Source organism: Papaver somniferum, chromosome 7 (assembly GCF_003573695.1).
Source record: "Papaver somniferum cultivar HN1 chromosome 7, ASM357369v1, whole genome shotgun sequence".
Classification (NCBI taxonomy): Eukaryota; Viridiplantae; Streptophyta; class Magnoliopsida; order Ranunculales; family Papaveraceae; genus Papaver; species Papaver somniferum.
In genome coordinates, this window is record NC_039364.1 from 60,274,860 (window position 1) to 60,419,038 (window position 144,179).

The 144,179-nt window shown below is 36.4% G+C and overlaps 5 protein-coding genes and 1 long non-coding RNA gene across 19 annotated transcripts; 5 read left to right on the forward strand and 1 right to left on the reverse strand.

Moving 5' to 3' along the window:
• The first annotated feature begins 22,118 nt into the window (after nt 1-22,118).
• On the forward strand, nt 22,119-28,494 carry LOC113297433. Of its 2 annotated transcripts, none has more exons than XM_026545899.1 (6): nt 22,119-22,352; nt 23,466-23,557; nt 23,708-25,950; nt 26,040-26,354; nt 27,406-27,499; nt 27,594-28,494. In XM_026545899.1, exons 3-6 carry the CDS (start codon nt 25,868-25,870, stop codon nt 27,849-27,851), a joined length of 750 nt encoding a protein of 249 aa, XP_026401684.1. In that variant the 5' UTR covers nt 22,119-22,352; nt 23,466-23,557; nt 23,708-25,867; the 3' UTR covers nt 27,852-28,494. The 2 variants fall into 2 exon arrangements, with proteins under 2 accessions (XP_026401684.1, XP_026401685.1); XM_026545900.1 differs by having other exon boundaries at nt 22,121-22,352; nt 27,614-27,813.
• A 24,182-nt stretch (nt 28,495-52,676) lies between these two features.
• LOC113297434 (putative cyclic nucleotide-gated ion channel 7) lies at nt 52,677-58,004 on the forward strand. 2 transcript variants are annotated; one of them, XM_026545902.1, is made up of 9 exons: nt 52,677-53,106; nt 53,412-53,554; nt 53,635-53,817; nt 54,057-54,627; nt 55,235-55,447; nt 55,951-56,252; nt 56,359-56,470; nt 56,636-56,872; nt 57,015-58,004. In XM_026545902.1, exons 3-9 carry the CDS (start codon nt 53,750-53,752, stop codon nt 57,744-57,746), a joined length of 2,235 nt encoding a protein of 744 aa, XP_026401687.1. In that variant the 5' UTR covers nt 52,677-53,106; nt 53,412-53,554; nt 53,635-53,749; the 3' UTR covers nt 57,747-58,004. The 2 variants fall into 2 exon arrangements, with proteins under 2 accessions (XP_026401687.1, XP_026401688.1); XM_026545903.1 differs by having other exon boundaries at nt 52,679-53,106; nt 53,635-53,808.
• A 207-nt stretch (nt 58,005-58,211) lies between these two features.
• Nucleotides 58,212-60,227, forward strand: LOC113297435 (sm-like protein LSM8). 3 transcript variants are annotated; one of them, XM_026545906.1, is made up of 6 exons: nt 58,212-58,359; nt 58,662-58,712; nt 58,846-58,886; nt 58,970-59,044; nt 59,764-59,816; nt 59,908-60,227. In XM_026545906.1, the coding sequence occupies exons 2-6, from the start codon at nt 58,706-58,708 to the stop codon at nt 59,996-59,998; spliced, it is 267 nt and encodes an 88-aa protein (XP_026401691.1). In that variant the 5' UTR covers nt 58,212-58,359; nt 58,662-58,705; the 3' UTR covers nt 59,999-60,227. The 3 variants fall into 3 exon arrangements, with proteins under 3 accessions (XP_026401691.1, XP_026401689.1, XP_026401690.1); XM_026545904.1 differs by having other exon boundaries at nt 58,215-58,359; nt 58,662-58,742; XM_026545905.1 differs by lacking the exon at nt 58,212-58,359 and adding an exon at nt 58,409-58,558 and having other exon boundaries at nt 58,662-58,742.
• Nucleotides 60,228-61,814: 1,587 nt separating this feature from the next.
• LOC113298818 lies at nt 61,815-62,997 on the forward strand. The gene is made up of 2 exons (XM_026547660.1): nt 61,815-62,063; nt 62,573-62,997. The coding sequence occupies exon 2, from the start codon at nt 62,575-62,577 to the stop codon at nt 62,926-62,928; it is 354 nt and encodes a 117-aa protein (XP_026403445.1). The 5' UTR covers nt 61,815-62,063; nt 62,573-62,574; the 3' UTR covers nt 62,929-62,997.
• Nucleotides 62,998-73,144: 10,147 nt separating this feature from the next.
• Nucleotides 73,145-76,492, reverse strand: LOC113297436. Of its 2 annotated transcripts, none has more exons than XM_026545908.1 (9): nt 76,285-76,492; nt 75,998-76,167; nt 75,829-75,911; nt 75,658-75,702; nt 75,039-75,106; nt 74,451-74,590; nt 74,054-74,142; nt 73,741-73,865; nt 73,145-73,624 (listed from the first exon to the last, which is right to left on the reverse strand). In XM_026545908.1, the coding sequence occupies exons 1-9, from the start codon at nt 76,358-76,360 to the stop codon at nt 73,584-73,586; spliced, it is 837 nt and encodes a 278-aa protein (XP_026401693.1). In that variant the 5' UTR covers nt 76,361-76,492; the 3' UTR covers nt 73,145-73,583. The 2 variants fall into 2 exon arrangements, with proteins under 2 accessions (XP_026401693.1, XP_026401692.1); XM_026545907.1 differs by having other exon boundaries at nt 74,451-74,593.
• A 925-nt stretch (nt 76,493-77,417) lies between these two features.
• Nucleotides 77,418-80,743, forward strand: LOC113297437. Of its 9 annotated transcripts, none has more exons than XR_003333484.1 (4): nt 77,422-77,645; nt 77,812-78,554; nt 79,659-79,772; nt 80,060-80,742. It is a non-coding gene; the product is annotated as an uncharacterized LOC113297437 (long non-coding RNA). The 9 variants fall into 9 exon arrangements; XR_003333485.1 differs by having other exon boundaries at nt 80,098-80,742; XR_003333483.1 differs by having other exon boundaries at nt 77,812-78,549.
• The last annotated feature ends 63,436 nt before the right edge of the window (nt 80,744-144,179 follow it).

Consider the following 144,179-nt stretch of genomic DNA (forward strand, 5'->3'; position numbering starts at 1 on the left):
TAATTAGTGTTTTATTTTTTTCGAAGATGAAGCATGCCCCGTTCATTAACATTCATAATACCATAATTTTAATTTAGGAACGTAATAAAACATATCATAGAGTGCTCAACTGACTCAAAGTAATCAAACAAACAACATAAATTACAAGACAATTAACATCGTAGTAACGTAACAAATTATGAAGATTAAATATAACCATTCCACATCGATTTCTTGGTAATAGGACATGATTAAATGGTGTTGTTTAAACTAATAGTAACACATCCAAACCGGTTAACAAGTCTACTAACAATATAGATGTTAGGATCCAAAGATCCAACCATTCTTCAAAGGTTTTTTCCATAATCATAATAACACGTGCGACTAAGGTAAAAAGGAATTCGTAGATCCAACTATTTATCACGTTTTTTTTCCAAAAATAAAGTAACACATGTGACAAATATAATCATAATCAGTTAATCTTTCGGGGGAATCGATCGAAGGCGGTCTGAGTTTCTTCTGAATTGGACTGTTGTTTTTATATTCTGCTGGTGTCTTTGGTGTCGCTGCTGGAGTCTTTGGTGATGTTATTGATGGAGTATCTGATGTCTTTGAAGAAGTTATTGTTGTTGTGATTCTTGTTCCCTTGCAGAGAACTTGACTATTTGTATGTAAAAACTTCATCAAAAGAGATATCAGAACCGTATGAAATACCTTAACAAGGGCTCCTAAATTGGAAACCCTAAGAAAATAAGACATGGAAACAAAGTAGTTTTAACCAGAGATCACAACTATTTTGATTTGAACCCAAAAACAAAGTTGAAATAAAACCGACCAGCAGCTTTAATTTGTATCCAAAAACAAAGAGCAGGAACCCAATACCCAAATTAAAGCCAGACTATACTGCAAACTTCAAAATTTTGAAGAAAATCAGTAATAACCCTAACCAAAAGAACCCAAATCCAAAGCGAGATTAATAACCAAAGAAATGTTGAACACCAAATTGAAATAAAAATATATCAGGATACCGAACTCTAAAACAAGATCCACGCTAAATTTTTTTGAAGATAAGTCAACAAATAAAGTAAAATTTAAAAATAAAATTTAAAACAAAAAAACCAGTAAAAGAGAGAAAGGCAAGGAAGGCGAGATCAGATTAAAAGTTTTTTCCTCTGATCTGCCCCCATGAGAGCAGATCGAAGCAGGCGACGTGTTAGGGTTGAGAGTTTTCTATCACACACAGAGATTGGAAAATATCCCCCCTTGGTCAGAATTCAGAGTCAGACATATGAAAATGAAATGAATTATTTCCAAAATCCTCTTACAGTATAAACAAATTTAATAAGAACATTTTCTAATTCATTCTCCCTCTTCTCTCTTCCCGGAGAAAATCCCCTTGGTCAGAGTTTAGAGTCAGACATATGAAAATGGAATGAACTATCCAAAATTCTCTTACATTATAAACAAATTTAGTAAGAATATTTTTGCTCACCCTTTTCTCTTCCTCCTTCTCAAAAAATTCTAGCAGCTATTGTATTTTTGTTGCTCATATCCGATACAACAAAATCAGATTTGAGCAAGGATTTTTCTTCTTCTTAAGTTTTAGTTGATAATCAATCGAATAAGACGTTTTACTTTTACTTATAGTGTCTTTCGACGTATTTCTTCGCCGTTTTTAGACGATTTTTCTTCACCGCTTTGGGGCGATCTCTTCAAATTTGAATGGTTCATTCGTGGCTTGCTATTCTTGATTCAAGAACATCGAAAATTCAACATATTGTCGCCTTGAATATATACTCAAAGGATTTAGGGCATCCGAGTTCGATGGATTTACAATATTTTGGGCAAAAAAACTCCCATCTTTTAGGAGCATCTCTAATCAAAGAAGAAGAAAATCAGATTAAACGGTCGTAGTTGATTCCAGAGTTCATGTATCCCTTCTACAATTATAAAAATTGGATATTTCTGCGATTTATGGTTCATTCTCTTCGCAACTTACTTGCATTTTATATATTTATTTCTATTAGGCTTTAAATTATCCTGTGTCGTGATGTTTTTGTTATTCTTGTAACCGATTATGTAATCACTATTTTAATTTGAATAAATTAAAATATGTCGATGGACCAATTTAAGAAATTTAAAAAATATAAGGCTAGGTTTTGTCCAAATATAAAGGTCAAGGTTGTCAGAGGTTGTAAGCATTGATTATATTAGAGATCATTGGGACACTACATTAATAGGGTTAGGTATTCTTTACTATACCAAGAACACTATAGTGATAATTATTGTGATCATCATGACCTTGAAACCTAATTATATTAATGTTGGTGGAGATATATTAACAAAATTACATGCTCGCGTGTCCTTGGGGAAAACATTACCACTTATGTTTCAAGTTCTCTAATTAAGTAGTAGTGCATCAGAGCCAATCTCATTTCAAATCTCAGCTGCCAACAACATATATTAGATATCTTTAACTTGATAATCGTTGGATTCATCATGGTGGTAATGATCTTTTAAATTCAACATGTCAAACCATGTTTGTATAGCTTTCATTACTATCTAGTGTTCAACTTTCAAAAATAAAAAGAAAGTTTAATTTTGTTCAGGATCGATAAAATTTATTTAATCATTAACCAAATTTAGTATAAGTATTGTTACGTTTTCCACAATTTTAGAAAATCGTAAAAAAGAAAAGAAAAAAAAATTGCCGCCAAAAATAAAAATAATGCTTAGGTGTTTCCTATGAAATATGACTGAATATTTTTGATTGCTAAAAAATTGGTAGGTTATAACTGGGGTTAAACAGTAGATTAGGCGACATCACAAAATGCCACATGCTTGGCGATGACACTGATCTATCATATATTATCTAGCAGTGTTAGAACAAAAACAAAATCAACATTTATTAGCATATAAATCTTATGTCGCGAAATATGTGTTTTGGTTTCTCGAAAATCATAATTACGCGAGAAACGAAAAATATTAACAATCAGAGAGTTAGAAAACTTGTAGAATTGGTTGATCAAGGTGAGGCACTCTTCTTCTCTTAAGAAAATTCATCATGGTGCTTACAATTTGTGGACGTCGTCTTCCAAGATACAACGATTACGTATTGTAGAAAGTAGCACTGTAACTATACTCAGTCGACAAACTTGACAATTATTTCTCCCTTAAGCCGAACTTGGATTCTAGACATAAATATTTGTATTCAGTTTTGTCAAAATACTACTTAAAACATAATCAAGAGATAGGGTTTATATAGAATCAACAGGGACTTTGTATGCAAGGTGTCTTCTCACCTATAGGTGGCTCACCATGTCAAATAGTGATTTTCCAAACATTTTTTCACTAAGTGCCTTATAGATGAAAAGGCATGACCAAAACACTTCTCTTGGATTTTAAAATCTGAAACCAACTTTCATTTACACAATAATATTTTCTATCAAAATTTTAACAATCCTCCACGTGAATGAAAGATACAAACTCGAAAAAAACTTGCAACTTTTAAGAGCACAAGAAAATATAATGCGTGGTTTTGAACCAAACTTAGTGATAATTTTGCCGGATTTGCTAGCTAATCGATCGATGAACGCGATGTTTTAAGCAGTTCAATCATTAATGTACATCAGTACAATAAATCTCATACATTATATCTTCTTGTATTCGTCAAATTCTCGGTTGTGTTCATTTAGGCCTTGAACATTCTTGGAATTTTACAAGTACTCTAGAGTAACATAGCCTTATAGTTATCATAGAAGCGACCATACTTCTCACTCACATAGGTGATCTTCTATTTGAAAGTATACTACCATACTTTTCTTAGTTAGATTAAGCTATAAAAGAACCATTAAGAGAAATTCTCAAACTCATACTTGACAGAAGATATTGTTTCATCATAGAAATGGTAAAGAGAGAAAATTCCCTCTCAGGGTTTTCGTGAGTACAAAATTTAAAACATTCTTGTCCCTTTTGAACCTAGATAACTATGAGATCTCCAATCGCTAGGTTGGGTTTCCGCTGTAAATACTACTATATATGTGTGCCATAATCTCATTTATCTTGACCATGCAATTATAAGCTCTCTATTTCCAGCTTGATATAATTCACATACTTATATGCCCATATTTGAGAGCAATTTCTTCATGATTTTACTTTGACCTTGTATTAGAGGAACGTATCATAATACCTTTTATTTTAGCACCACCACATTTTGATGAATCTGTCGCGACCTTGTTATATGACAACCAACCCCGTAATATGGGGGTGCATTGGTTTTATAAACACATTAATGATATATTTGTCCTCAGTAATACTACTTTGCTTTTTTTCTGAAATAGCAAACTAAGTGCGAAGATAAAATTTCAATTATCATAGTACAATATCTTATGAGAAATATTGATATCAATTATTCCAAACAATTTATTTGGTCAACTGATCAAGATATCTTGCATATGTAACCCTAGCCTCCAAAGGCGTAGGGTATTTAACTCGTATCTTATGAGAAATATTGATTTTCAATTATTCCAAACAATTTTTTGGTGAATTGATCAAGATATCTTATATATGGAACCCTAGCCTCCAAAGTCAGAGGTTATTTAACTCGTACTATTTGAATAGTTGAATAATTTATATGAAAATCCACCAAGGGAACTACTTGTCATTATTGCTCAAAACTTCAAATTATTTAACCCGAGTGATACAAATACGACCAGTAAGAATAAGAGGAGGAAAAAAAATAAGAAAAAGAATAGCAAACTTGTTGAATACTTGAAAGTTAAATCTTCTTCTTTCTATTAAAACTCTAGACTTTCGTAATTACATTAGATTTCTTCCATTGTCCTCATTCTCTTCTACTTTTGTCGCACCTTATATGGCTACACCTTCCTAAACTAGGAATCTAAGACTTAGAAACCCATCTAACTAAGAAAACTAATTGAACTAGGAAACCCTTCTTAGAGTAATAAACTCTCCTAAAATGGAAAACTTCTAAAGTTAGAAACCCTTTCAAACTAGTATCTCTTAAGGTGATACTCACTTTTCTAAACTAAGTCACGAGTAAAGTCCGATAATTGATACTCATGTATCACTGAGCATCTAGTACATTTGGGAGATTGCTTGGGATATATGTGCTACAAATGATAAGTTGGAGAGAAAGAAGTTTGAGTCAGCTTCCAGATGCGTTATTTACAAAGAAGCTGAGTAATCTTCAGATCACATTTTATGGTCTTGTAGCTTTAGTGATATGATATGGAGATGGGATGGAAGATATGCTCAAGTTTATAAATCATTATTAGGTTTATGAGATTTTAAACTTATCAAATAGTAAGAGTAGTGATGTGAAGGATGTGTATAACACTGCTTCTTTTGTCACGATGCAAAAGCTTTAAGGAATATGTTGGTTTTTAATAATGAGGTTATTAGCTATAACGAATTAAAAATAGGGATAATGCAATTAACTGAAGATTGTTTTTATGTAAGAATGAAAGTAATTATGTGGAATACTTCCTATGACTTGTAGGTTTTTAAAAAATTTGGGTTAACATGTAAGAAGGTTCATTTTGTGAGAATTGTTGAATGTTTCTTCTGACTTTCATGTCAGAATCAACTTTTGATATGTTGTGAAGTGATTATACTAGTTGTTTCTGGAGGTTGAGGAGTGCACACCAATTACTATGAGATATTATGGCTATCCTTTCTGCTGGTGAATAGGCTTTGAAGAGAAATTTAGTCATGCCTGTTTTAGGACTACTTCCGAAATTATTTCTGTTTTTTGTTCTAGTAAGGTGCCTTGGTTAACAATAACCAGGTGGAACATAAATTTTAGTTTGTTAACTAAGTGGTATTTTGTTCATAGTTTTAGAGAGGTAATTTTTTTCAGCTGATAGATTAGATAAGCAGTTGTTAGTTTGGTCAGAAGAGAGAGATTCTAATTTTATATTCATGCCTACATTTTTGGTAAACCTTGAGTCCTCCTATTAGTCGTATTTCATAGTTTTTTAGTATGGTCTTTTTGTGTTTGTTCCATTTATTGAGATGCATTTTTATAATACTCTTTGTTGCCTTTTGGGATGACGAACAAAATTATGATCAAGCAATTTTATTTTTGAAGCGTGAACAATCAATTAATGCATGCATGAAAATTTGAAAGTAGAAAGTCATTGGTTTATGATATACTAGAAAGATCAATAAGCGGAGATACATATACCAATGTTGTTTCATATGTAGTGAATTATTCCGTTGACATTATTAAGACATGCTTAACTAATGTAAATACATCGACAAATAAGTTCTTTAGAAATGAACATATGAAGAAGTGAATTGTCTTAAGATTGTTTGAAAATATGTGTTTCGGTTGCTCGAAAAACTTAAGGATGCAACAAAAATAAAAAATTTAACAAAATAGAGCGTTAAAACTTATTGAATTGGTCGATGAGGCGAGGTTTTTTTCTTAAGAGAATGCATGCCCACATATCATGCTTGGATGGCGTCGCCCAAGATACAATGATCACACATTATAGAAATTAACACTATAATCCTACAAGGACGATGAATGTTGACAATTATTTCGTTCTTAAATATGACTCGGATTTTAGACACAAAAATTTGTATCCTTTTCTACAAAGGAATATTTAAAACCAAAGTAAAAGATTTTATAAAATCAACGAGGACTCTATCTATTAAGTGTTTTTAAACCCATAAATGAGTCACTACATCAAATGGTGACTCTCCAAACACTCGTGTACTAAGTGTATTATTGGTGAGATAGCATGACCCGAATACATCTCTTGGAGTTTAAAATATGAAATAATTTTCACCACACGATAATATTTTGTATCAAAATTCCTAACATCTTTCTGTTTATGCAAAAGAACAACTTCATTTTAGCGGGAATTACATAACTTTTGATTAACAATCCAATCATCCCTAATGAGTATATCATAGTCCTCTGGGATGTTACACCAAAAATCAAAAGAGGATTTGTTAGCTATAACTTCGTTAGATACGACATGTGCTACATTATTAGTTGTTCTTTTAACATGAATCATACCAGAATTCGAGAAAGTAGCAACAAGATGCCTTATTAACCACATTCTGACTGTCTGCTTCAAAGATTAAGTTATCAATTTCAAGATCCTTGGCCCATAGTATAATTTCTTTCATGGCCAAGCATTTTTTCCTCTCGGCATATAGTCCTCCATAGAAGTGTTTTCCTCTGATGCCCCAGCCTGCACCTGTAGAGTCTCGAATAATTAGGCCGATACCAATATTTTTTATAAAATGATCATAAATCAATGTTGATTTTTAATTGAATATGTTTTGGAGGAGACCAATTTCAGTGTTATCTGTTGTGCTCTCAGTAATCTGATGTTGAGAATCTGAGGAACATTAAATCACTAAGCTCTGAATATTTTTAATAGTATACCACTTATTCATATTATTATTTTGAAAAACTTTCATGCATCTGTTTTTCCGAAGGTGCCATGCAGTATACTTTAGGGGTAAGAATCTATATGCTTCTAGTTTATGTATCTATACTCTGCATATTGATGAACCAACTGATAATCCATGAAGCAACATCTGTCTATTGAGACTGAATATTGGAGACATTAACATTCGTAACCAACCATATAGATCTAGAGTAATCACAGTCAATTATGAGATGTTGTAAGGTTTCATCATCTATGTGACAGTGATGACATATTTTTTTATCTATGTCTATCTTATAATGGCTTAGCTTCTCTCTAGTGGGAACAATCTGTTTGCAGCATATAGTTTGGCATATAGGCCCCAAGTGCCCCAACCCAATAATTTTACCCAGTATTGGGCCATTGGGTAAAAAATGGAGAAGGATGATCATAGCACAATGAGCAATTATCCTTCTACAAGAGAAAAACATGGACATATTCAAACCTGGAGGTTAGAGATCCCTAAAAAGAGGAGGAATCAGTTACTAGTAAGACCAGGTACACATTCAAACCTGAAAGTTGCAGATCCTTAGGAAAAGGAGGAATCAGTTACCGAGAAGACCAGGTATAACTTGGAAGTTACAAATCCCTAAAAAATGGGGGAGTCAAAGAAGACCAGGTATAACATGGAAGTTAAAGATCCTAAAAAAGGTAAATTGGTTTAAACCAGGATGAACCTGAAAAACATTTGATCCAGAACCTATAAATAAAGGTAGAATTTCAACTGTAAAGGTACATACTTCTAATCCTCCTCTCTCCATAAAAAAAACTGCTTAGAGCTCTTACTCATTGAAGCATCGGAGTTTCTTTGCAGGTAACCCCCCACTTTCATCTACCAACAATTATCAAAGAAAAAAAGTTATTAAGAAGTCGATTCATCAAGCAGCTGGAAAACTCTCATCCATCATGAACGCGTCACAAGAAATACTGCTGAATCGTCCAATGATTCATATTTCATCATCGGAAATCATAACATCTATCAAGAATGCATCTCGAGGAAATTGTATCATCCAACGGCTGAAATATCATCTTCATATACAAATCTCGAGGATTGTTGTAGAAACATTTTTGCTACAACATAATCTTTTTCAAGCTGTTTGGTGAGATCCACTTTATACTTCAGAATCATATAGTTCCAAGTCTATAAAACCATCAAATCTCTATCTAAATTAAAAGCCAAGTCTAAACTTGAGTGCAAGATCATACTCCTCTTGCGTATAAAAATTTATCATGAAACACTCATTCTCTTCTTTTTTGATAACTATATCCTTGCTTTTGAGCCAGAGTTTTTTCAATTCCTTATCAAGCTCTCAAACAATAATTTTTTTTTATTTGCATATATCTTACTTAAGAAACATAATTTCCATTGAGAAACCCCTTGTATTAACGCTTCTGAAGAAAACTATGGTTGTTTAGAGCCTTAAGTCCAGCTGATATGGATGTAGTTTCCATTTTTTTCATGAACCTCTTTGATGTTAGGGTCCATCATAGAGAGAAAACAACTAGATAAAATTAAGATTGGATATCTGGTGAAAATAACAAGGATTATAACAAAGATATGGGAGGTTTTGCTTCTCTTCTGCTTAGTGAATGTGCAACACTAGTAAGCTAACTCGTAATACCTTTGTTGTGTAGGTTTAGGTTTATGATTAAAACGATTGTTTTGTCAGCTGTCTGCCATAGCGGCGTGAGAGGTAAAAAATAATATGAGGGACAATATCTTTAGAATCCCGAAAAGTAGATTTCGATTCAAAGGTAAATTTTGGATCTTCTCGTTCTCAGCAATTATCAAAGGTTGGGCCACTTAATCATATAGAAAGAGATCAGAGATGAATGAGAGGACAATCAGACTCCAACGTCCTAGACAACCATCCAAGTGCAGCAACCAGTACCTAGAACTTAAAGTAAGAGAAAGACATTATATAATAGAAAAATAGTATCATATGATGAAGAAAGGTAAGATTATTGCATGCAAAAAGACTGTTATAGGTAAAATTCCTAACATCTTACGCCATCCATTTTATGATGGCCTTGTGCCTTCTATAGACTACCAGACACAAAAACGTAATTGCGAGGTATCTTTGTTGAGAAGATGTAGAAAAACTTGGGATGAAATCTTTGATGGAAATTGTACACACCCAGGTTTCAGGATTATTCGAGGAGTGATCTTTTCTCCCACTGATGGCTCATTAACGATTCGAACACTCATGTACCAAGTGGCTTATGAGTGAAATACTATGCGTCTACAATGTGGTTGGGCTACATACTCGAAGTATGTGGGCCATCTTTATATGATGACACGTCTTATAAAGTAGATTATTTTTTTATAAACAGATTTATCACCTAATTGTTTATATTTATTTTTATTTTATTTTTTTTAAAGACAAAGTTTAATTTTCTAAGTATTAATATGAAAAAATAAATTACAACTCAGAAGGACTATCTTCCGGTAGGAAATTAGTCAGAATCCTAACACCGAGCTGAGCTCCAACCCCTTTTTGAATGACTACACCTAACCTGTGGAAAAGAAATTCTCCAAATCGAACATTAGCATCGTGACAACATTATAATTGCGTAAGCGCTTCAAAAAAATCTGTGTTCTCATCCCATAGCTCTCCCAAAGTGGTGAAAGCAAGTGTTCCAAAACCATAACCTTGCGCCGAACACTTCTCTAAATATTTAACATTATTTAGCATTTTTAATTTCCTACCTTTTCTCAGAAAAATAAAGCATTTAACAAAATTTGAAGAGAGCAAGTTTCTAAATTAAATACGTGTCGAAAATAAAGATAGGCCACATAAAAAATTATATAGCCCGACCACATCTTATATGTAAGTTGGTGAAATAGCATTGACCCGGATACATCTCTTGGAGTTTGAAATAGCATGACCCAAATATATCTCTTGGAGTATAAAATATGTGAGATGTTGCAGTAAATCGTGGAGAAGAAGATAAAGAGGCAGAGAAGGAGAAGGAGAAGGATTTCTTATTGATTATCGTCACAGTAGTACATAGTATCCTTTATATAGTAGGAAAAGGGAAAACCAAAATACTTCCGTTATGGGCCGCACAACTGTGGGTCGTAGGCCCTACAACACCCCCCCTTGTGCGGTCCAATGAAACTTCATACAATGCTTCATGTATAGTGCTTCGAATGTAGTTCTTCAAGTGTCGTCCTCTTCTTGATGACTTGTGCCGAAATCAATTTCCTCATAATTCTGACAAGGAAAAACCCAGTGGGACAAAACCTTGGTGCAACTCTTCATATGTAGTACTTCACATGTTGTCTCGTAATTTACATGTAGTTCATCACATGCAATACGATCTTCAAAGACCGACGAGTCTAAGTTAATTTCCTTGCTAAAACTTCGTCAGGAAAACCCAGTGAGACAAAACCTGAACTAAAGAAAAAGAGTACAATATTAAGTAAACTTAGAACATAGTTGGACTCGAATACGTTTCCTCATTGAAGCTTTGACAAGGAAAAACCCAGTGGATTAAAACCTTGACGAAGGGAAAACAGTACAATGTGACAGATGCAAGTAAAGGTGATATGTTGCAGATGATCACTTTGCTCTGTTGAAGTTGACTAGTTGCTTTACAACTCTTAAGGCAGAAAATCCTCGTGGGAAAGACAATAGCCTTAGCTGGGATAATTTCATTCCCGATGTTTGTTGTTGTCTCATTAAAAACATTGTTGAGTAACAAAACCCCGTGGGAAAAATCAACCTCGGTGAAGGAAAATAGTTCAACACACCATTAGATGTTCCCCCCTGATGTCAGACAATTTTCACTAGTCTAATGCAATCAAAAGAAGTTAATTACACTTTACTTTGATGACTTGAATATTTATAAGACCATGTTGTTGATTCTGGAAGTTACGTTTCTTAACATACTATCACGTTTCATTTATTTGATTCAGATATTTTCAGTAATATCAACGCGGTCTTTATGTCTTCAACGTTCAACATATTGATTTTTTTAGTGTTGGCTCGCTAAAAACCTTGTCGAGTAACAAAACCCAGACAGTTCCTTTAGTCATGTACTTTTCGAAACTGAATATCGGTAATGACTTAGAAAACAGTCTACCATATCTCCCCCTGATTACTTTCGTTGGATAAGAGATTATTGTTCCTTCATAATCAACAACTTTTGGATTGCATTTTTATTAGCATTCCTTTTTATGTCTTTGCAGGGATAAACAAATTTATGTCAATGGTTACTTTTACGTACATGATTACATTCACTATACCATTCCAATGACGCTGCGTTGGCGTTGAGCTATATCTAGCTAACAAGTTCCATGAGGATGCAAAATTTGATCGAGTACATTATTATACTAAGTACCGCAATGCGTCTATTGTGCTTACATATGGGAATTTCATCTCCCAACACATTTTCGTCATCTTCCTTTAGATAAAATGGTCACTTACTTACATTTGAACCTCGACTAATCATGGGAGTGCTATCAGGATGCATGTCTTTCTTAAATTTTCTGACAACTTTAGACATATGCAAACTGGTGGAATAATATACCACAAGCTCAGTATTAGGTTGAGCTTTCCTTAGATTTTTCCATCTCAAATTCGGATTTCAAACAGCTTTTAAGGTCTCTTATTACATCCAGAGTACCCATTATGTCTGTACCATCGACATAGATAACTACAATTCCAAATCAGGAACTTTCTTGTGATACGCAAGGAAAAATAACTTACTTGTCTGTATCCTCCAAATCAAATAGCCACTTAGACGGGTATACCACATCCGCTTGATTGCTTCAATATATAAGTGAGCGTTCTATCTAACTATAAACACACTATGTGGTTTAGAGTCACTTGATTTGGGATATAAAAGGCTATCAAGTACTTTTGTAAATATCTGCTATCTCTTGATTCTTTCAGAGATACGTAACAACCACATACATATGCTGCATTTCAAGTCCTTTTAAAATTACCAAGCTAACTAAGTAGCGAACGCTATAACATTCATTACAAGAGAACAATTCCAGGGCTTTGTGAGAAACCTCGCGCCACAAGGCGGGTCTTTGTACTTTAAGAATGCTTTCTTCTCATTATGCTTTGTGACAAATTAATTATGTATGTCCAATAGGATTTACACTTGGTTGGTTAGCACTACCACACCAAATACCTGTATATTTGTCAAAGAACCAAGTTCTACATGGATTGTATAGGCCTAATATGCTCTTCGTTGACATTAAGCAACAAGGAGCTTGGTTCGATCTCATCTTGCTTTATTTCCGTAAGCAAGTGTATACGAAATTAATCATCAATATGCTCGCATGATCTTTTCATTGACTCGTGTGCATTCTCATAATCCACTTGGGATGTCATTGTTTTCTGGAATCATTAAACTTCCGAGCGTCCTCCAGTTTGATTCATGGACATAATCAGAGACAATATAATGAGATGATTTAATTAATGATATATTAGGTTGTGCCTTGTTCACCTATTAGTTTTATGTGTAAGCATTGATCGAACCTGGTGGTCTCTCCATCTTCCTTTATGGAGCCACAACCTCAACTACACTTCTACCAAGTGTAGCTGCAACACCTTAGTCTATGGTGTACCCCATACTGAGGATTTCTAACCTTGCAGGCACATTTGCAGCTGGTATGTATGATTGTAGTGATTGTTACTACAATGGATATACAAGAATCACTCTAAGAACATGAAGGGGACGACATGAGTAGAAGAGGAAGGATAAGAAGAGAAGTTAGGGTTTGATAGGGGGAAGAAGAGGAGAGGAGAGCAGACGAATTGGATAAGGAAGATAATACACTAACAAACAAAATCATGCCTACCATTCTCAGCCACATAAGACTATATGGATGGTATGCAATTATCCAGTGTGTGAAGCACACGACTCAAACAACTAACGGTAATTAAAAATAATTACTGACCAATCATATAATTACTTATAAATGCACCCAACTAACTGGCTATCCCTAAATAGGACATGACAAATACCCTCTACTCCACAAGATCCTTGTCCTCAAGGATCAGCTTTGGAAAATTGGTCTTCATCAGCAGTTTATGTTCCCAGGTGGCCTCTGATGCAGTACTACAAGAAAAGTCACTTTCAGTGGTAAAATATTGTGTCACGAAAATCAATTTCTTCGTTGCAAAAAGAATTTAGCGGCGCAAAAAGTTTCATCACCTATAGCGAGTCGTTGAAAGTGTTATGTGACGTCCTTAAGAAATCGTCACCGAATTTTTTAGTTAGCGACATAAGTCTTTTTGCCACCAAAACTCTCCTTTTGTGAGCAAATAAAATTGACACAGTTCACTAATTTTGTGATGAAGAATTTTGTCACTCTAGGAATTATTGGTGAGGAAAATATTTTATCACTTAAAATAGCTTTAGCCGTGAAATTTGTTCGTCTCGAAATATACTTATCGTGAAGAAACAAATTTGTCACATAAAATAATTTTAGCCGCGAAATTTGTTCATCTCAAAATATACTTATTGTGAAGAAACACATTCTTCACAAAAAATAGTTTTAGCCGTGAAATTTGTTCGTCTCAAAATATACTTATAGTGAAGAAACAAAATCATCACATAAATAATGTTAGCAGCGAAATTTGTTCGCCACAAAATACAGTTATAGTGAAGCAACAAATACTTCACCTAAATAATTTTAGCCGCAAAATATTTTTATCTCTGAAGAATTAATGATTTAGCAGCAGGATAAATTTAATCATCTCTAAAAAATAAAAAATCAATAGCAAAATTCAGTCGTCTCTGAAAACTAGTAGAGTGATCAATTAGGATTGTTTCTGTATGGTCATTTCAATAGCGAATCTCATCGTCTCCAAAACAATTTTACCTGCAAATATAGTAGTCTCCAAAAAAAGTTCACTGCCTCACCATAACTATTTTCTCATCGAACCAAACTTATCACCATTTTTTTTTGGTGACTAGCCTAGATTTAATATTAAAAAAAATTTAATATAAATAAATAATATAAATTATAAATGGAATAAAAAATAATTGTCCATTAAAATAAATTGTTTAGACAAAATCCAAACTAGAAAAATCCTGATAATTAAACTCTACCAATAAATAAACATCATTACTAGAAAAGAGAAAAAAAATACTAAGACTAAAACATTAATGTTGTTCAGTTCCATTAGCGGTAATATTGTTCAACCCGAGAGAACGTATCATCATATCTTGCATGTTTCTTATGACCTTTTCGCTGTCTTCCTTCATCTTTTTGAAGGCCTCATTCTGGGAGCGTATTTGCTCTTCCTGAGCTTGAATTCTATCAGCCTGCGCTTGCAGCATTTCATGAATTCCTTCATTGTTAGAAACAGTGGTCGCAGAACGACATCGTCTTTGCTTTTTCTTTAAAACCTGAGCACATACTTCTGCCTCTGTGGGTGGTGTAGCTCCCGCTTCGCTGCCTTGCTGCATTATCTCATTCATCGTCTCCTATATAGAGATGCATGATAGAGAGAATAATTAGCAACTACACCATAATGTCAAACCAGTAGGTTAATTCTAGTGATATAAAATTGTATAAGTAAGAAATTACAAAAACTTATTGGGTGTGGTGTGTTTCTGAATCCTATTGGTTTAGACATATACAACACAAACTGTAACACTAATATTGTTTATACTCACCCATTTGATGCGAGCTTCATCAGAGATCCAAAGAACTTCGCATGTTTCTTTATTGGTAGATGTATGGGTGTCATAGAATGTTTGAATGTCACCTTCCTCGAAACCAGCTTTCCGTTTCTGTTTTACACAGGAAATAAAAAAAAGTGAGTTGATGTTGCAACAGAAAAAAAGTAAACACTATACAATCACATTCCATATTCCATCCTAAGCTTCTAAAGGACTTAAAAAATTATACATCTGCACAAACATCACTGTAAGAGAAAATCATATTCTTATTCATAAAGGAACACACCTCCGCCCTATGGACCACATGTGATTTAGAACCTCCACAATGGTTGAACGTAACAACTTCTTTAGCTTTTTCACTTGCTGCAGAGCGCTTCTGCAAATTTTAAATAAAGCAAAAGCAAATTAACAACTTACATAAAGACAATTAAAAACATGTTCCAAAAGAAGAAGATGATAAAGACAATACCAAAGAAGAAGATGATAAAGACAATACCTTGAAACTTTCACTGGAAAACAATGGTGGCACAACTAGTCCCAATCTTCCAGCGACACGGTCTTATACGGATTTTTCTTGGCCTCTTCATAAGTTCCAGCTTCTAAGGACAAATTAAAATGGATTGACATTTTATTCCTACGATTTGAGTACTTTGCGCCCATAGATTTCATTAAGAATTCCTTCACCAACGACAAAGAAGTGTCCAAGATGAATTTATTCTGCAAAAAAACTTTATTAGTATTCACCTATTAATTCTAACTGAAGTATTCTTAACAGAAATGCATTACCTTGAGTCTTTCAATCAACGCATATCTCTCGCGCAGAGGTATTTTGGTCCATGACTTATATTGTAACGGGGCAAGCGAGCGAACAATCACCCCACACTCGCTTGCGAGTGGATTGGCGTTTTCACAATCCGTCTTTCCTTCTAATTCGGAGAAGTTTACAAAAAGCTTCCCTTTGTTAGCTGCAATCAATGCATCCAGCTTCAGCCCTCGTGTCGGGCCCCTCACGTTCCTTGATGTTGTTGTTGTGCCTACAAATGTGAAAAAGATCAATTTTTTGGGAAGGTAATAAAGATAATGTGAATACTACAAAAGTGGTACCCTACATATATTTTATAACAAGGCATATTATGCAAAAGTGAGACCAGTAAACACTAAAGTGATTAACAAGATGAAAATCAATTTGTTGTTCAACTTAGTTTTCAGACTCCAAGTAACAAAAAGAACTTTCAAACACTACTACTATCAGTTAGAGAAGGAAGGGGCCAAGTAAGCTACCAAATCGACCTACCAACACATATACAAGGTGATCTGAATTATTGAAAAACGAGAAAACCTTAAATACTCATATTTTGTGAGTGTTGCATTAACCTAGCTAAAAAAGGTTATAAATTGCAGACCTAAATTATGTTCTGGGTGATTGTTGCTGACTTAAAAGTGCTTAATGCTAATTTTAACTGTTTAAGTTACCAACTCAATTAAATAACGCTAACAAAGTCTCAGCTGGCACACAGAATTGTGAAGTCAATCAAGTTCCATACATAAGTATAAAAAGGATCAAAAACTACCCATCTAATTGTGGAGATTAATGAAGTAAAAGTCCAAAAAGAAGAGAAAGAGGAGAAGTAATAGGTACCCTCAGAAGATGATGTTGTTGAAGCTAGTTGTTCATTATTGTTCACCATTTTTAACCTGGGCAATGAAACAACACCATGATTAAAAGAACAGACAAGAAACCCAACTACAGAATCAGGAATTCATGTTTGGGTGGGCTAAAAAAAACAATGGAAAAATAACAGCACCAACTGAACATATTCAAACAACCTACTTATGGAGGAAAAAAATACAAATTACGAGGTCCTGAGCTATATGAAGCGGTGACATTTGGTTGCATTACGGTACTCAATTATCGAGCAAAAATAGATAAATTACGGTACTCAACTACTGACTACCAAACTACACGAGAAATAGAAGAGGGATACTTTTAGGTCAATTTACATTAACAAAAAGAGAGATAAGCACAATGGATATTACGATTATTTGCTTATTCGTTGAGAAAATTGATCAAACAATTAACTTACAGACTACTAAATAAAACACGTACAAAAATACAGCTTGTTCAGAGATACAAATTGATGAAACACTTTAAAATAATTTGAGAAAAACATCTTTAGTTTCAATAAAACAATAGATCAAACAATTAACCTACTGAAATTACTGAAAGTTGATTGAAACAACTTTTGGTTCCATAGCACAAATAATCAAACATTAAATCTACATAAATGCATAAAATAGAGTATACTTATAGGGATTGAGCACTGCAGTGATTACTTGAGCTTTTAAATTGGGTAAAGGAATACAATTAAACAACATAATACAAAGGGAACTCAAAGTCGCAGAACAAACCTTAAGCTAGAGTTCTGAAAATCCTTGAAGTTGGGATAACCAAGGGATAGAATCAGCCTGGAGAACAAAGAACTACAAAATTAGGGCTTTACATATACGATTTAACATATAAAATTGAAAATTGATGTGAGATCTAGAAAAAAATTACCTTCAATTGGTATCTTGTGAGCAAAACTTGATAACTTTGGGATTGTATTTATAGGAGAGAAAATGGAAGATCAAGCGGAAAAAAAACCCGCCTAGCATTTTTTTCCTTTTGATTTACATGGCGCCAAAAAGAATTGAAGATTACCCAAAATCGAAATGGTTTCTTAGCTAGTTTTTCTCTGAAAATTAGGGTTTTTCTGTTTATCCATATCCTCTTTCCAAATAAGTGAATAATCTTCTCCTCATAAATCGAAAACTCACATGCAAGATAATTGTTAAGAAAGGAAAATTTTCACCATTTGATCTGCTCCTCCACCCACGAATCAACCGTTCATCCCTCGAAAAAATATACTGCAAATCTTTGAAAAAAATTCAGCTCAATCAAATCCTGATTAGTCAAATCCCTTCTACAATTTTCTCTATATTTTAGGTAATCCATAACCAGAAAAAGGAAGTTTTCTGTTTAGAGAATCTGAGGGAAGAAAGAACGGAGAAAGAGATTTCGATGGAAAAAAGGAGATCTCTCCAGCATATATTAGAGAATGATACACGGTGTAGCGAAGTATAATGTAACAACATAACTCTTTAGTTATGAGCCGTTCAATCGTACTAGTAAACCTTTGCTATCGTTGACCAAACTGGGCATATCGAAAATCTAGTATAGCGAAATTATATCCTGGTAATAGAAATATGTATGCATCACGTTGTACCAAATTAAGATACATCACTATCCTAGATTCAGTAGCAACTTGCCAAGTGTTATAAAGAAAAAAAATCAAAGGTTGATGTTTGTCTTTTTTAGCAAATTGTTTTGATTTTATTTATATGTCTATTGTGTAGTAGCAAAACCTTGTGTTATATTTTTTTTTTTTGGTATACAAAACCTTGTGCTATAAATATTCAAAATATGAGTAGATTGGCACTAAAATATGGGTCGTGGAGCATTTTCAGTAGGGAACCAATCTACCAATTTTGGAAAAATTCTTCTTGACCCCACCCGGCGTTGCACCCGGGACCCGCCAGCGTGCCAAAGGCGCACCTCGTCAGAGATATATCGAATAACATCAAGTATATCTAAGACAATGCACACTTTTAATATCGAGCAAATGAAATTTGCAAGGGTTTTAATGTTACTGAGTAAATTTTAGGACATGTTGGACTTATAAACTTCGAGTTGGGGTGTATATTTCTTTACACTTGTGGTTGGAATTTATTTTAAGTGGCCACTTTCAGGATAGGAGGCAGATGAAATACTCAACTTCTCAATCAAACGAAATTTGGACAAATTAGAGTGAAGTCTGAGGAAGTTTTATGCATATGTAATCTTTTTGTTTTATTTGTATATTATACGACCACATTTATGGTTGGAAACCGATAAATAACCCAACCTCTCGATGAGAAGAAATTTGGGTATACCAGAGGGAGCTCGAAAAAAAATTATAGTGAGATTGTAGAACCGTAAGAAATAAAAAAATAACGAGGATATATATTTCAAACCGAGTTAACAACTTTTTGTCACACCGGAAAAATTGGAGTTGGGATGTATGTTCTTGGGTCAAAAGACAATTTTTTGGCACAGTACTATATTTATTCTTGTATTTAATTTTGAGTTTGGTGTAAATTTCGAGTCACTAAGGAAATTTTAATTATAGATAATAGTGTTTTGGGTACATGTACAAAATATTTTTGAATTGAGACCACATAAATATATGTTTTAATATGTTCTTGCATATATGTTGAATTAAAAGCGGGATCACTTTTTTCAGTGATTTGAATTTGGCGACTGCTAGCCATAGATTAGGGATGTTTTAACCATATCAGGCGCCAATGTCGTAACGGCCTCAAAAATACAAGAACTATACAATTAATGCGTTAATAATACTGACTTACAACAACCGAAAGTGATATAATATATAAACAAACTTACCATATTTGTGCAATCAAGATTTGTCGTCCTTTAGCAAATTGAAATTTGTGTATATTAAATGGTAGTTTTAGTTGTGCGAGGCCGGTGGGAACACAATTTCTCGATCAGAGGAAACTGAAAAAACTAAAGTGAAATTGGAAAAATTATAACAAAATTGTAGGATTGCTAGTGTAATCCAATTTTTATTGTGGACAATATAAAATTCAATCAAATAGTTTGTTTTAATTGAGATATTTTATTGCTTTTAACGGTAGTACCGGATATTGTCTTAGAGAATTGGTTGGTCTCTCCCCTTTCTCTCTCTCATAACCGTTTTTTCATCCTGATTTGCAAACTTCCTGATTTCTTTGGATTGTGTTCCAAATCTATCGGAATTGATCTGATATTTTCATATCTTTCTGATTGATTTGGTTACAATCATTAGTTACTAGTATTATTAAATAAATCATCGTTTCTATAAAACGATTTTAGGGTGTATATATGATTGTAGTATTTGTATTTTGTTATCAATTGATTTCGTATCTAATGGCTCATGTATGCCAATAAGAAGTTTATATCAGCCGTAATGGCATTTTCATTGGATGCTTTCATCACAAATATATCATCGAGATCGATTTTTTGGAAGTGGTCATGATTCTACAATCTTTTGAAGATAAGTGGCTACAAGAAGTAATCGTGATAACGATGAATTGGGCATATTATTCCCTTTTGGGAAAATTTACTCTTAAAAGAAAAGAAAAATTAAATTGGGCAGATTACTCCTTTCTAGGACATTTTACTCTTAATTTAGAAGACAAATTCAAATGGCAAGAATTTATTTTACATGCCATGTTTCAAATATCAGTTTCATCTATGAAACAAGATATATGTTATCCTTTATTGTTCTCATCTTTGATGTATTTGGAATTGATGTATCCAATTTTACAATATTAATGAAATCCAGATGTTTCCTTCAAAAAAAATTGAGATATTTTATTTTTTAGTATGGTCTATTTTAAATTGCCTATTATACAATACCTGAAAGTTGCCTACTATATGACAAAAGAACAAAGCTGGCCAAAGGTTGAATTTGAAACCAACTCGGAAAATTTTCTTTGATTCCTGACCTCAGATGTCGATCCTCCTTGGTACATCTCAGGAATGATCTCTGAAACCAATCAAGAACCCAACTTCTCAATAGGAACATATTTGGATAAATCCGAGAGAGTTTGAAAAAAGATCGATTACAGTGAGATTGTAGAATTATTGAAACACATGAGAAGATAGCAAGAATATTTCCAACCTAGTTACCAAGTGTTTTTCACATTGGAAAAATTGGAGTTGGGATGTATATTGTTGGGTTACAAGATAAATTTTTGGCACAACACTACATTTATTCTTGTATTTAATTCAAAATTTTATGTAATTTTCGAGTTACAATTTTTTTTTATTATTGGTAATAGTGTTTTTCTACATGTGCAAGGTATTTTTGGAGTTGAGGCCATTTCATCACATAGTAAATATATATCTTTATATATTCTTTCATAAATGTTGAATTAAAGTGGGTTCGCTTCTGTCAGTGATTTGATTTCAGCGATTGCCGACCATTTTTCTTTGAAAAGGGTGTTCTAATAAAAGAAAACCAAAATTAGCGATTGCTAAACATGGTCACGTACCATATCAAGTATCAATATCACAGTGGCCTCAAAAATACTAAAAGGATACAATGCATCGATGATACTGACTTATATCAACTTGTATATATTAAATAATCACGTTCGCGGTGGGAGGTCAACGAAAACACAACTTCTCAACCAGAATAAAATGGAAAAATTAGAGTGAGATTGTAGAAAACTATAACGAAACTGTAAGATTATAAATGTAATCATGTTTTTTTATTGATAGAGTTTGTTTTAGTCTTGATATTTTATATTTTAATATGGTCTATATTAAAATAAAATTGCTAAAAATAAAAATAGAAAAACAAAAGGTGTAGGTGATTTTTTTTTGATTTGCTATTCAAAAAGGTGTTGGTGCTCGACTTCTTACTAGGCTTCCAACCAACGCTTTGTATGACTCCTAATTTATTATTTTCAATGTTCATATTTATTTATTTTTATTATTATTATTTTGTTTAATAAATTATTAATATCTATTCATTAAAAGACAAAAGATTACAAGAAAATAGTTGGTAGCCGAGCACCAAGTTGTGATCCAACCCTTTTTTAGATAACCAAACCTAATCTAATGAAAAAAAAAACATGAATTTTACTACTAGCATCAAATCTAGCTATGTAATTTTTCAATAGTAACAAAATTTGTATGATTTCAATACCGAGCTCACCATTAGCTTTACATGTACATCCTACAACTAATTATATTAAAAAAAATCCTAAAAAGAAGATATTTTGCCTCGGTAAGAATTTACTACAATCAGATTTCGATGCGTCCAAGCTAGTTCTGGCATGCCAAGTCTCCATGTGGGTCTCTTGGATAACTGAACGGTTTAATAAGTAAAGAGAAACTTATCATGTTACATTTTGCTACACCAGTCCATAACCCGACGGAGTCTCCCATATGCTTAGATTCTAGGGCTTTCGAAAGAAAAAAGAAAAAATTGGGAAATCTTTTTTTTTTTTTCCTGTTATTCACAAACTCGGTTCTTCCCTGAAATAAAGAATCCGAAACCGAAATTTATGATGAATGGTGGAGATTAATTAAGTAATTAAGAGTTTGAATGGGTTAGAAACTGGGTTCTGACTTTCGATTTCTAAAGCAAGTTTATTCCGGTATGATGTTTCTAGTTTCTTGATCACTTTTCTTGTACTTTGGACTAAACAATTGCTTTGCGAATTATGTACGACTGATTGATGCATGTAGGGACAACTTTATTGTGTACTTGATGGCTACCAATTTTATTTGATCGCCATTCTTCAACTGTACTTGATGGCTGTCCGTGGATCTTTTATTAGCTCTGAGTCTTTATCAAATTTAAATCATTTAAATCATTCTTAACGTTGTATTGATGTGCTGTTTAGTTTTTGCATTTTGGTGATTGTTGGAATTCTGGAAATATACTGAACTAATGCTTGAATTTTAGGGAAGTCAGATAGGATAAGACTCTTGATTACTTTGGCCATAATTTGTTAGTTAGAATTTTGTGGATTTAAATGTATCGTAGACCAATCTAACTATACTGGCTTCCTTGAATAATGATTTGGAACATAACGAAAAGCTGTACTTTGAAGAATCCTAGTAGCTCTTCGATGCAACTCTAGGTTTTGCCTTATCTGTATCATCTCTATTTCCGTTATTTTGAATTAGGTAGTTTGGACTTGACCTGTAGATAAACTTGAACTTGAAGATATTAAATTTTGTATTTCCTAGCTAGATCAAACGAATAAGATGCTTTAAGTTTCCAGTCAAATATAAATGAAAGAGGAAGAGTAGCTGTTAGTTAGGATCGATTCTTTAAGTATACCAAGTGGATCATAAATCATAAGGTTTGCATAGCGGAATTAAGGTAATAATACTGCAGCAGGAATTGAAAAGAACGAAGATGAATATTACATGTGGGTGGAGTGAAGTATTTTAGTATCTTGCAACTTTCTTTTGGAAGTTGTTTTTCGTGTTTGTCTATATCTTTTGAGGTGATGTTTTCTCGGCTGTTTTGTAAATAGGAGCTACTCTAAAACTATATGAATATTTAATAGACGCACTCCTATATCTGTATAATATGGTTCCTAACTCCTAAGGTTCTTTTGGTTTCCCAAGCCTTCAGTTTGGTGTTGATAGAATACAGAAACAGTGACAAGTTTTCTGAGTTTGGTTCTAACAGATTAAATAGGTGTATGGACTATTATTTATTACTCGTGTGTCTAAGCAGTTGTCTCTTGATGCAGGGTATTGTAGAATCACTATTCTGGCTCTAAGGGCTTGATGTAAGTTCGCTGGTCAGGATCTTTCACTGGTATAATAAAGCAAAGAAACCATGGTAAGTACTTGTTTTACTACCTCTCTTTTACCTCTCTGTGTTGGTCTTATTTCCAACACCATATCTGCACATGCATACATACATGTTCTTTCTGCCCACGTATGCTAGTATGTGTTTGTAATACCTTTTTTTTTCCTTTCTGAATTAAAGATAGATAAAAGTTGGACAGAGGTACTCAACAAATTGAGTGAAGAGTTTCGGTCAGGTGTTGATTCTTTTATTGAGATGACCAAAAATCATCTCATAAGAATCAAGAAAGACAAGTGCTTGTAAACAATGCTTGAATGGAAAAGACCCGGTTTCGTTAGATTTGGTCAAGAATCATTTGCTTAAGTATGGCATGGCAGCTAGTTATACTATATGGTCTGATCATGGAGAAGAAGACAACCCTGCACAAGATCAGTCAGCGTCAAGTTCTGTCAATTTCCATAACGATGAAACAACTTTTATAGGGAATGAACATGAGGCTGTACTTGAGATGTTACGTGAAAATGTTGAATCTTTCACTTCTGATGGAAAGGATGGAGGGGAGGAAACTAGTGAAGCTGATTCTGCCATATTTTCCGCGTTATTAGATGAAGCTAAGCAAGAGCTATATCCTGGTTGTAAGGACTTTACATCGTTAACATTCTTGGTAAAGTTAATGCATATCAAAGTTCTTAACCGCCTGAGTAATAAAAGTTTCGAGATGCATCTGGAGTTACTTAAAAAAGCTTTTCCAAAGAACAACAACATTCCCAGTTCATATTATGAAGCTAAAAGAATGTTGAAGGGTTTAGGATTGGGTTATGAGTCAATTCATGCTTGTAAAATGACTGTGCTTTATTCTGGAAGGAGTATGAGAAGGAAGACAAATGTCCGGTATGCAGTGAATCTAGATACAAGTTTAACGACGGCAAAGGTCAGAAGATCCCACACAAGGTGTTGCGTTATTTTCCTTTAAAACCAAGACTGCAGAGACTGTTTTCGTCAAAACACACAGCTCGTGACATGAGATGGCATAAGGGAAGACATGTCGAAGATGGTGTTCTAAGGCATCCAGCTGATGCTGAAGCTTGGAAGGATTTTGATGCACGGTATCCAGAGTTTGCAGCAGAACCTCGTAATGTGAGGTTGGGTCTTGCTACTGATGGGTTTAATCCCTATGGAAATATGAGCAATGCGTATAGCTTGTGGCCAGTGGTACTGATGCCCTACAACCTCCCTCCTTTTAAGTGTATGAAGCAACCTTTTTTCATGATGTCGTTACTTATTCCTGGACCGCAAGCACCTGGCAATGACATTGATGTGTATTTGCGCCCTTTAATCGATGAGTTAAAAGAGTTGTGGGAAGTCGGTGCGGAAACTCGTGATGTCTCGACAGGAAAAGTTTTATGTATGCGTACAGCTTGTTATGGACCATAAATGACTTCCCGGCATACGCTAATTTATCTGGTTGGAGTACAAAAGGGTATCTCGCCTGTCCAGTGTGTAATAATGATCCGCCTTCACGAAAACTGAGAAGCAAGATAGGTTATTTGTGTCATCGACGGTTCTTGAATCCTGGTCATGCCTAGCGAGATAGCAGACTTTATAATGGACATAAAGAAAATCGGAATCCACCGGAAGAGAAAACAGGGGAGCAACTGTTGCAGCAAATGCAGAATCTTGGGATGAATCGTTTTGGAAAACATCCGAGTTACTCAACCAAGAAAAGAAAGCGTTCCAAGGAAGAACTGAGCTGGACGAAGAAGAGTATCTTCTACAAGCTTCCATATTGGAAACATCTCAAAATCAGACATAAGATCGATGTTATGCATGTGGAGAAGAATATATGTGATAACATTGTCGGAACATTGTTAGGTATTGATGGGAAAAACAAGGATACAGAGAAAGCTCGGTTAGATTTGGAAGATATGAACATTAGGAAAGAATTTGCATCTAAGGCGTAAGGGAGATAAATTTGAAAAGCCCCCAGCATGTTATACATTAAAACCAGAACAAAGAAGAGATTTTTGTAAGTTTTTGAAGTCGGTGAAGTTCCCAGATGATTATGCGGCTAACATATCGAGGTGTGCTAACATTGCTGATGGAAAGATACATGGTCTGAAAAGCCATGACTGCCACATCTTATTACAAAGACTTCTTCCTGTTGGAATTCGTGCTTATCTTCACAAAGATGTGTGTACTGCCATAATTGAATTGTGCAATTTCTTTCATGATTTATGTGCTAAGACTTTGACTGTGAGTCACCTGGATAAATTAGAAAAGGATATTGTATTGATCATTTGTAAGTTGGAGCGAATATTCCCACAGGCATTTTTTGATGTGATGGTTCATTTGGCTGTTCACTTGCCACGGGAAGCGAAACTTGTTGGATCAGTTGGATATAGCTGTATTTATCCAATCGAAAGGTATGTTTTACTTGTTTTTAATGCTTTTTCTATAAGTTTGTTCAATAATTATATGTCTGATGTTTACCTTCTTGTATATATATATAAAGGTACCTAGGAACACTTAAACGCTATGTTGGAAATAAAGCGCGCCCAGAAGGTTCAATTGCAGAGGCTTACATCATTAATGAATGTTTGACATTCATCTCGATGTACTTCACTGAAACTGAAACCAAATTTAATCGGAAAGAACGAAATGATGATGAATTAGATGGCAGTCTGCGACGCCAAGGAGCAATATCTGTTTTCGCTCAAAAAGTACGCCCAACTGGTGCTGTAGATATAAAGTCATTGTCACCAGAAGAACGAGATCAGATACATTGGTACATCCTTAACAATTGCGAAGAGGTGCAGCCTTACATGAAGTAAGTAAAACTGTCAACCAATTGCTTCAAAGATTATTTTCAGTGGTTATTATGTTTACACATTAGTTCCAAACTTAGGAGCATGGATTAGGACCTAATGAAGTGGATCTTTATTCGATGTTGTTCGTAAACATGTACACTCTTTAGGTTGTAACCTCGCTTTATGAAACGGTTTCAAGGAGAAAAAAATTCATAATCTAAGTTTCAGTTTCATGGCTGATTGTCTCCATCTGTTCTTCTCCTCAGCCTAATGTTGGAGGCGTTTCTGTGATGAGTTCCATTTGTACCCAAAAATATTAGGTGTCCCTTAGAACCATTAAATTATGACTGTAGATGGTTTGCATCACCAAGTCTGTTGATTGCAAGAATACATAATGGTATTATTTTGTAAATTGAGTTGGGGTTCAGAATTGTCGCACCTGCCTTAATATCTATCTCACGTTGTAAACATTGAATATGCTGGCATGTATTCATTGACTCTCTGACACTGCGTTTGAATTTCAGTTCCTCAACCATCATAACTTAAGACTTTAACAATGATTATAAACATACCTTGTGCTGAAATAGAATCAACTTCGGCATTAACATACTCTGCAGATCATATGATTAGCATCAGTTGCAGCCCAAACACCATGTTCTACAGCTTTGATTAAACCAGTATCATCATATCATAAAAAAGATTACTACCTTAGAGATAGAATTTACGAGAGATACCTATTCTCACCACTACTACTATAGTACTACTAGACTTGTACTTCCTTTTACTTCCTCTTGCTTAATTGATAGAATTAAGTCAGAATTTCTTTTTATGCTACCCCATGTTGGATTTGGTTGCTTTTAAGAGTGGAAGAATGTACTGTCATAGTGCAGCAATCATATCTCCTTAAGCAAAATGAATGGTTTTAAATATCTCTACAACTGTCGCAGGAGCTGATAAGCTTGGTCTAGGCTGTCCTTCCTTTAGAAGGCTAGATTGAAACCATATCTAGAATGAATGGACACTCTTTTTGTTTACACTCTATGCGAATAACTTTTCTGTTTTAAAATATAGGGAACACTTGGAGAAGTTAAAAAAGGAGACAAATAATGATAACTTGCTGTCACAACGGCAACAAAAAGAATTTCCTGGCTGGTTTAAGAATCGGGTATGTGGAAAATTTCATTGTCTCAAGTTTTAATACATTGTGATCATTTGTTGTATATTTATTTGTTCAGTAGTGTTTTTCAAACAATTTGTAGATGTTTGATTTGCGTTCTAGAAATTCACCAGAAGCTACCGATGAATTGTATTCATTGGCTTTGGGGTTTGAGTTACGAGCAAACTCATGTTCAGCTTGCAACCTGAATGGAGTGCGGTTTCATACGAAACAACGTGAAGCTCGCCGAACAACCCAAAATAGTGGATTGGTAGTTGATGCAGAATTTCAAGGTAAGGAAATTGAGTTTTATGGTAGATTATGTGATGTTTATAGAGGTAGAATACCTGGACAATTATAGAGGTAGAATACCTGGACAATTATAGAGGTAGAATACCTGGACAAGTGTGATTGGTTCGATATGAATCCACGGAAGAAAAATATTAAAACGGATAATGATTTGACATGTTTAAATGTGAGTACTACGTGGTATGAGAATGAACCATATGTTATTGCATCGGACGCACGACAAGTGTTCTACCTGGATGATCATAAATTTGTAGCAGATTGGAAAGTGGTTCAAAAAATGCATCACAGACATATATGGGATGTTCCTGAAATGGATGATGAAGAAGAAGAAGACGAAGAAAGTGTTTATCAACAAACTGGGGAAGTAACAGTATCATCAGTCATACAAGAAGATAATGTTGGAATAGGTGAACTCTACAGAGATGATATGGAGGCGGAGTTGGTAGATGCAGATATTGTACTTGTCGCACTTGCAAATGATGATGATGATGTTGATGTCGAGGAAGAAGATGAAACATTGGTTGATTATAATGACTCAGAGGTGGACGAGGAAGACATCGTGCCTGTTGGCGATGATTCAGATTTAGAATATTAGTTATTTGCATTTTATCTTTCAAGGATTAGAGCAATAGCTTTTTATCTTTCAAGGATTTCACAATGGTTCATATATATATTATTGTTGTTGGATTTTAACATTCTTCTTTGGTCGAAGTTCAGTTTCTGGTTGGGCTTTTCTTTACTATTTTTCTTCTTCTTGTTTCATCTTATTTTTCTGCGGTCTGGGGATTTGTTGAGTAGTGTTAAATGTGATGATAATTCAATTAACTAAATTTACCTAACTAAAGTTCGCAAACTTCTCTTGCTTTTCTTTGATGCAAGTGCCAATTCCAAATAACATTTTGTCCCTGGTGTTGGCGCTTTAAGCCTGAAGAGAAAAGGAAAATATTGGGATAGAGGGCCCAGCATGTTAGCCTTGCGTTTTTAGGGGCCACTCAAAAGGATTTAGGGGCCATCAATTTATACCCATCCAAAGACTCTAGTGAAGGGGTACCCTATATGATATTGAAGTTACATAAATGCCCTTCTGGTAAAACCGTATAAAAACCAAATCAAAAAAAATTCTACTCATTTCAACTCTTCTTCTTCCAGTTTCATATCTTCCGATTGTGGAAGAAAAAAAACTTTCCTCGTTCAACCGAAACATCGCCGCGAATCGTAAAATCAAAACATCGTCGATTCGTTTATAAAACAATGGATAAGGGAAATGAAACCCACAGACCTAGAACCAAAAATGTTGCTCGGGGTATCGATCCAAAGATTGGGATTTTAGCAAGAAATAAAGAAATTCTTGCTGCAAATGAAGAAGAACGCGAAGAACGCGAAGAACAAGTACCCGACAATGTAGTCGGTGGTGGCGATTCCGATAGTCAAACACTTCGTCAACTTCAAATGGCCCCAATTAGGTAAGAATCTATCATTTTTGGTGTTTATTTCGCTTTAATTCGACGAATCGAGAAAAAAAAATTCCAGGGTTTTCGATTTTTTATCCAGATTCGGGCGATATTCATGCTTATTTACTTCCGAATGTAGTCGTGTTCTTCGTTTCTCAAGAACATCGACAGTATTCGGGAGATATATTTGTTGGTTATCTGCCGAATATTGTTGGGCATATCTTCCTGGATACAAACTGGTAATAATCGGTAGTTGGATGAATTTTTTGGCTTCCGAATATATTTAAGTAGACACACAGTATTCGGAAGTACACTCACTACCGAATATATATATTGAAAAAATCTCAAAATTTCTGATATAGGAAAAATCCCATTTTGGGGCCAGTATTTATTCGGAAGACAATATAATGTTTTATACCTCCGATTGTGTAGGATAAAATTTTAGAGTTTCTGAACTCCAGTTGATGAATATTCGGTTGTAAACATGTTTAGTTATATTCCGATTGTTTTTCATTCGGGAAAAATATGTGTCTTCTTACCTCCGAATTTGTTTATTCGGGTTATAGTTTTGTACTTTTTCTTCCGATTGTGTAGGATGAAAAATTTAGAGCTTCTGAACTCCAATTGATGCATATTCGGTTGTAAATATGTTTAGTTAGCTTTCAATTGTTTTGTATTCGGGAACAATATGTGTCTTTTTACGTCCGAATGTGTACATTCGGGTTATATTTCCATACTTTGTCTTCCGATTGTATAGTTTGTAAATATTTTTCCTTTCTTTGTTGTTTAGACAAAGTCGAGAAAGGAGGAAGAAAGTGACAGCTAGTGCTAGGAGGGAAAGGAGCGCCAAAGATAATTCAAGTGCTCAACAAAGCTTACAAGAACAAAGCAGTCATCAAGGAGTGCAACCAAGTGCTGAACAAAGTGTAGAACAACAAGGCAGTGAACAAGGGGTGCAACCAAGTGTTGAACAAGCCGCTCAACAAAGTGCAGAACCAACTGCTCCACAAGTTACACCCCACCATGAAATTGAACCAATTGATCCAGTGCCAAGAGTAGAAGAAGAAGGACAACCAAGTGGTACCCAAAAAGCCAAAAAAGGAAAAGATGGTGTAAAGAAGGATATTGCTAAGAAAGCATCACATATTGTCCCTCAACACTTGAAGAACAAGGGTATTCTAGCAGGCACAATCCTTGGGCTACCGGCGGATGGAGGAAAATTGCTATTTGGATACAAAGACTCATGGCCCAGAGAAATATACGAAACCGAGGTAATAAAATTACTATTTTTTATTAATGTATTGTCTATGTGTTATATCATAATATTTGTATTAAGGATTTTTTTATGTACTTTAATAGGATCATCAAGATGCGGTCCGTCTACTCAAACCTACCGCCGCACCAACAAAAATGCTTGCGTGGCCTTTAGCCGGTGAATGTTAAAGGTTCAAGTCAATTGTTGCCAACTCGGGGTTAGCTAATGCCGCCGAGAATTCATTGTTGGAACATGATCGTGTGGCCATATCGGCGTTCGTGGAGAGAATGTATCCTGAGACCGATACTTTCCATATGCCGTTTGGGGAGATGACGATTACTCCGGATGATGTTGTGCAGATTCTTAACCTTCCCGACCAAGGCACAGCTGTGAAGTGTAACTACACAAAGCAGTTAAGTTGGGCACAACTTTATGCTCTAACTAAAAAGTGCTTAGGTTGGGATGAAGAGACAACAACAGCAGAGTTTAGGAGGCATGCAAGTTACAGAACAAGACAAATCAACATTACAGCTTTGATGAATATGTTCCGAGGCACCTTGGAGAAGGAAAAGAATGGAACGTTAACTGATGAGCAAGTGAACCACGCTGCCACCGCATATCTCCTTTGTGTATTGGGATGTGTCATATTCCCCAATACTTCTGGCAACCGGATCGACGCCAACCTTATACAACTTTTGGATCCTCTCCATGAAGTCGGTGACTATTCTTGGGGCACGGCATGCCTAGCATTCTTGATGGAAGAGTTGAGAAAGGCTTCGAGGCTAGGAACCTGCCAAGTTGCCGGGAACGTGGCTCTATTGCAGGTTTTTTCTTTAACTCTATAACTCACTCTATAGTTATTCGGTAGACAATACATATGATGCATATCCATAACTCCAAATGACGCATATTCGGTAGGAAATGATCCATCTCTTTTTCCGAATGTTGGTTATTCGGTGGTTAGGTACTTATTTTGTTTTCCGATTATATACAATCGGAAATATTCTTTTGATATTAGAACCGAATATACAGGCCAGAAAAGCTATAGGTTACTGAACTCCAAATGACGCATATTCGGTAGGACATTATCCATCTCTTTTCCCGAATGTTGGTTATTCGGTGGTTAGGTACTTACTTTGTTTTCCGATTATATACAATCGGAAATATTCTTTTGATATTAGAACCGAATATACAGGCCAAAAAAGCTATAGGTTACTGAACACTCCAAATGATGCATATTCGGTAGGACATTATCCATCTTTTTTCCCGAATGTTGGTTATTCGGTGGTTAGGTACTTACTTTGTTTTCCGATTATATACAATCGGAAATATTCTTTTGATATTAGAACCGAATATACATGCCAGAAAAACTATAGGTTACTGAACTCCAAATGACGCATATTCGGTAGGAAATGATCCATCTTTATTTCCGAATGTTTGGTATTCGGTGGATAGGTACTCAGTTGTATTTCCGATTATATATAATCGGAAATAATGTTTGGAAATTACTACCGAATATACACAATCTATTTACTAAAACTTGGTTTCTTATGTATATAGGCATGGATCTATGACCAATTCCCTATCCTGAAGTTGGCCGGAGAGAACCCGGGGTGGTGCAAAGGTACTCCTAGAGGAACAAAGTATATATTTGAAGACAACCGTTCTAGGACAAAAGAGCAGCAGTTGATTCGCATGAGGGAGATTTTGGACCTATTTTGGACCATTGTGGCACCCCACAGGATATGTGATGTATAACCCCTCTAGGGTGATGCGACAACACGGGTATATACAAAAGCAACCTGTGGAGAAAATGGGGGATTACTACAAATTGGAGTTGGAGTTGTGCTCTTCTAGTGGTGATAATCTCACGATTGTTCACACAGGTCCACCTACTGTTCTTGATAACTGGGATAAGAGGAATGACTTCATTATCGACACTGGTAGACGAACCACCCGAGGTGATGAAAATTCTCCATACTATATGAGTTGGTATAACAAGGTATCACATCCTTTGGTTATCCGTGAAATCAAATCCAACACTACTGCAGCGGGTTCAAGTTATAATTGTATCATCAAAGACAAACCAGCTGGTTATGATAAACTGGTGCGTGTTCTTATATTTTTGTTCATTTTGTATTATTCCTATAAATCTTAGGTAATTACCGTTTGATGTTATGTCATTACGTATAAAAAACAGGTGAATAGGTTCAAGCGTGTTTCCAAAATGTTAACTGCATGCCTGAAGAGCGGAGATCCCATGCCAGCTGAGAAGATCAAAGAGGCTAGAGATCTAGTTGATAATATGGATAACGAAGATTATGCTGCCCAGTTTGGGGAGAAAGTCACGAAGAGGCATCAGCCCAAGGTGGCAGTATCAAAGACGGGTAAAAGAACTCGAGCTTCATCGAGCGCTGAAGCTGCTCCAACTGAAGCTGCTCAAACCCGTGGTCGTGCAGGACTGGGAGGTAGTCACGGTCGTAAAGTAAAGAAGAGCAGATAAATAACAATGATTTGTGTTGTACATTCAGAAGTTTGGGTAACTAAGTTAGACAAGTTCAAATGACAATGATTTGTGCGGTACATTCGAAAATTTTGGTAACTAAGTTAACTTCCGATTATTTGAAGTTCAAAATTTGAAAACTATCAGTTTTTCCCAAATTCTGATTTTTGGGCCATCGTACATTCGGAACTTTACAAAAAAATTTATCTTCCGAATATTACAAGTTCAAAACAAACCATGCCATGGCTCTAGGTGGTTCCAAGGGCCAATATAGAAGGTTAGACACCCCATATTCAGAAGTTTTGGTAACTGAGTTAACTTCCGATTATTTCAAGTTCAAAATTTGAAAACTGTCAGTTTTTCCCAAATTCTGATTTTTGGGCCATCGTACATTCGGAACTTTACAAAAAAAATTATCCTCCGAATATTACAAGTTCAAAACAAACCATGCCATGGCTCTAGGTGGTTCCAAGGGCCAATATAGAAGGTTAGACACCCCATATTCGGAAGTTTTGGTAACTGAGTTAACTTCCGCTTATTTCAAGTTCAAAATTTGAAAACTATCAGTTTTTCCCAAATTCTGATTTTTGGGCCATCGTTCATTCGGAACTTTACAAAAAAATTTATCCTCCGAATATTACAAGTTCAAAACAAACCATGCCATGGCTCTAGGTGGTTCCAAGGGCCAATATAGAAGGTTAGACACTCCATATTCGGAAGTTTTGGTAACTGAATTAACTTCCGATTATTTCAAGTTCAAAATTTGAAAACTATCAGTTTTTCCCAAATTCTGATTTTTGGGCCATCGTACATTCGGAACTTTACAAAAAAAATTATCCTCCGAATATTACAAGTTCAAAACAAACCATGCCATGGCTCTAGGTGGTTCCAAGGGCCAATATAGAAGGTTAGACACCCCATATTCGGAAGTTTTGGTAACTGAGTTAACTTCCGATTATTTCAAGTTCAAAATTTTAAAACTATCAGTTTTTCCCAAATTCTAATTTTTGGGCCATCGTACATTCAGAACTTTACAAAAAAAATTATCCTCCGAATATTACAAGTTCAAAACAAACCATGCCATGGCTCTAGGTGGTTCCAAGGGCCAATATAGAAGGTTAGACACCCCATATTCGGAAGTTTTGGTAACTGAGTTAACTTCCGATTATTTCAAGTTCAAAATTTGAAAACTATCAGTTTTTCCCAAATTCTGATTTTTGGGCCATCGTACATTCGGAACTTTACAAAAAAATTTATCCTCCAAATATTACAAGTTCAAAACAAACCATGCCATGGCTCTAGGTGGTTCCAAGGGCCAATATAGAAGGTTAGACACCCCATATTCGGAAGTTTTGGTAACTAAGTTAACTTCCGATTATTTGAAGTTCAAAATTTGAAAACTATCAGTTTTTCCCAAATTCTGATTTTTGGGCCATCGTACATTCAGAACTTTACAAAAAAATTTATCCTCCGAATATTACAAGTTCAAAACAAACCATGTCATGGCTCTAGGTGGTTCCAAGGGCCAATATAGAAGGTTAGACACCCCATATTCAGAAGTTTTGGTAACTGAGTTAACTTCCGATTATTTCAAGTTCAAAATTTGAAAACTATCAATTTTTCCCAAATTCTGATTTTTGGGCCATCATACATTCGGAACTTTACAAAAAAAATTATCCTCCGAATATTACAAGTTCAAAACAAACCATGCCATGGCTCTAGGTGGTTCCAAGGGCCAATATAGAAGGTTAGACACCCCATATTCGGAAGTTTTGGTAACTGAGTTAACTTCCGCTTATTTCAAGTTCAAAATTTGAAAACTATCAGTTTTTCCCAAATTCTGATTTTTGGGCCATCGTTCATTCGGAACTTTACAAAAAAATTTATCCTCCGAATATTACAAGTTCAAAACAAACCATGCCATGGCTCTAGGTGGTTCCAAGGGCCAATATAGAAGGTTAGACACCCCATATTCGGAAGTTTTGGTAACTGAGTTAACTTCCGATTATTTCAAGTTCAAAATTTGAAAACTATCAGTTTTTCCCAAATTCTGATTTTTGGGCCATCGTACATTCGGAACTTTACAAAAAAAATTATCCTCTGAATATTACAAGTTCAAAACAAACCATGCCATGGCTCTAGGTGGTTCCAAGGGCCAATATAGAAGGTTAGACACCCCATATTCGGAAGTTTTGGTAACTGAGTTAACTTCTGATTATTACAAGTTCAAAATTTGAAAACTATCAGTTTTTCCCAAATTCTGATTTTTGGGCCATCGTACATTCGGACTTTACAAAAAATTTTATCCTCCGAATGTTTTATTCGGAGGGAATACGTGTATCGTTAGCAACCGATCGTAGTGCATCATTGGTACGAAACCTCAACGGACATATTTTCAGAAACCTCAACGGCCATATTTTCAAAAATTAGAGCCGTTGGAACTCTAATCTATATAAGGAGGGTAACCCCTTGTTGTAATATTAAGATTGCGGTAAATACGGATTCGATGCTCGGACTTGAATAGATTTAAAAACAAAAATATATACAAAATTGTCACAGGATCAAGAGATACTGGGACTCAGGATTTCACCAATTCTTATACTCATGCGATTCAATTATTAATTCTAGACAATTAAAGCTTATATTTATAACAAATACCGACTCTTACTTTGCCAAAAATAGATTTTGTAAGTATTATATGTAAATCATAAGCATGATGCATCAAGAATCTCATGGATTAAGAATACATCATCAGAAAAAATCACAAATAATCAATAAAAATCATAATTCCATTCATAATAGTGCAAATAGTCATAAAAGAATTAAATAAAATTACTCATGCATAAAAAATGGTTTCCTCCATCATCCCAGTATTGGGGTTTAGCTATTCATATCAATCACACACTCAAAATATTAATTCAAAGCTCAAAGTGTGATTAAAAGAGTCAAAAGTTATAAAATAGTAGTTCTGAGACTCACAAAACACGTCCAGAAAGGAACGACAACAGAAAACTGCAGTGAACTGCGACACCTCTCTTCTGATGTTGAGCTGCTGAAAATAAGACTGTTCTGAAGCTGCTGAAAATAAGACTGTCCTGGGGAGTCTGTTCTTCGTGTTCTTTAAGCTTTTTAATGGCAGCAGCAGCAGCAGGTGAACATTGCTGCTACTCCTTCTTCTTCGCTCCTCCTGGCTCTGTCTCGACCCCAAACTCTTGATCCCTTTTCTTTGACCTATCCCGAGTCTATTTATATGTAACCTCACGGTTAAATCTCAAGGAAATATCTCTTTCTTTCTCTGCAGGTCACGGTCTTTATCTGGTATTTCTTTTCCTGTCAAACTCTCTTCTACGCGGCTGTTGGTTGTAAAACTCCCTAAGATAGAGCAGCAATCCAATACAAGATATTCTGGCCACGTAACTTCTATAACTAAAATCAAACAGAACCCGTAATGACTCACGGCTCTGTTTTGCTCCACACGATCAATTCTGGTCCTTCAAATCACCCCTGTTAGCTTCCTATAAGTCCATAGAATAAGCCCAAACATTTCCAGCCCTTTAATCTCCTTAAAACTACCCAAACAATTATATCGAAAATCTTCCAGGCGTGAGAACTAGTTTCCCGCCAAATTTTACGTTTCAAATGTTGAAGATGGGTTACCCCCTAACCAGTCCTGGTGTCCCTTTAGCAGCTGCCTGGAAATGGGTCACCCCTTAGTAATTAGGTTACCCCTTATCCAAAATCAAGGGTCCGTATAGCAAGTGTCCCCTGGGGCATTTTCCGCACTTTTTTCGGGGTTCCTCCGGGGTATTTCTGGGGTACTTCCGGTACACTTCTGTGGCGCTTCCGGCACTCTATCAACGGAGGTCCAAACGCCGCATTTTCAGCCAATTTCGCCGCAAATCCTTATTCTTCTAAAAACACCTACAAATAAATAAAATAACAAAATAAGTATAAAATCGAGCACTAACACTATATACAATTGAGATATATTAGACACATAAATGCGTCTATCAAATACCCCCAAACTTATTATTTGCTAGTCCTCGAGCAAATCAAAAGTAGAAAATAAAATCCTAACTCACTGTCGCAGGCATCGTCGATTGCATTTAGCGTATGCAATAATCCTTTAAACCCCTAGGTGGCCGAGTAATAGTCTCGGGAGGGCTTACAAGAGATATACCCACAAAACCTGTACTCCAGACCTTAGCTATCTACGCAGAACCTTGGAAGGCACTAAAGAATCTCCTTGGTTGGCATACTTATTGACTACAGGAAGAAGTACCCTGATGCGAAATTCCAATTGCTGTACACGAGTTTGCACTCAAGCATACTAAAATTCATATAAAGTGACAGAGCTCTACTCAGATAGTTGCACTATGGACATCATATTCGGAGTCAAAACTAATCACATGGATAGATCAAGAAGATGGATATAGAAAACATAGATGGTTTTGATGTTTACTAAGTGAACGGCGTTTCCCATATCTATCTGAAGGCCTCCGCCAAAATGAACCTATCCTAATGGATTGGGATATTAGTCTGACTAATATCAACACACTGGCATATACAAGGGAACCAGTGGTCGATAACCTAACTCTAGGTCAACACAACTGGCATATACAAGGGTACCAGTGGTCGACTTTATTGAATTTATTCCTTTTGGTCAAATGGTCTGGTCTCAATATTTTCTCACTTTTTTTTTTTTTCAACTTTTTGGTAACTACCATTTTTTTCTCTTTTTTTTTTTTTTTTTTTTATCTCAATCACTCTAATTCACCCTAGCATTGGTAACAACTTGAATCGTGAGCCCCACCTAATCACTTAGAGAAACATAATTTAAAAACAAAATAAAATAAAAATAGAAGTGAAAAGGACTCAACGAGATATGGTGAAACTATCATGTTATTTCTAACACCTGAGCTCTGTGCTTTTATGAATAGACTCTTCTAGATGTTTCCATCTAATCAGATTGGTTCCTCAACTCCTACGATCAAAATGCTTCCATCCACTTAGATTGTTTAGTGCCATCCTAAATAAGCATAAATTTCTAGGCTCTGGAGTTTATTTATTCATACTGCAACTAAAAAGTTTCTCCCATACCCCCAAACTTAAACCTAACATTGTCCTCAATGTTCTAAAGATGAAATTAAAAGCATGAACAAGGAGAAACTGTTACCATTTGAAGTGAAAGAGTTACGGAAGGATATTACCTGGTTGCATGAGATTGGGTTACCTCCCAAGAAGTGCTAAGTTTAAAGTCTTCAGCCAGACTAAGAAAAGTATTAGTCAACTCGAACCGTATAACACTAGCCGGAATAACTGTGGGTATTTAACACCAAAAAGAGCTGACAAAAGGAAACTGCAGTGAACCAAGAACATGTACAAGACTAGCATGCCCTTACCTAGTTTCCTGATTAAGATATCTATATCTAATTGTGGTTCAGGTTCAGGTTCTATAAAAGGGTCTAAATATATTTCTTTAGGCTGCAACTCCTCAAAATTGAGATCCGAATTATTAGGTCCTAGAGTCTGTAAATACTTAAATAAGAACTTAGAAGCACAAAATAATAACCTAAATAATTGAGGATCCTCTAAGTCAATCAGGTTTGACTTACATAATTGACCACAGTGAGAGTAGTGGTCATTCTTAAGAAAATGTGTCGATTCTAATATCCTAAAGTAATTAGGTTTAGTCTCAGAACTTAATAATTGACACATTTGAAATTTATACGTTCCCACAATTGTTTGAAAAATATTTGGTGGGAAAACAAAGTCGATCTTAGTGTCATAGCCTGGTCTAACCTCATCAACCAGAGGATGGGTTTGTAACAACTGAACTTCCTTAGTAATTAGGTTACCCCTTATCCAAAATCAAGGGTCCGTATAACAAGTGTCCCCTGGGGCATTTTCCGCACTTTTTTCGGGGTTCCTCCGGGGTATTTTTGGGGTACTTCCGGTACACTTCTGTGCCGCTTCCGGCACTCTATCAACGGAGGTCCAAACGCCGCATTTTCAGCCAATTTCGCCGCAAATCCTTATTCTTCTAAAAACACCTACAAATAAATAAAATAACCAAATAAGTATAGAATCGAGCACTAACACTATATACAATTGAGATATATTAGACACATAAATGCGTCTATCACCCCTCTCAGTTATTATTGAGTAAAAAATCTGAATGAAAAACCTTTTCAATGGCAAGTCCATCATCAATTGACAACATACTTCGAAGATGCAAGCGAACAACTACATCAATTGCAGCAATGGTTTTGGGTAGTCCGTGCCGTATTCATCCTCAAATTTCTTCAAGTTACATTCGTAAATTTCATCGGTCATCGACCAAACGATTTTGTCCCATGCTTTCATGAACATTTTCCAAATAATTCCATCCTCCTTCCACTTTTCTTCAAATAGCCTATCCTCTTCCTTACGTTCTTCCACGGTTAATTTACTAATGCGCTCATCCTCTTCCTTTGACCTCTTGGTACCCTTCCTTGGTCTTTTAGCTTGGAAATGATGATGGCAATTGGTTTTGAGATTGCATTGAATGTGCCACGTACATTGCAAGTTTTGGGCTTCCGGAAACACTACCGCTATTGCATGCATTAAGGCTTGATCGTTATCCGTTACAATAACCCTTGGAAAATTATCACCGTTATAAATGGACCTCAACGTCTCCAACATCCAAATGAAACTCACATTGTTCTCATGATCCATTAAACCCCATGCAATCGTAAACGTGTTGTTGTCCGAAGTATGGCAAGCAATGTTCAACAACGGCATGTTATACTTGTTTGTCTTATAAGTAGCATCTATCAATAAAATTTGATGAAAGCATTGAGCCAATTGGATCATTTCGGGATGTGCCAAGAAAATACGAAACAATATACCATCCTTTTCTTCCCTTCTCAAGGTGTAGCCGTGTAACTCCGCTAACCACTCCGATTGTTGCATGACCGTTCTACCATCCCATTCAGTCCTTTTGATCGTAGCTAGGGCCGACTTAATTGTAGACAAAGAAGACAAGTTGTCGGGGTCGTCCGCCTTTATTTTACTTAAGATCGCACTCGCTTTTTGGATCCGCATAGACCTCACCGTCTGCATTTGATGTGGTTTTAACTTGGCAACCATTACATGTCCAATTAAATCCAACGGATCATCATGGTTGTGACAACCGTTATCAACTTTATACATTTTATACTCTTTACCTTTAATACCATCGGGCTTATAGAAGACAATCTTAAATGGGCATCCTATCTTCTTGGTATTGCTTCGGTATTTCCTATTCGTCTTCCGTACGTACTTACTATTCTTTCCCTCGTGACTCTTTCGCGTCCCACCTCGCTCGCAAATCATTTCAAATCGAGTGTCACTAACATGATTATTTTGAACTACCAAGCACATGTTGTCTTTTGCCTTGTTCATAAGCCATTCCTTTGCCTCCTTCTTACTTCCAAATGTCTAAACGTGCATAAAACAAAACAAATAAGCATAACCATTTAACATATAAATTTTGAAGAAAAAAAAGTAGTAATGAGTATACCAAATCGTTTGCATAGCATAGGGAAGTGTCGGGCCTCAAATAGAAATCATCAACAAACTCTTCAATGGCCTGTATACGAAAGCAACAAATTATTATACAATAATCGGAGGTTATTAAATAAGTCAAACTGCCGAATATACTATATTCGGAATCCTATCGGTTACCCAAAACACCCGATTTATGCAAATGAATGTACACAGTTTACTGAGTGTAAAAAATGATATAATCGGAAGCTAAAATATATAGTAAAACAGCCGAATATAAATAACCGGGAGATAACTTTAATCGATAAACATCCGATTTTCAAGTTTTCGGAAATTTTATTTTGAGGCCACTGTTATATTCGGCAGTCAAATAAGAATACTGAGTTTTGAAATTTTTTGGGGAATTCATTTTTGGGGCAATTCGGGGGTAAATAACTCTACATAACTACCGAATGAAGATTTTTTGGAAAACTAGTTTGGGGTTTTTTCTCATATTCGGCAGTAAACTACTATCTTGGAACTACCGAATATACATATTTGGTACTCAGTGTGTTATATTCGTAAGTTTATTCGAGAAATTATCTACCGAATCTGGATAGTTCATGGCATTCAATGCATGCAATAATCGATTTTTCTTGTTTACAAAAGCACACAAACGCATGCAAATCGAGTATTTGAGTTTCTTAACACAATACATGTGTTTTACATGCATCGTTAGCTTCAATATCAGGCGATTCTCCATTTTCTTCCATGAAAGGGTCGTCTAGGTTTTCCTCTCCACAAAAGTTTGGATCATTCAACATATACCCCAAATCGTCTTCTCTAAACGGTCGTGAACCCTCAACATTTTGTTCTTCGCCATGATTCTCACCTTCTTCTTCATATCCATCCATTTTTGTAGTGATAAAATGGGTTTTCCCTTTTTTCCTTCACATTCTTCTCTATAACTCTAACAACTCAAAAATGAAAAGGAAATGAAAAAAATGAAACAGAAATCATTCTAATACTGCACCGACTATAATCGGAAGTCTGGGTAATATTTTGGCTTCCGATTACAATCGGAGGATAACAATGTTATCATATCCTCCGAATATATAAGGGTAATTTCGCCATTACGAATTACGCGAGATAAGGGCTGGCTACATTTTCCCTTTGGGTGACCTTTTTTGTTTTATTGTTGGCCCCTAAATCCTTTTGAGTGGCCCCTAAAAACGCGAGGCGTGTTAGGCCTGGAAGCATAGAAATAAAAGAGAAATAAAAAATTGGGGCGAGAGAGGCTCGAACTCTCGACCTAACGATAAGGATCACTCGTATAGATGTGAGACCTACAACACTAGCCAACTGCGCCGCCGTCTGAGCGTGTTACTTGTAAATACTAACCAAATTTGATAGGGGGAAATTGTCGTCTGCTAGGCTGGGCTCAATAGTCAACTAGGTGTTAAAAGATGGTTGTATTCTGGCACAAATTCTATAGAGCATTCTTTTTTCCGAGCATTTTTTTCAATCTTTTCTCCTTAAATGACGTAAACAAAAAATGATTTGTGTATTTAGCCTTATGAAAAATTATTTTGACAAATAAATTAATTTTCTCCAATTAATAAGTTATTATTAAATATTATGTTTTACATGGTAAATTATATTCTTATGATACTTTAATAAGTTATTACCAAAAAACCAATTATTTAGTAACTATGTATACTTTTATCACCACAAAGAATTTTTTGTGACAACATTTTAGTAATCACTGAATCACGAACTGCGGTGAAGTTATAGTGTCACTGAAAATGATTAAAGCGACAAAATATAGTTCGTTTCAAATGTTTTTACCCGTGACGATTAAAAGTTGTTACTATATAAATATTTTCAACCAAACAAGTTGATGGTCATTAAAAATAAATATAGTGACAAACATATAGTTTCGTCACCATAAAATTAGTTTAATTTGGTTAGTATAAAATTTTCTTATGTAACAAAATTTATAGATTATCACCAAAAAGATTTCATGTTAATTTTTTAGCATCATCACAATAGATTTAAATGGCGACAAATACATAAGACTCACAAAAAACATGTTAGTGACAAGACATTATTTCGTCTCTAACTGAAGTCACTAAAAACTTTTTAATGACTAGACTTTATTTCTTCTCTAACTGAAGTCACTAAAATAAATATAGTGGAAAACATATATTTTCGTCACCATAAAATTAGTTTGTGACGAATTAATTTGGACAGTATAAAATTTTCTTTTGTAACAAAATTTATAGATTATCACCAAAAAGATTTCATGTTAATTTTTTAGCATCATCACAATAGATTTAAATGGTGACAAACACATATAATCACAAAAAATTTATTAGTGAGTAGACTTTATTTCGTCTCTGACTGAAATCACTAAAAGTTTATGAGTGACGAAATCCGAGTCTCGTCGCGGAAAACCTAACAACGGTGACAACAATTGTTTTGGTCACCATAACTAAGATTTAGCAATGAAATATTCTTCTCCGCAAAAACTATCGTCACCAAAGCCATGTTTTCTTGTAGTGAGTGAGACCTTGCCATTTCACCAGTACCTGAGCTATGACTTGTTGATTCTTCACAACACTTCTAGTATCTAAAATTTCTTACGGAATCATTTGCATTTGCCCATTATTGTCAGTAGTAGGCAATTGAGTCTGAGCTACCACCCCACTTCCTAGTTTGGGCTTAGGTTGAGAAACATGGAAGGTAGAATGTATTCTTGACCCAAATGGTAGCTTCAACTGGTATGCCACAACACCCACCTTGGTAGTCACTTGATAAGGGACAAAATAATTTGCAGCTTACTTCAAATTTCTCCTCAGCTGTACAGAGGACTGTCTATAGGGTTGTAACCTCAAATAGACCCAGTCTCCAACCTTGAATGATCTCTCAGTCGTTTTTTTGTCTGCCTGTTGTTTGACCCTGTGTTGAGCAGCTTCTAAGGCTTCCTTGAGTACTTGTCCCATCTCTTGTCTCTGCTTCAAACAATCTTCTACTTCAGCATGAATTCCTTCCTGGGAAGAGATAATCCCAAACTGAGGTGGTGCATAACCATACAAGGCTCCAAATGGAGTGAGCTTTAAGCTGGTGTGATAAGTAGTATCAAACCACCATTCATCTAATGATAACCATGAAACCCACTTTGAAGGTCTTGAGCTAGTCATGCATCTTAAATATGTTTCAAGACAAGCATTCACCCTCTCTGTTTGCCCATCTGTTTGAGGGTGATAAGATGTGCTTAGGTGAAATGAAGTACCAACTTTAGTAAACAATACCTGCCAAAAGTTGCTGATGAAAATGCTATCTCTGTCAGACACAATTGACTTAGACAGGCCATGCAACTTAAGTATTGTGTCTATGAACCTCTTATCTACTGAGGCTGCTGTGTAAGGATGACTAAGAGCAATGAAATGGCTGTACTTGGTAAGTCTGTCCACCACCACAAGAATCACTTCCCTTCCCTCGGATTTTGGTAGCCCTGTGATAAAATCCATACAAATGTGCTCCCAGGCTTGATTTGGAATTGGTAAGGGTTGTAGCAGTCCAGCTGGTGATGTATTGAATTCTTTGTGTTGTTGGCATACATACAACTCCTTGACATAGTCCAGAATGTGCTTCTTCATGCCCTTCCCATGGAAGTACAACTTGGCCTTTTGATAAGTTGCTTGTCCACCTGAGTTCCCTCCAATTGGAGATGAATGAATGACATTTATGATGGTTCTCCTAATGTCTCCATGTTGACCAACATACAATCTCTGTTTGTACCTTAAGACTCATTGTTGGTAAGTGAATTCACCAACTCCCTTTTTTGATGCTACCAATTCAGGAATCACACCTTGAGCTGTAGGGTCATTAATATAACTATCCTGAATTTCTTGAAGCCATGACGGAATCACTTGAAAGATAGCTTGACAGGAACCTTCATCCCATTTTACTCTGGATAGAGCATATGCTACCAAGTTGTCTGCACCTTTTCTATATTTGATCTCATAAGTGTAATCTAGTAATTTAGTAAGCCATTTTGTTGTAGCATGGAATGAATTATTTGATCAATAAAATGCTTAATACTCTGGTGGTCAGTGTATATAGTGAACTTGTTACCCAATAAGTAGGTTCTCCATTTTGGCACAACAAGTACAACAACCATCATTTCTTTGTCATAAGTAGATAAGGCCAAGAATCTGGTACCCATACCTTTGCTGAAGAAGGCTATTTGCCTTCTCTCTTGCATCAATGCAGCTCCAACACCAACATCACAAGCATCCGTGGCTATTCAAAAGGTTTAGTGAAATCTGGAAGGGATACGACAGGAGTGGTAGTAACAGCTCCCTTCAATAGTTGAAATGTTGTTTGAGCTGCCTCACTCCATTGGAACTTGTTCTTCTTAAGAATCTCAATAAGTGGTTTGCATATCAAGCCATACCCCTTCACAAACTTCCTGTAATATCCAGTGAGCCCTAGAAAACCTCTTAAATCCCTTAATATAGTTGTAACTGGCCACTTCACCATACAAGCAATCTTCTCAGGGTTAGCAGAAACACCATCTCCAGTTATAATGTGCCCTAAGTAATCAATCTGTGATTTCCCAAAGGAGTACTTGCTAAGCTTAGCAAAGAGGGAATGCTCCTTCAACAACTCTAAGGTGATTTTCAAGTGTTCCAAATGAGATTTCATATCTGGAATGTATATGAGGATATCATCAAAAAATACTAATATGAAATTCCTCAAATAAGGATGTAAAATGTCATTCATTAGTGTTTGGAAACTTGTTGGAGCATTTGTGAGCCCAAAGGGCATTACCAAGAACTCATAATGCCCTCGATGTGTCTTGAAGTTTGTCTTGTGGATGTTAGCTGGGAAGACCCTTATTTGATGATAACCAGCTCTTAAGTCTATTTTAGAGAATACTCTAGCTCCCTTAAGCTCATCCAAAAGTTCATCAATGACAGGAATTCGATATTTATTCTTAATTGTAATTTCATTCAGTCTTCTATAATCTACACAAAACCTCCAACTTTCATCCTTCTTCTTGACAAGCAGTATTGGAGATGAGAATGGATTGTGGCTTGGTCTTATCACTCCAGAATTCAACATTTCTTCCACCAACTTTTCCACTACATCTGTTTGAATGTAAGGAATTCTATAGGGTCTTTGATTTGGGGGGAGTGATTGTGGTTGCAAGGGAATGTGATGATCATGGCTTCTAGTAGGAGGAAGGTTGGTAGGTTCTTTGAATATGGACTGAAGAATTCAAAAGTGGTTGAAGGTCAGGAGGGGTTATGGTTGCTTTGTCTTCACCAGTAATGGAGAACAGATTCCCTACAAGCCCATGCTTATGTTTCTTCATGTACTTGTCACACTCTTTTCCTATCATTAGTTATACTCCACTACACTCAGTAATTCCTTGTAATACCACCTTCTGTCCATTTCTGTGAAAAGATATGGTTAACTTCTTAAAGTCAAATTGCGTTGGACTCATTACTTTCATCCAATCCACTCCAAGTACCATGTCACAACCTCCAAGAGCTAGTATTCTCATATCAAACTGGAATTTATTGTTTTCCATTCCCCACTGAAAGTTTGGACACTTTGCTGAACTTACTAACTTGTTCCCATCAACAACAACCACTTGAAAAGAAGCAGTGGGTTAAATATAACAACCACTAAATTTAGCTACTTCAGGGTCTATAAAACTATGTGTGCTTCCACTATCTATCAGTATAATAATCATATGCTTATTAGGAGCCATGCCATGTATCTTAATTGTTCTTGGAGACATGTTACCTGATAAGACATGAACTGAAATCTCCACTTCTTCATCAGTCACTTCTTGTATTACTGGAGAACTTGCTGGAGAATCTTCTTCAGAGAAGGTTGGTTCTTCTTCTTCTTCAGCTACCAACATGAATAGTTGTTGCCTGATGCATTTATTTCCAACCTTAAATTCTTCATCACAATTGTAACACAATCCCTTATCCTTCCTTGCCTTCATTTTAGCATAAGTGAGCCTTCTAATTGGAGGCATCTTTGGGCTAGTGGACACACTCCCTCTTGGTGATGGAGAAGTTGATTTGGACTGGTAACAAAACTTCTGACTTTGATGAATGGACAATGGGGCAACCTAGTGGTTCTGAGCTTCTTAGTTGTGTTATCTATAAGTAATTCTTTCATTCTGTCTAAGTAAATTGAGTTCTCCAGTGAGGCTGGTGAGAACATTTGAACAACAATTCTCAACTCTTCCTTGAGCCCACTGATAAAACTGGAAGTGAAGTAGTCTTCAGTGAGATGTCTATTCTTTGCTAGCATCAATGCCTTCAACTGCTCAAATACCTCCTGATACTCTGATACAATACCAGTTTGACTCAATTTATTAAATTCCCCCACTATATCATCATGCCCAAGCTCTTGAAAACGTGAACACAGATCTCTGATGAATGATGGTTATTTTCAATGATGTTGTAGTAATACTTCGTTCAAGACTTGTGAAAGCAATAGATTTTAGACTTAATTTTAAAACTATAAATATAGCAAACTCAAAAATAAGAAGTGTTGTGAAAGTAATAGAGGAGTCCGGGGCTATGGATTCCACTATTTACCAATATCAAAGTGATTTAAATTCTATAATTATAATCTTGCAAATCATGCATTCAAATTGATTCTTAATATTGCAACAATTGATTTTTTAGAAATAACAATTGTAGATCGAAAGTATGGGACATCAAAACCTAGGCAAAGCATGCTCCATCAATTGAAATAACAATTGCTTAACAAAAACCATTTTATCAATTTATTTATCAAGGTAAATAATCATATAATAATTGCATAAATTAAATAAAATAGAGATTACCACTTTTCATTGGTGAAATAGCTTCCTCCTTCGCCCCAGAGGGTGGGCCTAGCTCATCATCTTGGAAACACGCTCAAAAGTTGATTTCATTACTCAAAGATTGTTTACAAAGTTGAAATGGAGAGAAAACGATGAAAATCAGGTGTTTGCAACGTTTATAGTTGTTGCAAAACACTGTTACAGAGAACGATAATTACTAATTGTCGTTGTCACTGTAGCAGAACGACTGTCCTAGAGGGTCTTATGTTCTTCGTGTGTTCTTCACCAGCAGCAAACCATTCTCTGCAACTCGATTGTTTTTGGCTCTGTAGTGTTCTAAACTCTTCCCAAACTCTCCCTTCGCTCCCCTATCACTCCATCCCCTTTATCCGACTTTAGGAAACTCTATTTATACTCACAGGACCCATATATCTCGTTATAAATGCAAATAATCTTTCAAATCTTCTCATGAACGCTCGGGAATAATTCCATTTGTTTCTCTTCTACATGCGCCTGTAGGTGTCTAGCACACACCAACTCACTGCAACACGACTCAGAATATACTGAACATGCTTCTTCCGCAAGATTTATTTCTCGTCCAAATCACAAACCCTAATTTGGATAGGTGCTGCTACATTTTCCCGCCAAAAATAATTCAAATGGAGAAGATGACCCCCCCTAATCCTGTACGGGCGTCCCTTTAGCACTTGCCTTATAGGGTGTAAATAGCAGCTAATGTGCCCCTTAGTAATTGGGTGCCCCTTATCCAAAGTAGGGGTCCATTTAGCAATTATCCTCCGGGGGTGTCTTCAATAACTTTTCGAGCCGAATTTTCCAAAAATGTTTATTGCCCCAAAATACCTACAAACACATAAAACACCATAATAAGTACAAAATCGAGTACCAACAATGCAGAAAATTGAGGACAACTTAGACACAAAAATGTGTCTATCAATGAACACTTCCCACATAATAAATTCTTTACCCACTTGATAGTCTTGAAACCACACATCATCTCTTCCTTCCAAATACATGGATGCAACATGTACTTTTTGCTCATCATTTAAGGGGTGTAGTTGAAAATATTTAGAGCATTTCCTAACCCACGATCTAGGATTAACACCATCAAATCTAGGAACATCAACTTTAAGCTTATGAGTTTGAGAAAAAATTGAATTCTCACCAGGAAAGAGATTACCACCACTAGATCGTTCAGCATGTCCTGTGAAAATCAGTGTCTCAAGGATACCATCACCAGATTTAGATGTTTGGTTACAGTATTCTTCTAACAGCTTCCTGGATTCAGCTTTGTACATATCCATCATAGTTGACATCAACAGCGGAGAAGGTGAATCTTGCCTAGCTTTAATTTCCAACACTTCCCTTGCTAGATTTTCATTTGATTGAAGCACTGAGGTTAGCTGTTTTGTTAGAGCTTCGAATTCAACTTTACTCACCATGGTTGAAGGTCACTCAGAACCGAGTGCTCTGATACCACTTGTAGTGATTGTTACTACAATGGATATACAAAAATCACTCTAAGAACATGAAGGGGACGACAAGAGTAGAAGAGGAACGAGAAGTAGAGAAGTTAGGGTTTGATAGGGGAAGAAGAGGAGAGAGGAGAGCAGACGAATTGGATAAGGAAGATAATTCACTAACAAACAAATCATGCCTACCATTCTCAGCCAAAGGCGACTATATGGATGATATGCAATTTTCCAGTGTGCGAAGCACACGACTTATACAACTAACGGTAATTAAAAATAATTACTGACCAATCATAGAATTACTTATAAGGTACCCAACTAACTGGATATCCCTAAATGGGACATGACAATGATCTTGTCACGCTACCGGTATCAGTGCACTTTCTGAAAATCGATTATTCTTTTCACTTCACATTTGCATTTGTGGAGTACAAGAAGCAATATGAGACAGAGTGGGAACACACCACTAGAATTCTTATTGTTCCCTTGAAAAATCCTTTTTCGTATCTCCCCCGAGCAATGGGAAGACAGTCTCATCAAAGTGACAATCCGCAAATATATCGTTTAAGAGATCGCCTGCTAAAAGTTTCAAAATGCGGATAATTGTTCGGAATTCATATCCAACATAATTACTTAGTCATTTTGATGACCAACTATAGTACGATGTGGAGTCGTAGTGGCACATATATAGCACAACCAAAAATGCGTAAGAATACAAATGTCAGGCTTATAACCAGTTACCAACTGGTACGCGAAAATGGTTGACTAACTGTGGGTTTAAAACGAATAAGTAAATATGCGTATAATATTGCATATCCCCCAAGCATTTATAGGAAAGTTGTTACGCATAACCTATCCTTAGACACCATCTATAACCTTTGATGGTAGCCTCTGCGAGACCATGGGGTGTAGGATTCTCTACAATGATCCTATTAAACATGTAATATCCATCAAGTCCTTTTGATGTAAAATATCTAGCATTAACAAGGTTGGTGAGACCTTAAATTGTATAATATATGCTAGAATTGTTTCAAAAACGCATAATTTCTTGTGAACAATAATTAATTCAACACTTCGAATTATCCACCAGAGTCATAAATCACTTGAATGGACCGCATTCTGTATGGATATGTCTACAACTATCATTTTGTTTCTTTTGAAAAAATGAGTTGTTTACCATTTGCATCTTAGGATGGTCTCAATCCTGTTTACTAAAGAAAGATTTTGTAAAATGAGTGACATGCTTTATTATTTTAAAAGCATAATGGGAGGGGATGTGTTATTTCTAGTACTTTAGAAAGCGTTGATTGTGAGAGATGCTGTTACTTTGCATTCTTTCAATCCTTGTAATTCCCATTTTCTTGTTCACTCAGATTTAGGGATGTTCGTTTGAGTTCTTTCAAAAGAGAGCATCATGTCACAACCAAAGTGTCTTTATGGCTATATCAAAACCTGAATGAGTCAATCCCAACATCACACTGTCAGTGACGATATGGATCCAATTATCCAAGTATTAGTGATTTACAATTCACTACATTAATTGACTCTTTATTTTCTCTAAATGTGATTCATTTCACATTCATTAGAGGCAATTCATAGATGTATTCTCATTCTCACAATTAATTTTGGTACGATAACCGTTTGCACAGATTTCGTAGGGACTTGACAATGTGTGATTAGCTCTTAGTTCTTACAGAGCTCATGTAACTTTTAATCTTTATACCAATTAGGAAACAAAGATTGAGCATCATCGCACGATATTATATAAGAAAAAAATTCAACAAGCAGTTTAATATATTTACTTAAGAGCTTCGTGTAATAAGTGGTGTGACCTTATTACGTAACAAAATAAAATTTACTCCATTTACTTTAGAGTATTACAGTTCATGAGGATGATATACTTTTTGTCATAATGTATCAATGATCCTTTTAACTCAAGTACTTTTGATTATATGTCAAGTGCTTTAGAGTATTTCAGTTTCATGGAAATGATATACTTTCATTTCATAAGTACGTACGATGAATTTAGTTCTTCGCAAAAAAAATGTTTAGCTTTTAAAAAAAAAATTTAATTAAATTACCATACAATCAATAGTCCAGGATCAAATCATACAAAATTCAATTAAATAAAGATAATTAAAAAATTTATCAAAATATAAGTGTATTAATTGGGCAAGTTTCTTATTGCCACTGAAGTTGACAAGCGGGGATATGACATTCTTTAACATATAGTGAGTTTGTTGTCATTTAAACTCTATATATATCTTGTAGTTGGCTGCTAATATATGATACCTGCATTCCATCGCTTGTACCATACTCACTAAATGTTTATACCAAGTGTCCAACTCTTATTCAAATGAGTCAGAATTACATCTCTGCCTCATGCTTAGTAAATACATTTACTTTGTATTGTCACTACTTGACCCAATATTACAAGTGTACTAAATTCCAATGAATATTCAAATTTCTCTGGGAAAATCTCATGAATATTTCAAAAACTTCCTTCGGAGCATTTCATCGTCTGAAATCAATATGTCGCCTTAAAACGTCATCTTTTGAAAAATGCATCGTCATTGGTTGAAGGTTTTCATGATGGAAGTAAATCCCTTGTAGACACAATTGACTTCTGTATCAGAGGCTCTTTAATGGAGTACTTCTGAGTCCAAAAGGTCAAATTTTAATCGAGTTGGTTTAATCAAAATCCGGTCAACAGATTGGTCAAGGCCCGGTCTATTTGGTTGCCTATGTCATGGTTAACAAAAGTCTACATATATGGTCCATTATATATGAAGTACTCAGACCCATTGATAATAAACTTGAAACTATTAGCATATAGGTCCAAATTTATTGTTAACCTTAAGATTGGAAATTTCATTATCCAACTGTAGTGATCGGAAAACAATTGTAACTCATTATCCAACTGTAATGATCGGAAAACAATTGTAACTCATTATCCAACTGTAGTGATCGGAAAAAAATTGTAACCATTTACGATGATGATAAATTTTTTACAGAAGTTTCATAAAATTATTTTTCCAAACATAATAGAATTTTAAAGTAATCCAACGACTAGATATAAATATATTCATGAAGTCGTATGACTATTCCAATTCACGTTTCTGTGAACACAGCTGGAAATATCACGTCCTCTGGAGTATTTCCCATGGTTGGATATTTATGAAATTTATACAGTAGCTTAATAAGAACAGTATACAAAACATGCCAAAAATATAGCGTAATCCAATGGTTGAAATTCTTAAAAATTAGGTGTGTAGACGCTATTAAAAAGTAGGGTTTTTCTAAACGTAGACAGTTTTATTCAAATCAGGTTTTGGAGATTGCATCATATTCCGATTTGATTGAAATTTTAACAGAGTAAGTAATACCTAATAGGTTGAACATATTAAAACTGCATGAAAATATCTATGTTTTATAATCATATGTTTGTGGAACCCTAATATATAGTACGAAAACGAAATTTCTTTGTTTGTGGAACCATGCTAATCTTCAAGGAATAATCCATAACCAATCTTGAACGAAGAAAAAAAAAATTGCACCAGTTGATAGAGTCGTGCTTGATAACGTGTTGCAGTAAAACGCAGAGACGTAGACAAATAGGCCGAGAAGAAGAAGGATTTCTTATTGATCACCGCCGTACTAGTATATAGTATAGGAAAAGAGAAAACCAAAATACTTCCCTTGTGGGCGGCAAATTATGATAATATTCCGTATCAAAATTACTAACATCTTATCCCATCCATTTTATGACGGCCTTCTGCCTTCTGTACCACTACCCACAAATGGCGAGACATTTTTTGGCAGATTTAGCAAAACTTTGGGCTGAAATTTTTGATAGAAATCGTACACACCCAGGTTCCAGGAATATTCGAGGAGTGATCAGATGAAAGCCATATTGATCACGGCACCATGCAGAATGTTCGGCGAAACAGAAAACAAGTCAACAACATGTTCAACATAGAAGATACACGTTTTCTTATGTGTAACTCGAAGAAGTGATAGATTTATTTATTACATAAGATTCAGAAGCATGATATCATTGCTCTTGCATTTTGTTTTTTAATTACAAAGTTTTGATTATTACTTTTAAGTCCTCGTTAAATTTCTAAAATCAAATCAAAACTGAACCAAATTTTCTGAGTTTCCTCCTTTCTTCTTCAACGACAACCTCGAGAATATTAAGATCATTTGTAAACCCTAGAAATTGAAAATCATACGGGTAAAGGATCTCCGTCTCTGTTTCTTTCTCTTTAGATTGTTTCATTTTTATGTCTGGCAATTTAATTTCTTGTTTATTATATTTGTGTAATTCATTTTTGAAATCTTATTGGTATTAGTTTAATTTTCTCATTTACGGATATGGGATTTCTTAATTTCTTGATATAGTGGTTTATTTATTTCATTTAGATTGTTGGTAGAAACGTGTTTTTTTTGTTAATTCTATAAAACAAATTTCTGATCAGTTTATCCCATATCAATCATAGTGATAAATTGTTTCTTAAATGAATTATGTTCTCATTGCAGGAAATTCGTCATTATAGCGCTTGAGGGCGCTGGACACGTTGTTCAGCGAAAAGTATATCTATTTATTTTCCCATTGTTTTCTTAAGATTGATAAATTCGTCCAGAGTGGATTGAAGTCATTTTAGAATCTAAAAATATTTCAGGTAACTTGTTTTTTTTTTTTAAATGGTATTGTGGAGAAGCATTTTAGTGCAATTAGGTAATGTTTGAGTTTGAAATGCAGGACATAATTGTAGATGATTACTAAGGATTAGGTGTGTGGCGGTTGGGTAGAAAAGTTTATGTAGTTGGAGAAGATGAAATGATCTGCAGAGCATGCCATAGTTAAGTTTTACAAGATGTTTGATTGTGGTTATAAATCACAGTATATGGGAGGACAACGAGAGAAATTCGTAAGGTACAAAAAGTATGGGTATTTTCTTTTTAACTAGTAGAATTGCACCCCAGTTTGCTATTTGTTTATTAGAAGATTATTTTCATTTATGAATGAAATACTATGTGGAAAAAATTAGTCGGAAATGGGAGTTGAAATGTTGCTATGCTAAAGATGGTTCATCAGTGAACATCATTCTGCTATTACTTAATGCAATTTATACATTTGTGAAATAAATGTCTTATTTTGGCATTCTTGTAACTGAATTTTAGGTTGGACGATTTGGATTCTAGATTATCATTGTCACCTGATGCTAGCAGAATGAATAAGTGTGGATTCAATATTGATGGGCTGGCACGTGGTGGTGGTGGTAATGTAATGAAGACCCCTTCGAGATCCTTTACGAGCGGAGTTAGAAAGGGATCTGAAGGCCTTAGGAATATTGGGAGGCGTATTAGGAAGAAGTCATTCTTTCAAAAACTTGCGACGAGGATATATGACCCCCAAGACAAATTCCTTCTTATTTGGAATCGACTGTTTGTTATTTCATGTATTCTTGCAGTATCCATTGATCCCTTGTTCTTTTATCTTCCGGTATTCACCCATGGAGCAAATTGTCTTGGTATAGACACAAAATTAGCCAAGACAACCACTGCCTTACGGACAATCGTAGATTCCTTTTATGTTATTCATATTTTTCTCCAGTTTCGAACAGCTTATATTGCCCCATCATCTCGTGTTTTTGGCCGCGGTGAACTGGTAGTCGATTCTAAACAGATAGCAAAGCGTTATTTGCGGTGGTACTTTATTGTGGATTTTCTCGCCGTGCTACCCCTTCCACAGGTTTGTGGCTACATTATGTTCTCCTTTATTTGCATATTTTGATACATTATGCATATTGACTGTTTCCATTTCTGCGAACATTTCAATTTCTCAATACCTATAAAAAAAACATGATAGTGTCGCTTGTTAGTGAAATCAGCATTTCATCATCCCTCCAATCTCACATACACACGAATAGAAGTTTACGTTTGACCCTTCCTTAGGAGAACAAACAGGGCTCTCCAACTAAGGGCAAATAGTTTACTTCTTAATCTAGGAAAATACACTAACAACTTGAAGGCAAAGTATGAGAGATCCAATTTAAAAGTTGTGTGCGCACATAACTGTGGGGTGGGAGGGAGAGTGGTCCCAGCTGATTCTAGGTTCGACATGCAAAGAGGGCACTAGTTCAACATTACCATCTATTTTGAATTTGGTGAATTGTGATAATCCTATTGTAAAAATAGCGTTCGATTTACTATTTTGATGTTTTATGTTATTCGTGAGTTTTTTTTGTTTTTTTTTTTTGTAATTTTGTTAGAATCATACGTCTTGTTGTTTAGATTGTTATTTTTTGAAGTCAAATTTTTAGTGGGATGATTTCTTGATTACTACTCTTTACGCACAGGCTGTAGTATGGAGTTTTCTTCGCCACAAAAAAGGTTCAGATGTACTGTCAACGAAACAAGCTTTGCTTTTCATTGTCTTGCTTCAATATATTCCAAGGTTTCTGCGCATTCTGCCCCTAACAACTGAACTGAAGAGGACTGCTGGTGTCTTTGCTGAAACTGCTTTTGCCGGTGCTGCTTATTATCTGCTTTGGTACTTGCTTGCCAGTCATGTACGTATATTTAGTTGGTATTTTATGTCATTTTTCCGATTGTGTTCTATTCAGTAATTTAGTTGTTGCAGATGCTCATTTTTGGTTTGTGTCTTTTTCGGGGACATATTCGTTGATGCTGACTAGTATTTATATGCAACCTCCTGTGAATAAGGACTGTGATTCCCTGCCTTTTTACATTTTTTTTAGCATAATTTCCTCCTTTCTTGTTAAATAGTCTTGTTTGCTGATAAAGTAGGTTACTAGATCTTGTGACACTAGATAATCATTCGTCACAATGGATGGAGTAGTTGTACTCGATGCTAGATTCATACAATCAGTCAGTTATTTGTGAAGATATGTTCAATTTTCCAACTACTGTATACCTACATCTACGTTAAGTATTGACATTGTGTTTTCACTTTTTTTTTAATACTTGTATACAACTATCCTCGGCCATAATGCAACTGAGGTGATTTTCTTAAATGTTTTTGGCACGCGTTAAACATCTGATGTATTTACAGATTGTAGGGGCTTTCTGGTACTTATTAGCTGTAGAGCGTAATGATACATGCTGGTTGAAAGCTTGTGCTTCTGTCAAAGAATGCAATGTCACTTTCTTGTATTGTAGCCACCACACAGAAGGTTTCGACACGTGGCTCAACATGAGTGGACCTATTCTCAAGAACGAATGTTCTGCAAATGATGACAATTTGTCATTTAATTTTGGAATCTATAGTCAGGCTGTAACATCTGACATTATTGCTTCCAGAAAGTTCCTATCCAAATATTGTTACTCTTTGTGGTGGGGTCTACAAAATTTAAGGTAATCTAACATGTCTTAAAATACCACTCTTATTTTTCTACTCCCCTGCACGTAGCTGTCAAAATTTAACATTTTTTTTAATACAATGGTGTTTTACTTTCTCCAGTACACTTGGCCAGGGGCTTCAAACTAGTACTTATCCTGGAGAGGTGATCTTCTCAATTGCACTTGCCATCTTTGGGCTCATCCTTATGGCACTTTTGATAGGGAATATGCAGGTAACTTATTGGTGGTGTTTTAAATGTTGTCCATTATACGACCTACTTATGAGTTTGTCACGAGATTAAGTTTGCGAAATCCCTTTTACTTAATTTCATGTACAATAATATCTTCTTGCATGTCTACTAGTGCTAAGTTTGGATTTTTTTCTTCTTATCTTGCAGACTTATCTTCAGTCTCTTACAATTCGTTTGGAGGAGATGAGAATCAAACGGCGTGATTCAGAGCAGTGGATGCATCATCGATTGCTTCCACCAGAACTGAGAGAGAGAGTCAGGCGTTATGATCAGTATAAGTGGCTGGAAACACGAGGAGTTGATGAAGAAAACCTGGTCCAGAACTTACCGAAGGACCTTAGGAGGGATATCAAACGCCATCTTTGTTTGGCTTTGGTGAGAAGGGTGAGTGTTGCTACACCTCTTTATCTTTTGGTTATCCTCCTTGATTAGTGCACAAGGTTGTTTCCTTGTTTAAGTTGTGGTTACCCCTGTCACATGCATTGATGGCAAGTCCACTCATCCATTTTCTTGTTGAGCTGCTCAGGTTCCTCTGTTTGAGAATTTGGACGAACGATTACTAGATGCCATCTGTGAACGGCTGAAACCTAGTCTGTACACTGAGAAAACTTATATAGTCCGGGAAGGAGATCCAGTGGATGAGATGCTTTTCATTATACGTGGGCGCCTAGAGAGTGTAACGACTGATGGAGGAAGGAGTGGATTTTTCAATAGGAGTATTCTAAAGGAGGGGGATTTCTGTGGTGAGGAGCTTTTAACTTGGGCATTGGATCCCAAAACGGGTTCGAGTCTCCCATCATCTACCAGGACTGTGAAGGCTTTTACAGAAGTAGAGGCTTTTGCCTTAATAGCTGAAGAATTGAAATTTGTAGCCAGTCAATTTAGGCGTCTTCATAGCAGACAAGTTCAACATACGTTCCGATTCTACTCGCAGCAGTGGAGAACTTGGGCTGCTTGCTTTATTCAAGCAGCGTGGAGGCGGTACTCCAAGAGGAAAACAATGGAACTTCGACGACAGGAACTAGAAGATGACGAACTAGAACTAGAAGAAGAAGATGAAGAAGAGGGATCATATGAGGCAGTCGATGACAGTGACAAGAGTGGTCCCTCTTTTGGTGCCACAATCTATGCTTCTCGATTTGCAGCTAATGCCCTTCGTGGAGTTCACAGGCTCCGAAGCAATTCCAGCAAGAGTGGTAGGAACTTGATGAAACTTCAAAAACCTCCAGAACCCGACTTTGCTGCTGATGATGCATAGACTATATAGTGAACCTTTGGATGCCTCATCCAACATCATTGATGACAGCGCAACCTCCATTTTGTATGTAAGGCCTCTTTAGAAACAATCAATTGCTGAGGATAACAGCTGTACATGCTTGTTGATTTTAGGGTTTTATATTCCGTATGATAGTTTGATACTAAAAGATAAATATATAGAAATTCTTAGCCACTAACTTAGTAACTTGTCATTCTCTACTCGCTTAAAAATAAATAAAAATAAACTCCAAGTTCTCAACTAGATGGCCCCTTGAACTGTTTATAAAAACTGTTGCCTCTTCCATGGGTTGTCTTTCAAATAAACCGTCTTTCAGTTTTAACGGAAGGGCTAATATAATGGTTCGGAAGCGGAATAATTGGAAAACGACACTGGACTTATTATAATTTACCCGACCCGTTTTGGAAATACGGATCTGGACACGGCGGGGCCTATCTGAATTCTGATTAAAGAACAACGATCCCATATTCTCCGTCTTTATTTTTATTCGAGAAGAGAGACGAAAGAGAAAGGGTTTTAGGGTTTGGCGGTTTTGCGAGCACCTAATATTTGAACAATCAATTTACGCCGAACCATCATCATCCAGCATTGACAGGTACTTCAAACTTCCCTATTCTTCACCGTTTATTAAAACCCTCCTTTTGTTTTCTTTTTCTGACAATCGCTCAGACTCTCTCAATGGCGATTAATGCTATCATGATAAATAGAATTTAAATAAAATTTTGATTATATTTGGTGAAGTTTACTGTGACAATCAATCTCCTTGATTTGATTTTGACGGGCGATTCAATTAGGTTTTTTTTTTTTTTAATAATGTATATATATGGTAATTTAAGGTTTTGTTTAGGTTTTTTTTTTCTTTGGTTAAATTATTAAATTTGTTTAATTTTAACGCAGTTGGGATTTTGCTGATAAGCTGTAAGAACCTCAATTGTGAAGAAATGTCAGGTGGACCTGGACTTGAGTCTCTTGTTGATCGTACGTTAAACCCTAAACAAAGCCCTTTATTCTTGTTTGCCAACTTTTGAATTGAACCAATATTTTCAGAATTATTAACTTTTTATGTCTCTTTTATTTGCAGAGCAAATCTCGGTTATAACAAATGATGGGCGAAATATAGTGGTGTGTCTTTGTTTATTTGTGTGCTTGTGCTTGTTGATATATCCTAAGTAAATGAGTACTAATTACCATGGTTGACGTTGTAGGGAGTTCTAAAAGGTTTTGACCAGGCTACCAATATCATTCTGGATGAATCTCATGAAAGGGTTTACTCTACAAAGGTAAGTCTACCAGTCAGTTTGGGTTTGGTGTAGTTTCATATTGTAATTGTGATTCGTGAACATACTTTTTGTAGATTTTTGGGTCATGTAAAGAACAATGTGTTTATATCGTTATCATGAAACTAATGATGAACTTGTTATTATTAGTTTACAAAGTTAATATTCATACATGGTGAAAACTTAGTTCAACATGCAAGCACGAGACATGACGTTGTCGAATGAGCACTAAGAGTGACGTGGAGGACTTCATTCATGTTATTTTGCAATTCTCCGAGGGTTGCTTCTTTTTATTTAAATGCTTCTGTTTTCGCATTTAAAAGACTCTGTTTTGCCAAAAGATGGTTGAATGCCAATTATAAAAGGATGATGATTAGGAATTCATAATATCATATCCCACTGCTAGAGTATTAGTAGCTGAATGCGTGCTTAAGATTAGTCTGTTATTTATCATATACTATCTGATTTCAGACTTCCTTAATAGATGTCAATTTTACATGAGAAATCAATCATCTTAGAATCGTTTATGATTTAAAACATACGCAAAGTAGTAGTCTGCTCATTTCGTAGAATAGTCTAGTTTTTTATTCTTTCAGCATGATCAATTAGTTCTGTATATTTACTGTCACAGTGAAAGAAAACTTTATTTTGGTTTTGGATTCATTATTTTGCGCATGAGTGCATGTCAATTTTTCTAATGGAACCTTTGTGGGTATTGGCAGGAAGGTGTCCAACAACTTGTATTAGGCTTGTACATCATAAGGGGTGACAACATGTATGATCTCTCTCTCTTTTGACCTCTCAATATATAAAAATTTATATATATGCACACATCAACTTACTGTGCATTGATTTGATTCTTGCAGAAGTATTGTTGGGGAAGTAGATGAAGAACTCGACTCCAATCTAGACATGTCAAAATTAAGAGCACATCCTCTTAAACCAATAATTCACTGATTATAACATTATAGGAAGGTATGCTATCTTAAGTTTTGGAGATTCTAGACTTAAAAAGTGATGTAAGAATGAAATTGGCTGTAAGATCTGAAGACCCAAATACTTATCATGTATTTACTAGAATTCATTCAGGTTTCAAACCAACACTTAGATTCTTTGTACATTTTTCGAAGCTTGTTTTTTTCCTTTTTTTTTAATGGTTGGGCATCTTAAAATTTTTGAACTCTCACTTTCCTCCGGTCTTGTTCATCGTTTTTCCTGATTTTTCTTTTTGATGATAGGTAACGACCAGAGGGTTACCATTGATTTGCAGATCAATTATACCAAATTTCTCGATAATAATTTTTGCTAATCTCTTGATGCTAAATTCTGAGAGTAATGATTCCGGAAACGTCTACCGCTTGAAGGGAAACCCTATTTGATCTTTAACTTGAAGGGTAGTAGGGTGTTACCCAGCGAGTAATGATTACAGCTTTGTTGCCCGAGTGGCACCAGCATTGTTGTTTGAAGGCATAATGGGAATAAGGGCATGTAACTGTTGCACTAGTGTGGCCCTTCAAGCCATGTCGAACAATTGCATGACCAGCACTAGTGTGCTGGTCATGCAATTGTTACTCCAACAATTACTTGGATGGCAAAAGCTAATGACAGCCATGAAGACCACCAATAATAGGCTGTCCAGAAAAATCAGTGATTATTTGTTTGCCTCATATTAACGCTTAGATTATTACCATCTTCGTTCCTGTCCTGTATTCTTCTGGTGGAATGTGGAGACTTGCACTTGAGTAAAATCTACCCCGACACTTGCAATCCTTTTGAACCTGAGAATGGCGTTGATTGAGGCCTGCAATCTTTTAGTGAGGAAAGTCTTACACTTCAACATGCAGGAAAACAAAGATTGATGAGATCACCACTGGGAGTGGCTGATGGAAGAAATGTTAGTTCACTTAAGCTACAAGTGTCTTTGTCAGAGTCTAACTTGCATGCCGAAAAGCAGCGTTGTTTCGGTTAAGAGTAACAAAACACAACGGTCTTAGTGAAATAACATACTAACACCATGTTTGTTTACTCCTGACTCATCTGAGTCGTCTGGATCTGAATCATCTGGATCTGAGTGAAATCACCTGACTCATCTGGATCTGAGTCGATATGTTTGTTTTGAGTCAGATCTGACTCATCTGACTCGGAAATAAGTGAGTCAGTGGTTTGGTCCCATGAGTCAGGGGTATTTTGTTACCTGACTCAAATGAGTCCGAGTCAGGGGTTATGTCTGAGTCATAGGTCGAGTCAGATCTGACTCAAAATGGAAAACAAACGGTCTGACTGCTGACTCGGTCCGAGTCAGGGGTTGACTCAGATTCAGACGCCGAGTCAGCTGCAAACAAACAAGTTCTAAGTGTTCCAGACGCAGAAGGTAGTTTGTCGATGATTGCAATGGATGATTGTTTAATGTTGAGGGATGTGCCGAGGAAAATGATGATTTGTTAGGATTTTTTGTCTGACGTTGTCTAATAGCTTGTTGAGAATTAGGCAGTTTATGTCTATACGTCCCATAATTTGTAGGCAGTTTCTGAGATGAGTTCTACTTCTACCCATCGTCCTACGACGAGTTAGTTAGGATTAGTTACTAGTACCTAACTAAAGTTTCAGAACGGACCACTACGGACCACTCAAGCACCCTCCACGGAAGGGGTTATCTATATGTTCACGATACCACAATAATTTTGTGAAGAATTCTTTATGTTAAGAACTTTTTTAGCCTGCCATTTTTAGCCTGGCTAGTTTGGGCCTAGTTCATTTATTTTGGGGCTATCAAATTCCTCTTCCACCTTTCACGAGTGGCTATGGGGTGCCAAACAGGATAAAAAGATTAATTTAGTCCCAAATTAATTCCTAAACCTAACCCATATAAATATTAATCCATTACTATTTTTAGTAAAAACCAAAAAACATAAAACCCTAAACAAAAAAAAAAAATTATTGTAATCCTACCAAATTCCATAAACCCTAATAAAAGAAAAAATTGATCTTCTTCTTCAACGATTTCTGATCCAATCAAGAAAAGGTAGATCTCAATCAACTCGTTCTATTATTCGAATTTATTCATTGATTTACATGTTTAATTTGAAAAATCATAATCTCAGATTATCCCAGAATCGGTTTATGTTGACATATCGTATCAACAAATTCTGGATTTTGTTCTTCGTCCATAAAGAGCATGCAGAGAAATTGGTTTATATGATGACTAGCATCGATCGATTCTAAGCTGAAATCAGAATATGAAAAGACATCACCAGAATCCGTTTATAAGTGCATTAGCATAAACCGATTCTGGGTATAATTTTTTTTTGAACTCTGCCCTCCTACAATCGGGTTTTATTTGCTTGGTAATATACTGATTGTGAAGTTGTCTCTTCAGATTCCATTTCACACTCGGTTTTTGTATATGTGTCATATAAACCGATTCTCGGTGTTTGAAATTCCTGTGTGTTTTTGTGGTTAGAATCATATTACATATGTTGTATTATGTACCGATTGTCGAACTAGATCTTTTTTTTCTTTTTTTCTTTCCAGATATGGACTTCGACCACCTACCATTTTATTCACGAGACCTCACCCAGAAGGATGTTCACAGGGTACCACAACCCATGATACCCATAAGGCTCTATAAGTTTGCATATGCTCGTGAGACCAATCTTGAGCAAGACCTCGTACTGGAAGATAAGATTTTACTAGAAGAGCTCGTTGAGCTCATTAGGTTTGCGAGGAGAAGGAGGGATGCGATTGCAGCTGTGAGGGATCGCGACAGACATTTGGAACGTCTATTTGAAGAAATGGCTGAAGTTCAAGCCTTGGCTGAAGCAGAAGATGTTGCTGCTGCTCCTGGTGCTGGTGCAGGTGCTCTATATGATGCTGATATTGTCTTTTAGATATCATATGTTTAAGTTTTAAATTTTTAAGACTTTGGGTGGTTTAAGTCTTAAGTTTTTAACACTATTTTTTTGGATGGTTTAAGGTTTATTTATTGGATGATCATGGTTTGAAATTAAATGAACTTAAAGTGTTTTAATTATAATTATGTGTATAATGGGTTTATCGTAAAACAAGTTTATGCATGCTCAAAATTCTGTTTTGTAAATACAGACAAACAATCGGGCTATACGACTTCTGACATAAACCGATTGTCGAGGTTCCATCATGAAATCAGATTATGTGGGGGTCAGTATAAGAACGCGCAATTGGGGGATATGAATTACTTACCCCAACCAATAGTGTTTGCTAAGGGGTGTTTTGGGGGGTAAAAATGCTAAAATACCCTTCCTTCAAAATAAAAATCAAAAAACAAAATCATATCCCCCTATCCATCTTCACCTCTTATTAATCTCTTTTAGGGTTAGGGATTTGAAACCTAAATATTCTCCACTCCCTTTCAAATTCTAAATTTTCCCCACTCCCTTTCAAATTGTCTTCTCCTTCTCTGCCGGCTCCTCAATTTGAAATCGATTCTTTTTTTTTTTACATTCAGAAGTAATGAATACCATGCCGGAAATGATGAAGCCCATGACGGAAGTGATGAATAGCATGCCGGAAGTGATGAAGACCATGTCGGTATAGATGAAGACCATGCCGGTAGTGATGAAGACCATGTCAGAAATAAATTTTTTTACATCGCCGGAAGTGATGAAGACCATGCCGGAAAATGGTGCCGGCATGCTTGGTAACTAACATTCAATGCCGTAACTAAGTGCCGGCATGCTCGATAGAAATCTATCAATTATGGTACTCAAGTGAATTTTTTTTTTCAAGTTCCTGGATACTTTACATCATGTGCCGGCAAAGAAATTCAAGCAATATACCATGTCGGTAGATGTACCGGCATGCTCGAGAATTAACTGACTGTGCCGGCAGTGGACTGAAAACCAGAAAAAAGTTCAAAATGGATTGAAATTCAATTTTCTAGTAGAATTTTTTTTTCTACGAGACGCTATCCCGCACTCTGCTAGGGGCGTTGCCCCCTAGACCCCCACGATCTGACCGGTCAGGTCGATCACCGAAAACTCTGCGTAGAGGCAAACATTTATGAAAATTTACAACATATGCCGACATGGTATTCATACTTCTTCTATGCCGGCACCGAGCTTTTTCAGAGAAAAAAATGGAGAATTCAAAGAAGAAAACTTCTTTTTATAGTTGAGCTAAAGATTCAGCAACAATTCTCTTTTCACTATCATCCACCATTTTCACCAAAAAACTTTCCTCTCAAATTTTTGTCCCTCCTTCAACTCTCACCTCACCCAAAAATAAATAATACACTAATCATTTATCAAATAATCTTATGATTTTCCTAAGTATAATTAAACACTAAACCTGATTAGCGAGGGGTAGATTAGGAATTAAAAAAATAATTAGATAAGGGGTGACCCTGATTTCATATTTGGATCCAGTTTTTGTCCTTTTCCTCTATCCCCCAATTAGTTTTGATATCCCCAATCGCGCGTTCCAGTATAATCTGATTCTTTATGCCTTAGAAATGTTGTTTTTCTGTATCTTATTCTAGTGAGAATCGGATTATATATAAACCGATTAGTGTCGGTGAAAAATCAAATTTTGTATATGCACATAATCGGTTTATGTTACCAATCATAAAGACCAATTCTGCTGGGCATGAAAGAAAAACCGGTTTACAATAAAATTTCGATAAAATAATAGTCTTGGGACTGCTAAATTCTATCAATTTATCGAAGTATTAATTTATCGATAAATTAATAAGTTATTATTATATCGAAACATATCAAATTTAACTTCACATTTCTAAAATAAGTATGTAGTATCAAATATCTATAGATTTTATTTTTAATTTAGATTATTTTTTAATTATTTATGGAATATTATGTGTATAAATGTATATACTTTAATGTTAAAAATTAAAATAAGAATAACAAAAAAAAATAAAAAAATCATTTCATAATTTCTCAAGTGAGTACAAAAAATTAAAGATGAAGTCCAATGTATTATAGTAAATGTGAACAAAAACAAATAACCATAAATGCCTATTTTAGTAAGCACCGTAATATAATGTTGTCACATTGATTATTAATTTATATTTTGTTGGGCCCTATTGGAAACTTAAAATTTGTATTATCTTATAAATTTAACGGGGTTATCAATTTAGCACACTGGTCCAAGTCGGGACTGGCAAAAAATATTATCTTAGCGAAGTTATTAATTTACCTCAGAGTAATTTAATGAAGTTCTACTGTAAATGGACATTCAGGAAGACCAATTGTTCCAAATTATTTTACTTTTTTTTTCAAAAAAACTAGTCGTTAGGGTCTTTCTCTATATATAGAGATCTCATCCTTGGGCCTAATTTGCCCCAAAATTGCTCATTTTATTCCTTCTCACTCCATATACTCCAGAACTACTCATTTCATCCCTCCACATACCAGAAAAGGCATCGTTTGACTCCGCGAAAGATTTGGCAATCACCAAAGCATGGTATGCTGAAAGTCGAGTTGATCACTCCTCGTCCGAGAGCCTTTGGGTGAAGATATATAACAAATTTATGCAAGATTATGGGAACCCGAATAGAATAAGTCTTCAACAAATCCATGATAGGCACCAAGTCATCCTGATGAGATAGTTTCTTTTATAGCTATCCAATAACGGATTTTGAACGCTATCCACTTTAGCATGTCCCTTCAACAATTTGTGAGTATTCTTTTGATGGTTTATTATACACAATCTACTTTTATCAATTTGTAACTAACAAAGTAAGTTTGTATGGTGTTTTTGTAACATGAATCCGTAAAAGCGCGCTACTTGGAGGAAAAGGGGGAAGCATTCATATTTGATGCAAGCTATTAATTCATTGTATCCAAAATTTCGGAGTACGAGACGGAATTTATGGAGGGTAAATCGGACTCGGATTTCTCGGACGAAGATTGATAGTTTTAGTCGTTTTTGTATAGGTTTTGTGGGTACACCTCTTGTAAACCCTCACGAGACTACAATTCGTCAACTAGGGTCACCTGGGGGTTCAAAGGCTTGATGCACGTGCTAAGTTCATCCGTGATTCCTACGAAAAGGAGTAGATTTGAAATGAATGACTTTTTACCCTACGAATATGAAACTATTGGTTTACGTATGACGCCAACAAAGACGTATTATGGGAATATAACTTTAGATATGCAAACATTAATCGATTTCTGGTGTCCTTCATGAATACCAAAGAACACTACCCAGAATCGATTCAAAAGTGCATGAACGTAAACCGATTCTGGATAGTGTTAAAGAAAATCACAAATTTTCAATTGTTTGGTGTTTTGAATATCGATTTACATTAGTTGATCTCACATCTAACATGATTAATTAACACCTAATACGATTAATTAACGCTAATTAATCATAGGTAAAATAGGTAGTAAGAGAATAGTTGGATAAGGGGTTGTGTGAAATTTATTTCTAATGACCTTTTTTGTCGTCCAGTAACAGGCCCCAAATGAATGGACTAGGCCCCAAATTTATTTCTAATAACCTTTTTAGGGGCGAATTTTTGTACCCATCCCATAGATGTGGCTATGGGATGTCCTAGTCATTAATAAAATACCCATATTCCCTTTTGCAATCGGTGGTTTAGTATTGGTTTTATTAACCGATCATGATTGTGTTTTTCATTCCTCAAAAACAACGATCTTAATTGGTATATATTATTGATACTTATCTAACGATTATGTTTGGTAGTTTGAGTTTTATACCCAAATTTAGACATAATCGGTAGGTATCTAATTTGTCAAAAACCTATTGTGAAAGTAGAGAAATCCAAAGTTTCATTTATGTTGAAAAAATTGAATTTGAGGTTACTATTACAATCGGTAGATAATGAACATCACGAAACTACCGATTGTAAAAGTAGAGAAATTCGAATTTTCATTAGTTTTGAAAAAAATTGAATTTACGGCTACTATCATAATCGGTAGATAATGAACATCACGAGACTAACGATTATAAAAGTAGAGAAATTCGAAGTTTTATTTGTTTTGAAAAAAAAAATGAATTTGGGGCTATATCACAATCGGTAGAAAATGAACATCACTAAACTACCGACTGTGAAAGTAGAGAAATTCGAACTTTCATTAGTTTTGAAAAAAAAAATAGAATTTGGGGTAACTATCACAACCGGTAGATAATGGACATCACGAGACTACTGATTGTATAATCGGTAGATAATGAACATTACTAAACTACTGATTGTGAAAGTAGAGAAATTCGAAATTTCATTAGTTCAGAAAAAATTAGAATTTGGGGTGACTATCAAAACCGGTAGATAATGAACATCACAAAATTACCGGTTGTATAATCGGTAGGTAATGAACATTACTAAACTTCCGATTGTGAAAGTAGTGAAATCCGAAATTTCATTAGTTCTGAAAAAATTAGAATTTGGGGCGACTATCACAATCGTTAGATAATGAACATCACGAGACTACCGATTATACAATCGACAGATAATGAACATCACAAGACTACCAATTGTGTTAGTAGAGAAATTCGAAATTTCATTAGTTTTGAAAAAAAAAAAAGAATTTTGGACGACTATCACCATTGGTAGATAATGAACATTACGAGACTACTGACTCTATTTGAACATAAAGTTATAATTGGTAGATAAAGTACTATATTGTCTTCCGATTCAGAGACGTTAATGGCGCTGAATGCATTCTTCATGATGTTTCCCACCCTTTTCTCCATACTCATCCATTTTTTGTTTTGATTTCAGGTAAACCTAGTTTGTTTTCTTCACTTTTGCTTCTTATCTAAAATCTTAACTCAAATGATTTCCTAACACTAAATATATGATCTATAACTCCCGATTGTAAACTTAACTACCGTTGTTAAGGGTAGATTCGCCATTATGAAAACAAAACATAAGGGGTGGGTTCACTTTAGGTTTGGATGACCCTATTTTTTTTAATGATTTTCTGAGATATCAGATAGTCTTTGTGACTTGTAGAGACAGCGAAATGAGATTGTAAAAAGTCTTTGTTGTTTGTAGAGACAAAAAAAAAAACAAAAAAATCTAACCAAAAATTCAAAACTTCCGTCGGTTACTTTATTATATACGTTATATTGTTAATAAAAGTACCATAAATACCTAGTAAAATATGTGTTTGTTTTCAAAATAAACCTCATTGTTGTTTTATGCCTAAGTTTTCATTCTCTTTATTACATTCATCCCTTATTTTATTTGCTATGCTATCTCACCACTGGTTTACTGCGCAAATGGCTCGTTCGTTGGTCATCGGCTCAAACAAAAAAAAGAGGAAATTTTTTTGGTTCCTCTCAAAAACAAATATTCTCAAAATTTCCAAGTATCCTAAAATAACACCTCTTGGGGAGAGATTTCTACCGTGCCTATTTTCGTAAAAAAATCTCTTCAAATCTCTGAAAACAACAAATCAATGACTTTGAATTCTCCTTCGAATAACATGGGTGAGTGACTCTTATGAAATTCTAACTCACTAACATGAAGTTTTAGAGAATTTAAATGACTTTAAAAAAGTATCTAACCAATAACAAAACATTAGGAGACTCTCCAAAAATCTCTATGGACTAATAGTAGATTTGGAAACTCTCCGAAACTCATTTGAAATCTCAATTGACTACCTCCCTCTAAGGCATGAAAACATTGAGAACAGGAAAAGGATAACTAAATGAAATATCAACTAGAATTGAGTAGATTTTAGGTCCAATCTTTTTTTACTAAATCTCATGTCTAACGGGAAAAAATGTTATTGACCCATGATTATAGACCCCAGACTTTTTCTTTCTTCACATTAAGTGAATGCATTTGCACATGCATCTACTTTTTTTTAGAACTAAAAAAAAAAACTCAATTTCTTTATCTTTTTTCACTCTCTAACCCTAGAGAAAATCCAAGCCCATATACCATTCCCGTTCATATCTAGCTACATTAGAATTGGATCTGAGCATGTTTCTCTCAATTTCTTGCTTTCGTGTAGGTTAGTAGGGTAGGATTTAGCTTTATCGTTTTTCTTTTATGTTTTGTTGACATTTCGGGTTTCTCCTTCGCTTTCATAGGGATGTTATATGCATTCTTGTAACGTTTCTTCTTGGTCTTCATGACCTTCTTGATGTTGGGTATGTTATGGTGAAGAGCTTATTCGAATCGCACCGGCAAAAACTGAATCCCGTTTTAACAAAAGAGATCTAAGAATTCTGTGGGTTTTAGAAGTTGTCAAGATTAATACGAGCATCACACTCTCTTGTTCTGAGATTCATCTCTTTCTTAAGAAGAATATTCATCGAATTGTGGGATTCTATTCCAATCACCATCCTCTTTCCCACTTACTCGGATCTCTATATGTATTTGAAACTTTTTTGATATTCCAACTCTATTCTCAAAGGGATATTTGAATGTAGTTTTTATTACTTGTAATCTTGTTCTTAATATTCTTTACCATAATGTAGTCACTTTGGAGCTATGAATGAAAATAAAAATACTTAAAAAAAAGTTTTAGAGATTTTTCCGGAGTTATAGTTATTAGATAAAGTAAAATGTAATATATATGCAAGCAATATGTTGGAATTTTACAATTTTATTTTGTTGGAAAGTTTTCGAAAAGATCCACGTACAATCAGTACATATAACAATAGCAACACCAAATTTGAATTTGTTAGGAGAATATTGGAATTGGTTTTAGGCTCAGATGTTGATTAGTAGATTCGTTAACAGGCAATACAACTACTGTGGCTCATTTGGTAATGCAGTCATAATAAGCATGCAATATTAGGCAATATGTGGTTGCATGTGCAACATTCTTAAGGACGTAACAGATTATGCGATAACATATTTCCGCTCGACGAAAAGAGTGATCTATTAGATATATTGAGATGTGGGGTACCTGTGTTTAGCATAGTTGTCACCACATTAAATACTAGTAGCCGATTGAAAGCCAAAAAAAATATATTAACGTTGGGTTGGTGCCCATAGAATAGACCAACAATAATATTGGTGGGGAATTGAACAGTTTACAAGGTTAGTTATAAGTTTTCTCAACTCGGACACGATTCATAAGATGATTTTAACCCATGAGCTTAGGATAAATTAGGATTGGTATCGAAGGATCTAGCATGTTTCCACTTTTATGTTTGAACATATAATATCACCAGGTGAGTCGGTGTTATAGTTTTTCATATTTACCGATACAGGTCGATATTTGTCGTATCACATCTGTATTTATTGACATTGATTCAAGATCCCCAATTTATATGTATTCCTGGGGATCCGTTTCGTATCTGCAGATACATATTGTGTTTTTGTTGTATTGACCCATACCCATCGATACCGCTCGATACTGACAAATACCTAATATAAGAGCATACAGACGTTAAGGGATGTTCAAATTTCTATACTTGATGAAATTCAATTTAAACACTTACATACAAAACAGATATACATCTAAAGAAAGCAGTAATGATGAAACTGAAAATGGAAGTAGAGGTGGAGGAGGACAGGTTAAAAGAACCATCCCTGATAATCCTATTGGTACTCAAGATCAAGACCATAATGCCAGATAACCTTAATACTCTAGACGATACGTAGCCTAGAGATCCATACAACGAATCAAAATTTGATATTTTAAGCCAGCAAGTACCTAAAAATATCCCCTGCTAATATGATATCAAGTAGAGGAGCAAAGTCAACCATCTAGTATTTGGATGTTGAAGAAGTTAACCCGAACTTTAATATCTTTTTACATTATTTTTATGAACATTGGAGTCAATGAAATATGCCTAGTCATATCTAATCTAATAATTTATTTAAATTATAATATCTAAATTATTTATTGTAATTAAAAGTTTGTTTGAACATTTAATATATACAAATTTATATGATGGAGGACGACAATTTTTTAATTAGACAACAATCTTCAGTATCGATCAATTTCGGTCAGTATCAATGATATCCCCGTATTGTATTTGTATTTGTATATGTGTGGACCAATATTCGATATGTCAAACCATGAACTATAGACAAAGAAGTATAACTTACATCAAACTTTAATTATTATTACTTTTGGTGCATACAATAAAACTTCGATAAATTAGTTGTTTGGGGACCAAAAAAATTATTATTTTAACAAAATTAATAGCGAGTTAAAATTTAGCTTGTGCAAGCCTAATTGGATCAGAGAATTCTATTATTTTAGCGAAATTATTAATTTATCGAAGTTCTACAAACAAAGGAATGACAAAAGTTGCGACAAATTATAATAGTCCATTGATTTCATTTCTTCAATAGTTAAGTTTGTTCGCTCTAGTCTTGGTGTGTTTTTAGCGTTAGGCTACACGCTACTCCCTCCGTCCCTAGATGACCTATTCATTTTTTGAATTTTGTCCCACTAATAGACGACCTGTATCATTAAACAAGGGTACATTTCTAAAATCCTTTTAATTGATTATTGTTAGTACAGTAGAAACTCTATAAAATTAATATTGTTCGGACCACCAGAATTTATTAATTAAGCGAGATATTAATTAACCGATAAATTAATAATTAATTAATAATTTATATCTTAAACTTTTATTGTTATTATTATTATTGGATAAAGAGTATTACATTAACTAGTTGGAAGCCTAACAAGTTAAGCTCCAACAACGTACTGCTACATTAATTGAACAGGTTGTCGTACTAGCCTACCAACGAGCCTCATGGGTAACCTAGTCAAGGAAACCGAAGCGGGTAGGGGGGGGGGGGGGGGGCTGAGATTGTGTCACAAGGGGGGGCAAACTAACTCTACCTTCCATGTTAATTCCTGCAATATTACGCCATTGGGGATCGAACCTGGGACCTCCTGAAGCGCATGAAACTTTGGGAAACGGGGATGACCAGCTGAGCTAGGTGCCTGTTTAACTAATATTTTATTAACTTATAGATAAATTTAACTTTGATCAACATATAACATAGATTTAGATAATTGAGAGTGTTATGGGAACTGATAATGATGAAAAAGAAATATGGGCTATTAGAGAAGGAATACTCATTGCAAAAGAACTGGGGATAAAGAAACTTGAAGTGGAAAGTTATTGTACCTATGCAGTGATGCTGCGTAAACAAGAGTGCGCGGTGCAATGGAGTTTCAGAGGGTTGGTGAAAGATATTCAAACTTTGAAAGAAGTTTTTAAAGATATCGAATTCAAACAGAAGTTTAGAGAAGCTAGCGAATTCAGTGGCTGACTATTTGACTAAAGCTAGTGCAACAAAGGAGATGGAGGGTGTTTGGTTGTCTCAACCACCTTACAAAATAAATAGTTTGCTTAATGCAGATTTTATAGGGAGAGCTTTCACTAGAATGGTGAAAGAGAGCAGTTAGTTTTTCTGGCCCCAGGCCTGTGTATTAAAAAAAAAAGGAAAAAGATGATGAAAGTTCTATCATAAATCTCTTTCACAAAACGAGGTTGTTAAAGCGACAATCACATTAAATAATTTTTCACTGGCTATGAGAAACAACACTAGAAATTCTTACGATGATAAGAAAATTTAGTTCAATGTGATATTGATTTTAACAAAAAACAGAAGACAATTGATTTATTTTTCAAGTAATTTTCATAAAGTGGTTATTAATTTATATTTCATATGGGCTCTACATAAGTAATCAAAAATGTATTAATTTATAATTTTAGCGAATTATTAATTTTGCACGTTGTCCCCCACTTAGGACCGGCTAAAAATATTATTTAAGATAGTTTATTAAATAATCGAGTATTAATTAATGGAGTTCTTACTGTATAAGAAATATATATAATTTGATAGTCATGTTTATATTTGTTATGTAAGTGTTTTAAAATGTTTTTCAATGAATATTTGTAGTATAGTGAGATAAATCATTTCTAAATTTTACTAGTTAGTATCTATAAGGGTATAATTGTAAAAAAAAATACTTAAGTATGCTCTCCTCTCCTCCTTACCTTAAAAAATGTGCAATCTTGAACTAGGTCATCTTTTCCTTGCCTTCAAAAGCTGTGCAATCTTGAACTAGGTCATCTTTTTAGAGACGGTGAATGTGTTGTTTTTGATGTGCGGGTGGAATTTTGTTACTGCTGGTAAGAGTTTTCAATAAATTTTAGTTTTGAAGATTGTATTTTTTTCTTTCAAAAAAAGGATAGGAAAAAGCCTCCAATCAGATTTTTCATCCCGTAAGACGTATTGCCGTCATTATATGTTCAACAGGTTCCAACACCACATATAACCAGAGGTCTCTCAGAAATGAGTATAATGGAACTGCAGCATAAATGCCTAAGGTGTTGGCTGTAAACCCTTCTTACCAACCATGAACCATGTTTTACAAGACTCCCGCCCGCAAGTCTTTCTAAGGCTTGCCTGATTTCAGACGTCTTCCACTAGGTTCTGATATCAAAAATATTGAACAGAAATCACATTTTATCCTAGCTGTTAAACATGTTTAATTAAGGGTGCTATTCTATTGAATATATAAATTTGATGTTCTTCATTTGATATTGTATAGTTAGTTCTATGCTTTCTCGGAACTACAAGCTCACGTCAAGTTTCAGGTGCATCTGTAGAATGACTTGCATCCATCCCTACAAGATCAAAACCATTTTATTTTTTTAGATGCAACTACCACTATAGCTTTGTTCTTTTCATGAGAGAAACCAAACTAAAAGAAATAAGGATGAAGATTATGGATCTTACTTACCTTTTTCTGTCTGAAGAATTTCCCCCAAGGCTCCCACATTATCCAGATGACAGTCTGGGCACTTAGACCTCCTCTGTAACTCCTCCCCAAGAGAGGCACACTCCTCTTCTGATTCAGTAGTCTGCTTATTAACTGTTAAAGAAAAGACTTTCTTCATCCAGGGAGCTGTGGACTCCACATTTATGCATTGATATCTCCTAGAAATTTTATTAGCTACTGAAAATGGTAATTCCCACAAACCATAGTATTAGCCAAACATTAGTAGTAATATAACGAACAGCAGTTTACTATGCATCCCTGTAGCGAAGGATATTTGGTTAGCTCCTGCAAATGCTTCATTTCTTTCACAATAGACTCCAGCATGATCTCTCGCTTTTCCAAGTAAGCCATCTCACATTTGACCTGCAGGTGGACCTATAGTGAGAATGCCAAGACTAGAACAATTGTGAAGTACAAATTATGGATAAAGCTGAAACTTGATTCTAGTTCAATAAAACTTTGGTAAGTTCACAATGAATAGATGTAGATTGAGACTTCAGCAAGGTTGGTATCGCTAACCCAGCTAATCATACGACAGTTACTTTATTGCATATATATTAGAGTGTTGGAAGTTGGAATATTGACCCTTAATAAGGACAACTATAATAATTTCCTTAAATGTATAAGGTAGCTAAAATATATTTAAAAAAGATGGTCAAATCATCTTTTACCTTCTTATTAATATGTTCTCCTTCTTGGTACTCCTGTTCCTCTATGCGTGTTTGACTAGTAATATCTGCTATCTTATCCTCGAGATCTTTTAAAGCACTTTTAAGATGAACCATCTGTTTGTCGCCCTCAGCCAAGATGCCTGCTATGAGAAGGAACAATTAATTTTCCCTTTCAACTTGGAGAACAGCTCAAAACAGATAAAATAACAAAATCCCTTTTCTATTCTTTGCTAGGTCAAAATTTTATCAATAGCAAGCAATAGAGAATTACATGATTAGAGGTAGAATAAACCTCTGAAAGAATGAAATAATTAATGCATTCTAAAACATTTCACTCCTTGAATCTCTATACAATTATGAAAGTCACGCTTGCCAATATATCTCTCCACTGTCCATTCTTGGAGTCTACCTCCCTCTTGGCCATAACAAAATCCATATTATGTGACAGACTAATCTTTCAAATACAACAATTCGCAACTTGGCTTGTAAAGTTGTAATGATACAAAACATTACAAGTTCCTTGCAGATACATCTAATGTCAACTACAAGTAACACCACATCCTTACAACAAAAACCAAGCACACATACCATTATCTGTAGAAGCATCAGCACAATCATCTTTAGCTGAACCATGAGCTACAATCTCTTGCAGTTTCCTGCATGAAAAGTCAAAAATTAGTGGGGTGAAAAGGAACAGTTTCCTAGTTGGATGCAAATGCACAACTAGGTTCAAAAGGAATGGTAGATTCTTTCCTAGGATTACAAATATCTCTCCTGATAGCAATATATCAATCCACTCTTTGATCCATTTCTTCGCATGTTAAGTATCCATTAGGAACAAAAGTTAATCTCTAGGCAGCATGGGATTTTCTTGCTAGGCACCTTTGCGCTACATTCAAATTACCACCCCATCATTTTTTCTATAAGACTTTGAAGCTAATTTTACACCCATCTAGTAATATGACTAACCCATAAGTTACCAAACCTTGAAATTAGTCGGACCAAAATTCTCAACGTTCCAAGCATTCTGACTATTCAATACAACTAATTGTATCTAGCTTAAGTACCAGTAAAAACTATATAGTTGGCATTGCTGACTAGGTGTGACCAATTCCAAACCCTAGACTTACCTCTTTATGTGTGGAATCTCAATAGAACTATAGTAGAGAAAGAGAAGCAACATTGAAAAAGAAAGTGCAATATCGACCTTATTTGCTGGTTGAATTCAAACATTTGATTAATAAACTCGTCTCTGCATCAACATGAACAGAAGTAATTGATTAGTAAGAATTTTATTAACAGATTCATCATAAAATCGCAATGTTAAATGCAACTACGAAATATAAAACGTAAGCGAAGGGAATTCAGAAGCTCATACCGCGAAAGACATTCTTGATCTTTAATAGCGTCAACAACTGATCCAATCTTCGAAATCTCATCTTGAGTAGCAGAAATTCTAGTCTGATAGTTTACAACACAGTTACACAAATTCTAAAGAGAAACCTTCTAATTTACCAAGTGAAAACCTCAAAAGAACAAAATCAAACCTCTAAAGCTTGAACAGAAGCTTCATTTAAAGCCAATTCGAATTCATATCCTTTCAGTTCTTGTTCAGCAGTTTCTTTACAGCGTTTAGCTTCTTCGAGTTGAGTATTTTCTTTGTCTAGCTCGGATTCAAGATCCTGGATTCTCTTTTTTAAACCAACTACTCTTCGTTCTGAATCAAAGATTTTTTTAAAATTAATAAACAAATTCTCATATACTATGAGACGGGATCTTTGAAAAGAATTAGACAGAGAGAATAAAAAAATTGGAAAAATTAGGAAATTATGACCTCCTTGAGATTTTTCAGTAGCGAAATCTCGAATTAAGCTTAGAAGATGTTTCTGGTGATCTACTCCTCCCGCCATTGATGAATTCGTTTTCCCTCTCTCTCTCTCTCCACTCTGTGAAAGTAAAACTGACTTGACAAACGCGGAAAACGCGACTTTCACTGCTACAGATGCTGTTTGGTAACCCAGAAGTGGGAATGTTATAAACACCCCTACTGTCCATTGGCATATCACAAATACCCTTGTGCGTCTTTATAAATACATCTGATGGCATTATCGAAATTTTTATTAAAAACAGAATTTCCACAAATATGAAGTTGATAGTAGGGGTGTGAATTCGGGCAGGCCAGGCCATCCGGCCCAAAAACTAAGACAGGTCGGGCAGGCCAGGCTTAATATTTGTGAGCCCGTAAACAAATTCAGGCCGGGCAGGCCGGGTAAAAGATGATAATTTGCTACCCAAAGACCGCCCGAAGCCCGTTTTTTATACGGGCAGGCCAGATCGGGCCGGATAGGCCACTATTTTGAATTTTTTTTCTTATTTTTTAAGTTCAAATTTTCAAATGAATGGTATTAAATTTATTTTTCCAGGCTTGCAATTAAATTTATTTAATTTTAATATAATATCCTTTCCTTTCTAACAATGCATCCCGTAAGTGATAGTATTATTTTATAATTAAATTACAATGACAAACTTTTAATTATAGCCTACAATAAATAATTAATTAGAGTACGATAAAATTTCTAATAAGAAAATATATTACCATTAATGTTTTGAAAAAGTTAATTATAAGTAAAAACAAGTATATATTTAATTTTTCTTGACACAAAATTGACAATTGTAAAATGGTAACTTTTAAGTCTTTTTAAGAGGATATTAAATGATTAATGGCACATAGAAGGTTTTCAGGCCGGGTACCAGTCCGGGCATCATAATTAATTGCAAAGCCCGAGACCGCCCAATAAATTAATCCAGACCAGGCCGGGTGGCCCATGACGGGACATAACAGGCTTTGGGCTATTTCGGGTACAGGCGGGCTCGGACGGGTACAGGCAGGCCGAGTATTTTTGGGTATTATTTACACCCCTAGTTGATAGTGAAGGACCTATTTAGTGGGGCTTCTATACGTTGAACCCATATAGTAGGGGGTTATAGAAGTTTTCACTTTCCACAATTCCTTTTTTAACCTTTCCATTTCATTTCCTTCTTCTTTAACAAAGACAGAAGAAAAAATTTCCATCGCCTTCGTCGGTCCCACACAACCATCTCCGTCGCTCCAGCACCACCACCATCTTGATCGCCTCCACTACAGCCAGCACCACCACCTCTATCACGCCTGCAACTACTATTAACATGCTAAAGGTTGATTTTCTATCATTGATTCAATTTTTTATTAACTGTACTTCATTTTTTTAGGTTAAACATTTGATTTCCGAAATTCAGATTACATCGATCTGTATTTTTGTTTTTCTCGATTTTATATTTTCAAGTTGGAGATTCACACTAATGATTACATATTCAATTTCAGATCTGGAAAATTGATGATATGGTTCGAAGGTTTTTTAAGATGGATCGATGTAATCTATAATACAAATCGACATGATGATGAGATCGAAAGGTGAACAAATCGGTTAGGTGTTTTCATTTTTTATGATTTTGATATGTATTGACTCATTGAAGTAGAGTCGAACAAGTTTTGTTTTACTTAATCTTCAAATTATTATTTGGATCTGTATCTGGTGATAGAGTAATAGCATTTTTGGTGGTGGTGGGTATTTATGTTGCGTGTGTAGTAGTGTTGATTGAATTTAGTTCTTCTTTGATTGTAATTGGTGATGGAAGAGGTGAAATTGGTGGGGATCTGAAGTTGATGGGCATGTAATTAGTGTGATTAGTAAAGTTGGTTGATTAGGGTGGAGTTTAGAGGTGGTGCTGGTTGTGGAATTGGAGTTGGAGGCGATTTTTTTAATGTAAATTGTTGGTAGTGGTGTACTTGGTGGTGGCGGAGATATCAGGAGGTAATGCTGGTGGAAACATAGGATTAGGTGGTGGAATAGAGGTACTTCTGTGGTGGTGGTGGAATGGTGGAGGTCTGGTGGTGTAGGTGGTAGATGAGAGGTGTAGAGGGAGCTAGTGGTGGAATCAGGATAGGTTGGATTATTGTAGTAATTCAAGATTTAGTGGTGGAGGAGGTGGTGAAGGTTTATGAGATATTATTTTATACCGAATCAACTAATTGAAGACAAACATGTTCGCGTCATTATTGGTAAGGTACAATTTTTTTTAGTATTCTTAGTATGCTAAGGTCAGTTGGTCCATTCTTATTAATTTTTTGATAAATTACGTTTGTTCGATCACTGATATTACACATGTTATTCTTTTAATAAAATTTAACATCTCTCACCAGTCTATTGTAAGTTGTCATCGAATGTGTTGTTTTTTTTAATTAGCATATGTATTTTGAACCTAAGGTGTCCATTGTAAATACAAGTATACTACTCCAACAATTATTAGAGTCAACTATTTGTAGATATAACCAAATCCGTCATGCTCACTGTTAGACATATTTCAGCTGACTTGTTAAGATAGTGGTATACGTTGCAGTTATACATATAATATTTTCTTGTTTGAAATGAAAGATGTTTAGGTAAAAACAAGAACCTATCCAGAGTCGACAAATGATGCCATGATCTCTGTGTGTATTTATATGTTCTCACCGGCGCTGACTTTTTATTTTTGGGTATATTAAACAGGTGACGAGGTATTTTATCTTTCCTTGACAACTCACTTATGATTTTTTATCGTCTTTTTTAGCTAGTGGTGTTTCCGACTGATGAGAAATTGTACATTTGACTGATGCCAGGTTAACTCGTTTGTGTAAAACTTTGGAGACAACTTGTGCTAGTTACCTCCATGTTTCATCTTTGTTAACAACTTAGACCAAGTTGCTTCCATTATTGGAGACAACTTCTGCTAGTTGCTTCCATTATTGGAGACAACTTGACCAACTTGCTTCCACTATTGGAGACAACTTGTGCTAGTTGCTTCCTTTTCCTGGAGACAACTTGTATCTCTTGTTTTTGTATTGAGTTTCGATTTTGCTTTTGGTTTGTCTAAGTTTGAGTTGCCACGTAAAAAATGTTTGTTGCAGAGATTATCTTTTGCATCTTAACAATCTATCATGCCATTTCTGATTCAACATCTGTTAGAGAGATGCAAAGTATCGGCTAGTGGTAGTGCTGGAATTGGTGGTTAGCTGGTTATGTATGCATGTTGATATAACATTTCTTTCTTCTTAGAAATTACTCGTTTACCTTTTTGCCAAACCGGGGGCTTATTGTAGTTGTCTTTCACTATGATACTTTCTTTGTTCAGGACTTTTATTTCAGTGAACTGAATGAATAACTCAAACATTATTCCCAAGAGTATAATGGAGTTGATAAGGTTGGCTAACCAGTTTAGTTTGGATTCTATTCCATATATTTTCAGGTATACTCTCTCTTGATGCATTTATTGATTCTTGAGTATATATGGTCTGCCAAAACATATGTACATGGTTCCTTCCTGTCTTGGGATTAGTAATAGTTTAACTTCGTTCTTAGACTTTAGATTTTGGGGACAACTTGAGAAAGTTGCTTTCACTTTTGGAGGAAACTTGAGCTAGTTGATTCCAGATTGGAGGCAACTTGAGCTAGTTGATTCTATATTTGAAGGCAACTTGGTTATGTTTTTGGGTTATTTTATGCATCTGAAATTATCTTATACATATATCTTAGAGTAGTTGCGACGAATCTGTGGTGCAATGGTAACACAGGGTTGTGTCGAGTTGCTGATGATGGTTTTTGCTGCTGATGATCATGCTTTAGAGTCAAGAGGGTAGATGAATGCTTAGGAAGTTGAGAAGGAACTCAATATGTATCCAGGCATTGAAAGCAGAACAAGAAGTTGTTACTGCTTGTGTGTTGCTGATGGTGTTTGAGTAGGGGCATGGAAGTGACTGCAACTATTGGCTCATGTTGCAAGTGTGCATAGACGGTTGTGGTCATGAAGTTTTTGCAGGTAGAGTTGCAGTAGCAGAGATGGAGGATGTGGTGTTGTATGGTGGTGGTTTGAATTGTTGGTTGAGCATTGATGGTGTGGAGAACCTGTGGTCCAATGGTAGCACAACTGACTATATGTCAGAAGATGTGTGTTCGACTCACACTAGGTTCACTTATTTGTGTATAATTTTTATTTTTTTGGAGTCAACTTGTGCTAGTTTCTTCCATATGTGGAGACAACTTGAGCTAGTTGCCTCCATTATTGAAGACAACTTCAGCAAGTTGCCTCCAGATTTGGAGACAACTTTCAGCAAGTTGCCTCTAGATGATGGTGGTGGAATTGGTGGTTGCTGGTGGTGATTGGTGGCGGTGGATGAAAGTGGTGGTGGTGGGTAGTGGTGGTGGTTGTCGGTGGTGTACAATGGCGATGGTTGTTGGTGGTGGTAGTTGGCGGTGGTGGTTGGCGGCGCTGGTGGAGGAAAATGGCGGTGCTGGTTGGCGGTGGTGGTGGTTGGTGGTGGCGGTGGTGGACAATGGTGGTGGTTGTGGTGGTGGTGGTTGTGGTGGTGGTGGTGGGTGGCGGAGGTGGTGGACAGTGGTGCTGGTTGGCGGTTGTAGTGGTGGACAATGGTGGCGGTGGTGGACATCGGTGGTGGTTTACGGCGGTAGTAGTGGACAGTGGTGGCGGTGGTGGACAGTGGTGGTGGTTGTTGGAGGTGGGTGGAAAATGGTGGTGGTTGGCGGTGGTGGTGGTCGTCGATGGTGGTGGTCGTCGTCGCTAGTGGTGTTTGTGGTGGTCGTTGGTGGTGGTTGGTGGTGGTGGTTGGTGGTGGTGGTTGTTGGCGGTGGTGGACAATGGTGATGGCGGACGGTAGAGGTTTTCTTATTTTGTTTGTTTGTTTTTGTTTTTTTTTTTTTGAATACTGGTTAGTGGTAATGGTTTTGTATATACATTACACAAAAAGGGTATTTTAGTAATGTATTATGCTTAGGGGTACTTGTAAAGTTCAAAAGGGTGTATTTGCAATGGGTCTCATAGTAGGGGTATATAGATAATGTTCCCAACCCAGAAAGACAAGCTTGAAACCCGTGATAAACAAGACCGTGGATATACTGAGGGCCGCTATCTTATTAGGCCTATTCCTATGCATATGCCAAATATTAGTTTTTGGCATATATGTACCCACTATGGATATGCCAAACTGCCAAACTCATATGCCAATATGTCTGGAATAACATATAGGCATACACGATAGAGTTTCTACCGAGTGATAGAGTGTCCATCGCTCGATGGTCAAGCCATCGCTCGCTGGTCATAAATCGCTGAGGCTAGTCAACCTGTCGCTCGTCTCTTAGATCATCGCTTACCAGATCTTCATCCAACGGCTAGTATTTCCCCCCCTATAAATACCTAATTTCAGTCTCATTTCAACTCACACCAGAATTTCTAAATCTCTCTAGAATTTCTTAATCTATAATTCTTTTCACCTAATTTTAATCTCATTTCAACTCACAACAGAATTTCCAAATCTCTCTAGAATTTTTTAATCTATAATTCTTTTCACCTAATTTCAATCTCATTTCAACTCACACCAGAATTTCTAAATTTCTCTAGAATTTCTCAATCTACAATTCTTTTCATCACTATTCCAATTCCTCAGAGAGTATGGATGATAATATGAGCATTGCTGAGTTCGTAGCAAACCATAGTGCTGTCGCAAATCGAAGAGCTGTTGATCGTTCCTATGTGGATAATGAAATTCCGAGAAGTCAAATTAGATTTAGAAATCAAAATAGGAGAAGTCAAAATATGAGAAGTCAAATAAGGCGGAAACCAAAATTCATTGTTGCGGAAGATGAATGTATTTGCGGAAAATGAATGTGTTTCTTCTATTGAGGATACTGTATTAGGAAATGCCTTACATCACGAAACATTATGGGAAATGATTTTTGGGAAATTTCAAGAAGAAACAATGAATCTCAACAATCGTGATGTTTCAGTATTGAATAAACACTTCAGTACAATCAATAAGGAAGTTAGTAGATTTGTTGCTTTACCTCATCAAGAAGGTCCAAATTTGAGGAATGGTGAATCCATGATGGAATTTCAACAAAGGTGTCGTGTGGATGGTGCAACTATGATGGAACTTTGACGTAGGTGTCGTGCGAATATCGTCGCATCTACGAAAAAGACTTCTGATTTGAAAATTGTTTCGACATTTTAAATTATTTGCCCAAATATTGTCCAATATTTATGTAATACATTTCTCGATTGTCCACTTAATATTAGGTTTTAATATTTAAGTTGTCTAAGTATTAGTTTAAGTTCTTATGTTTTAATTTGAAAATTGTCTAAGTATTAGGTTTTAATATTTTTTTAAATGTATCTCTAATTAAATGTAAGATTGAGTTAAGAATAAAATTAAGCTTAAATTCTCAAATTCATTAAACTTCAATATAATCATTAGATAATCATTTTTTACAAGATATAAAACTAGACAATAATATTTTGAAATATAGACTTCAAAAATAAAAATTTGGGACAATGTTCTTCATCTTGTTAATCTTTTTCATTTTACCAAATTTCCAATCAATGCGTTCATGAACGGAGTTGTTAGAGCATTGCTCGGTCGAACTCGCATGCGTTGCTATCTCAAGCATGTTTGTCAATATTAGTGATCAAAACTATATGTCTTGATTTCTAGTATACTTATGACTAAGTCTCGGTCTAGGATAGTTAGGAATAGTTGAGCTCCAGGCTCCATGGAGATTATCTTGCAAAGACGAAGAACTACTCAAGGAACCAGTGGAACTTCATCCGACCAAAAGGTATGTGGAGACTTGAACTCATCTTGTCACTCAAAAGTCTATCTACTCTATCTCCTACTCTTGAGACAAAATTCGTATAAGTATGATAGTTTTCATACATACACATTTGCTATTTCGAGTCGAGTTTACTCGCCTATCTTTTTCTCGAAATACGTGTTGGTAAGCTTTTGCTTTAACCATCTTCATCTTTACCCGTGATGAAAGTCATGATGACGTTTCAATCTTGAAAATAACTTTGATGACGATAGTCGATTCTTTATGTCTAACGACTGTTATAACATTATAGAAGAATGTTTCAACGATTGAAATGTAGAGTTGAGAATATGTAACCACCTACGGATGTAAGCATATAGTGTGTTCACACATTAGTGTATAAATCCATGTGCCGGAAACCAAGTGCGTGCATATGTGTGCATGCGGTATTGGTGAAGGAGACAGGTTAGGTACGTGTACCCGTACGTGTAGGGGAGGAAATTCACGTCCGTGAAATTCTGCTGAGTTTGAAGTTTACGAACTCAAAATCCAGTCACCTTACTGACAGAACTTTTTCACCCGAAAAAGTATGTTGAGTTTGGAAACTAAAACCAACTCAAAATCCGGTAGCTAAGGTATACATACCCGTACACATACCCAAGCTAGTTATTTCTCAAATCGGTAGTTCATGGACTTAAAACAATAAATTATAAGGAATGCAATCTTTGCAAACCGTGGGTATATTGTTCATGAATTGATTCAAATGGATCAAAACAATTTTGTTTCAATTGTGTCCATGTATAAATATCTAAGCAATTGAACAACTCTTGAACTTGTTCTTATGAGTCATTTGAACTAGTTATGAGAAAGATGAATACGGTTAGTATGAAAGCACTCATATGGATAACCATTGGTCAACCATTTGTGAACCAACAATGTACACGTTTAGGTACGGTTACTCAAACCTAAATGAATACATTTCATCTGTGTGTGACAAGCTAAGTTTCGATCTAACGGTTGAAAGATATTAGCTTGTATAAATCAGGTTTTTCATCTAACGATGATTATTGGATGCTTTGTTACCAAGGTAACTTAGATTGCAAACCCTGATTTGAAAACTATATAAGGAGACGTCTAGAAACTGTGCAAAACTAATCCCCACACCTCATGTGTGATACTAGTTGGTTTGCTAGATTCGATTCTCCTTTAATCGTAGGTTTCTTCTCGAGACCCTGTAGATTAACGACTGAAAAACTTCATTGGGATTGTGAAGCCAGACGAAACTACTTCTCTTGTAGTTGAGCGATCTGATCTTGCCATTTTCTATCATACGAGTTCAATTGAATAATTTACTTGAGATTATATCTCTGATAGGGTAAGATAAAAATAAATCACAAACATCTTCGTCTCATCATTTGTGATTCCACAATATCTAGTTTCGCTACCATACGATTTAGATTATTGTGAGGTGATTGATAATACTAGGTTGTTCTTCGGGAATATAAGTCCGGTTTATCAATTGGTTCTTGTTCACCTTGATTTTTATCAAAAGACAGGACAAAACTTTTAGGTTTATCTGTGGGAGACAGATTTATATATCCTTGTAAACTTTTCTTTGTGATACAAATTTGTTTATTAAAGTCTTCGACTTTGGGTTGTAACAACTCTTGGTTGTGGGTGAGATCATCTAAGGGAATAAAGTGCGTAGTATGTTGCTGGGATCAGAGACGTAAGGAGCGCAACTGTACCTTGAATCAGTGTGAGATTGATTAGGGTTCAACTACAGTCCAGACCGAAGTTAGTTTGTAGTAGGATAGTGTTTGTAGCGGCTTAATACAGTGTGGTGTTCAATCTGGACTAGGTCTCGGGATTTTTCTGCATTTGCGGTTTCCTCGTTAACAAAATTTCTGGTGTCCGTGTTATTTCTATTTCGCATTATATTTTGTTATATAATTGAAATATCACAGGTTGTGCGTTGTATCGATCAATAGTGAAATCCAACTTTTGGTTGTTGATTGGATATTGATTGATCCTTAGATATTGGTCTTTGGTACCATCCAAGTTAATCTCTCTTGTATTTAATCGAGACTCGCAGATTGCTTGAGTAAGATTTAAATCAAGAGATAGAGATATTAACTCCTTGATATACTTTTTATTAAGATTGAGTCTGACTGTCTAGTTGATTCTCTTAAAAGTATATTAGAGTTAGTCCATACAGATTGCTAATAGAAATATTGGGTGAGGTTGTTGGACCCCCGCATTTTCAATTGGTATCAGAGCAGGCAAACACGTTCAAGACCTTACAAGTCTGTGTTTGTAGCAATCTGACTCTATGGACAAGAGAACTATCTCTAATAAACGCGTCACCATAAATAAAAGTTATGTTTATAATAAGTCTATCAAAGAGAAAGATCCCTCAATCTCTGTTATAGACAAACCCAGTGTTCAAACGAAACAGACTAACACTGACACGTGTTTTTCTAATGAATCTGACTTTGTCGTTCAAGAGGAAACAAATAGAGAGAGTAAATTAATTCTAAACCTTGTCAGAATTCAAGTTGATATATTCAAACAATTAAGAAAACATGTCAATGTTCTTCTTGGTGTAGTAAAATAAGACTGTGGCTCCAGTGAAAAGGCTTCTTATAAAGAAAATCCTGAAGTTTGATTAACTCGTATCTTACTTGAGGCAAAACTTAAAAAGGATACTTTAGATGTTGAACATCTCTTGAGTAAACTCTCCATTAAAGGATGTTCAGAAAAGTCTACTATACCATCTACTTCTATTCAAACTGAAAGAGCACCAGTTTTAGAAGTTTTCAGATTCGCTTCCCACACAAACTAATGTGCAGGGGATTCACACATCATTTGGAAGAAAGAAATCTCCAAACGATAATGTTAGGTCTACAATCTCTAATCACTCCCGTGATCAGAAAATGTGCCTATTTTGTGATTCAAAAGGGGATATAGTGCAAAAGAGGAAACCCGAGTTGGAAAACAAATCGTTGACTCAACTTCAACACACCTTTGATTTGATTCTTAAAGGTGTAACTGACATTCGTATGTCTAAACCAATTGGTTTTAGTACAAGTCCTTTGTTTCCTACCAGGAAAGTCAGTTCAAGGAGTTCCTCAAATGCACAAAAGCATAATGGACATCTCGACAAATATCGTCCAAGAATAACTCATGTTCTCTCTCCTATCAGAAATGGAGATAATGATAATCCTGATGTGAATCATGTATCAAGTGAAGAATGCAGGCATGAGCAGATGGATGACAACCTAAGATTGATTATTGAGGGATGTAAGGAAATCATCAACAGATTGTGTACTCCATCTAGACAACACTCTTTAGGTAAAAACCCTTACTATGTGTCATATTATGATGATAGTAAATTTTATGATAATTGTTCACATCATAACAATTTTCTTCCAAAGGACAGAAGAAAGGGGTTTAACCAAACAACAATATTCATTTGATGAGATAAAAGCTCATACCTGTGCTACTTGATCATAAGGTTGAAATCTCTCACACAAAAAATCCTGGTTGAGAGATATGTTCAGGTATACTTGTGAGAAATGGTATTTTTAAACTCTCAAGCTATCCTCTTATCGTTTTTAGCATGAGTATCTTTACAAAAATACTCGCACAGGTATTTGTTTGAAATTTACGTTTCTGTTTTATTTTTGGTTAAACAAGGTGCTACTCATATACTCTAAAAGATGTTTCTCTTATGAGACATAGATTTTTTTTGGAGTCTTTATGATTTCCTCTTGTGCAAAGAGTTCTCTGCAAGGTCGTGTGCAAACGACTGTTGCCTCTCGTTTGGGTCAAGTTTGATCTCGTACGGGATACCCGTATGTATGGCACAGATCAACTAAGGAAACCCTAAAAACTCTTTCCCTAAGAAACCTTTAAGTACCCAACCTATTGAGTTATGTAAATCACGTACGCATACTCTAAGTTTGGGTTATCAAAAATGTCGTCTTCTTCATCTCACTATGGTGATTTTGCAAAGGGATTTATTGAGAAAGGTTTAAGTTTAGAATCAAAAGGGAGGAAGAAAAGAACTCTTGTAGAAGATGGTGCACCTAATGACTCATGCTACTATGCCTACTCACACCAAGATGTTGAGAATGAGGATATGATTTCTTTTGAAGTAGTTCATGACTTTCTTAAATACTTTGAGGAAGCAAAACTGCAACTTGTTGATACAATGAAGGATCTTGATGTGGTTAGAATTGAGTTGAAAAAGGTTTCTACTGACCTTGGTATCATGAAGTCACAAGCTAAAGAACTTCTCAATAAGGATATCTTCTCCGAAGACGCAGTTGATATTATGAATCACAAGCTCAAAGGCCTCGAAACCCGTGAAGCTGGCGAACGTGAACCTTGATTCAGCATGTGATCGATTTCTAGTAGATGTTTTTTTTTTTATCTAGAAATCTTCTTATAAGAATTTTTATTCTTGTTTTTTTTTTTAGAAAAATAACTAGAGTTTGGAATAGCCATTATTGTGAGTACACATAGCTATGTCCAACGTTTTCATCTTCATGTTTTTAGATTTATTTGTTTAAATTCTAAAGTTGATTTGGAATATGATGATTGTAATTTTAATCTTTATGGTTTTATATATTGCAATATATTATGGGATATGTGTGTTTACGTATGTGAACTATTATTGTCCCATACGATGTCAAAAGTTATCTCTTTTATATGTCGATATGCATGTACTGATACAAGATCGATGAACTTTTGAAAAACAAAATTTAAGCCTATTATGTCAATTATTGATGGAAGATAGGTTAAAATCTTTTGTTTACAAGGATTATGTCTATTGTATGTCATTGTGCAAATAGTGATGGAAAATAGAATGAATCCTTGTATATGCCGCTGTATTGATCATTCCTTGATCCATATTTTATGAGTATACTGCAATGCTCCATAAGTTTTTCTTGTGCTGAGCATAAGACGATTGAGTTAATCTTTCTTTTATGGTGAACTTAGTCGTAGCTCCGTAAGCTCTCTTATGTCGAGCATTTTCCAACTAGATTAATCATAGATTCGTTTGTGGTTATTCTGGTTGTGTATTCCGATTAAATTAATCATGGGTTCTCTTGTGGTTAGTTTAATTGAGAATTTTGGACATAAAAAATCATTTCTTTATGATTTTTGGTGTCCAATAAAATCCTTCTTTTTTTGTAAAAGTAAGGTCGCTCTTTTCGTTCTCTTGGGAATGACATTAAATGGGGGAGAGTTCTTTGAACTTGCGCTTAATTTCCATATCTTTGTGGGGAATGCGGCTGTGGAATTATTTAGGGGTTATCTTGTATCTTTATAAACTCCTTGACGAATGCATTTAGCCTCGGCTTTATGATTGCATCTAAACAAGTTGATATGTACTTTTCTTTGGTCTTGAAGTGTCTCCATGAAAATTTTCATTAGGATCCCGTTTTCGTACCTTTGCCAATTTTATTAACAAAAAGGGGGAGAATTAATGTGTAGTTCACACTACAAATACATATGATTTACGTGCTTTGCGGGTCATTATGTAAGGGGGAGTGGTTTTCATGTTGAGACGAAAGTATTGACTAAGGGGGAGTGATACATATCACCATAGTATTGTTGTCGAAGTTGTGATATGAGAACTTTGATGTTGTGTAATAATACTATGACATTGTATAATAATGATCGAGAGCTTTTATTTTCTCATTGTTATGGCTACAAAACTTCAACAACTATGATGCTGAATTGAACATCTATGGAATCATGAGATTACTTGGAAAAGACTAAGTTTTCAAGTAACGTTGAAGCACCAAGGAGATCAAGCATGTGGACGAGAAGATACAAAGTTTTATTTATTTTGTAATCCATATGTATTGATAGTTTTGTCGTTAAAATTGACAAATGGGGAGCTTCTTAGAGCATTGCTCGGTCGAACTCGCATGCGTTGCTATCTCAAGCATGTTTGTCAATATTAGTGATCAAAACTATATGTCTTGATTTCTAGTATACTTATGACTAAGTCTCGGTGTAGGATAGTTAGGAATAGTTGAGCTCCAGACTCCATGGTGATTATCTTGCAAAGACGAAGAACTACTCAAGGAACCAGTGGAACTTCATCCGACCAAAAGGTATGTGGAGACTTGAACTCATCTTGTCACTCAAAAGTCTATCTACTCTATCTCCTACTCTTGAGACAAAAGTCGTATAAGTATGATAGTTTTCACACATACACATTTGTTATTTCGACCCGAGTTTACTCGCCTATCTTTTTCTCGAAATACGTGTTGGTAAGATTTTGCTTTAACCATCTTCATCTTTACCCGTGACGAAAGTCATGATGACGTTTCAATCTTGAAAATAGATTTGATGACGATAGTCGATTCTTTATGTCTAACGACTGTTACAACATTATAGAAGAATGTTTCAACGATTGAAATGTAGAGTTGAGAATATGTAACCACCTATGGATGTAAGCATATAGTGTGTTCGCACAGTAGTGTATAAATCCATGTGCCGGAAACCAAGTGTGTGCATAGGTGTGCATGCGATATTGGTGAAGGAGACAGGTTGGGTACGCGTACTGGCGGAAATTCACGTCCGTGAAATTCTGCTGAGTTTAAAGTTTACGAACTCAAAACCAGTCACCTTAGGTACGCGTACTAGCGGAACTTTTTCACCCGAAAAAGTCTGTTGAGTTTGGAAATTAAAACCAACTCAAAATCCGGTAGCTAAGGTACGGATACCCGTACGCATACCCAAGCTAGTTATTTCTCAAATCGGTAGTTCATGGACTTAAAACAATAAAATATAAGAAATCCAATCTTTGCAAACCGTGGGTATATTGTTCATGAATTGATTCAAATGAATCAAACTGATTCTGTTTCAACTGTGTCTATGTATAAAGACCTAAGCAATTGAACAACTCTTGAACTAGTTCTTATGAGTCATTTGAACTAGTTATGAGAAAGATGAATACGGTTAGTATGAAAGCACTCATATGGATAACTATTGGTCAACCATTTGTGAACCAACCAATGTACACGTTTAGGTACGGTTACTCAAACCTAAATGAATACATTTCATTTGTGTGTGACACGCTAAGTTTCGATCTAACGGTTGAAAGATATTAGCTTGGATAAATCAGGTTTTTCATCTAACGGTGATTATTGAATGCTTTGTTACCAAGGTAACTTAGATTGCAAACCCTGATTTGAAAATTATATAAGGAGACGTCTAGAAACTGTGCAAAACTAATCCCCACACCTCCTGTGTGATACTAGTTGGTTTGCTAGAGTCGATTCTCCTTTAATCGTAGGTTTCTTCTCGAGACCCTGTCGATTAACGACTGAAAGACTTCATTGGGATTGTGAAGCCAGACGAAACTATTTCTCTTGTAGTTGAGCGATCTGATCTTGCCATTTTCTATAGTATGAGTTCAATTGAATAATTGACTTGAAATTATATCTCCGATAGGGCAAGATAAAAAGAAATCACAAACATCTTCGTCTCATCTTTTGTGATTCCACGATATCTAGTTTCGCTACCATACGATTTAGATTATTGTGAGGTGATTGATAATACTAGGTTGTTCTTCGGGAATATAAGTCCGGTTTATCAATTGGTTCTTGTTCACCTTGATTTTTATCAAAAGACAGAACTAAACTTTTAGGGTTATCTGTGGGAGACAGATTTATCTATCCTTGTAGACTTTTCTGTGTGATACAGATTTGTTTATTAAAGTCTTCGACTTTGGGTCGTAGCGACTCTTGGTTGTGGGTGAGATCAGCTAAGGGAATCAAGTGCGTAGTATCCTACCGGGATCAGAGACGTAAGGAGCGCAACTGTACCTTGAATCAGTGTGAGATTGATTAGGGTTCAACTACAGTCCAGACTGAAGTTAGTTTGTAGTAGGCTAGTGTCTGTATCTTTTCAACGACACCTTCAAGCAAAACTACAGAAAAATCAAGTTGTGTTGCCGAATCAAGTTGAGTTAATTGTGCCATTTGGAGAAAATAGAAGAAATAAATTAGATTGAGAAATAGAGAAAGATTGAGTAAAAGATAAATTTTTATGTAAAAAAATTGGGGTAAATTTTGAGTTTGAAAGTTGCATATTTATAGCGATAAAGAACTAGCCGTTGGCGCAAGAGACGAAATCGCTGGCGATATAGACTTAAACACTGGCGATAAAGACTTTATCGCTGGCATTATTGTCAATATCGCTCGCTAGAATGTCTATCGCTTATAGGTTTTGCCACTAGCACAAATAATTTGCCATGACACGTGGTATGCCAAACAGCTTTTTTTTTTGGCATACCCATAGGAATAGGCCTAACGGGGCCGTAATTATCTATCTTTTACGTGGAAATTTTATTCCCTGATACGAGCACGTCAGCTCCTCAACTCTTCCGATAGCCCAAAATCCAAACACAAATCTTGTTCTTCATCATCGCCATAATTAAAACTGTGTTTTCAAAATTTGATTAATCCTCGATATAGAGGGAATTGTATTGATCAAATTAAATTTACCATTATTTAAGCTTCCAAATCACAGTACCAACAAAAATGTCCACCAGAATTCACCGGAAAAGAGTTCCAGATATGCAACAAGCTTTTCAATTTGAAACTGAAACTATAAGATGAAGTAGTGGAATCAATGACTTACCTAATCGTTGATCACCTAATTGGAACTAAAGATTGGTTATAACTTATAAGACTTTAGAGTGTGACAGTGAAGCAAATATAAATCTAGTGAGTGATTTAGATCATCAAAAGGAAAGATTGAATCCGAAACTAATAAGGGCTTTGAATGATTTGATGCTAGAGATTAAGATTTTACTAAGATCTGTGGTCTGACTTTTCTCACAGTTAATACATCGAAGAAGTCGGGCCTCCGACAAAACCCCGAAATTGATTGACGTGGGATTAGGGAAGAATCTAGGAGAGTTGTTGTGAGAAAAACATCTCTCGAAAATCCTGATACTACCAATTTGATGAGTTGAATGAGGAGAGATATAAATTGTTATTGATTTACAAAAACAACAGAAAATTCTTTAAATCCATTGATGGCAGCTCGGTGGTGGCGGATGTGGTGGTGCGACGGAGACCGGTGAAGGAATTGGCCATTGAGTTTATATACGAGAGTTCAAACAGCCAAATTGTTGCTTTTTCACATTTTACCACTTTATCGTTTGTACACGTTTACTTCGATTAAAGTTGGCCCCGTATATAACACAAATGGGCCCTGTGTATAGCTGCGGTCCTAAAAAATGGGTCAGTTATGCTCATTTTAAGTAAAGTCTATTATAGGGACTCCAAACATTTGTTTTTGAGGGCTCACAAGATATCGAAAGCGGGATTATCAAATAGTAATCAACAAAACCTTTATCCTACTAATTTTGCTAAGGCTTAGTCTTATGTGAGTGCTAATCTTGCAACTAGATTAGCAGTCCACGTCAGCTGAGACCTCCACCCAGCACTGTTTGGTTCAACGCTTTAAATCTCAGTCGGATCAAAAAATAAATCGCCCAGCGCTGAACCATTCATCGAAAAGGTAATTTTTATAGCGCTGAACCATTCAGCGCTACTATCTCGCTGCTATTTCAAGCGCGAGCAAATGGTAGGAGAAAGAACTAGTGTTAACAAATATGCCACACTTTTTTGAATTGGAACACTTAACTGCTAATCTAGCAGTTGAAACTAGCCTATAGGATTAATGGCTAGAATACCATCAATTAAAGTGTTGATGATTGATTAACTAAACTAAAATTAGTGATTAGTTTAGACTAATAATTTGATTTATAATTAGTATTGGAAAATCAAAGATGACAAAATTTTGATTTTTTTTCCTTGGGAAAGTGAACATATGGTTGGGAGTTCATATTATCCCAACCGTAGACAAATCCAGGATAGGTTGGAAAAATTTGTAGAACAAAGAATTGAAAATTTAAAATACGGTTGGGTTTCCTAAACGTAAACCATAAATACGGTTGGGAGTTCATATTTTCCCAACCATAGCCAAATCCAAGGAAAAAATCATTTTGTTTTTTAAAGATACGGTTGAGTTTTGTAACCATAAATTATAAATACGGTTGGATTTTCTAACAGTAAACCATAAATATGGTTAGGAAATATTGGTTTCCCAACCGTATTAAGTTCTGAAACAAATTTTTAAAACCCTAGTTTAATCAAATCTAATCTATCTATGCAATAAAAAAAAAATGTGGGTTTTTTAATCTTACCTAATTATAATCATTATTGGTTAAGATAATCTTCTTCGAAGAAGAAAAAAATGGAAGAAAAGGAAGAAGAGGCGATGAAGGAGAAAAAGAGAGGAGAAGAAAATAGGAGGAAGAAAATGATGAAGAAGAAGAGACGTTTTTTTTTTAGTTTAGGGTTTAGTTTTTGGTTTTTATTAGATTTAGGTTAGGTAATTAAATTAGTTGTCAAAGGGTACTTTTGTATTTTTTGTTATAGAATAGGTTACCTCTCATCCACATTTAAGATATTTGAATCCATATAAGCCCTCAAAACCAAATTTTTGGAGCCCCTATAATAGACTTCTTTTAAGCAGGGTCTTCTTAACTTGTATCCTAATATACAAGTTAAGGTGGAGTAAAAAAAATTATTATGGAACCTGCAACCTGGAAAGCACACGGATACGGTATATAGACACGACATGACACGGATACAGGGACCGGCAAAATTCAAAATCATCAAGAAACGGACACGTTTATATATATATATATATATATATATATATATATTTATTAAATAATTTTTATATACTATGATCATATAAAAATATGTTTGTATGTTTAATATCTGATATGCTTGTCCAACGGTTGGCATGATATTAAATTATTTATTTTCACGGGGGAGTTCCCATCCCAATCGCTTATTGGGATTCTCATCTGCCGCCTTTGCATTGCACTACTGCAATGGCCTGACACATAAAAGAAAAAAGGAAAAGAAAATATACTAAGATCATGGTGTTATAGTACATCAAATACATTAATTGCGCAAATACATAAAAAAAGCTCAATCTTATATTCCCTCCATTTCAAAAAGACAGTCCGGTTTGACTTTGTCAAGATATTAAGAAGACCATAGTAGGTTACATTCCTACCCTGAATTATTTTCCTAATTTATTTCAATAAAAATGTTAGTAATAAAAACTAGCAAAAATTGTTATGAGATTGTAAATAAGAAATAAATAAAAAAACTAAAACATATCGATTTATGGAAACAGTATCAATAAAGTAAAAGAAAAAATATTCTAAATATTGGAGTATAACCTTTATAAGGAATTTAATTTGGAACCATGTATATTTCCTTCGAAAAGGAATGAAGGATATATATTTGTTTCCTTAAATTATACACATTTCATTAATATTTTAGATTGGGTCACATTAAAAAAGAATTTATGAATATAGAAAACTTAAGGGTATGTTAGAACCATGTATATTCTAAATATTGGAGTATAACCTTTATAAGGAATTTAATTTGGAACCATGTATATTTCCTTCGAAAAGGAATGAAGGATATATATTTGTTTCCTTAAATTATACATATTTCATTAATATTTTAGATTGAGTCACATTAAAAAAGAATTTATGAATATAGAAAACTTAAGGGTATGTTAGAGAGTTCATTGGAAAAATATGACTATAAAAATAAGCTGGACACATTTTTGAAACAGACCAAAATGGAACAGAGGACGTTCTTTTTGAAACAGAGGGAGTAGTTATGTTAGCCCACCTGTAGAACAATTGACTATTAACTATTATACTAATTTTCGCAACATACTAGATTACTCAGCTAGTAAAATGGAGTATCGATTTCTACACGTGTGTCGTGTCCATGTCACATGCACGTCTTGTATCTGACGCGGACACTGCAATACCAATACTAGCGTGTAGGTGCTTCATAGCATGTAACCCTTCCGTATATCTCAAATTTCTTGAAACTTTGGTTTTTCTAGAAAATATCACTATTTTGCCCTTCAAATCTTATTTATCCTAAGATAATCAATTTTCTCCTTTGAATTCACCTGCGTAGAAATTGATCGATAATTACTTATAAACATGATATCATATCTTAATTATCACTCTTTGTTTGTTTTCTTAAGCCAAAAATTATATCTTAAATAAAGTTAGAAAAATTTTGTTCATTTAATATAAACACTCCGTATGTGAAACTGAAGCGAGGTTATTACAAAGAGTTAATGACGATCTAATAGGTAAAAAATTAAGAAATGAAGACAATTTCATGCGTACAATCTGATATACTTGATTACGATTTTTTGAGAGTCGTTGTTGTAGTAAATAGGATTCGAACTCAAAGATTTGTGAAGATTAAATTTAAAGGTTTAATAAAATTATATACAAAAAAAAATATTAACAATGGGCGAGAGGTACCGGGACTAAGGATTTGGCCGAATTCACTACACAGGGTTCATTCATATATTCTTTGACAATTTAAAACTCAACAAAATTAACATGTAATCTGATTTTGCCAAGATAGATTCTCAAATCGTCGATTTTAAGTCCTAAGCATGATGTATCAAAACACCTAAGCTAAGCATACATCATCAAATTAAATAACAACCAATTAATTCAAATCATATTTCAATTTTAAATTAATACAAAAGTCATAAGAAAGAATAAAATAAATTTACTCGTGTATGAAATTCACCCTCCTCCGTCGTCCCAGTGTTGAGTTTAGCTCATCATGATAAAAACACGCTCAAAATATTTATTTATTGCTCAAATGGTATTTACAATGAAGAGAAGAAGAGAAAATGATGTAAACAGCTAATGTGCGACCCACAGGAAGCGTCACAAAAGAACGATAAAAGAGAAGTGCTATTGTCGCTGTGGTTCTAAGACCCACACCTACGACCCACGCCTGTGAGTCTGTTTCACTGTTGATAAACGACTGTCCCTGCGAGTCTGTTCTTCGTGTTCTTGGTGTTCTTCATCATCATCAGGAGCAGAAACAGAGTTTCATCAACTCTTGATTTCTCGCTCCTGAGCTTTCCTATCGACCCCAAACTCTCGACACCCTTCCTTGTACCTGGAGAAACTTATTTATACTCAACAGGGCCCTCGAATCTCTCCATAACTTCAAAATATTCCCATGACTCGGCAGTAAAGAGAAAATATTCTCGGATTGTTTTCTTTCCTTTCTTTCCTACTCACGCTGTCAACCAGTGTTTACACGCTCCATACATGGTCCCAGATCATCTAGGAATGTGTCAAGACGTTGCAAACGCATGCCATCTTCCATACAGCATCGACACAATCCCGAGTATCTTTTCTCAACCACGTATTCCCTGATTTCTTTAAACCGAGAATCAAGCCCAACTGGATCGATTCCAACAACCAAAATAGCTTCCCATATCCATATCACGTCTACCCAATAAGAATCAGAGGTTTAGTCTACCTCTAACCCCTCCAAATATCCGATTGAAATCTGCCAGGGAAGAAAAAAAATTCCCGCCAAAACTGAAATTTGAATTTGAGAAGAAGGACACCTCTTATCCAGTGGTCGCCCCTTACCCGCTGCTGGAGTCCGAATAACACATGTCCCTTGGGGTGTCTTTAGTAATTTTTCTGGGGTGTTTCCAACATTTTTTCTGGGTTCCTCCGGTGCATTTCTGGGGTGCTTCCGGTGCATTTCTGCGGTGCCTTTAGTACTTTGTCCTGGGGTGTAAAACACTACTTTTCGAGCCCATTTCGCCGCAAGGACTTATTTCTCTAAAATTTCCTACAAATACATAAAATAACACAATAAATACAAAATCGAGCACTAACAATACATACAAATGAGACAAAATAGACACATAAATGCGTCTATCAAATACCCCCAAACTTATTATTTGCTAGTCCTCGAGCAAAACTAATAAAAAATAAATAAAACCGAGTTAATCTCGGGAGGGTTTACCATAGGTGTGCCCACAAAACCATTACTCCAGACCCTAGCTATCTATGCAGAACCTTGGAAGGCACTAAAGAATCTCCTTGGTTGGCATACTTATTGACTACATGAGGAAGTACCCTGATGCGAAATTCCAATTGTTGTACACGAGTTTGCACTCAAGCATACTAAAATTCATATAAAGTGACAGAGCTCTACTCATATAGTTTCTGGACATCATAAATCGGAGTCAACCAATCACATGGATAGATTAAGAAGATGGATGTAGAGAAAAATGTGGATGATGTTGACTAAGGTGAACCTATCCTAATGGACTGAGATACTGGTCTGGACTAATATCAACACACTGGCAAATACAAGGGAACCAGTGGTCGATAATCCTAACTCTAGGACAACTCAGCTGGCATATACAAGGGTACCAGTGGTCGACTTTATTGTATTTATTCCGGTTGGTCTGGTGGTCTGGTCTCAATTTTTTTTTTCATCTCAGTCACTCTATTTCACCCTAGTAATGGTAAAAAGAAAAAAAAAAGTGATCAGGATTCTTTCGATGTTTCCATCACGAGGATATGGCGAAACTACCATGTTTTTTTTTTTTTAATTCTAACACTTGAGCTCTGTGCTTTTATGAATAGACTCTTCTAGATGTTTCCATCTAATCAGATTAGTTCTTCAACTCCTACAACCAAGATGTTCCCATCCACTTAGATTGGTTAGTGCAAACCTTAATAGGCATAAATTTCTAGGCTCTAGAGTTTAATAATTGCAACTAAAAAGTTTCTCCCATACCCCCAAACTTAAATCTAACATTGTCCTCAATGTTCTAAAGATGAAACTAAAAGCATGAACAAGGAGAAACTGTTACCATTTGAAGCGAAAGAGTTAAGGAAATATATTACCGTGTTGCATGAGCATGGGATACCTCCCAAGAAGTGCTAAGTTTAAAGTCTTCAGCCAGACTTAGGAAAGGATTAGTCAACTCGAGCCATAAAGTAACAGTCGAAATAATTGTGGGTCTTCAAAACTAAATAGAGCTGACCAAAGGAAACTGCAATGAACCAAGAAAGTGAACAAGACTATCATGCCCTTACTTAGTTTCCTGATTAAGAAATTTATATCTAATTGTGGTTCAGGTTCAGGTTCTATGAAAGGGTCTAAATAGAAAATTTTCATTGGCTGCGTTTCTTCATAGGTGGGATCCGAATCATTAGGTCCTAGAGTCTGGAAAAACTCAAATATGATCTTAGAAGCGCACAATAATAACCTAAATAACTGAGGATCCTATAAGTCAATAATATTTGACTTACATAATTGACCATAATGAGAGTAGTGATCATTCTTAAGCAAATGTGTCGATTCTAATTTCCTAAAGCATTTAGGTTTAGTCTCACAACTTAATATTCGACACATTTGGAATATAAACGTTCCCACAGTTGGAAGAAAACTATTTGGTGGGAAAAAAAGTCAATCTGGGAATCATAGCCTGGGCAAACCACATCAACCAGAGGATGGGTTTCTAACGACTGAACTTCTTCTTGGACAACATTAGGTTCGGGAAAACGAGTATGAAGGTAATCTTGTAAAATTGTCGAGGCAGAGATATCAAGTCCTAAGTGAAGGGAATTTCTGAGAGTTAAAGGTAAGGCACTAGGAAGGTGATAATCACCCCCAAACTTAGAGTTTTCAGTGTCTCTGGATAGACTAGTTACAATCTCCCTAATTTCTGGATCATTAGATTCTTGAAAATGGTCAATTGATTCTTCTAATTTATTATCAGGTAGTGCATCTTTACTCATCTCTACGGGTATATATTTTTCATCTAATACTATTGTTTCTAAGTCGCTAGACTCTAAAACAACATTTTCGGAATAAACCCGTTCCTCTAAACCGCTATCGGCTTCGTAATCAAAAGGAAAAACTACATCGTCTAAAACGGTGGTATCCCTAATAAAATACTCGTCATTTTGAATAGGTGAATAATAATAAAAATTATTTGTATTTGAACTAGAAATAATATAATCATTATAGAGCTCAATTGGATTAATAGATTCCTGATCACTATGCCTACATATTTCAGATTCTTCATTACTACTATCCTCATCATCATAATAGTACAAAGATGATTGAACCTTATCTAAATAAGTAGTGTTTTTTATTCTAGCCTCGTCCTCTAAATTAGGCAAATATTCACTATTGATATCAAGGGTAGAATTAGAAACCCTATTTTGGAAATTTAGATTATTTTGAGCAGCATTAGCCAACTGTTCATTTTCTGCCTCTAGACGTGCCTGAATTTTACTGAGCATAACACTTATACGTTTACACTCTCGTTTATCATCTCAGAATATCGTGTACACTCTTCTTTTGAACTATTCATTGCAACTAAACGTTTATACGTCCTTTCAATCCGTTGTTGGGTCTCTTCTAGAGATGGAACAGGTTCAGAAATATCATAATCAGGACTAGTTTCCAAAAACGAGTAACCAGTACTACAATGTTCCTGATTATCTTTCTCGTAAGACCAATTCGCGTATGGATAGTAATTGGGCTCACCATGGTATGAACCATAACCTTGAAAAGTTTGGCGTTCGCAACTACTATTCCCACCATGGTCATAAAAATGATGATGTCCATATTCAAATTCAGATCGATACTCATTGTATTGGCTTCTGTCATACCAGTTCTACATTCTTAATTGCAAGGGAATTCTACACAATCACAAACAAGGCTGACTCGACCAAATCAAACCTACTGATTTCTAGCAAACAAAAAGCATGATGGCTCCACTTAGATTGTTTCTAGACCAGCTTATAATCCTTCGAAAGGGAATTCGTTACAATTTAAGCAAACCCCTTTGGAATCAATCCGAGTCAAAGTAAGTTGAATTGAGGCGAGGGAAGCTCAGTGGAGCTTTGATACCCAAGGCCTCACCGCTATCACAAGGCAGCGCAATCACACATTCAACTCACAGAAACCATCATGAACTTCGAAGTATGCTAAAAGAGTAACCAATATTTTTCGAACGACTTTCCTACTAAGATCGTTACCCTATAGGTCTCGTTCTAGTCAAAATTTTAAGCTTAGGTTCGCGTTTGGTTTCGTTTTCCTAAAACGGGCAAGAAGGAAACGGTGATGAAATCCGAGTCCTTATCTTAATTTGTCCAGGCCTTGACCTTTACTAGGAAATTAAAACAACCGTATTCAAATCCTCCGCATATATTCACCTTAAGGCATACAATAAACCCGCTGACAGGGGATTCGCGGGTGTTTCGAAAGCTTACCTCCCGTACCAGACGGGCGAAGAACCGTTGTAGTCGACTCGGGCCACTGACTCCGGTGTCAGTGTGCGAACCCGAGGGGACGAGTTGTAATCGTCGTCCTTCCCTGCAAAAAATTTATATTTATTTTTATTTTTTTATATAACCCTTCCGTAGAGTTTAAAATTAAAATAAATTGTCCAAAGTCCAGTCCAATGAAAAGATATACAAAAAATAATAATAATAATTACAAAAAAAAAATGGAAAGTCTCTTAAAAAAAATAAAAAAAAAATAATTCTCTCTCTTTTTTTTTTCTCTCTTTTTTCTTTATTTTTTTGCTTTGTCTTTTTTCCTTCTCTTTTAGCTTTAAGCTTTGATTCCAAGGTCTTTCGTATCCAACTTCAAACCTATAATACAAAGACACAACCAAAGAGACGTAAAAAGAACAAATGGAATAATAAAAATAATAAAAACCTAAAAATTCTACCTAAGCACAAATTCGCGTCGGCGGCGCCAAAATGATTACGATTTTTTGAGAGTCGTTGTTGTAGTAAATAGGATTCGAACTCAAAGATTTGTGAAGATTAAATTTAAAGGTTTAATAAAGTTATATACAAAAAAAAAATTAACAATGGACGAGAGGTACTGGGACTAAGGATTTGGCCGAATTAACTACACAGGGTTCATTCATATATTCTTTGACAATTTAAAACTCAATAAAATTAACATGGACTCTGATTTTGCCAAGATAGATTCTCAAAACATCGATTGTAAGTCCTAAGCATGATGTATCAAAACACCTAAGCTAAGCATACATCATCAAATTAAATAACAACCAATTAATTCAAATCATATTTCAATTTTAAATTAATGCAAAAGTCATAAGAAAGAATAAAATAAATTTACCCGTGTATGAAATTCACCCTCCTCCGTCGTCCCAGTGTTGGGTTTAGCTCATCATGATAAAAACACACTCAAAATATTTATTTATTGCTCAAATGGTGTTTACAATGAAGAGAAGAAGAGAAAATGGTGTAAACAGCTAATGTGCAACCCACAGGAAGCGTCACAAAATAACGATAAAAGAGAAGTGCTATTGTCGCTGTGGTTCTAAGACCCACACCTACGACCCACGCCTGTGAGTCTGTTTCACTGTTGATAAACGACTGTCCCTGCGAGTCTGTTCTTCGTGTTCTTGGTGTTCTTCATCATCATCAGGAGCAGAAACCGAGTTTCATCAACTCTTGATTTCTCGCTCCTGAGCTCTCCTATCGACCCCAAACTCTCGACACCCTTCCTTGTACCTGGAGAAACTTATTTATACTCAACAGGGCCCTCGAATCTCTCCATAACTTCAAAATATTTCCCATGACTCGGCAGTAAAGAGAAAATATTCTCGGATTGTTTTCTTTCCTTTCTTGCCTACTCACGCTGTCAACCAGTGTTTACACGCTCCAAACATGCTCCCAGATCATCAAGGAATGTGTCAAGACGTTGCAAACGCATGCCATCTTCCATACATCATCGACACAATCTCGAGTATCTTTTCTCAACCACGTATTCCCTGATTTCTTTAAACCGAGAATCAAGCCCAACTGGATCGATTCCAACAACCAAAATAGCTTCCCATATCCATATCACGTCTACCCAACAAGAATCAGAGGTTTAGTCTACCTCTAACCCCTCCAAATATCCGATTGAAATCTGCCAGGGAAGAAAAAAAATTCCCGCCAAAACTGAAATTTGAATTTGAGAAGAAGGACACCCCTTATCCAGTGGTCGCCCCTTACCCGCTGATGGAGTCTGAATAACACATGACCCTTGGGGTGTCTTTAGTAATTTTTCTGGGGTGTTTCCAACATTTTTTCTGGGTTCCTACGGTGCATTTCTGGGGTGCTTCCGGTGCATTTATGCGGTGCCTTTAGTACTTTGTCCTGGGGTGTAAAACACTACTTTTCTAGCCCCTTTCGCCGCAAGGACTTATTTCTCTAAAATTTCCTACAAAGACATAAAATAACACAATAAATACAAAATCGAGCACTAACAATACATACAAATAAATGCGTCTATCAATACTCTACCAATAATTTCTATTTTCTTATGTTAAGATATGTTTTAGGGTTTTAATCACTTTATAGCAAGCAAAATATTAAGATAACTTCATGCGTATGTTTTTATATACTCTACCAATAATTTCCACTTTCTTATGTTAAGATCTGTTTTAAGGTTTTAATCACTTTATAACAAGAAAATTTGGATTGAAAATGAGAATATCTTGGGGATAGAAACTTTTCAAGATATGATGAACATAAATTCTATCCTACAAATTTTATAAATTCAGTAAACATGTAATGTTTCTTCACGGTTAAGTGAAAGAGAACATGACTAAAGCTTATTCTCCACCTTAACAGTCAAGTAGACCCATTCTCGTATAAAAGTAATTTAGTTTTGACAAAACTAACACAAATGTTTGATAGAGCAACCTAAAAAACTTAAATCACCTAACTTAATTACAACGAATTACTTGCCATTATAGTATCTGACTAGCTACAAAGGAACAATAAGATGAGACTTCACAGCCATTCATCTGGCAGACGACTAAGATTGTAACTCATGGTCGGAAAATATATACCGATGTTTATGGGTGAAAACTATTTTTGCCGGTTTTGGTAATTTGGGGTGTGAGGATGAGAAATGAATCTAAACCCTAAACAAATGCACTGCACGGGAGTGCTTGTGATTCGAGAAATCAATCTGTGCAAGTCCGGCCTAAACTAAGAAATGACCGTTCCAGACTTGTTTCGGTCACAAAGTGAAGGAGATGGGGTTGGTCTTAGGGAGGGAAGCTAAGAAGGTGTTGAGATTGTGAAGGTTTTGGCTATGTATGACTTGTATCAGAAGACCGAACTGGCTTGCAGAGTGTAAGCTATCAGTTCTGGTGTTTGAATACGATTGTATCAACACTTGGTTTCGTTGTCTTGTTCTGTTTGGAAAATAGGGTGGAGAACCTATTTATACAAGTCTTTGAGCCTGAACCTCGTATCTCGTGGGAAGTGGAGAAAGTGGAGTGATGGGGCAGTGGAGTCGTGTTTTAGTGTTACACGATTAGTCTTGCCCACTTCTCCCATCATCACTAACCGTCCATGACTTCCTGACACGTTCTTGTGATGGCGCGTTGCACGCTGCACGCTGTAAACCGCCAGACCAATACCCCAGTATGTATCCCCCAGTTTGTGACATGATTGATGTCTCGAGTGTGTGGATCGTGGGACCCACATAAAGTAGCATGTAATGCTAGATTAGATAACTAAGTGTTTAGGAAGTCGATACTTGTGAAGTATCGTGTGTATTCTATGCAGGTACTGCATCGAGTATATTCAGCATGTATGAAGCATCGTTGTTTGAGCGTCTCAAAATAGCTTCATGTCCAGCCTACTTCATGTGATGGTTTGGAGGTCGCGCAAGCAAGTCCTCCCTTGGACGACCACATGGTGTGGTAGAGTGACGGGTGGTGATCACCATGACGCCTCACTGACCAATTAATTCCTGACCTGGGCTGTATAGCCAAGCCGGTGAAGTTGGACGGACGAGATGATCTTTGAGACACTCATCTGCGACCGTTAGTGGAATTAGGGTTTTCGAAGAGGTGTGCAAGCACCACTTTTAAGCTTGGTCGAATCCAAGCTTGGGACACGATTTTGGCATGGCCGATTGGGTATGTGTGTAGACGTTATGCCGGTGTACATGCCCATACCTTGTTGTCCCGTGAAAGTGTAATCTGGACCGCTCAGAGGAGCGGTTAGGATTGATTTACGAAAGCAATTTGGTGCCGCAAATGCCGCTCGCCATGCCTTCTTCAGGCGCGCGTTTCGAGACCACCAAGCTTGGTGGGTCCCGGCCGATTGGTTCAGCGTGTAGGTGATAGGCTGGTGTTCACGCCTATACCTGACTGTCCCACGGGAACGTGATCTAAGCCACTCAATTTTTCCGGCAAAGTTGAGTGGTCGATATTAGTTTGCAATTGGGAGGTGTGACCACGCCTAGTTTGGGCGTGCGAATCGAGACGACCAGGCATGATATGCCTTGGACAATCGGGTGTGGAGATATGTGGGTCATCAGTGATCATGTTGACGCTCACTGGACCTGCTCAGTCGACTTCTAAACCCTCCATTCGATCAGGAGAAAATGGACGCTCACGATCAATGTAAACCCTAATTAGGGTTTTTTCCGGCCGTGCGACATGCCCACTTTGGGCGTACGGTTTGGAGCGACCAACTGTGGTTGGTCTTGACCGATTGGTCGTGTTTGTAGGCGGGCCCGTGGTGATTGTGTTGACATGCTCTGGGCCCTTTGAATCTACATCTACACCGTCCATCTATGCCTCCGAAGATGGATGGTTGAGACTGATTTGCGACTCATGTAATGTGCTGCAAACCCTAATTTAGGGTTTCACGTCCATATTGCTTTGGCTGGACGTTTTAGCAAGCTATGCTTCCCTTTTTGGGGGGCCGACCATGCGGAGTCAGCACTGGTCCGGTGCTGAATGCTCCAATACCTGCTTGAGGTTTATGGATCCAACTAAGCTATCCAATCATGCTGGTGAAGTTGGATGGTCATGATTGTTTCTGAGATTGATATGGACAGTCCAGATGCTCGATCGGGATTGTATAACACTCTGAGAGTTATATCCTGTACGGGTATTTCATACATGTCTCCTTATTTAATGTTTGGAGATTCGTGTTGCTCTGCTGAGAGCGATCACTCAGTCGTCATGCCGCACCAATAATGAGAATGGAGTGGTACAGGAAATACAAGGCTGGTCATGCATTAATTGGTAATGCTATAAGTTTATAGTGAAGAAGTATTCTCCACTTTGTCAGTGGCTTTATCCTTTGCAGGATGTTAGCGCATAATTTAGGCTTTTACAATTTTAGCCTTAAACGAAAATCCACCATTAACATTAAGTCCCCTGCCTAGCACGTAATGGTTACACTATTGTGGGGTAGGCATGAGATGGTGACGATTTTGTATGCTGAAACAATTAAGCTAAAGTAAAGTAAATACGTATTTACCGCATAGATCGTCAGGTGATGTCCTGGAAGTCTTGATCAAGGTCATGAAGGAGGCAGGACTTGGTCAGGCGAGTCTCTTTTGGTTTCCTCCATGTACATCTGGACATAGCTTGGCCCACTTCTTGAACTGGGTGTACTCTCCTCCATTGCACGACATCTTTTCCCAGATATATCCGATAAGCCTAGTTGATCATTATCCCGAATCAGTAGCCTTCATAGGTGGCCAGTAAAAACTTCTCTTCTCCTGGGATTATGTTGACTTGCAAGATATATATTCCAAGGATTCTTCTTATCCATAGTCGTATATCCAGGTATTTCTCCGCATTTATATGATCTTATGATTTGATTGATGATGATATACACAAATTTTTTTATGTGCTCATAACTTCTTCTTCTTTGCATCTTATCATGGAAGCGGTGGACGATGATCATTCTGTAACTTCTCCAGAAAAAAGTTTCGAAGTCGACAAGCCCGGAGCTGATGCGCATGAAGAAGTAATGGCTAAAATCGATCTCCCACTTCACGAAGTTGGTCGTGCTATACAGGGGATGTCCATTCTGCACCTGCGTATTATTAGGTGACGTATCTGTTCCCTTTCAGCCGCAATCGACATGGAGGATCAATGAAGGCGTGATGAAGCATTGCAAGCCTCAGTGAGCGCAAGGGCAGAGAGGTTTGCAGCACGGTTAAAGAGGCGGAGGGTTGAACACAAACGACCTCTTGGTGAAGATAAATGTGATTATCCAATCCACGACGGTGTGATAATCCTTGATTCTGACACAGATGAACCTGAGCGTCTGAAAGCAGTCAATACAATCCCTAACGTTGTTGTGGCCTTTGAGGAAGACATGGAAGCTATTCCTGCTAACGATGTTGGGGTGGAGAGTGCTGATGTAGAAACATCTGAAGCGGAAGCTGAGGCAGATCCGAAGGAAGAAGCAGTAACGGCTCACGATAGTGACAGCGTTGAAGCAGGACCTAGTAGTGGTGCTGACACGGTAGACCTTGTTGACGGCTAGGCTTTTGCTTTTCTTTCTCTTTAAATACATTCCCGTAATTCATAAACATCTTCCTTGTACTCAGTGGCGGCTGAGTCCAAGATCTTTTGTTTTGCTTGCTTGAGTAAAGGTTTTTATGTTATAATCCTTTGTTAAGATTACATCTGAACATTTTCAGGCGCAATGGTGTGCCTTCATATGTATGTAATTCTTCATGATAAAAGAAATAATGCCATAATGGAATACCACAGACCTGTATGTTCTCCTGACGTGAGATCTCCTAGTCTTGCTGGGTGAATGGCTCAAAGCATCTTCTTTTTCCGCACATATTCTATTTCCTTGACTTCTTACGAGATGTTTGCTAAGGGTTTCCTTCTCTGTTTTGCTCTAATGGGTTTAGGCTGACTCAGGACTTTGTGTCTTCCTTTAGGGGTAAAGAAGTTCTTGGATGGAAATAATACTTCAATTAATTTGAAATTGAAAATTGAAACCCTAATTATGAATGCAAGTATTGCAATCATTTTCTGGAGGAATTACAAATATGACATGAGAAGGTAATTGTAAAAGACACGCTGGAGAAAACAACACAGCGTTTTAAAGTGCAGAGGACGCTGGAAAGTGGTAGCACATCGTCTTAAGTACGATAGGATTTGAGCCATCGCGAGTGAATCTTTACGCCTTCCAGTTTGTCAGTGTTGATGAGCTTGCAGTAGCCTCCTAGGATAACGTCTGCTACCAGGTATGGTTCATCCTCTCTTTCAGTGGGTGAGCCAGGTGGATTGGTTACTTTCACCGTCATGATCCCAACCTTGAATGTAGTCGTCTTCGTCACCAGATCTCCAATTCCAAATGGGTTTGGTCGTGCAGATGCTTGGACCTTGGCTTTATCGTCTTTGACCGAGACAGCCTCCAAGCTCTTGATAAAACGCTTGAAGGGGCCGACCTCCCATTCATATCTCTTAGCCGGGGTTGGTTTGTTAGTCGGAACCAGTCCCCAGTGCTTTTCAGAGTGAGGAGTGATTGGTTGCAAAAAAGGATTGTGTGATGAGACTTACTTGGGCTCGGAACCTTTTAATGTACGCTGACGGGCTCTCTCCAAGAAGTTGTATCACGTTGGAAAGCTGTAGGTGGTACGGTGATTATTAATTTTGATTGATGTTGTAGTAATGAGGTTCAAACTCTCGGACTTGTGAAGATTAAATTTAAATATTTAATAAAATTATATACAAAAATATTAACAAAGTGGGCGAGAGGTATGAGAAAACAACCAAGACATTGATTCCACTATTACACATGAATTAATGATGGTAAATAATCCAAAACTCTAATTATCTTTTAAGTCCTTTATATCTTAACTCACTAATAATCAAACAAATTCTCAAACATCAATTGTATCCCTTAAGCATAGATTATCTAAACAAAGCATAACCTATCTAATTGAATCACAACTTATTAGGAACATTACGCAAACAATTTAAAACTCTGCAAAAGCAGTGATTGAGTGAATTATAATTCAATATTAGAGAAAATAAAAAAGTTACCAATTATTCATGCGTAAATAGCTTCCTCATTGCCTTGGTTGTGGGAGAATTAGCCGCTCATCATGTTGGAAACACGCTCAAAAATCATTATTATTGCTCAAAGGGTGTTTACAAATGATGAAAAGGGAGAAATAATTCAAAACCGGGTTTGTAACAATTATATTTGTTACAAAGCAGAGAACTACGACCCTCGGCAAATAAGACTGTCCAGCGACAGTAACAAATAAGACTGTCACTGTAACAAATAAGACTGCCAACTGACAGTCGCTGAAACTGTAGCAAAATAAGACTGCTATGTGTGGATCTTATGTTCTTCGCGTTCTTCAGCAACAGCAGAAAAATGGCAGCTCTGTAACTTGATTTTTTCTTCTTCTCTGGCTCTCCTCAGCCCCCCAAACTCTCGACACCCCTTCTATGATACCTTGTGAACATATTTATACGTGATTGCGACATTGAATCTCCTCCATTAACTCCAAATAATCTTCATTTACTCGGGATATTTTCTTTCTTTTTTTATCAATGATTTTGATTTTTACGCATCTGCAGCTGGATTAAATTCCTTATAAATCTTCTTCATGTTCCAAAGTGTTGATTAAGGCTTCCAAACACGTGCATTACACGTTTAGATTCACCACAACTCGTGTAAGCTCATGTTTTCCTCCAACTCCCTGTTTGAATTAAACCAAGTTATCCAGATAAATTATATCGAAACAAACACCCATACTAGCTTTGTCAGGACATATCACAACTACCCATGAAGTTTCAGCGATTGAATCACACAAAAACTCCTCCAAAATCCAATCGAAAAACTGCCTGTGAAAAGAAATATTTTCCCGGCAAAATATTTTTTTGAATTTGTGAAGAAGGTCACCCCTTATACAGTGGTCGCCCCTTATCCGTTGTTGGAGTCCGAATAACACATGTCCTTTGGGGTTCCTTAAGTAATTTTTCTGGGGTGTTTCCAGCATTTTTTCTGGGTTCCTCTGGCGCATTTCTGGGGAGTTTTTAGTCTCTATCCTGGGGTGTAAAACACCACTTTTCGAGCCAATTTCGTCGCAAGAGCTTATTTTTCCAAAAACATCTACAAAAACATAAAATAACTCAATAAGTATTTAATGGAGTCTAACAATACAGAACATTGAGAACAAAATAGACACATAAATGCGTCTATCAAATACCCCCAAACTTATTATTTGCTAGTCCTCGAGCAAAACTAAAAAATAAAACCGAGTTAATCTCGGGAGGGTTTACCAGAGGTGTACCCACAAAACCATTACTTCTAATTGGTCACTAGTATCCAAAGAGCTATGAGGACATACATATTCTCAACCTCTCTCCAAGTAACTAGAATGCCAGAGAAATTAAAGGTGTCAGCTCTAAAGATGACTGAAGAAAAGGGGAGACACATCCGCAACACTGCTAGATAAATAGATATCCGCTCCACAGCTAGATAAACATTGTAAGATGCGTCCGCTGCTTTACAGCTGGATACGATTAGGAGAGAGATAAAGATAAGAGGGACATCTGCTACACAGCTGGACTAATTACATGTGATGAGTTAAACCAGTGCTAGAAAGATCTTGTGCCAGATTGAAAAACGGACTAACAAAGCAACCAAATGTATCTTTCTTCGACTCTCTCATAGTGCTCAGTAGAAACAACGTCTTCTTCGGTCTTTAACTGTTGATGCTAAACTATCGAACCTCATAGAACCTTGACAATTAACTCTTCTCTTCGATTTCTTCCTTGACTTATAAATTTCTACTTCCCTTTAGCCTTATTGAACAAAACGTAACGGTGATTATTTTCATTTTTTTATTTTTTTATTCATTTTTTTATTTTATTTTTATTTATTTTTTTGAAACAAAAATTACAAGACAACAATTTACATGGCCATGAGAGAAGGACTTTCAAAACTTGGATCTTCGCAACTTATGATGTCTTGGTATCATGGATTCTAACAACTTATATCATTTGCTCTTATAACTTCAACTTTGATTTTTGAATTGTTCTTTTCTATTGTTGCTTCTAAACCTAAAACGTCTTCAACTTTCTTCATAGGTTTTGATCTCGCTCGGCTTGTTGATGATGATAAGTTTCTACTGAGAGAGAGTCGTAATCCAGTAACTAAGACTACATTGTGAGGTTCCTTTGTCTTTCTGGCATTTCCTGACCTACTTGCCTTTACATCATGTATGGTTAGGTCCATCGCGGTTACCCTCTAAAAGGAACAAGTTCTCTCCTGAATTTCAAGGATCTCAATGTCTTTTTCTCTAATGTCTCAAAAGGTTGTTATCCCTAGCATTCCAATTTCTATCTTTTCGGTGAGAAACAGTATGTAAACTTAGCTAACCGGATACCATGTGACGCTAGAAGTTTCAAAAGTGCAACTAAAAATTTCTTCCCACCCCCAAACTTAAATCTAACATTGTCCTCGATGTTCTAAAGATAAAATTAAAAGCATGAACAAGGAGAAACTGTTACCACTTGAAGAAAAAGAGTTAAGGAAAGATATTACCATGTTGTATGAGCATGGGTTACCTCCCAAGAAGTGCTAAGTTTAAAGTCTTCAGCCAGACTTAGGAAAGGATTAGTCAACTCGAACCGTATAACAGTAGCCGGAATAACTGTGGGTCTTCAAAACCAAATAGAGCTGACCAAAGGAAACTGCAGTAAACCAAGAAAATGAACAAAACTAGCATGCCCTTACCTAGTTTCCTGATTAAGACAACTACATCTAATTGTGGTTCAGGTTCAGGTTCTATAAAAGGGTCTAAATATATTTCTTTAGGCTGCAACTCCTCAAAAGTGTGATCCGAATTATTAGGTCCTAGAGTCTGTAAAAACTCAAATAAAAATTTAGAAGCACATAATAATAACCTAAATAATTGAGGATCCTCTAAGTCAATCAGGTTTGACTTACAAAATTGACCACAGTGAGGGTAGTAGTCATTCTTAAGAAAATGTGTTGATTCTAATTTCCTAAAGCATTTAGGTTTAGTCTCACAACTAAATATTTGACACATTTGAAATATAAACGTTCCCACATTTGGAAGAAAACTATTTGGTGGGAAAACAAAGTCAATAAGGGTATCATAGCCTGGGCAAACCACATCAACCATAGGATGGGTTTCTAATGACTGAACTTCTTTATGGACATTATTAGGTTCGGGAAAACGTGTATGGAGATAATCTTGTACGATGGTTGAGGCACAAATGTCAAGCCCTACATGAGGGAACTTTCTAAGAGTTAAAGGTAAAGCACAGGGAGAATGATAATCACCCCAAAACTTAGAGTTTTGTGTCTCTCTAGGTAGACTAACTTCAATTTCCCTAATTTCTAGATCATCGGGATCCTGAAAATGGTCAATTGCTTCTGTTAGGTTATACTCAGGTGATGCATCCTCACTCATATTTAAAATCTCTACGAGTTCATCTTCTTCGTCTAAGACTATTGTTTCTAAATCGCTAGACTCTAAAACATTATTCTCAGAATAAACTCGTTCCTCTAAATCATTATCGGCTTTGTAAACAGGAAATGCTACATTGTCTAAAACGAGGGTATCTCTAGTCAAATCCTCGTCCTTTTGAACAGGTGAATAATTATTAAAATTATTTGGATTTGAAATAGAAATAATATTATCATTGTAAAGCTCAATTGGAGTGTCCATTTCCTGATCATTATTCCTACATAAGTATGATTCTCCATCAACACTATCCTCATCATAATAACATGAAAAAGATCGAACCTCATCAAAACAAGTAGTGCTACCAATTCTAACCTTGTAATCTTGATTATGTAAATAACTATCTTCATTCTCAAGGGTATTATTGGATACACTATATTGGCAATTCAAGTAATTTCGAGCAATTCTTTCATCCGTCTCAGCTATCCGCTTGAGGTGGTTTTCTAAAGAAGGTTCACTCATTATTGTAGTTCTTTCGTCTATAATTATACTATTCATCTCAGCTAACTTACGCGTCGACTTAGCTAACTTCCTGAGGGACTCTTCTAAAGGAGGAATAGGAACAGAGGGATCATAAAAAGGACTACTTTTCAATAGTTTGATTGTATCCTCTAGAGACGAAGAACTAGTACTATAATCTTCTTGATCGTAAGACTGATGCATGTGTGGATAATAATTGGGCTCACCAGGATATGACCCATATCCTTCCAAAGGATGGCGTTCCCAACCACTATTCCCAACATGGTCATAAAAAGGATGATGTCCACATTCAAATTCAGGTCGATAATCATTGTATTGGCTTCTATCATACCAGCTCGGCATTCTTAATTACAAGGTAATTCTACACAATCACAAACAAGGCTGACTCGACCAAATCAAACCTATAAAATCTAGCAAATAACAAGCATGATGGCTCCACTTAGATTGTTTCTAGACCATCTTCTAATCTTTCGAAAAGGAATTCGTTACAATCTGAGCAAACCTCTCTGGAATCAATCCGAGTTAAAGTAAGTTGAATTGAGGCGAGGGAAGCTCAGTGGAGCTTTGATACCCAAGGCCTCACCGCTATCACAAGGCGGCGCAGTCACGCATTCAACTCACAGAAACCATCATGAACTTCGAAGTATGCTAAAAGAGTAACCAATATTTCTCGAACGACTTTCCTACTAAGCTCGTTACCCTATAGGTCTCGTTCTAGTCAAAATTTTAAGCTTAGGTTCGCGTTTGGTTTCGTTTTCCTAAAGCGGGCAAGAAGGAAACGGTGATGAAATCCGAGTCCTTATCTTAATTTGGCCAGGCCTTGCCCTTTACTAGGAAATTAAAACAACCGTATTCAAATCCTCAGCATATATTCACCTTAAGGCATACAATAAACCCGCTGACAGGGGATTCGCGGGTGTTTCGAAAGCTTACCTCCCGTACCAGACGGGCGCAAAACCGCTGAAGTCGACTCGGGCCACGACTCCTATGTCATGTGCGAACCCGAGGGGCCGAGACGATATTGTAATCGTCGTCCTTCCCTGCAAACAGTTTTATATTTTATGTACCCTTCCTTAGGGTTTAAAAAAATAAAAATAATAATTGTCCAAGTCCAAAGTCCAAATAAAGTGCAAAAGAAAAGAAATAAAAAAAAAATAATTACAAAAAATGGAAGGTCTCTAAAAAAAATAAAAAATAAATAAATTCTCTCTCTTTTTTTTTTTAATTTTTTCTTTCGCTTTTTTTTTGCTTTGTGTTTTTCCTTCTCTTTTAGCTTTAAGCTTAGATTCCAAGTCTTTAGTATCCAACTTCAAACCTGTAACACAAAGACACACCCAAAGAAACGTAAAAAGAACAAATGAAATAAAAAAAATCTAAAAACTCTACTTAAGCACAAATCCGCGTCGGCGGCGCCAAAATGATTATTAATTTTGATTGATGTTGTAGTAATGAGGTTCAAACTCTCGGACTTGTGAAGATTAAATTTAAAGATTTAATAAAATTATATACAAAAATATTAACAAAGTGGGCGAGAGGTATGAGAAAACAACCAAGACATTGATTCCACTATTACACATGAATTAATGATGGTAAATAATCCAAAACTCTAATTATCTTTTAAGTCCTTTATATCTTAACTCACTAATAATCAAGCAAATTCTCAAACATCAATTGTATCCCTTAAGCATAGATTATCTAAACAAAGCATAACCTATCTAATTGAATCACCACTGATTAAGAAAATTACGCAAACAATTTAAAACTCTGCAAAAGCAGTGATTGAGTGAATTATAATTCAATATTAGAGAAAATAAAAAAGTTACCAATTATTCATGCGTAAATAGCTTCCTCATTGCCTTGGTTGTGGGAGAATTAGCCGCTCATCATGTTGGAAACACGCTCAAAAATCATTATTATTGCTCAAAGGTTGTTTTCAAATGATGAAAAGGGAGAAATAATTCAAAACCGGGTTTGTAACAATTATATTTGTTACAAACCAGAGAACTACGACCCTCGGCAAATAAGACTGTCCAGCGACAGTAACAAATAAGACTGTCACTGTAACAAATAAGACTGTCACTGTAACAAATAAGACTGCCAACTGACAGTCGCTGAAACTGTAGAAAAATAAGACTGCTATGTGTGGGTCTTACGTTCTTCGCGTTCTTCAGCAGCAGCAGAAAAATGGCAGCTCTGTAACTTGATTTTTTCTTCTTCTCTGGCTCTCCTCAGCCCCCCCAAACTCTCGATACCCCTTCTATGATACCTTGTGAACATATTTATACGTGATTGCGACATTGAATCTCCTCCATTAACTCCAAATAATCTTAATTTACTCTGGATATTTTCTTTCTTTTTTTATCAATGATTTTGATTTTTACGCATCTGCAGCTGGATTAAATTCCTTATAAATCTTCTTCACGTTCCAAAGTGTTGATTAAGGCTTCCAAACACGTGCATTACACGTTTAGATTCACCACAACTCGTGTAAGCTCATGTTTTTCCTCCAACTCCCTGTTTGAATTAAACCAAGTTATCCAGACAAATTTGATCGAAACAAACACCCATACTAGCTTTGTCAGGACATATCACAACTACCCATGAAGTTTCAGCGATTGAATCGTACAAAAACTCCTCCAAAATCCGATCGAAAAATCTGCATGTGAAAAGAAATATTTTCCCGCCAAAATATTTTTTTGAATTTGTGAAGAAGTCACCCCTTATCCAGTGGTCGCCCCTTATCCGTTACTGGAGTCCGAATAACACATGTCCTTTGGGGTGCCTTAAGTAATTTTTCTGGGGTGTTTCCAGCATTTTTTCTGGGTTCCTCCGGCGCATTTCTGGGGTGTTTTTAGTCTCTATCCTGGGGTGTAAAACACCACTTTTCGAGCCAATTTCGCCGCAAGAGCTTATTTTTCCAAAAACATCTACAAAAACATAAAATAACTCAATAAGTATTTAATCGAGTCTTACAATACAGAACATTGAGAACAAAATAGACACATAAATGCGTCTATCATACGACAACATGCAGTCCCCAAGTCCAGACGGCTTGTTGGATATCCTTTCGGGTAACGAAGCCGGTAGAGGACAAACTTCCAGTGTTGCCTTGTTGTCGTGTCTCCAAGAGTGTCCTAGGATCATGTCGTAATTAGGATGCTCCTTGACTATGTAGAACTTTGCTTGCGTTAGGGCGTCACCCAATTTAACTTCAAGATCGATGTATCCATATGCGTCTCCAAGTTCTCTTTCTGGAGTCTTAATCATAGTTGGGTTGTGAGTAGCTTTCTGCTTTGAAATCTTTGCTGCTTTCAAGGTCTGGAGAGTGATGATGTTGAATTCAGAGGCCGTATCGATCAATGTGTTATCGAACTCGACATCCCTCAAACGAGCAACGGTTAAGAGTCCCCAGTTTCCCTGGCTTGCATCTTCCATTAAGGACTGAGGTTTCGAGACCGCTTCCTTTTCCAGATACAAGCGTCTGCCTGACACAACACGGTTGAGGGATGCAAATATGTCCTGACGCTGTGCTTTGGAGAAGTACAAGATCTCGCACAAATGTTCCATCATAGATTGTACAGTCTTGCGAACAGAATCCCCGGAAATCATGCATTTCCTGACATGGAGAGGATCTCTATGAACACCTTCGTTTCCAAGTTGGAGTTCTCCTGCCTCTATCTTTTCTTTGAAGATTTGCTTCAGTATGTTGCAGTCTTTAGTCAGATGATGGACAAACCTTTGGTAGCGGCAATACTTGGGATCCGCCATATCTTTCTCGGTTGGCGGGCGTCTGATAGGAGGCAGCTTGATAGCGTCGTCTTGAATCCATGCCTCCAAGAGTTCCATCACTTCATCATGGGGAATGGGAATCCTGCATCTTCGGTGTCTTGTGCAGGAGTCTTTCCTACTCCTTTTTGAGACGAGGTCGTCTATGCCGGAGCCGCACGCTTTGGTTGTCGTTCTGTTGCCGAAGCTTTCCTTTTTCCTCATTCGCCTACCACGCGCACAAAAGGACCAGTGTTGTATTGTTTGTTGGTGAGGCGCCTGCTTCCTCGACTCTCACGTAGGTCTTCGTTTCGAACAACCGTGGTTCTCTCTAGTAACGCTGGGGCAGTTGTGGCTGAACGCTTGGCAGCTTCATGGAGTTCGGAGAACGTCTGAAAGCCCATATTCTCCAGTAGGGCGCGATATATAGGTATCATCCCGTTGACGCACAACTCCACCAACTGTCGTTCAGTGATATTCGGATCATGACAATCTAGTGTTTGAGTTCTGAACCTTTTAACAAAATCGTTCGGATGTTTGTTGTTCCGCTGAGAGATTCTCCCCAGGTCAGAAAAGGTGATCTGCTCGGACACGAAGAAGTACTTTTTATAGAAAGCATTGACCATCCCGTCCCAATTGGATATGCTGTTAGGCGCGATGTTGTTGTACCAGGTGTACGCCCTTCCCGTAAGTGACTTCGAGAATTCTTTCAGGCGGAGAACACGATTGTATTCATGTTCTCCTAATGATTCCAAAAATCGAGATATGTGTTCATGAGCGTTACCAGTACCATCATAGAGATATAACTGAGGAGAGGTATATCCTCTTAGGAGAGGAATTCGTTGTACATCTTGAGGGTACGGCGGCTGATGTTGGTGCACCTCCAGCATGCTTCCTTTGCCTCGGTTTTGGAGAAATCGTTCAAGGTATTCACGTGTGATGAAGTTGGGAGACCGGTCCATCTCCCTTGGGAGTTCAGGAACAACACGAGTTTCTTCATTCATGTGGGTCTGAGTGGAAACGCCTGTTCTGGGAGTGAAGGCATCCCTTGTTGGCTCTAGGGGTTGTCGTGAGTCTTGTGGCAATCATTCAGTTAAGGTTTTGAGGAAAGTGAGTACCTCTTTCTGAGTTGCAGCCATATCCTTTTGAGTCTTAGCAAGAGCTTCCTGCCTCTCCATCAAGTCTGCGATGATAATTGGAGATGGTCCTCCTCTTGCTCATACGGCTCCCCATCCTGATGAAAGAATGGAAGTTGTTGTTCTGGTGATCGCTGGAGGTGTTACACTTGAAGCGATGCCAGGGTTCGCGGATACTCTGGCTCTGGTGACGGGAGGTGCTACACGTACTGGAGCATCTCCTGCTCCGCTGGTGCTGGTAGTAGAGGAAGCAATTCCACGAGATACATTGATGGTATTGACTGGCTGCACGGTGACACCTGAGATATCAACACCGAGAGTGTTGTCAACGCAAGTCCCGTCAGGATTGGTTGCTGATCCAGACCTAAGATCCACCATTTCGAAATTGATAAGATTTAATTGGATTTGAAAATTTATTTTGTAACCGAGAGATTAATCTCCCACTGTGGTCGCCAATTGTTTATGGGTGAAAACTATTTCTGCCGGTTTTGGTAATTTGGGGTGTGCGGATGAGAAATGAATCTAAACCCTAAACAAATGCACTGCATGGGAGTGCTTGTGATTCGAGAAATCAATTTGTGCAAGTCCGGCCTAAACCAAGAAATGGTTGTTCCAGACTTGTTTCAATCACAAAGTGAAGGAGATGGGGTTGGTCTTAGGGAGGGAAGCGAAGAAGGTGTTGAGATTGTGAAGGTGTTGGCTATGTATGAATTGTATCAGAAGACCGAACTGGCTTGCAGAGTGTAAGCTATCAGTTCTGGTGTTTGAATACGATTGTATCAACACTTGGTTTTTGTTGTCTTGTTCTGTTTGGAAAATAGGGAGGAGAACCTATTTATACAAGTCTTTGATCCTGAACCTCGTATCTCGTGGGAAGTGGAGAAAGTGGAGTGATGGGGTAGTGGAGTTGTGTGTTAGTGTTACACGATTAGTCTTGCCCACTTCTCCCATCATCACTAACCTTCCATGACTTCCTGACACGTTCTTGTGATGGCACGCTGCACGTTGTAAACCGCCAGACCAATACCCCAATATGTATCCCCCAGTTTGTGACATGATTGATGTCTCGAGTGTGTGGATCGTGGGACCGACAGAAATTAGCATGTAATGCTAGATTAGATAACTAAGTGTTTAAGAAGTCGATACTTGTGAAGTATCGTGTGTATTCTATGTAGGTATTGCATCGAGTATATTCAGCATGTATGAAGCATCGCTGTTTGAGCGTCTCAAAGTAGCTTCATGTCCAGCCTACTTCATGTGATGGTTTGGAGGTTGCGCAAGCAAGTCCTCCCTTGGCCGACCATATGGTGTGGTAGAGTGACAGGTGGTGATCACCATGACGCCTCACAGACCAATTAACTCCTGACCAGGGCTGTATAGCCAAGCCGATGAAGTTGGACGGACGAGATGATCTTTGAGACACTCATCTGCGACCGTTAGTGGAATTAAGGTTTTGGAAGAGGTGCGCAAGCACCACTTTTCAGCTTGGTCGAATCCAAGCTTGGGACACGATTTTGGCATTGCCGATTGGGTATCTGTGTAGATGGCATGCCGGCGTACATGCGCATACCTTGTTGTCCCGTGAAAGTGTAATCTGGACCGCTCAATTTGTCCGACAAAGAGGAGCGGTCAGGATTGATTTACGACAATAGTTTGGTGCCGCAAATGCCGTGCGCCATGCCTTCTTTAGGCGCGCGTTTCGAGACCACCAAGCTTGGTCGGTCCCGACCGATTGGTTCGGCGTGTAGGTGATAGGCTGGTGTTCACGCCTATACCTGACTGTCCCATGGAAACGTGATCTAAGCCACTCAATTTGTCCGACAAAGTTGAGTGGTCGAGATTAGTTTGCAATTGGGAGGTGTGACCACGCCTAGTTTGGGCGTGCGAATCGAGACGATCAGGCATGATATGCCTTGGCCGATCGGGTGTGGAGATATGTGGGTCAACGGTGATCATGTTAATGCTCACTGGACCTACTCAGTCGACTTCTAAACCCTCAATTCGATCAGGAGAAAACGGACGCTCACGATCAATGTAAACCCTAATTAGGGTTTTTTCCGGCCGTGCGGCATTCCCACTTTGGGCGTACTGTTTGGAACGACCAACTGTGGTTGGTCTTGACCGATTGGTCGTGTTTGTAGGAGGGCTCGTGGTGATTGTGTTGACATGCTCTGGGCCCTTTGAATCTACATCTACACCGTCCATCTATGCCTGCGAAGATGGATAGTTGAGACTGATTTGCGACTCATGTAATGTGCCGCAAACCCTAATTTAGGGTTTCACGTCCATATTGCTTTGTCTGGACGTTTTAGCAAGCTATGCTTCCCTTTTTGGGGGGACGACCATGCGGGGTCCGCATTGGTCCCGTGTTGAATGCTCCAAAACCTGCTTGAGGGTTATGGATCCAACTAAGCTATCCAATCATGCTGGTGAAGTTGGATTGTCATGATTGTTTCTGAGACTGAAATGGACAGTCCAGATGCTCGATCGGAATAGTATAACACTCCGAGAGTTATATCCTGTACGGGTATTTCGTACATGCCTTCTTATTTAATGCTTGGAGATTCGTGTTTCTGCTGAGAGCGATCACTCAGTCGTCATTCCACACCAATAATGAGAATGGAGTAGTACAGTAAATACAAGGCTGGTCATGCATTAATTGGTAATGCTATAAGTTTATAGTGAAGAAGTATTCTCCACTTTATCAGTGGTTTTATCCTTTGCAGGATGTTAGCGCATAATTTCGGCTTTTACAATTTTAGCCTTAAACGAAAATCCACCATCAACAACCGCCCATTAAGAAACTCCAAGCTTTTTTGACCATCTAGATATATTTTTTTCTGAAGAGCACCCATCGTCAAGCACTTGTTAAGGTAAAATAATAACCAAACAATTTTTACGCAAAGGTAAAATTTAAGAAGAAGATAAATAGTGTTTTTTACCTGTCTTACAATAAATTAAGATTTATTTTGAAGGTAAAAACAAGATAATCTTGTTCTTTCTTTGTATATGTAAATCAGTAGCCCTACAATAATCGTGATTAGTTTTCTTTTTCATTAAAATAGAAAAAAGTTAAAATCTACCCATTGTTAGTATTGAAGATTTAATAGGAAAAACTTTGTTTATATCGATAATTATGATTAAAAGCGTAAATCAGTTGTGATTCTTAGAGTAAGACCTATATTTAGAAAAGTGAAAACTACTATAACCACCCTATTATATGGGTTCAACATATAGAAACCCCACAAAACGGATCCTTCACTATCAACTCCATTCTTTCACATTTTGATATTTCTAGGCCCAAAACTTTCAATTCTGGGGCCAGATTTTGAAATTTTACCGGAAGCTGACGTCATCAGAAAATAACAAATACCAAGACGGCCCTTTAGTATTTATACCTAATAAAACTAGTTACAATTTCAGTTTCATTTTCATTTTCTGTTTCACTCTCTCTCTCTCATCTGCTTTTGCTCTCGGCTAAAGAAACAGGGAGGAGAATACACAGTTTCTAATCGATTTTGCAGTGAAAACATTTTTCAAAACCTAAATCTAAGGTTTACAAACAAATATCCTGATTATCTAAACCTAAATTCAACATCAACATCATTTGTTTTAGGGAGATTCAGTGAAAATCAATGGAAAAGAAGTGATAATCATCATCAACAAATAAATCTGAAGATTCATCTACAAAAAACTTGATCAGATAAGTTTATTCATTCAATCGGTAGATTTAATTTTTTCATTCCGAATTTTTATATTCAAATTTTTTTTTTGGAAAACCCTAATAGTTTGATGTCATCTTAAATCTGTTACTGAAATCATAATCAGAGTTAGATCTGTTATCATCTCACCTGAATTGTACTTTTGGGAGAAAATCTTCAAAGAAATTTCAGAGAAAAGTTCAATCGAAACAGATCAACAATTGATTAGTTTGTCAAATCTACAAAAATTGAATAAATTAATCAGTAGGTTTTGATTTGTAGGTTGCAGAAGAAGAATAAACAGGGATTAAATCGTAGGATCTACCATCAAATCGAAAGAAATAGGTAATTGCTGATACTTTTATTTTGATTCGTAACTGAGATTGATCGATCTCTCGATGCACTTTTGTGATTGCAAATCAAACTTTAGATTTGTAAGAAGAGTGTCTTAATCTCTATTACCCATCAATTATTTTCGAATTTGTTAACTTTTGCTTTTTTGACCTAAATCTGAACTTACTTTTTGTTCTTGAATGATTGTTCCAGTTTGTATTTCTAGTTCTTCTACTTCGTTCTCCTCTTACAGTAACGATGGTGGTGGATCTTACTTGATCCATTAAGGTATTACCCCTTATTTCTTTAACAGTTCTTCACTGCTTATTATACATCATGATTGTAGACTTTTTTATACTGATTATCAATTTTTAGTTGGTGAAATCTGCAGGATGCTTTGTTTGTTTTCATTTCTGAGTTAGCTGGCTCAAAAGAAAAATTTCATACTTTGCTTGTTCATATACCTAAGCATGGGACATGAATTATAGCTCATTTGGTAGGATTTTTGGTGTTTGGTCTGATTGGAAGAAGTCAGGTTGGGGATGAACTGGAACACAGGATTGGACAAATTAAAACTAAGCAGAATCGTCGTGGAATGGTCCTTGAATCCATACATGGCGACATCATGCAAGTAAAGAAGCAAATGCAAGAGTGCACATTGGATAATAAGTAAATAATTACCTCCTCTCAGTCAGACAGTCACATTTGGCAAAATTTTGAATGGTTATTAGATATGTAGTGAATCAGATTAAAAAAAAAGTATGTTGTTCTCTTTGGAACTGAAAATGTAGTCCATCTCAATGATTTCATTGTTTTAGTTTATTAAATGAGGAAGGTATTTGAGTTTTTTATTGAGGTGTTGTCTTGTTTTTCTAACTTGTTGATGTTCTCGTGTTCTCATTCAGTTGAAGGTATAAAGCAGAAATTGGCAGGCCATGATAACTCATTGCAGCTAGTGGTGACTGTTTTATCCTTTGATTCTTCTTGTTGTCTTTCTTCAAATTCCAAATCAGTAAGTATCCATTATTAGTATATGTATTTTCTTACATCTGAACTAAACTCTACTTACTAGGTCAAGGGAGAGGAAAATACTAAAAATATCCTCGATGAAAGCTTCAAATCCTTTCTTGTTCAGCTCAGAAAGGAAGTACACCAAGATATTATCTTTGCAATTTCAACATTACAGAATCACGACGAAAAACAAACGCTCAAGTTAACAACTAAACTTTCTGGAGCATTAGCCAACTCAGTGAAAGTTTGTATAGACATTGATAAAGAACAATACTTACTTAGTCATATTAATCATTGCCATTGCCTTTCACTAAGTATTTTGGTTAGCAACATATTTCTGCTATTCAACTCTATGTAGAACGATATTATCAAGTAAAATTATGTTTATTTTCGAAGACTTAGTGGAACATGCCGAAGTAAAGTACATACAAATTTTCAGACTTTAAATTTTATATTTCATAACGCGAAATAAAGAAGCCTGGAACCTTCTGTTGGTAGGAACCCATATTTGATGAAATTATGTTGCTATAAGCATGTGTATCTACTAGTTACACGTGCTTTCTAGCATGTGTATCTGATAGTTACACATGCTTTTAGGATATGTAATTGCTGGTTACACTTGCATTTTGGATGTGTAATTGTTGTTTACACATGTATTTAGGGATGTATGTTTGCCATCCTTAGATGATTCTTCTCTCGAGCTATACATTTCAAAAGGAAAATAATATAGATTTGTTGACTTTGGTTTTGGAACAGAAATTGCAGGTTGGTTTTTGAACTAAATTGTTGGAGCTGAAACAAGGAGGTGTGATGTTGATGGAATTCGTAGAAGAAAAGAGTGGAGATGTGTTGGTGAATGAGATGTAAATGCAGGCTAGCATTAGATGTGAATGGCTATGTTTGTGTGAGTTATAGATGGAGATGTGGTGGTGCTATTGAGGATTGGAAGCAACGTTGCAGGTAAATAGAAGAAAGCTACAGTTGGGTTTTTTAATTAATGATTGCAGTTAATAGGTAAAGAGGAGAAAGTAATGTTGCTGGTAAAGAAGAGAAAGCTTTCAGGTATTGATCTCTCTTACAATTTGTCTTCATCATATGCATGTGTAACTTTTCCTTACAATAGACAAATGCATGTGTAACTTCTAGTTACACAAGTTAGATGCTTTGTGTAACTCCTTGTTACACATGATAGGTATCTAACTCATATGCATGTGTAACTGTCAATTAAAATAGACAAATACATATGTAATTCCTAGTTACACTAGACAGATGCATGTGTAACTCCTAACTACACATGCTAAGATTAGTTATCATGTGCCTTTTATATGATCTTTGTTATATAATTTTGCCTTGCAATTATTCTATAATTTTGTTTCTTTATTTTTTGTACATCCAACCTAATCCCATGGATGTGTATTTTTGTTTACAGATGTGCAAGTATATTGGAATCGAGAAAGACAAAAAAGGAAGTAAACATTTAAATTATATGATATAGTTGATTATTTCTAGGATTTCCCTTTACCTATCTCGTGTTTTAATTCGTTTATTGCGTTCAATAACAACCAATTACTGTAATTGATAAAGAGACGAATTATTTTAAATGAAAATTAAAGTAATACATGTATTTTCCGTATGTGCAGTTTTGATGTGTAACTTTTAGATAAACATGCATATAACATGTGTAATAAAAAGTTACACATGCATATGGATGTGTAACTTGTAGATACACATGCCATACACATGTGTAACTTCTGGGTACACATGTGTAACTGTTTCTTTCCATACACATGTGTGAGTCCACACATATATATACAAGTGTAACTTTGCATTCCATATGTCATAAGTGAAAAAGTGGGGGTACAAGAACCACACCCAATATTTCGCTTAGCAATCTGTGTGGACAAACTCCAATATACTTTCTAGAGAATCAACTAGGCAGTCAGACTCAATCTAGATAAAAAGTATATCAAAGAGTTTATATCTCAATCTCTCGATTTGATATATAATCAAGCAAATAGAAATCTGCGAGTCTTTATCAAATACTAGAGAGATAACTCGGATGGTACCAAAGACCAATATCCAACTGTCAATCAATTTAAATCAACAACCAAAAGGTCGGATATTCTAATTGATTGAACAACGCACAACCGGTGATATTTCAATTATATAACAAAATATAATTCAAAAAAGAAATAACACAGATACCAAAATTTTGTTAACGAGGAAACCGCAAATGCAGAAAATCCCGGGACCTAGTCCAGATTGAACACACACTGTATTAAGCCGCTACAGACACTAGCCTACTCTAAATTAACTTCGGTCTGGACTATAGTTGAACCCCAATCAATCTCACACTGATCCAAGGTACAGGTATGCTCCTACGTCTCTGATCCCAGCATGATGCTACGTACTTGATTCCCTTAGCTGATCTCACCCACAACTAAGAGTTGCTATGACCCAAAGTCGAAGACTTTAATAAACAAATATGTATCACACAGAAAAGTCTACGGTAATAGATAAATCCGTCTCCCACGAATATACCTGCGAGTTTTGTTCCGTCTTTTGATAAATCAAGGTGAAGAGGAACCAATTGATAAATCAGACTTATATTCCCGAAGAACAGCCTAGTATTATCAATCACCTCACAATAATCTTAATCGACGCAGCGAAGAAAGATATTGCGGAATCACAAACGATGAGACGAAGTGTTTGTGATTTCTTTTGTATCTTGCCTATCGGAGATATCAATCTCAACCCAATTATTACAATTGTACTCGTACGATAGAAACAACAAGATCAGATCACAAAACTACAAGAAAGTAGTATCGGTCTGGCTTCACAATCCCAATGAAGTCTTTAAGTGGTTAACCTGGTTTAGAAGAAGAAACCAAAGGTTAAAGGAGAATCGACTCAAGCTTAGCACAACTAGTATCACACAGAAGGTGTGGGGATTAGGTTTCCCAGTTGCTATAGTTCTCCCTTGTATAGTCTTTAAAATAAGGGTTTGCAATCAATGTTAGCTTGGTAACAAAGCATTCAATATTCACCGTTAGACGAAAAACTGATTAGATTCAAGCTAATATCTTTCAACCGTTAGATCGAAAACTAGCTTGTTACACACAAATGAAATGCACGTTTCTAGGATTGTGTAACCGTACCCAAACTTGTACATTTGTTGGTTCAACAATAGTCGACCAAATGGTTAGCCATATAATCACTTTCATATCAACCATATTCTTCTTCACCATAACTAGTTCAAGTGACTCAAATGAACTAGTTAGAGAGTTTTTCTATTGCAAGGAAATCTTATGTAACTACACAAGACACAATTGAAGCAAAAACGATTTGATTCACTCGAATCGGTTCATGAACTATATAGCCACGGTTTGCAATTTTCCTTCCTTAGTTTATATAAGAATAAGTTCACAAACATCGTTTTTAGATATAACCTACTCAAGTTTGCGGACTGCGTTCGCGGACTTAAGTTCCCGGACTGAGTTCACAAACTCCAACAGAATTTCTCGGGTCGAGAACTTCCGCCAGTTCGCGGACTTGGCTCACGCCACTATTCCGGTTCTCTTGATCAACAAAGTTCGCAAACTTCAGTTCAAGGAATAAGGACTTATACATATATGTGTTTCCACAACAATGCTTATATCCTCCAATGGTTATATAATCTAAACTCCCATTTCAATCATTTGAAACATTCTTAAAGGACGTTGATATTCTATAGTTGTTATTCACAAACTATTTTTCGTCAAAGTAAGCAATTTTCAAAGTGATTGAAACTTGTCATGACTTTCGTCACTAGGTAAAGATGAACTTTGCTAAAGAAAAAGCTTACCAACACATATTTCGAGAAATAGATAGGCGAGATAAACTCGGGTCGGAATAGTAAATGTGTATAATCTAAGTCTATATAGCAAAACAACTTTTGTCTCAAGATAGGAGATAAATAGACTTTTGAGTGATAGATAAGTTCAAGTCTCCACATACCTTTTAGTCGATGAATATCCACCGGTTCCTTGAGTAGTCCTTATTCTTGTATGATGATTTCCATGGAGTTCTTGAGCTCAACTACACTTTCTATCCTAGTCCGAGACCTTAGCTATAGTAGAATAGAAATCAAGACTTATAGTTTTGATCACTAACATTGACAAACATGCTTGAGATAGCCACGCATGCGAGTTCGACCGAGCAATGCTCTAACAATCTCCCCTTTTGTCAATTTTACTGACAAAACTATCAATACATATGAAATACTAAAAATAAATAAATTAACTTTTGTAGCTCATATTCCTAATGTCTAATCTTCAACATTACTCGAAATCTTCGTCACTTCCAAGTACTCCAATGGTACCAAAGGTTGTAAGTTCAGCATCATCATTGTTGAAAATCCGTAGCTATAACAACGAGAAAACAAGAGTTCTCAATCATTGTTATACAGTGTCATAGTATCATTACACAACGTCAAAGTTCAATTGTATCACAACTTCAACAACAATACTATGATGATATGTATCACTCCCCCTTATTCAATACTCCATCTCACATGGAAACCACTCCCCCTTACATAATGATCCGAAAACCATATGTATTTGTAGTGTGAACTACATATTTATTCTCCCCATTTTTTTCAATAAAATTGGCAAAGGTACAAGAACGGGATCCTAATGAAATTTCCGAAAGAGACATTTCATGACCAAAAGAAAGAAACACATATCATCTTATTTAGATGCAATCATATAGCCGAGGCTAAATGTATTCATCAAGGAGTTTATAAAGATACAAGATAACCCGTATAATATTTCACAGCCGCACTCCCCACAAAGATTTGGCAATTAAGTACAAGTTCAATTAAGAACTCTCCCCCATAAAATGTCATTCCCGAAAGAACAACAAGATCGACCTTAATTTCGAAATAAAAGAAGGATTTCTTTGGACACAATAAATCACATACAAGTATGAATTTGAATCCAAAATACTCAATTAAATTAACCACAGGAAAACCCATGATTAATTTAATCGAAAATGCTCAACATAAGTGAACTTATGGAGACTCAAAAAACTACAATTAGATTAATCACAATAAAACCCATAATTAATCTAATCGAAATACACAACCAAACTAATCACAAAAGTAATCAATTTAATTGGTCATGCTCGACATAAGAGAACTTATGGAGCAACAACTAAATAACCAAACAAGATGATTAGTTTAGTTGAATATGCTCGACATAAAGTATCTCGCGGAACAACAACGAAGCTAATCATAAAAATAATCAACTTGGTCGTTTAGTGCTCAACATAAGACACTTTACGGAGCCTCACAGTAATACAAAAAATCTGGATCAGGGAAGATCAATACTGCGGAATACACAAGGATTCGTTCTATTTTCCATCACTATTCGCATAACGACATACAATAGACATAATCCTTGAAAACAAAATATTTTAACCTATCTTTCATCAATAATTGACATAATAGGCTTAACTTTTGTATTTGTCAAAAGTCTATTCATTCTTTTATCAATACATGCATATCGACATACGAAAGACTTTACTTTTGACAAGGTATGAAACAATCATAGTTCACAGATGCAAATACACATATCCCATAACAATTTTGCAATATATAAAACCATAAAGATTAATACTGCAAAAATCATCTTCCAAACAAATTTAGAATTTAAACCAATAAATCTAAAAACATGAAGATGAAAACGTTGGACATAGCTATGTGTAATAACAATAATGGCTATTCCAAACTCTAGTTATTCTTCTAACAAAAAACAAGAACATAGAAGATTTACTAGGCAAATCTAAAGGAAAAATCATAGTTCATTGAGAACCTCATATCTTTCAATGAATCCATCAAAGAAGGTGTCATTGATTTCCTTTACTCTCTTGACCGCAGATACACCATGTTCGTGAGTTAGAACACCAACTTTACGATCAACAACCCTAGAAAGCTGTCTAGCTTTGACACAATCCATGATGAGCTTCTTTTGATTCCGTATCAGAATATTCTGATTAGCAAGGATTCTGGCCTGACCATCTAAGAGTTGGTTTATTTGCAATTGAAGATTAGCAAACTCGATCGACCTTTGAATCGTTCTGAAAACGAGATAAATCCTTGGCGGATCATCAATCCAGGAGTTGTGATCCTTTCTATCAAGCATCTTCTTTAGAACCATCTCTTGAATTGTCTTACGTCCTTGAGCGTCTTCCTCCATATCAAGATGCACAATCTCTTGAGATGCAGAGTTCTCCATAATTTTTGTTAGGGATGGAAAGACACAATATAGAGAAATATATATGTGTATGTAAGCATGAGAAGGAAACTCTTGTTTTTGGAAACACTATGAACTCATAAGAAGACGCGAACGTCCGTGGACCGGTGGTACAGAAACACAAAGAAAATAAATAGTGTACAACATACTTACTTGAGCATTTCCCAACAATTATCCTTGCATCTATCAAGCTAGACACAAGAAAAAGGAGTACCTGAAATCAGGTGATAAAGTGAGAAATATTCCCACTATGATTATTGAGAAAGGAGTTGTACATATCATCTGACAACTTGATCTTTGTGTTCTTTGCCTTTCTTCGGTTGACACTCATCCCAGAAGGGTAAGACACAACTTGTTTAACATATTCGTCAGAAGTCTTTCTCTGAGGACTAAGTCTAGGACTTGTTGCAATTGGTTCAAGAGAATCAGAATAGATAGGGATCCATTTTCTAGACTTAGATTTACCAGAAACAGTCTTATAAGCACAGAGAATGCTTTTATCAGCAGCGCAAGAATTTATGCCACTAGACAACACTTGAACCTTGTGATGACTTCTAGGAAAGATATCATATTTATAAGGTTTCTGGATTTCTGTGGGTATGCGATTCACTGCAGTAGTCGACTGAATATTTGTTCCATTGACAGTGGAGAGAAGCAAATTATGAAGTTTAGAAATTTTTTTCCTCCTGGCAAAACAATGGATAGCATAGTGATTCTTTTTTCACAGAAAGTACAGATTCGTGGAGGAGAAGCAATAAATGGCACCTGTTTCAACTTCATAGCCATATGAGAAGATTGCAAGTTATGTAAACTTTTTTTGACAAAACCTTCTTCCGGAAGATCCTTCATGTACTGCAATCCATGAGAATTAGTTTGTACAGAGGAATTTCTCCTTAAGACAGAGTTTTCCTTTTCCAAGGATCTGCACTGTTCATGGGATAGAGTAGGGGATGCTTCTAGTTTCTCTTTTTCGACACGAAGCCTGTTAACCTATGATGAATGCGTCTCGATCAAACGTTTCTCTCTAATTGAGTCTTCCTTAACTATATCCTCAAGAACACTAATCTTTTCACGTTGTAGAGTAGTTTCTTGGAGTAGTTTTTCAATATCCTTAGAGAAGGACTCAATAATGTTATAGAGTTCATGTACTTGATCAAGAGACTTTTCAAATTCATCAATAAGCTGATCATGATCCTGAAAATCAATGATCTCAGTAGAATTTTTTGAAATTCTGGTGAGCTACATTTCAGCTTTTGCCATAGTGCCCGATGTCTCATCGGAGAGAGAATTGTTGACACAAGATGGAACAATCTTCTTACCTCGGGATTCAGAAGAATCAGCTAAGGAGTAATCCTTTGAGGTATTCCCAAGACATTTGGAATAGTTAAAAGCTTTAGAAGACATCTTGGTATACGTATATGTCAGAGATTCTGTCCTCAGACTGCCACAAACACAGACTTGTAAGGTCTTTTAAACGTGTTTGCCTGCTCTGATACCAATTGAAAAAATGGGGGTACAACAACCACACCCAATATTTCGCTTAGCAATCTGTATGAACAAACTCCAATATACTTTGTAGAGAATCAACTAGACAGTCAGACTCAATCTAGATAAAAAGTATATCAAAGAGTTTATATCTCAATCTCTCGATTTGATATATTCTCAAGCAAATAAAAATCTGCGAGTCTTTATCAAATACTAGAGAGATAACTTGGATGGTACCAAAGACCAATATCCAAGTGTCAATCAATTTAAATCAACAACCAAAAGGTCGTATATTCTAATTGATTGAACAACGCACAACCTGTGATATTTCAATTATATAACAAAATATAATGCGGAAAAGAAATAACACAGACACCAGAATTTTGTTAACGAGGAAACCGCAAATGCAGAAAAACCCCGGGACCTAGTGATAAGCATATAAATGCTACATTTTATACCCATATTTATATTAGCTAGGATACAATATTTTAGTTACTAATACTATTTTAGTGCTTTTGTAGAAAGTACAAGTGAATTCGATCATCCAGCGAATAAACAGCAAAATGTGAGACTTAATGGTGTTTGCGACGAAAATGGCAAAATGTGGTTGGCCTGGTACTTCCATATATCAGAAACCACAATGATGAAATATGCCGACCTGGTATTTCTATATATCAGCAACACTTATTATGCTGGCCTGGTATTTCCATGTATCAACATCTTATTATGCTGGCCTGGTATTTCTATATATCAGCAACACTTACTATGCTGGCCTGGTATTTCTATATCAACAACACTTATTATGCTGGCCTGGTATCTCCATATATCAGTAGAACTTATTATGCTGGCCTGGTATTTTTATATATCAGCAACACTTATTATGCTGGCCTGGTATTTCCATGTATCAGCAGCCGGGTTGGCCTGGTATTAGCAACCACAATGGTGAAATGGGTTGGCATGGTATTTCCATATATCAACAACCACAATGACAAAAATGACAAAATGTAGCTGGCCTGGTATCTCCATATATATCAGCAGCATAAAATTGTTTCAGAGGCGAGGCAGAAAGGCAGCAAAGGAATTGAAATCAAAGTGGGGTTGGCGCATGGAAACTGAAAATGGGAACTATTTTATCTTTCTTACTTTATTACAAATATATTCCACCAAGAAAGATAATTTATTTGTCATGTGAAGAATTAATTGAGGAATATTTACACGTGACTATTTTGGAAATAAAATAACTCTTTCTTCATTTGGGAGATTTTGGAAATAAGGGGAGTTTATTATTTCATTGGAAGAACGAGGTGGCAATACTATTTGGGGAAAGATACTGATGATGACATCAACTTGCATGCAAGATATTTCATATAATAATTTATTTTGATACTTTGATTAATGAAATAAAAGAAAAGGAAGGTGTATAAGAAGGTGGGTGACTATTTGAGTAAGGGGGAAGCCGGCCACAGTGACGCAACGAAGGAAGGGTTTTGAAGTTTTGTTTTCGATTCTTCATTTTTCATTAGCTAGACTTTAATTTTAATATGTTTATGGCTTTTGAGAAAGCCATTTCTAGCTAGTGTTATGTTGGGGTTTAGGTAGAAACCAATAAATTGTGTAAACTCTATATTTATATGCTCAATAATGATTTGAATGACTAGTAGTTTTTTCTTCACAAAGCTTGATGTTTAATCGTTTATGTGATTTTCTTGATTATTTATGCTTTTGAATTGATATTTCATGTTTCGGTTAAGTCCCTAGACGTGGTATGCAAGGATTGATAGGTAATGCTTTAGAATCACTACCCATGAAGCGAAGGAAACTATAGCGGAGAAACAGTATTTGAAAACGCATGGAATATATTCTTAAAGATTAGTAGAGTTTGGTAATTAATTGGTGGAAACCGAAAATCCTAATAACCCATTTCCATTTTTTTTATTTTTAGAGTTATTATTACTTGATTTTGTTTCGAGTTTCCGAAAATTATTAAAACATTATTAATTCGATTATTCAATTCTTGGTATTAGTTAGTAGAAGTATTTTCACACTCCTCGTGGGAACGACCCGTACTTGCCATTGTCTACGAGTTAGATGTTGTGCACTTGCAGTATTTATTGTAGGTTTCTGAGCCTACCACCTAGTCCAGATTGAATACACACTGTATTAAGCCACTATAGACACTAGCCTACTCCAAATTAACTTCGGTCTGGAATGTAGTTGAACCCCAATCAATCTCACACTGACCCAAGGTACAGTTATGCTCCTATGTCTCTGATCCCAGCAGGATGCTACATACTTGATTCCCTTAGATGATCTCACCCACAACTAAGAGTTGATACGACCCAAAGTTGAAGACTTTAATAAACAAATCTGCATCACACAGAAAAATCTACGGTAATAGATAAATCTGTCTCCCATGAATATACCTAAGAGTTTTGTTCCGTCTTTTGATAAATCAAGGTGAACAAGAACCAATTGATAAACCAGATTTATATTCCCGAAGAACATCCTACTATAATCAGTCACCTCACAATAATCTTAATCGACGCAGCGAAAAAAATATTGCGGAATCACAAACGATGAGACGAAGTGTTTGTGATTTCTTTTATATCTTGCCTATCGGAGATATCAATCTCAAGCCAATTATTACAATTGTACTCGTACGATAGAAACAACAAGATCAGATCACACAACTACAAGAAAGTAGTATCGGTCTGGCTTCACAATCCCAATGAAGTCTTTAAGTGGTTAACCTGGTTTAGAAGAAGAAACCAAAGGTTAAAGGAGAATCGACTCTAGCTTAGCACAACTAGTATCACATAGAAGGTGTGGGGATTAGGTTTCCCAGTTGCTAAAGTTCTCCCTTATATAGTCTTTCAAATTAGGGTTTGCAATCAATGTTAGCTTGGTAACAAAGCATTCAATATTCACCGTTAGACGAAAACCTGATTAGATTCAAGCTAATATCTTTCAACCGTTAGATCGAAAACTAGCTTGTTACACACAAATGAAATGCACGTTTCTAGGCTTGTGTAACCGTACCCAAACTTGTACATTTGTTGGTTCAACAATAGTCAACCAAATGGTTAGCCATATAATCACTTTCATATCAACCATATTCTTCTTCACCATAACTAGTTCAAGTGACTCAAATGAACTAGTTATAGAGTTGTTCTATTGCAAGGAAATCTTATGTAACTACACAAGACACAATTGAAGCAAAAACGATTTGATTCACTCGAATCGGTTCATGAACTATATAGCCACGGTTTGCAATTTTCCTTCCTTAGTTTATATAAGAATAAGTTCACAAATATCGTTTTTAGATATAACCTACTCAAGTTCGCGGACTGGGTTCGCGGACTTAAGTTCCCGGACGGAGTTCACAAACTCCAGCAGAATTTCTCGGGTCGAGAACTTCCGCCAGTTCGTGGACTTGGCTCACGCCACTTTTCCGGTTCTCTTGATCAACAAAGTTCGCAAACTTCGGTTCAAGGAATAAGGACTTATACATATATGTGTTTCCACAACAATGCTTATATCCTCCAATGGTTATATAATCTAAACTCTCATTTCAATCATTTGAAACATTCTTAGAGGACGTTGATATTCTATAATTGTTATTCACAAACTATTTTTCGTCAAAGTAAGCAATTTTCAAAGTGATTGAAACTTGTCATGACTTTCGTCACTAGGTAAAGGTGAACTTGGCTAAAGAAAAAGCTTACCAACACATATTTCAAGAAATAGATAGGCGAGATAAACTCGGGTCGAAATAGCAAATGTGTATAATCTAAGTCTATATAGCAAAACAACTTTTGTCTCAAGATAGGAGATAAATAGACTTTTGAGTGATATATAAGTTCAAGTGTCCACATACCTTTTAGTCGATGAAGATCCACCGGTTCCTTGAGTAGTCCTTCGTCTTGTATGATGATTACCATGGAATTCTTGAGCTCAACTACACTTTCTATCCTAGTCCGAGACCTTAGCTATAGTAGACTAGAAATCAAGACTTACAGTTTTGATCACTAACATTGACAAACATGCTTGAGATAGCAACACATGCGAGTTCGACCGAGCAATGCTCTAACAATAAGGATGTGTAACTTCTGTTTACACATTCACACTATACTTTAATAATTTTGGGCCTAGATTTAACAATTTTAGGCCTATATGTAAATTTTATTTAATTATGGGCTTGATAACATGCATAAGGATATCAACGTCTTTTAATATTTCGGGGCCTAGATTTAAACTTCTTTTGATTAAGGGCCTCATATTATGGGTAACCCATGGGTGGGGCCTTAGCCTAAAAATCCCAAAAGAAAAATCAAAAGAATATGGCGGGTTGATGGGTTAACCCGCGGGTTTGGCTGGTCAACCGTTTTTTTTTGGCGAGTCTTAAGATTATCAATCCTAATCGGGCTTATTTAGGCAACTAGTCATGGAAGATCGGGTAAGGTTTGACCCACAGGTTTCGACTCTAGATGTCAGGTCCAGGTAAGATGTCTTTGTCTATTCCAAAGAACCTGTAATTAGTTTTAAGAGCATTTTGTAAACATTTCCAGAATATAATTTTATTTTTTGAGTGGTTTCGATGTTACACACATCCTTCCAAAATTGATCTTGCATGTTATGTTTTTGGAGTTTAGTCCATTCTCATTCAATTTATTGTACAGATTTGACTGTGAATTCACCAGAAAAAGTCAACAACCGTCTAATTTTGTCAGACTTAAAGCAATTGTTGCATGACGTGAAAATATTGATTCCATATATTTTTTCAGTTGCAAAATTAGGGAAAATATTGGTATTCCTCCATCCATTACTTCCCATATACTATTTTGATTTAGAAGTTTAAGACCTTTGCAGATATAATTCAAAATCTAGGAACATGCCGTGAAAGGTTTAACTCTCAGGGCAGACTTTTTCCATTTAAGAGTGAGGCCCATGAAGTGTTTGGTTCATTAATCAGTCTCCATGGTACTTTTGCAAGCATAGCCAAATTTGTTTTATGTGTATCTCTAAAGCATAACCTCCTTTGTGCATTGGATTGGACAAGCAAGACTAAGCCTTAGAATAGAAACCTTTAGAATTATGTACCTTTTCCCAACAAAAATCCATTTGAATTGCATTTATTTTTATTAGTTATTTTCTTTGGGGTACAAAACAACCCATTTGAAAGGAAAGCGTATAGGAAAGGAAAGACTTATTAAGAACAAGTTTACTGATTTGAGGTAAAAGTTTACTTTTCCATCCTTGTATTTTGTGTTCCATTTTTTCTACTATAACTTCAAAGGTTTTAGCTTCTAGCAGTTTAAACACCGTTGTTTGGTGTTTGGGATAGACTTTCTTACTAAAGAAAATTCCAAATTTGTCAAAACTTATCAATTGTCATGATGTTTTGATGAATGTTTTTATAGTATTTAGAAGGTTTTTATATTCGTTTAGGCCTGTCTTAGCAGAGAGAAGACAATCATCTGCGAAAACCATATTGGAAATGGGGTTACTTTTCTGAGATAGTTTAACTCCAAGAAGAACTTATTTTTCTCTTGAGTTAACATGAGATTAGAAAAAAATTCCATATATTTTATAAAAAAAAGAAAAGATACGGAGATAGAGGATCATTCAATGAAGACCTCTAAAAGGTTTAAAGAGCTCCCAAAGAGAGTCATTAAGCAAAACAACAACAGAAGAGGTGGATATACATTAGTCTACAAGGGAACATACTTGATGATTTGAACCAAAAGATTTGAAGGCCCTAAGAAGAAAGTCCTAACTGACTATGTCAAAGGCTTTTGACATATATATTTACACTCTTAGACCACCTGTTTTTTTCTTTTTTCTTTTTTCTTTTTGAAGGTATGGATTATCTCATGCACAATGATGATATTGCTAGTCTAGCAAAAAAAAAAACTGATTGGAAAGGTGAGATGATTTTATTTAGGAAAAGTTTGATTCCATTGACATAATTTCGCTATAATCTTGTAGGTTGTGTTACAAAGTCCTATAGGTCTGGATTGACTAGGATGCACAAGAACAAATAAGTGTTACTGATTTCTGGACGCATAAGATTTAAGTGTTATTGATTTCTGGATGCATAACCTTTGATGTGAAGAATTATTGAATAATACTCAAACAAACCTAAGGACCCACAATTTTCCAACTTCGTCGGGAACCCATCAACCCCCAAAGTTTATTTGGTTTCATTTCTTAAGGCATCTATGATTTCTTCATTAGAAGGTATTGGGAGTATATCTTCCATTGAGATGCAGCTATTTATATTATTGAAGAGATTATCTTGTTGAGACAAATCCACTAGGTCAGCAGAGAAGAGCGTTTGAAATTTGTTTGTTATAATAACTCTATTTCCTTTTTGTCATGTATGACTATGTTTTGATAGTTCATAAGTCATTCTATAGTGTTCCACTTTCTTCTTCTTAGAGTAACAATTTGAAAGTATTTTTTCTCTCCTAACTTTGTTATCTTGTCTCTTGATTGTTGTTGTTCAGCAATAGCTTCTTAAGTGTAATAGAGTTGTTCTAGATAGTCTCTTCTTGTGCAATTACTTGGTTTTGTGAAGAGTTTCTATTTGAGGTAAGATTTTCAATTTTTTTCGAGCATTTTAGATATTTTTTTCCAGTCTAATAAATTTACACCAAGTACATGGAAATTTAAGACTAAAAAAATAGCAGGATACTCTGTTATAATATGATTCCATTCCAAGACTTTTGAATCACTTGCACATAAGTATGCTCTTTTTGCCATTCCATCCTTTTATGTCCTTGATCTAAAACTAAGGCAGTAGGGAAACCGGAAGAAGATATAAAGCTTGTGAAGTTACATCTCTTATGGCCTTGTTTGGGAAAATTTATGATTATAGATAATCATAAATTGATAAACGATTTTGATATAATCATTATTATAATAAAATTTCACAAACGCATGTTTCAAATAATAGATTATGCTGTCAAAGATGACGTGCTTCAAAATATGACTCTGCAAGCCAATACTGGGGAAAAGGTTCTTTTTCGGAAAGACCCATGTGTAGATGGTGGATTTTCGACAAAGGCTAAAATCGTAAACTCATAATTATACGAAACTATGATTCAGCAATCAGACGTGAGTATCGAGACACGGGTCTCTCATCGAATTCTCAACGGAGAGTACTTTCTCTCAGAGTACATGTAGATATGTAGTCTCACGACTAAACAACGACATATCTCATGAATACTGAATACTTTCAGTGATTATTTCTATATAGTATCACGAGATGAACGGCTCCTAGACAGCTTGCTCTGCTATTATAGAGCGATAACGTCTTCAGGAACAAACAACAAGTTTACCCTGACTATATAAAGGATATGACTTACCGACAAGCTCATATCGGGATAATTAATGCTCCTAGATAGCTTGCTCTGCTAGTATAGAGCCACAAAGTTAATTATTCCTAATTAAGATTAATTCTGTCGTGACATTCGATACTGAATTCCCAGAATAATCTATTATTGCTCCTATTCCACGGTCGAATCCACGACTGGTCCCGTGAAATGGCAATAAACAATTGTTCTGATTCTATGATCGAATCCACAGCTTGATCTCATATAATAGCAATAATTATATTATCTCATTACTCTGATTTCGTGATCGAATCCACAACTGGTCTCATAAATGATAATAAATAAATCTTAATTACTCCAATTCTATGGTCGAATCTACGATCCCATGGAATGGTAATGCTCACTTTATTATTCTGAATTCGTAGTCGAATCCTCAGCTGATCTAATGAATTAATAATAAACATCTTATTGCTTAGTTTTGTGAATTATTCTCCACCGAATTCCACAATTAGTAATAAATAATCAACAACCGGGCGTCTGAGCTACCTCTAAGTAAGCCCCGATTCAAATGGTGAAGGTGTATTCAACGACGATACACTAACAGTCACCGCACGAACGAGTATTTCAAAAATACAACGAAACGATGAACCTATGCAAAATAGAGAAGAAAATAATAAATAATTAAAAATATTGACCAGGGTGCTGGGAGCACGGACACACGACCGACCGACCGTGTTATGGTCAATCCCACGCCAGTTTTATATTTTTAATGCATTTTTATTATTTTCCATGATTTGATGAAAATTCTCTCATTTTATCAAATCTCATTCGTCTCGAGGAAACTCCTCGGTTTCATGGTACTTCCATAAATCCATAAAAAATAATATAAAATTAAGAAAAGGAGTGTGGGGCGTGGCCATTGGCCAACCGGCCATGCCTTGGTCCCAACCGGCCCCACACGCCACTGTTTCTTATTATTTTATTATTATTATTTCTCTAATTTCATGAAAAAACTCCTTGATTTCATGGTATTTTTGCACAAATCATCATGTAATAATAAAATAAAATTATGAAAACTTGTGGGACTGGGCCACTATCCAGCCGGCCATGCCCTAGCCGGTCCCACACGCCCTTCGCTTTATTATTTTATTATTATTTATCCTATTTTTCCTTGAATTCATCAAATTCCTTGATTTTATGGTATTTCTCTCAAACTAGGAAAAATTCCATCAAATCATCAAAAATACCTAAAAATATTAAAAATTTAGGGAAACTCGTGGGACCAGGCCCTAGCCGGCCGGCCGCACCTCCACGGTCCCACACGCCCTTGTTTTTATTATTTTGATATTTTTTGCTTCCCTGAACTCATGAAAACTCCTTCAATTCATGGAAACTCCCTAAATTCATCAAATTTCTCAAAATTCATGAATTTTTCATAAAATCATCAAATTATTATAAAATTAAGGAAAAGGCACCACGGGACCGTGGTCACGACCGGCCGACCATGCCTTGACCACGGCGGTCCCACGCCTCCTCATTCCTTATTTTATAATTATTTTTCATCATCTCATGGTATTTTCCTCAGTTTCGTCGAAACCCTAATTTTGGCATATTTTCTCGAATGGATGCTCAATTGCACGCCAGAAAATATCAAAATTCTCAGGACTGAGACGCGGATGCCTTGGGGACACGAGAACGCTATCTTGACCGACCAAGATTGGCTCTTTGGATCATGGAAGCCGGTCCCATCAATTTTCACAGTTTTGACCTAATTTGCACAATTTCTCGTATTAGGTCCAAAACTCTTCCAAACACTTCGGATTTTCATGAAGTGATCGTCAGGCGGTCACGTGACAACCCAGGGCCGGTTTCGTGACTCCATGGTCGGTCCCTCGCCTCGTCATAATTAATTAGGTTTTCTCACCTAAGGCTCAGACGAGCATTTTTGAATAAATGATTAAGCCAACCTTTAATCATTCTTCCACCAACAAATCGTCAACTCTTCAGGAGTTCGAGTTCTTCGTATTTGCTCACGTGAGCATATGGAAACTACATGGTTGATCCACGGTCCCATGTAGTCGCTCCCTCCTTCGTCCCATGGTTAAACTTCTGACGAATCATGAATTGATCAAATTAGGGTTTCCGAATCCAAGGATCATCATTCCAGATTCCAACCTTAATAATTTTACGACGGCCTCATTGTCATTAATTTTATTAATTATGCTCGTTTCAACGACCAGTATTCTAATTAATATTTTTGGTACGCTACCAATAAGCCATCAGATGAGCAACACATGCTCAGACGATCAAATATTCAACAATTCATCACATGAGCAACACTTGCTCAGATGATAAATATTTGCTCAAAGCAAGGAATATTGATTCAACAATCAATATTCAACGATCCATCGAATGAGCAATACTTGCTCACTTCATCGTAAGAACTATAACTCTGTCTCATGACATGTTCAATTCATGAGTTTCAGAACATCATGTTCAACTCAGCAACTACATGGACTCATCGTCCCATCAAACCATGAAGTCATCAATTGACTAACAAACCACGAGACGTCAATCGTGTCACTTGGGGGGATATCACTTAGGGTTTTGGTCTGGCAGTCTACGACACGTGTGTTCAAACACACAATGGAATGTGAGCAAGTCGTGCAATCAGTTGAAGAAATTCACGAGGTAGTGGGTGTAAAATCGACCAAGTCTCCACACGTTGAGCAACTGGTTTCAAACACGATCTCCACTTCCCCACTCCTTGATTCCATCAACTGTCACACTTCATGGAATCATGGTGTCTCAAATTCCAGCAATATAAATAAGTCTCTGAATCATGATTGAATCATCGGCATCATAAGTGTCATCAATCTCACGTCTCATCGACAACACGACATCATCAACTCATCAATTGAGCAATTTCAATCATTCAGAGCTTATCATATTCAGAATTCACACACCCACAATCTTTGATTACCATTGATTCCACACATTTCTCAGCTTCCCTTCTACAGATCAACCCATCCTCTCTTGTGACCGAATTTACTCTGGAACAGTCATTGTCTTGATTTAGTCCGGAGTACTACAAATTGATCTCTCGAATCTAAAACACCCCCTTTGCAGCGGTGCAACTGTGTGAGGTTTAAAATTTTGCTCGGTTCGAGGAGTCTCCTCCGTACGGTCGTCTCCTAAATTCCTTAAAGACCAGGAAATCATTTTTCCCCATCTACAGATTGGAGACCACAGTGGGAGATCATTCTCTCGGTTGCAACCTAACAATCTCACAAGATGGTTAGTCTCAGGACTAATTCAACTAATTCAGATCAGAATATTTCAAACGGCAACATTCCTCATGTTACACCTGGCGGCATAGAAGGCATAGGAATCCCGACTTTGGTAGAGTTGGCTCAAATCCTAGAGGTCCATACCAGGAACATGGGCCTGATGAAGGAGACGATAAACCACATCCTCGACTTTCTCATCAGGTTAACGTCCGAGTTAGGCGGTATCTCCGCTCCAGAAGCCACAACACCGGGGACTGAAGCGTCATCTGACCCTCAAATCAACAGCTTCACCACATACGAGAATCCGGTGGAACAAGAGGTCACACATTTGATTGGAAATCTATGTGAAATCCTGCACTTCTCCAGGGATCATCGCACAGAGCCATTTTCAGCACTCAACCAGATATCATCCAGCGTGCAAATAATGCCACCAACACCATCAGTTGAAGAAGTCTCCCTAGTGCATGGGCATTCGATCGACAACATCTCTTTTGGAGAAGAAGATCACATGACGGATGAAGGACACAACCGAGCATTGTATGTCACTGGTTTCATCAAAGGCACCTAATTTAGAAGAGCTCTTGTTGACACCGGTGCTTCCACCAACATTGTCACTATGAATACTCTCAGGATGGCCAGAATCCCACAAGGTAAAATCGATCGCTATCCCATCCTAATGACAGGATTTGAAGGAAGTCAAAGCCATACATATGAATATGCATACATAGATTTGAGGGTGGGGCCGATTCGGTCGAAAGAAAAGTTTCGTGTGATCGAGCAAGAACCTGACTACCACATAATACTGGGACGCCCATGGCTCCATGATAACAAGGTGGTTCCTTCAACATACCATCAATGCATGAAGGCTCTGCTCGACAACAAGATTGTTGGCATTCCGGCTTCATCATCTCCTTATGCTTCCGTCTATGATACTGAGTTCCTTGAATCTCAAAAATGCGTCCCGAAACCTCCAAGCAGGATTCGCAGTACGCTACTTCCAAGCTGGAAGACTATCGAGAAGGCTGATAACGATCTGTCATCCTCAGCTGCTAAAGTGATCAAGTCACCTACTACACCGACTAAATTCCATAATGATCAAGTCTCAACTCCAGGGATAAACTTCACGACCGATCGAGACGTAGAAGGGAGAGTCATTTATCTCCGACGGAAAGATTAGCAATTAATCGGGGAGAACGATGAAAAGTCTCCCCATCATGAAGAATCGTGTCAGAGTGAGCTATCACTTGAAGAAGAAGTCCAAGATGCCCCACGAAAACTACAGGACGACACTGACGATCTTGAAACAATCAACATTGGGACTGAAGACGATCCAATGCCAATCCTGACCAGTTCAGCGCTATCACCAGAGGAGCGGACCGAGCTGGTAAAATTATTGAAAGAATATCAAGATGTCTTCGCCTGGACGTACGAAGAAATGCCGGGTCTGGATGAAAAACTCGTCACCCATCACCTGCACATCTTCCCTGGTTCCAAAGCTGTCAAACAACCGCCCAGACAATTTAGACATGAATTCGAGGAGCAAATCAAGGTCAGAATCCAGAAACTGTAGGCAGCAGGGTTCATCAAGCCTATTCTTCATCCAACGTGGCTAGCAAATGTGGTACCTGTTAAGAAGAAAAATGGTCAACTCAGATGTTGTGTCGACTTCAGGAACTTGAATAAATGTTGTCCAAAGGATGATTTTCCTCTACCCAACATTGACATGCTCGTTGATGCAACCAGTGGTCATGGTATGTTCTCATTCATGGACGACTATAGTGGGTACAACCATATCAAGATGTATGAACATGACGCCAACAAGACTGCGTTCCGTACTCCCATTGGGAACTTTCACTACACTGTGATGCCCTTTGGATTAAAGAATGCTGGTGCCACCTATCAACGAGCCATGACTTCCATATTCCACGACATGATGTACAAGCAAGTAGAATACTATGTTGATGATGTGGTGGTAAAATCGAAGACTCGAGCATCTCATCTCGAAGTTCTAAGGCAGGTGTTTGAAAGGTGCAGAGAATACAAATTAAAAATGAATCCTTTAAAGTGCGCATTCAGAGTTTCTTCCGGAAAATTCTTAGGATTCCTGGTCACGGATGAAGGGATCAAAATCGACCCAGACAAGGCAAAAGCTATTACCACCATGCCTCCTCCACGTACCGTGAAGGAACTACAGAGCTTTATGGGCAAGGTAAATTATATTCGATGCTTCATTCCTGGATTAGCTCAACTCATTGCTTCGTTCACACCTCTGATGAAGAAAGGAGCAAGCTTCACCTGAACAGCTGTTCAACAAGAAGCTTTCCATAAAATACAACAGATATTATTGTCACCGGCCGTCATGAGATCTCCAGTGCAGGGACGACCTCTGATTCTTTACACAGCCTCCAGTGACGTCGCCATCGGCGCACTCCTCGCTCAGGAAGACGACGAAGGCGTCGAACGACCGATTTACTACTTCAGCCGCACAATGAGAGATGCTAAACTCCGATATCCAAAGGCCGAAAGGGCATGCCTGGCATTGGTACATGCAATACAGAAGTTCAGACATTACTTATTATTTAACAGGGTCGTACTCATCTCCAAAGCTGATCCTATAAAGTTCTTTCTATAAAAGCCAGCCTTGATAGGGAGACCAGCGAAGTGGCTACTCCAGATGTCAGAATTTGATATAGCTTGCACGCCACCTAAAGCCATCAAAGGTCAAGCGGTAGCAGACTTGCTCGCTCCTTTTCCAGGGGAAGACACAACAACACTACGTGAAGAAGTGCCAGGCGAATTCCCAGACATCTTGGTCATCAAGGAAGAAACATGGCTTCTATACTTTGATGGGTCTGCCACCCCTAGTAGTGACACCGGAGGAGTGTGCGTAGTGCTGGTTTCTCCATCTGGTGAAGTTTTCTCACATTCGTTCAAGTTGGATTTCCACTGCACCAACAACTCAGCGGAATATGAAGCCTTCCTATTAGGATTATCTTTGGCCAAGCAAGCAGGAGCAAAACACCTCGAGATAAGGGGATATTCAAAATTATTGGTCAACCAGATGAATGGAACACATTCTCTCAAAGAAATCACACTTGCTCCATTCAGAACCGAAGTTCAGCGACTGTTGACCTATTTTGCTGACGCAACGATCGTCCATACTGGACGGACTAACAATAGGCATGTTGATTGCCTAGAAACTGTCGCCTCCAAGCTGCAACTTGAAGGAGCACAGAAAAAGATCACTGTACGGAGGCGTACAATATCTTCGACTTGGCTCACTCAGATCGAAGACATTCCAGCGAACGATTGGCGAGCACCCATCATTCATGAAATGAGCAGCTCTATTTCAGAAGGCCAAGTCAGCCTCAAGGAATTGAAGAACTACTTCTTGCTTCATGGAGGGATATACTATCGAAACCCTGATGGATCTCTATCACGATGTCTTGGGAGCGACGAAGAACAACTCAAGCGGATACATGAGGAATTCTGTGGGCAAACATTAGTGGTAACACTTTACAGAAAGCTTCAAAGAATAGGGTACTACTTTCCATCCATGGAGACTCGGTCAAGAGCTTTACAAGGATCTTGTCCTGATTGCCAAACACCTCCTCATCACTTGGAGGTTTTGACGGTCCACCACACTGGGGACTGGAGGGAGCCTTACATCAAATACCTCCAGGAAAATGAACTACCACTGGAAAAGAAGCAAGCAGTCAAACTCATTCAGAAATCTAAGAGATTCGTCTATCTCGATGGGATCTTATACCGCAAAAGCTTTGGTGGAAATTTACTGAGGTGCTTAGCCGAACATGAAATCCCTACATTCCTGAAGGAAGTACATGATGGAGAACATCAAGGAAAGAGGAAACTATTTCTTCAAATTCATGAGAAATATTATTGGCCAACCATGGAAGATGATGCATCCGCACACGTTCAG

What these genes read in the sequence shown, in the direction of transcription:
- LOC113297433 (XM_026545899.1), top strand. Translation starts at nt 25,868, where the DNA reads ATGGTTCATTTGGCTGTTCACTTGCCACGGGAAGCGAAACTTGTTGGA. An exon ending in GAGGTGCAGCCTTACATGAA is followed by an intron (nt 26,355 to 27,405) that starts GTAAGTAAAACT and finishes TTTAAAATATAG; the next exon opens with GGAACACTTGGAGAAGTTAA. An exon ending in CTGGCTGGTTTAAGAATCGG is followed by an intron (nt 27,500 to 27,593) that starts GTATGTGGAAAA and finishes AACAATTTGTAG; the next exon opens with ATGTTTGATTTGCGTTCTAG.
- LOC113297434 (XM_026545902.1), top strand. Translation starts at nt 53,750, where the DNA reads ATGTTTGATTGTGGTTATAAATCACAGTATATGGGAGGACAACGAGAG. An exon ending in GGTACTTGCTTGCCAGTCAT is followed by an intron (nt 55,448 to 55,950) that starts GTACGTATATTT and finishes ATGTATTTACAG; the next exon opens with ATTGTAGGGGCTTTCTGGTA. An exon ending in GTTTGGCTTTGGTGAGAAGG is followed by an intron (nt 56,873 to 57,014) that starts GTGAGTGTTGCT and finishes TGAGCTGCTCAG; the next exon opens with GTTCCTCTGTTTGAGAATTT.
- LOC113297435 (XM_026545904.1), top strand. Translation starts at nt 58,706, where the DNA reads ATGTCAGGTGGACCTGGACTTGAGTCTCTTGTTGATC. An exon ending in AAAGGGTTTACTCTACAAAG is followed by an intron (nt 59,045 to 59,763) that starts GTAAGTCTACCA and finishes GGGTATTGGCAG; the next exon opens with GAAGGTGTCCAACAACTTGT. An exon ending in ATCATAAGGGGTGACAACAT is followed by an intron (nt 59,817 to 59,907) that starts GTATGATCTCTC and finishes TGATTCTTGCAG; the next exon opens with AAGTATTGTTGGGGAAGTAG.
- LOC113298818 (XM_026547660.1), top strand. Translation starts at nt 62,575, where the DNA reads ATGGACTTCGACCACCTACCATTTTATTCACGAGACCTCACCCAGAAG.
- LOC113297436 (XM_026545907.1), bottom strand. Translation starts at nt 76,360, where the DNA reads ATGGCGGGAGGAGTAGATCACCAGAAACATCTTCTAAGCTTAATTCGA. An exon ending in GATCAAGAATGTCTTTCGCG is followed by an intron (nt 75,703 to 75,828) that starts GTATGAGCTTCT and finishes ATGTTGATGCAG; the next exon opens with AGACGAGTTTATTAATCAAA. An exon ending in AATTCTTCAGACAGAAAAAG is followed by an intron (nt 73,625 to 73,740) that starts GTAAGTAAGATC and finishes TTGATCTTGTAG; the next exon opens with GGATGGATGCAAGTCATTCT.